This window comes from Vigna angularis, chromosome 7, assembly GCF_016808095.1.
Source record: "Vigna angularis cultivar LongXiaoDou No.4 chromosome 7, ASM1680809v1, whole genome shotgun sequence".
Classification (NCBI taxonomy): domain Eukaryota; kingdom Viridiplantae; phylum Streptophyta; class Magnoliopsida; order Fabales; family Fabaceae; genus Vigna; species Vigna angularis.
This window is the reverse complement of record NC_068976.1, coordinates 16240269-16384447: the sequence shown is the minus strand read 5'-3', so window position 1 is coordinate 16384447 and position 144179 is coordinate 16240269. Positions and strand designations below refer to the sequence as shown.

Here is a 144179-nt window from a genome sequence, read left to right as displayed (position 1 = left end):
TTTAATATATTAAATATTTTATTTAATATAATTTTATTTTTCTTGTTATTATTTTTATTTTAATTATTTTATTTTTGTATTTTTTAATATAATTATTATTATAACATAAATTATATTTTTATAATTATTAAAATATAAAATTATATTAAATAATAGTTAAATTTTAAATTTAGTTATTATTAAGGTGGTGTAGAGTTCTTTTAATAAGAAAAAGAAAAAAATAAAAATAAAATTTTTTATAAAGTTAGAGGGGTAGGATAATGATGAGATTTATTAAAAGTGGAATTTTTGGAGGTGCAAGATGAAACACTCAATCTGAGGCTCACAAAGTCCAACAATGGGCCTGTACAGGCCCAACGAGGTTCAACCACACCCACCCAAGGCCCACTTCCATCCACTTTGATAAAGTTTGCTGCCATTAACAATGGTATGAGTGTTCGTGTGATCGTTCGCATCCTCCTAGTGCTTAATACCGTTATTTCTCTTTTAAAAATAACTAAAAATATTTAAACGTCTTTCTAAAGGTACAAGTACTCGTGTGACCGTCCATGTCGGCCTAATACTCATTACCTTCTTTTTCTCAAAAATACCAAAAAATATAAAGTCTTCAAAAACTAAAAACATATACATTTACAAACAAACAATCTCTTAGCCAGAACTACGTGATTCTTGATTCTCCATCAAGAGTGGAGATACGTAGGAGCAAGGCTGGTCCTTGTTAGGTTCACTTCCCAAAAATCCAAATTTATCCATAATCATTTTCCAAACAAATTTTCAAACAATTTTCTAAACAAACTTTCCAAAATATTTCTCAAATGAAATTTTCAAACAGTTTCAAAATAACTACGTAACCCTGATTTTTCATTTTTAATGACAATACGTAGGAGCAAGGTCAATCCTTGTCGGACCCAAAAAACTAAAAAAATATATTTTGTTTATTCATAGTGTCTTTTTTGGGCATATTTAAACATTTTGAAAACCACATCACATTGCGTATTTAATTAAAGGTACTGCCTTCGGGCAGGTGATGTAGGATGTTAATACCTTCCCTACTCGTAATTAACTCCCGAACCCGGGAATCTGGTTTCCATAGACCATGTCTTTCTTTATAGTTTTTCTATAGTTTTCCAGAATAAACTATAGTGGCGACTTCAGTCTCTTTTTCAAACCCGTCTTTTTTGGATCGTCGTCCCGTCGTGATTCTGGTTGCGACATAATGTAAATGAAGAAAACTGTGATTTAGAAACATGTGGTAGTGCACATAGCCACAAAAACCCAAACGACAGTGGGTTGTCTGATGATGAGTGGCACTCAAAATTTTTGGCAACTCCAAAAGAAGGGTTTCATCACTTGTGAAGATTCAGAGGAGGTGGTCATCCCTTGTGGGTCACAGCGGAAGTGAGTTTGATCTATTGGGATAAGAAGAGAGGTGTTCTCACCTTAAACTGTTTTATTTTCTATGTGATTGTAACACTTTGTTGGTTTGTGCTAGTGAAGCGTTAATTCTCAATTGAGATTAACAATTGGACGTAGGATCTGTTTGATCCGAACCAGGATAAAAATTACCTATGCAATTTTTTTTCTTCCTTACTCTTTAGTTTCTTTAAATTGTTTCAAGGAATTTTATATTTACATGAGAAAATTATTAAAAGAGTGATTTGAGATAAGAAACCAATTCAACCCCCTCTTGGTTTGTTGAATGCGTTAACCATTTCGCTATGCTGCTTTGACAAACCATAACAGAAAATCAAATTCTCTCGAAACTTCAATATACAAACTAAAAAAAATCAAGGTTACCTCGCGTAGTATTTGAAGTAAAAGGATACAAGTTTTGATCCTTGGAAAGTCACATATGTACCCTTACATCCTGGAAGTTCACGTTAGACTCATGTACCCGTGAAGTTTTTGATTTCTTTCGGCAATAAGGTGAATGTCTCTATGGGTTGTGAATTCAGGCAAAGCCTAGAGATTTATCCCATCCCGAATGGCCACGAGTTGGGCTAGGACTCCTAGAGTGACATCTTGATGGTTGATTTACTGTTGTCCCACGATGGATTCCAAATGTTTTTATCAGTTTTAAACTTTGGGTTTATAAAAAAAATCCAATTACAAAAAACTTTATGATGCTTAAGTAAGTTGAAACTTAAGGGTTTATTTACCGTATAAGTGAAAGTATGAAAAAATGTTTTTGTGTGTTATATGAAATAATAGTAGATTACCATCTAAGAAATGAGGCACAAGGAATATATGCATCTATATGCATTGAATATTTACCATTAATAAAGATTGTGAAACTTCAATGAGCATTAAGAAACATTTTACTTTCACTTTTCTTTTTTATATCTCTTTTTAGGAATTAGTGAGAATATCATGCTTTACAAAACAATTTTAAATACTAGCTAAAACAAATTCATGTTTTTATTTTCGATTATTCCATATTGAATTTCTAGTCTCACTCAAGTTAGGTAACTCCATGGGATTCCATATTCTTCCCAATTTTCTCTGGTTTTGTTCCTTTTTCTTTGGTATAATATCGTTTTTTCATTTAATACCTTTTAATAAGTCCACTACCATTTAAATATTGTTTTAAAAAAGATACAAAGTCAAAACGTTACATTAATTATATATATTAATTATAACAGAAAATAATAAGTAAATTATTAATATTTTTTATTACTAAATATTTTCAAGGGTAAAAATGTATCAATTATTTTTCTATAAATTGATGTTTAGCCTTCATGAAACACCACAAGTGAGATTCACCTTTTGTACAATTTCGTAATCTTAAAGATAACAGAAAATAATTATGGGAAAAATTGAGATGAAATCTATTGGAGTCATGATTACGATTATGATTTTGTTAAATTTTGCAGAACCTGTATTAAGTCATGGAGGTCTTTTATGCGATATCAAGTGTAGAATTCGATGTTTTTTTGCAGGAGTTTCTCAAGTCTTGTTTTCCAGATGTATGGGTCATTGTAAGGCGTCACATTGTAGCCAATTATCCAATGATCCTTTTTATAATTGTATAAGTGATTGTCACTTAATAAAGTCTAACGCCATCAACAATGGTAAGTATTATTAAATATTTTCTTCTTTCATGTTTTTATATTGTTTTTCGATGTTTTATTTCACTATATTTTTCTCTTGATTTTTATAATTTATTTTCTCTTTAATACCATTAATTTTAAATGCTTTTCAGTTGGGGCTGATAACGTGAACAATGAGATGAATACTTGCATACAAAAGTGTAAGTAAATATTATAATTTATAACAAGAAAAATTATTAAAAATATAATATTTATACTCGATAATAAGGAAAAAATCTTGATGAATAAAAAGTATTAGTTATGTACTTTCATGTTTTTTCTTTATATTAATTTGCATAATTTTTTTATACTTGCATCTCAGGTATATTGATAAAACAATTAATATAATTAAATAAATTAAACCTTAAGCATATATTAATTTTACTCAGTTTTATTAATGTATGTAATTCATCTAGATCATCACTTACAACTCAATCTTTTCAACAATATTGAGACTCTCTAATGGAGAAAAAAAAAAACACAATACAGACCATGAGAATCAGAATTATAAATTAAATTAAAATTGAAGTTTCAATTCATTATCATTGTTCGTACAACATCAATATTAATTTATCATTTAATGAAAAGTAACGAAGCAAAGATAAAATATAAAATATTGTTTTTTGAAAAGACGTTTTCAACAAAATATTAAATTTTTTCACTTGAGGGTCATGATTGAAGGGAGAACAATTGAATGGATTTGAAAATAAATTTAAAGGTGATTAAGAGTGAATTTAGAAATAAAACTTGTGACAATTTGTGTAGGATTTGACCAATGTAATAGATAAAAAATGTATTAATTGATAAAAATTAAATATTACTAAAATGTCCTTAATAGTAAAAGTAATATAAAATTATATTTATTAATAATATATTTATTAATAAAATAAATTTTGAGTATTAAAAAAATAAAAAATAAAAAAATTAAGTAAAGTAAAATTATTTTCTTTTTAAACTTCACCACACAAAAAATGATTTTATATATATATATATATATATATATATATATATATATATATATATATATATATATATATATATATATATATATATATATATAAAAACCAATAAAAAAACAATTTTCTCATAGGGGATATACTTATGTATACATTAATGGAATTTATTCCATGTAGTAGAACCGATTCTCAAATGTATTGTTTTCCACTTAAAGAGCAAATTTCAGCATCCCAAAAACCAATTCCAACATCCCCAAATCATTTCATTTGCCATTGAAGTTTCAAATAGCACACTTTCTTTTCCACTACAAGTGATGAAAAATTAAGGACAGTATTGTAAAATACCATTTCTCACCTACAAATTTCCTCATCCCAAGGAAGATAGCAAGAGAAGCTAATCTTGCAATTCCATTCCTTCATTACCTTTATGAACACCAGAATTACCAGCAAATCCATCTCTGCAAATCCCTTCCAATAGTAAATCACTAGAAATGAACACAACCTTATTCCTTTAATTATGATACTACAAATATTAAATATTGAACATTGATTAAGAAATATTATTTTGTAAGAACCTAGAAAATAAAGTATTAGAGTCGATAGGTGTTTTAAAATAATGAGACCAAGTGTTTTAAAGTTAAAATAATTCAATAATATAAATACAAATTCTTAAACTCCACTTATTACTTAAAACACAAATCATCTCTCTAAAACTCTTCCTCTTAGTTTCCTCTCACTTCTCTCTAAGATATATGACTCCTTAATCATCTGTTTAATGATAAGGAAGTTTCCATGAGATCACGACTGAGTAATCTCCATTTCCACCTGATCAATTTATGGCATATAGCAAGTAAGTTTCGACTCTTTTTTCCCTTACGTTCTTAGTTTGAGATCATGCATAGTGATCCTTCCTTGCATGTGTTTTATGACTTCTTTTCCAAGTTCTTCATTAATTTGTGGTCCTAAGGAATATTTCATATCACAATTTGGTGATTCCTAGATGTTTCTAGAGTTCCTTGTGTGGAAACAAAGGGTATGCATTCTTAGAGCTCTGTAGCTTTGGTGTAAGTTAAGGGAAGCTGATGTTTATCTTTAAATTACATTATAATGTATGAAATTGTAATTGCTAGAATGTATGATTGTATACGACTGAATATGCCTAAAATGTGTGTTTTGATGTTAAATTTGTTGATTAAGGATAATGAATAATATGATGATTGATTCTATGTGTAAATTTTGTGTGAACTTGAATTAACATTATGAATATGATTGGCTTGATGGTGTTGGTGTTATTTTTGGTGGAAATGTTAAGAGTAAAGGTGTGAGTAGAGTTATAGGTCAAGTTTAGTCTAAAATAAAGCTTTGAAAGTGATTTTTGAAATACTCATCTATGGCGAGGATTTGTGGTTTAGCATAGTTAGTTTGGTCTTTTGGTAGATGGGGTAGTAGTACTTTAAAGGTGTTTTGGATGGTTTGTAAGGACATTTTTGGGGTTTGGGGTGGTGAGATTTTGGATTATAGGTTTTTGGTCAAATTGGTCTGTTTAGAGGGTATTGGTAAGTCATTTCTGACTTGTTAGAGTCCTTAAGCTACTTAGAAATGAGCTAAAATGGGTAGAATTTGATTTTGGTCTCTAAGTTGAGAATTTAGTGGTTTTTGAGTTGATACCTTCTTGTAAATAGTTTATTATTAGTTTAAGATAGGTTATACACTTTTGTTTAGGTCTAAAATAGTTTATAATCCAATCTAGAAGTGTTAAAAGTTGGTAAATTTGATTAGAATAGGTAATAAGTGGGTTAGGAGTGCAAATTTTGAAGTTTTAGTGCTGTAGAGTTATGCAGTCTGGTTGGGCAAGCAAAATATGCTAGTTGGGCGAGTTTAGAAAAATTCTGGTAGTGAGTTTCAGAGGCTAGCAAGCCAACTCGCTTAGCTTGAGGAGTTTTGTAACATCCCGATTTTTGGGATGTCCCTATTACGAGTGAAATTTATAACATTTAAAATCATAATACCATTACGGAAATCCACTTATATAATATTGGAATTAATAAAATAAAAACGAAATAAAGTAAACTCAATTACATTGTTTCTAACCTTTATAGTACAAAAATTTTAAATAACACAAGTCTTTTCCCCCACCCTCGCATCTCTATTATGCATTTGGAACTAGTGTTGTCAAAATGGGTTGTAACCCGTGAGCCAACCCAGTTCACCATGGGTTTGAGTCGGGTTAGGTTTGAAAAAAAATGTAATTTTCTTATGCGAGTTAGTTTTCAACCCAGCTCACTTAGAACACGGCTCATCGGGTTGAGTCGGGTTGGCTCACCAATCCACCTAATTTAATTTAATTATTTATTATTTTGTGTTTCAATATTATTAGTTACCATTTTTTTTATTATATTGTACATAGTGATAAACAAGAAGATATTTCAAGAGAGAAAAATATTATAAATTTATCTATTTAAGATTCTAATATTATAAATGGACAAGTGAAACAAAAATTTACAATATTAAAAACTTATTTGTTCGCCTTTTGTACATGTTTTTGGATTACGCTTGGATTGTATGATACTTTTTTATTTTATTTTAAATTGTCTTGGAGTTTAACACGGTTTTAGAGTGATATTTATTTAGATTTGAATTAAAAATAATAATTGTTTTTATTTAAAAAAAACTTATAAGAAGGGGTACATGGACGAATCGAACATACACCGGAATGAGAGGGATCTGGAGACTGTATAGGTATGGGACTATACAGTTGAAGGATAGCTTAAAGGGATTGATTTGGCTACTCATATCACCAAAATGCATTTGCTTTTCGGTAGCCTAACTCATAAGAATTCCATAGTTAAGCGTGCTTAGCTTGGAGTAATTCTGGGATGGGTGACCTTCTACAGCTCGATCATACCATCAACGTCATCCTTATCAACCTCATCTCCAAACACATCATCACTACAAATCATCATCACATGTACCTCCATCAGAATTAACCTCATCATGAATAACACCATCAGCCCTCATAATACCATGAATTCCACATGAAAGGAATCAGTCACACTCTTATACCCTACCATACAAACCTATAGCCTCTCCTGTCGATCTGCTCGAGTAGTCCTCTCATCCTGACTAAGGAACATGTTTTCTACCACACAAGGACAAAGCAAACACTATCGCCCCAAACAAAGAAGGTTCAATACTTGAGCACCCCTTTTCGCACATAAAGCCAAAAGAAGTCGCTATCCCGTATCAGACGATCGATAGTCTCAAGTTTTACTAGGAACAACAAGTAGACTTATCTTCCACTCTTATCTCATCAACCACACAATCAAGTACAACTCCAACATTTACTCATTCCAATCATTAGTCAAAATTCATCATATACTTAAAGAAAACAATTATTCTCATCCACTATTTAACATTATTCATTCATAATTATCTAAAGTCTCGTTTAAAATCCAATGTATTCAACGTAAACCCTTCATGAATTCCATTCCAATAATAATGGATTTCATTCCAATAAACAGATTACAAAATAAATAATTAAATATCAATTAATAACAAACCAAAATTAATAAATCATTTATTAATCTAATTAATAATTTTAACCTTATTTTCCTCTTTCACAAAACCAAAATTAGTAAATCATTTAATATTCTAATTAATCATTATAATTTCATTATTTTCTTCTTTAAATCCAATTAATTCTTATTTCTAAATTCGTTATTTTCCTCTTTAAACCCAATTAATTCTTAATTCAAATTTTGTTATTTTCCTCTTTAAACCCAATTAATTCTTAATTCGAATTTTGTCCGTTGTTAATTAATTGATTTTATTTCTTCTTATTTTAATTTTAGAGAAATAGTCTTTGTCTTATTATTATTATTATTATTATTATTATTATTATTATTATTATTTTATTTCGATTTTCAATTAATTTAAAATTTCATTACTTTTCTTTTTTTTAAAAAAAAAAAAACGTTCTATCTAAGTGATTGCAAAATCTGAGGCTCACAAAATCCAACAATGGGCCTGTACAGGCCCAACCAGGTTCAACCACACCCACCCAAGGCCCACTGCCATCCAGTTTGAACCTGTGCCCGTCGTCACTGGCCACCACCTCGAAGGTGGAAACCATCATACCCAAAAGCCGAACGAAACCAATTTTAAAGGTAAACCAATCTCTTAAAGGTAAACCAATCTACGAGCTCAAGAAACCCAATTCAAATCAACACGAAGAGCTGAAACCCCATATCCAAATTCAAAAACGAAAACTTCGCCTTCTCAAATAACAAAACAGAAAAAAAGGATCAGCTCCAATTCACGCCTTGAATCAACGTAGACGAAATAGAATTCCCAGCCCAAAAGAGAAATCAGGAAAAAAATCCAAAATTTTGAAAGCCCTAACCTCCAAATTCCTAATTTCAGAAATTCTAAATTCAATTTCAATTCGAAATCTCCATTTGAAACCCTAGCTCAAAAAGACGAGACCAAAACCTACAAGGGAAAAACAACAACCCAAATTCCCAAATCAGAAACCAGATTAGGAACCCTAAATTGCAAGAGTGGGATCGCGATTCACTACGTTGTTATCGCCGGTAACCCTCGCAACGGGTCGCTGCTGCTTTCGCCAGCCATCGTCAAACAGAGACCTTGGGAGAAAAATAAAAAAATAAAAAAAACTTAGGAAAGTTTTCTCATTAGGGTATTTGGGAGAAGAAAAGGAAATATCTTTATGTTTAGAATTATTGGTTCAGATTTCAGAAGCTAATTATGGCTTACACCAAATTAAAATTTTGGGCAATTAAAATTTCTTAACTACAACACTTAAATCAAACTGTTTAAAAATATGTTTTTTTCGTTCTTTAAAACCATTTATTCAAGACTTTATCCTTTTTAAAAGAATTCTATGGCATTCCAAGAAATGCTAAACCATTAATTATTGTCGCATGATGATTATAAAACCTAACAAAATTCAATAAATTACCCAAACAGCAAAAGTATTAGGCATTACTCAAAGTTTTCACTTATTTTAACAATTACATATATAAGCACTTTCTATACACTCAAAAGAAAATCAAGCAAATATCCTTATTTATCATTAAATAAAACAAGATAAACTTCCCACTCTCTTTTTCTTTGTCTTCATTCTTTACGTGTCTCTAATCTTACTCTCCTTCCTTTTCATTTTTAATTTAATAAACCATTTTCGTTTAATTTTAGACACACATCTCTACCAATAAGCCAATACATCATATTAAAAATATAAGATAATACAAATTTAAAACTATACAATAACGTATTGTAATTATATCAACAAAATAAATAAGTGACATAAAACTTTGGATAGAATAACAACTAATGTTTAGTCTTATCTAGACTATATGTACATAATTTTGTTCTAATTGACTTGTATATAGAATTAAATTTATAGTTATGTATTGTATATAATTATATTAAAAAAATTTATTCTCATTCATGTTATCGTTATATTTTATTAAATATTTGATAAATCTAATACTATATAATTAAGATGTTACATATCCATTTTGAAATTAGATTGTAAATATTTTTTTTTATTAAATAACCTAAAAATTTAACATCATGGAAATACTAAATATTTACTATCATTTTTTTTCTTCGAGAAGAAAATATAAATATTAGATTATTAGAAAGATTTCTGAAATACGTATACATATATACAGAGAGAAAACAAATGTGTAATTGCTTTCTAATATAAGTTTTATCGAATAAATATTGATGTTTGCATGTCATTGCCTTATTACAACAATTCTTCAAAGTAGTTAACAAAAACTTTTATATACGCAGTATTAATTTGATTGATAAAAGAAAATTTACATGAATTTCATTATCTATACTATTGATTAATAAGAGGATTCACTTCGTTCACCTTATTTTTTAAATTTAATAAAACATTTTCTCTTTCGGTATCTATGTATTTTTTTATTTCTATTTTTTAAAATTTAAATAAATTACTTATAATAAAATACTACTTTCCAGTTTTATTTTCTTTTATAATTATTTTTTTAATTCAAATAATTACTCGTGATAAATAAATCATCTACACAAATTATCTATAATAAAATTATATAAAATATTTATTTAATAATTATCATTTTATAAAAATATTTTATAATTTAGTAAAACTTTTACTAAAAAAAAAAGGCCCACACAAATGTTTTCACTAGTTAATACTATTAATAAAAATATCACAGTAATTTTTTATGACAATATAACTATCACTATAATTCTTAAAATAAATATAATTGTTTTATAATTTATTATAAATATGTAACATCGCTTAAACGGATAAAATTAGATCTTAATAAACAAAATAAATATATTCTAAACTTATAGATATAACATAATAAAATCATCTAAATGAAAATAACTAAAATGATATATATTTTTTAAGAATCTCAACCTGTATACATGTATGCCTAAATTATTAATTAATATTTCTAACCTTTTCACATGCAAAAGTATCAAGATATCACATAAATAAGTTACTCACTTATAACTTAACTTTTAAATTAAAATTAGTTTTTCTTTTCCAAAGTTCCTTATACATTAAAGTAAAAAGTAAGAAGTAATTAAGTCATTATTTTCATAGTGTGAAATCTTAACCATAACACAATCAAATTTTCTCAAAACTCCAATATACAAACTACAAAAAATAATAATAAAATAAAAATCAAGGTTAGCTCGCACAGAATTTAAAACAAAAGGATGGAAGTTCTGATTAGAAAGTCACAAGTTTACCCTTATGTTCTCAAACTTCACGTTGGACTTATGTATTCCTGAAGTTTTTAGCTTTTTTCGGTGATAAGATAAATGTCTCTACGATTTGTGAATTCGGACAAAGCCTAGAGATTTGTTTTGTCTCGAATAGCCACGAGTTTGACTAGAGTTCCTAGAGTGGTATTTTTAACCCATGACTGGTTCCAAATGTTTTTATTAATTCTAAATTTTGGGTTTGTAAGACGAGTGTTTCATCCTACACCTCCAAGATATCATCATGCACCTTCTAAAATTACATTTTTAACTTTCTAACATTTCATCCTAACTTTAATAAATATTTTTTCATTTTCTTTTCTTTCTTATTCACCACCTTAATAATAATTTACTTTAATTTAAAATTTAAATATTATTTAATATAATTTTATATTTTAATAATTATTAAAATATGATTTATATTATAATAATAATTGTATTAAAAACTTATAAATAAAATAATAAAAAAATAATAACTATTATTATAATATAAATTATATTTTAATAATTATTAAAATATAAAATTATATTAAATAATATTAGAATTTTAAATTTAATTATTATTAAGGTGGTGTAGAGTTTTTTTAACAAGAAAAAGAAAAAAAATAAAAATATATTTATTAAAATTAAAAATAAATTTTTTATAAAATTAAAGGTGTAGGATAATAACGAAATGTCAGAAGGTTAAAAGTGGAATTTTTGGAAGTGCAGGATGAGATCTTGGAGGTGTAGGATGAAACACTCTTTTAAGATACCTTTGCAAGGTAGGTAGGTCCAGTCAGAAAAAAAAAATCCAATTGCACAAAATTTTATGATGCTTAAGTAAGTAAAAACTTAATGATTTATTTAAAGTATAAGTGAAAGTATGAAAAAAAAAAATTGTGTGTTATATTTTTTAATGGAACTCTTTACATGAAACTATGATATATGTTGATCATGTTTGAATATCTTAAAAATAATAGTATATAACCATATAAGAAATGAGGCACAACAAATATACGCATTTATAAGTATTGAATATCTATCTAAATTCTCTATACTAACATGTACAAAAACATTTTACTTTCATTTTTCCTTTTTTTTATCTTTTTTTTTCAATCATGCTTTACAAAACATTTTTAAACATTGGTTAACACAAAATCATGTTTTTATTTTCAAATGTTTCATATTGAATCTCTAGTCTCAACTAAAGTGAGACAAGTCCATCTAGTTTGTGGGATTATATGTTCTTCTCAATTTTCTATCATTTTGGTCCTTTGGTATAATCTATGTTTTTTATTTAAAACCTTTTATTCAATCAATTATCATTTAAATATTGTTTTAAATAAAATACAAAGTTAAAATGTTACATTAATTATATATTAATTATAAGGGAAAACAATAAGTAAATTATTAATATTTTTTTATTTCTATTTTCAAGGGTATATCAATTATTTTTCTATAAATGTATATCAATTATTTTTCTATAAATTCATGTTTAGCTTTCATGAAACTACAAGTGACATTTAACTTTTGTACAATTTCATGATCTTAAAGAGCATTTTGAAAAGATTTATTGGAAAATTTGAGATAAAATCTATTGGAATTATGATTAGGATTATGATTTTATTAAATTTTGCACAACCCGTATTAAGTCATGGTTTTTTTTGCCAATTGAAGTATAAAGTTCAATGTGCAACATTAAAAATTACTTCTAAAGGATTGTTTAACATATGTGTCAATTATTGTAAGTCACATTGTAGCCAACTATCCAATCATCCTTTTCATAATTGTATAAGTGATAAGTTAACGCCATAACGTATTCTTAAATATGTTCTTCTATCATGATTTTATATTGTTTTTTTATATTTTATTTCACTTTTTTTTCATTATTTTTATAATTTATTTGCTTGTTTATGATTTTGACTATTAAATATTAATTGTTCCTGATAATGTGAACAAGATCAATACTTCTATACAAAAGTGTAAAAAAATATTATAATTTATAGCAAGAAAAAATTATTAGAAAAAATAATATTTCTACTCGACAATAAAAAATACAGCGTGCGTGATCAATAAAAAAAGTATTTGTTATTTATTGTCTCATTTTTTCTTTCAATTACTTCCCATAATCTTTTTTATTCTTGCAACTAATTAATATAATTAAACAAATTAAAACTTAAGCATATATTAATTTTACTCATTTTTCTAAACGAATATAATTCATTTAGAAAATCGCCTACAACACTATCATTTCAACAATATTAAGATCGAGAAAAAAACACAAACTATAAATTAAATTAAATTTGAAGCTTTGTACTGTTATCATTCTTCATGCAACTGTATTAATTTTAATAATTCTAAGTATAAAGTATTTAAACAAAATTAACTTAGGAAAAGAAGTTAAGGTTTTTTTGGCTAAGGAATATTCTCGATGAATTTTCCATTTACTTTTGACAATAACGTAGTTTAGATGACAAGTGATCCATTGAAAAAAATATTTATTTGATCGACAAGTTTTAAAAACATTGTTCTCCAATTTTATTATCACTTCATTCACATAACACAAATCAAAATCAATTCTTAAAAAAAATCTCTATATACCATATATTTTACCTAGAACATTTACAAACTCTTAAAATTTATACATTCATCCTTACATATTAAAAATTTCCAAAATTTACAATTCATAAATATTAGTAAAGATAATATTTTTATTTTAAAATTTCCCCTTAACTTTTGTTTAGGAGTGACAAAGTGGGTTGTGGCCTACTAGCCCAACAACCCGTCAAAACACGACAGACTAAGTTGAAATTTTCAATTCATTAGATTGTTTCGACTCACCCTACCTAACTTGCAAAATTGGCAAGTCAAAAATCAACATGTTCTTAGCTAACCCGTTTTTTTTTTCATTTTTATTAATTTAAAAATTATAATTAAAATAATTTAAAAGTTTAAACTTTCTATATTATATTTTTGTAAAAATATAAATATACAATACTATTATAATTTAAATCATTAACACTTGAAAAATATTTATTTGATTACAAATGTTTTATATATTTATTTATAAGTATATATGTAAACAAATTTTAAATTTTAAATTTAAAAAAAAATAATAATAAATTTAATAAAAGTAGTAGGCTAATCTACTGGACCAAGTTGACATTTTTGCCACTCTTACTTTAATTTTTTTCAATCTCAATATGTAAACCTGTATGCCTAAGTTTTTAATTAATTTTTTTAGCCTTTTCACTTGCAAAAATATCAAGACAAAACACAAAATAGATTACTTACTTATAATTTAACTTTTAGATTAAAATTAATTTTCCTACTCTAAAGTTCCGTATACTTTGAAGTAAAAAGTAACAAATAAATAAGTTATTAATCTCTTCATTATGTCAAATGCTAACCATAACCATTACACAATAAATCTAAAACAAAAAAAAAAATCAAATTCTCTTGAAACTCCAACATACAAACTACAACAACAAAAATCAAAATTTATTTACCAATTATTACATACGGATACAAATTTGTAAGTAAATTAAACATTACTTATAGATATTATTTACCAATCCTAATCGGTAGGTAAATTGAACATTAAATACGCATATTACCTATTTATAAGTAAATTGAACAATACGTATTATTTACATACGAAATTTACTCATAGATTTCGTAAAACAATAATTTTTAACTATTAATAAAATAATTTATAAGTATGAATCCGTACATAAGTTATAAGGGTGTGTTACCTATAAATTTCACATACATATCTAATATAAAATTGTTCTTATCGATTTTGGATTTAGGTTTTTTAAAACACGTGGCGAAATCTTGATGATATCTTTGCAAGATAGGTTGGTCCAAACTTATGCTTAAGTAAGTAAGAGCTTAGAGAATTGTTTCAAGTATAAGTAAGCGTATGAAGAATGATTTTGTGTATTGTACTCCCTGATCAAGTTCATGCTAGGACGAGAAGGTCGCTATGCTTGAACATGTTAGACACAATAGTGAATAAATATCTCAAAAATTATGTCACAATGATTATATGCATTGCATGTTTATTATTAGTGAAAAATGTCAAGTTTTAATGAGAATTAAGTCTTTTTAATTCTTTTTCCAATTTGAACTATCACTCTTTTTGTTGTTTTTCTGCTTTTTATATTATATTATATATATATATATATATATATATATATATATATATATATATATATATATATATATATATATATATATATATATATATATATATACTCTTTAATAATTCAGAGCACTTTAATCTTAAAATTCTGATAAGAAAACAACTCCTTTCTTTTTTTTCTTGAAAAAAAAAGAAAGGAATAAAAAATAAATAATAAAAATAAAAGAATATATATTTTTCTTCAAAATAATAAGTATATGTTCTTTACACCATTATTTTATGTTTCTTTTATTTTTTATTTTTTTCATTAATTTTAATCTTCATTTTCTTGTTTAATTATCCTGACGAAATTGGGTGTTGACAACTAATATTAAGCGGAGTGTGCTACTTATATTGGGTTGTTGTCTTTTCGATAATTCTACATTTATTATTGTTGTTAAGGCCTATTGGATGACCCGCTCTTTGAGTGCGTCCATGTTCTTAGACCACTTCTTGAAGATTGAGTCCGATAATGGTTCGGGTTAAAGATCACATATCGAAGAATGCATAATCACTAAGGGGGTCAAATTAAGTATGTTGGTTGTTGCAATGGTGAACCTTTCCATGAAGTGTCGGAGAGTCTCATTCTCTTCTTGTTTTGTGCACTTCAAAGAGGCCAATGTGATTAGAACTATTTTGTAATCAATAAGTTGAGCTTTAAAGATCGTGCTCAACGTATTGAGGGAATCTACCGAATTATGAGGTAATGTATAATACCAGTCTAGGGCATGAACATTCAGACTGGTAGGGAACAACCAACAACACACTATCTTTTCTCGAGTATGAATGTGTACCTAGGTCAAATAAGCTTTCAAATGAGTGGTTGGATCGATGGTACTGTCGGAGGTGTACCCTTACGTCCTGGAAGTTCACGTTGAACTCTTGTACTCATAAATAATTTGGCTTATTTCGGCAATGAGGTGAATGTCTCCACGGGTTGTGAATTCACGGATAGCCTTGAGATTTGTCCCATCTCCATTAGTCACGAGTTGGGCCAGGACTTCTAGAGTGGTGTCTTGATGACTCCTTTACTATTGTTGCATGATTGGTTGTTCTCCATTTAATTTGTGGTATTTTATGCTCTTCTCGATTTTCTCTCCTTTCGTTCTCTTTCTTTAGTATAATCTATCTTTTTCATTTAATACCTTTTAGTAAGTCAATTATTATTTAAATATTGTTTTAAATAAGTTATGGGGAAAATTTAATAATCTTAGAGAGAATTTAGAAAAGAGTTATGGGGAAAATTGAAATAAAATGTATTGGGGTTATGATTACGATTATGATTTTATTAAACTTTGCACAACCCGTATTAAGTCATGGTATTTTCTGCATTGTGAAGTGTAGAGCCCAATGTGTGTTTCAAGGATTTACTCAATAAATGTTTCATAATTGTGTCACTCATTGTGAGTCAGGGTGTAGCAAATTATACAATCATCCTTTTTATAATTGTATCAATAATTGTCACTTAATAAAGTTTGCCGCCATTAACAATGACATATATTTTTAAATATTTTCTTCTTTCATGGTTTTTATTATTTTTCCCTATTTTATTTCACTGTTTTTTTTTTCTCGTGATTTTAATAATTGATTTCAAGATTTAAAGATCTTCAAAGATTTTTAAAAAATTTTAAAATCCAATTCACCCCCTCTTGGCTTGAGATATAAGGGCTACTTTTCTAACAACCATAACTCAAAATCAAATTCTCTTGAAACTTCAATATACAAACTAAAAAAAATGAAAATCAAGGTTAGCTTGCCCAGTTTTTGAAATAAAAGGGTAGAAGTTCTGATCACATATGTACCCTTACGTCTTAGAAGTTCAAGTTGGACTCATGTACCTGTGAATTTTTGGCTTCTTTCAGCAATAAGGTGAATGTCTCTATCGATTTTGAATTCGGGCAAAGCCTAGAGATTTATCCAGTCTCAAATGGCCACGAGTTGGGCTAAGGCTCCTCAGTGGCATCTTGATGGCTACTTTACTGTTGTCCCACGATGGATTACAAATGTTTTTATCAATTCTAAATTTTGGGTTTATAAGACATGTGATGGAATCTTGAGATACCTTTGCAAGGTAGGTCGGTCCATACAAAAAAAAAATCAAATTACAAAAAGCTTTATGATGCTTAAGCAAGTAAAAACTTACGGGTTTATATACAGTATAAGTGAAAGTATGAAAAAATGATTTTGTGTGTTATACTTTCTAATGGAACTCTTTATATGAAACTATGAGATATGGTAATCATGTTTGAATATCTTAAAAATAATGGTAGATAACCATCTAAGAAATGAGGCACAACAAATATATGCATCTATATGCATTGAATATCTACCATTAATAAAGATTGTGAAACTTCCATTAGCATTAAGAAACATTTTACTTTCACTTTTTCTTTTTATATCTCTTTTTAGGAATTAGTGACAATATCATGTTTTACAAAACATTTTTAAATATTGGCTAACACAAAATCATGCTTTTATTTTCGATTATTCCATGTTGAATTTCTAGTCTCATTCAAGTTAGGTAAATCTATTTAGTTTGTGGGATTCTACATTCTTCCCAATTTTCTCTCCTTTCGTTCCTTTTTTGTTGGTATAATCTATTTTTTCATTTAATACCTTTTAATAAGTCATTTATCATTTAAATATTGTTTTAAATAAGATACAAAGCCAAAACATTACATTAATTATATATATTAATTATAATAGAAAATAATAAATAAATTATTAATACTTTTTTATTACTAAATATTTTCAAGCGTAAAAATGTATATCAATCATTTTTCTATAAATTGATGTCTAGCCTTCATGAAACATCACAAGTGAGATTTACCTTTTGCACAATTTCATAATCTTAAAGATAACTTAGAAAAGAATTATGGGGAAAATTGAGATAAAATCTAAAGCCAAAACATTACATTAATTATATATATTAATTATAATAGAAAATAATAAATAAATTATTAATAATTTTTTATTACTAGATATTTTCAAGCGTAAAAATGTATATCAATCATTTTTCTATAAATTGATGTCTAGCCTTCATGAAACATGTGAGATTTACCTTTTCCACAATTTCATAATCTTAAAGATAACTTAGAAAAGAATTACGGGGAAAATTGAGATAAAATCTATTGGGGTTATGTTTACAATTATGATTTTGTTAAATTTTGCACAACCCGTATTAAGTCATGGTTTTTTATGCGATCTCAAGTGTAGAATTCGATGTTATTTCGCAGCAATTTCTACAGAATTGTTTGAGAGATGTATGGGTCATTGTAAGTCGCACTGTAGCCAATTTTCCAATGATCATGTTTATAATTGTATAAGTGATTGTCACTCAATGAAGTCTAACGCCATCAACGACGGTAGGTATTATTAAATATGTTCTTCTATCATGGTTTTATATTGTTTTTTTGATGTTTTATTTCACTATTTTTTTCTCATTATTTTTATAATTTATTTGCTTGTTTATGATTTTGACCATTAATTTTACATGTTTTCCAGGTGCTCCTGATGCGGTGAACAATGAGATGAATACTTGCATACAAAAGTGTAAAAAAATATTATAATTTATAGCAAGAAAAAATTGTTAGAAAATATAATATTCCTACTTGATAATAAGAAATACATCTTGATCAATAAAAAGTATTTGTTATTTATTTTCATGTTTTTTCTTTCAATTACTTCCCCTAATCTTTTTTATTCTTGCAACTAATTAATATAATTAAATAAATTAAAACTTAAGCATATATTAAATTTACTTAATTTTTTAAATGAATATAATTCATTTAGAAAATCGCCTATCCCACCAGTCATTTCAATAATATTCAGACCCACTCTTGGAGAAAAAAAACACAATACAAAAAATGAGACCCTAATTATAAATTAAATTAACTTTGAAGCTTTGATTCATTATCATTTTTCATAATGTAAAAGTAATGAATCAATGATAAAAACATAAAACATTGTTTCAACGTTTTCAACAAATATTAAATCTTAGGGTTCATTTGAGGGTGATTATTTGAAAGAGAGTGATTGAATGAATTTGAGTGAATTTGAGATAAATTATGCAATTTGAAGTGTAAAGTAAAGTGTAAAATACTAAGAATTTTTCAAGAATTGTTTGACAAATGTGTCAATGATTATAAGTCACTCAGTAGCCAATTATCCAATCATCATTTTTTTAATTGTATAAGTGATTCTCACTTAATGAAGTCTAACGCCATCAACGACAGTATGTATTCTTAAATATTTTCTTCTTTCATGGTTTTATATTGTTTTTCAATGTTTTATTTCACTATTTTTTTCTCTTGATTTTGATAATTTATTTGTTCTTTTATACCATTAATTTTACATTTTTTCTCTTGATTTTGATAATTTATTTGTTCTTTTATAGCTTTAATTTTACATGCTTTCCAGGTGCTGCTGATATTATGAACAATGAGATTAATACTTGCATACAAAAGTGTAAACAAATATTATAATTTATAACAAGAAAAATTATTAGAAAAAATAATATTTCTACTCAATAATAAAAAATACATCTTGATGAATAAAAAGTATTTATTATTTATTTTCATGTTTTTTCTTTGTATTACTTCTCATAGTTTTTTTATTCTTACAACTCAGATGTTAATAAAACAATTAATATAATTAAATAAATTAAAACTTAAGCAGATATTAATTTTACTCATTTTTGTAAATGAATGTAATTCATTTAGAAAATCACCTACAACAACTTCAGTCCTTTCAATAATATTGAGACTCATCGAGAAAAAAAAAACACTATGGACTATGAGAATCCTAACTATAAATTAAATTAAATTTGAAGGTTCGATTCGTGATCATTATTCATGCAACATTAGTATTTTTATCGTTTAATGTAAAAGTAATGAAGCAATGATAAAATGTAAAACATGGTTTTGTGAAAAGACGTTTTCAATAAATATTATATATGTGTTCACTTGAGGGTGATGATTTAAGATTAATGTAAAAGTAATGAAGCAATGATAAAATGTAAAACATGGTTTTGTGAAAAGACATTTTCAATAAATATTATATATGTGTTCACTTGAGGGTGATGATTTAAGAGAGAATGATTGAATGGAATTGAAAGTAAATCGTATGTTGTTTTTTATAATGAATTTGGAGGTGATTAAGAGTTAATTTGGAATAAAATTTGTGAAAGTATGTGTAGGATTTGAGTGATGTGATAGATAAAAAAATGTATTAATTGATAGAAATTAAAAATTACTAAAATGTCCTTAATAGTAAAAGTAATATAAAATTATATTTATTAATAATATATTTATTGATAAAATAAATTTTAAGTATTAAAAAACATAAAAATTAAAAAAAATTAAAAAAAATTAAATAAAGTAAAATTATTCTTTTAAGTATGTCATAAATTGTTTTCTATCACTAGCTTATCATTTTCTTTGTGTTTTGTTAGTATTCTCTTGTGCTTTGATGTCTTATGTATTATCATTCGGTGATATGAGTAAAGGGTGATGAGGTATCAGTGGAGCAGGCTTTGGATGGAAGAACAACTTATGTTTAGTCTTATCTAAGTTAGTTAGATGTAGATAGTTTTATTCTAGTTGAATTATATATAAAATTAAATTTGTAGTTATGTTTTGTATATAATTATATTAAAATCTTTTTATTCTCAGTAATGTTAACTGTTGTATTTTATTAAATACATGAAGTTTTTTCGTAGTTTAATATTATATAGTTAGGATGTTATAATATTCATTTTTAAAATTACATTGTAAATATTTTTTTTATTAAATAACCTAAAAATTTAAGATCCTAGGAATACTAAATAATTACTATCACTATTTTTTCTTCGAGAAAAAGTTATAAATATTATATTATTAGAAAGATTTCTGAAATACGTATACATATAGAGAGAGAAAAAAAATGTATTAATTTGATTGATAAAAGAAAATTTACATAAATTTCATTATCTATACTATTGATACTTATGATTAATAAGGGGATTCACCTTGTTCACCTTATTTTTTAAATTTAATAAAAGATTTTCTCTTTCGGTATCTATGTATTTTTTAATTTTATTTTTTATAACTATTTTTTAAAATTTAAATAAATTACTTATAATAAAATAATACTTTCCAGTTTTATTTTTTTATAATTATTTTTTTAATTCAAATAATTACTCGTTATAAAATAAATCATCAACACAAATTATCTATAATAAAATTATAAAAAAATATTTATTTAATAATTTTCATTTTATAAAAAATATTTTATAATTTAGTAAAACTTTTACCAAAATAAAAAAGAAAGCCCGACCCACATGTTTTCACTAGTTAATATTAATAAAAAAACATTTAAAAATATTACAATGGTAATTTTTTATGACAATATAACTATCAGTATAATTCTTAAAATAAATATAATTGTTTTACTAATTTATTATAAATATGTAACATCACTTAAACGGATAAAATAAGATCTTAATAAACAAAATAAATACGTTCTAAAGTTATAGAGGTAACATAATAAAATTATTTAAATGAAAATAACTAAAATGATATATGTTTTTGACAATCTCAATCTGTATGTCTATGCCTAAATTATTAATTAATATTTCTAAACTTTTCAGTATCAAGACATCACAAAATAGCTACTTACTTATAACTTTACTTTTAAATTAAAATTAGTTTTTCTTTTCAAAGTCCCTTACACGTAACAAATAAATAAGTCATTAATCTCTTCATTATATTAAATTCAACCATAACCATAACACAAAATCATTTTCTTTTAAAACTCCAATATACAAACTACAGAAAAAAACAAGGTTAGCTTGCGCAGTATTTAAAGTAAAAGAATGGAAGTCCTTATTCTTGGAAAGTCACGAGTGTACCTTATGTTCTTGAAGTTCACGTTGGACTCATATACCTATGAAGTTTTTGGATTTTTTTGATGATAAGATGAATGTCTCTGCGGGTTGTGAATTCGGGCAAAGCCTAGACATTTGTTCCGTCTCGAATGGTCAGTGTTGGACTAAAGTTCCTAGAGATGATTACTTTACCCACCATTGATTCCAAATGTTTTTATTAGTTCTAAATTTTGGATTTGTAAGACATGTGATGAAATTTTAAGATTTTGCAAGATAGGTCGGTCCAAACAGAAAAAAAAATCCAATTGCAAAAAACTTTATGATACTTAAGTAAGTAAAAACTTAAGGATTTATTTAAAGTATAAGTGAAAGTATGAAAAAAAAATGTTTTTGTGTGTTATATTTTCTAATGGAACTCTTTGTATAAAACTATGAGATATGGTAATCATGTTTGAATATCTTGAAAATAATAGTATATAACCATTTAAGAAATGAGGCACAACAAATATATACATTTATATTCATTGAATAATATTTGTCTAAGTTCTCTAGACTAACTTGTACAGAAACATTTTATTTTCATTTTTTCTTTTTTTTATCTCTTTTTTCATTAGGTACTGGTATCATGCTTTACAAAACATTTTTAAATATTGGCTAACACAAAACCATGCTTTTATTTTCGAATGTTTCATATTGAATCTCTAGTCTCAACTCAGATGAGAGAAGTCCATTTAGTTTGTGGGATTTTCAATTTTCTCTCCTTTGGTTCCTTTGGTATAATCTATGCTTTCATTTAATACTTTTTATTCAATCAATTATCATTTAAATATTGTTTTAAATAAGATACAAAGTCAAAATGTTACATTAATTATATATTAATTATAAGAGAAAACAATAAGTAAATTATTAATATATTTTTTTATTGCTAAATATTTTCAAGGGTAAGAATGTATATCAATTATTTTTCTATAAATTCTTGTTTAGCTTTCATGAAACACCACCACAAGTGAGATTTAGTTTTTGTACAATTTCATAATCTTAAAGAGTATTTTGAAAAGACTTATGGGGAAATTTGAGATAAAGTCTATTGGGATTATGATTACAATTATGATTTTATTAAATTTTGCACAACCCATATTAAGTACTAGTTATCTTTGCCGAGTGAAGTGTACACTTAAATGTGTACCACTAAGATTTTCTTCTAAAAAATATTTTGACATATGTGTCAATGATTGTAAGTCACATTGTAGCCAATTATCCAACCATCTTTTTTATAATTGTATAAGTGATTGTCACTTAATGAAGTTTAACACCATCAACAACGGTACGTATTCTTAATTATGTTTTTCTATCATGGTTTTATATTGTTTTTCCATGTTTTATTTCACTATTTTTTTTCCTCATATTTTCTATAATTTATTTACTTGTTTATGATTTTGACCATTAATTTTACATGCTTTCAGGTGCTCCTAATGTGTACAATGAGATGAATACTTGCGTACAAAAATGTAAAAAACTATTATAATTTATAGCAAAAAAAAATTATTAGAAAAAATAATATTCCTAATAAGAAATACATCTTGATCAATAAAAAAATATTTGTTATTTATTGTCTTGTTGTTTTCTTTCAATTACTTCCCATAATCTTCTTTATTCTTGCAACTTATTAATATAATTAAATAAATTAAAACTTAAGCATTAGAAAATTGCTTACAACACTAGTCATTTCAACCATATTAAGACTCACTACTGGGAAAAAAAACACAATATAGATAACGGGAACCTAACTATAAATTAAATAAAATTTGAAGCTTCGAATCGTTATCATTCTTCATACAACAGTATTAATTTTAGTAATTATAAGTATAAAACATTTAAAGTATTTAAACAAAATTAACTTAGGAAAACATGTTGAGGTTTTCTTGAGTAAGAAATATTCTGCACGAATTTTTCATTTACTCTTCATAATAACGTAGTGAGAGTTCCTCCCTGCACCTCACCCATCTCAGCCTGCACCTCTCAAAAGACGTTTTTATCCTTTATTTATTAAATTCTGAAAAAGTTTAATGATGATTCAACCCATCTTCTCTGTTATTTACTACTGGACCTTTTTTGGCGTTTTCCAAAACCATACCCACAATACATTGGTGGCTCACAACAACCAAATTGAACAAACAAAATGAGGAAGTCATTCTTGCGGCCACCGGTGAGGCCCACGATGAACGCGTGATGAAGAGGTAAGCCTAGAGCACCTGTTGACGCGGTACAACGACCCCAAGGCGGAGACCAGCGCCACGAAGATGCCGTCAACTAGAAGCGGCACCTACAAGACCTTTTGGCAGTCGGAGTCGTCGCGAATGTGGATCTAAGCGGAGTAGGCCACAGCGGCCATGCCCAGAGAAAGAAAAAAAACTCTAAAGTACAATTCCAACTGCGATGAACGTCAACGCAGTTCCATGTGCGACGAGCATCAACCGCAGTTCCATGTGCGGCGAGCGTCAACCGCACTTCCAAGTGCGGCTACCATGAACCGCATCTCCAATTCCGGCCGCCTCTCAAACCGCAGATCGAAATGCGGTTTCTCTCCACCGCACTTCCAACTGCGGAAGTCTGTGACGAAACACGAACTGAATACCCCAACCAAGCACATGCATGTATGACAGGAAACAAAGCAGATGCACAAAGGGTACTAACCTGGACGGACGAACGTTGGCACAAGAGGGAGGGCGGGGGTAGAGGATACGGGGGAGAGAAGAATGACAGAGGAGGAGGGAGACAAAAAGAGGGAGGAGTGATTTTGAAAGGGGGTGTAGAGTTTGAGATGCGGCAGAGCTTCAGTCAACTTTTTAAAAATCCAAAATATTCTCGTTGACTGTGACAAGGGTATACTTGGAATTAAAATGTATTTTGGAGGTGCAGGACGAAGGCTGTGAGGTGTAGGGAGAATCACTCTAACAAAGTTTATATAACAGGGATCAATTGAGGGAAATATTTATTTGACGGACAAGTTTTAAAAGCATTGCTCTCCAATTTTATTATCACTTCACATCACACAAATCAAAATCATCGAGACTTATCAAGATAAATTCTTCAAAAAAAAGAATCTCTATATACCATATATTTTAGCTAGAACATTTACAAACTCTTAAAATTTATACATTCATTTGATTTACATATTAAAAATTTCTAAAATTTACAATTCTTAAACATTAGTAAAGATAATATTTTTATTCCAAAATTTTCCCTCAACTTTTATTTAGGGATGACAAAGTGGGTTGTGACATGCGAGCCAGCCCACCAACCCACCAAAAGAGGACAGGCTAGATTGAAAATTTCAATCTCTTAGTTTGTTTGGACTCATCCCACCTAGCCTGCAAAATTGGCGAGTCAAAGATCAACCTGTTCCTAGTAGACCCGTTTTTTTTTTATTTTTTAAATTTAAAAATTAGTATTAAAATAATTAAAAAGTTTAAATTTTCTATATTATATTTTTGTAAAAATATAAATATCCAGTACTATTATGTTTAAATCATTAATACTTACGAATTAAGTTATAAATATTAGTATAATAGAGTAATTTTAATTTATCTAATTAAAAATAATAATTTATCAATTAAAGGCTTGGAAAATATTTATATGACAAAATATATGCTTTAAATATTTATTTATAAGTATATGTGCAAACAAATTTTAAAATTAAAATTAAAAATAAAATCAAAAATTTAATAAAAGTGGTAGGCTAATCTATTGGGCCGACAGACATTTTTGCCACCCTTACTTTAATTTTTTCAACTCAAAATAAATTTTGGCAATCTCAACATGTAAACTTGTATGCCTAAGTTATTAATTATTTTTTTAGCCTTTTCAAATGCGAAGTGTGCTACTTATATCAGGTTGTTGTCTTTTCGGTAATTCTACATTTATTGTTGTTGTTAAGGGCTACTGGATGACCCGCTCTTTGAGTGCATCCATGTTCTTGGAGCTTCTTGAAGATTGAGTCCGATAATGGTTCGGGTTGGAGGTTACATTCGAATAATGCATAATCACTAAGGGAGTCAAATTAGGTATGTTGGTTGTTGTAATGGTGAACCTTTCCATGAAGTGTCGTAGAGTCTCATTCTCTTCTTGTTTTTTGTACTTCAAATAGGCCAATGTGATTGGAACTATTTTGCAATCAATAAATTGAGCTTTAAATATCGTGCTCAACATGTTGAAGGAATCTCTCGAATTAGGAGGTAATATGTAATACCAGTCTAGGGCCTGAACATCTAAAGTGGTAGGGAACAACCAACAACACACTATCTTTTCTCGAATATGAATGTTTACCTAGGTCAAATAAGCTTTCAAATGAGTGGTTGGGTCGGTGGTACCATCATACTTTCAAATATTGATGTTGATTCCTCTTGGTAGGTTAGCTTAAGAATATTCAAAGTAAAAGGATGGAAGTCCTAATCCTTAGAAAGTCGCAAGTGTACCCTTGCGTCCTGGAAGTTCATGTTGGACTCATGTACTCATAAATTTTTTGGCTTGTTTCGACGATGAGGTGAATGTCTCCACAAGTTGTGAATTCAGGCATAGCCTTGAGATTTGTCTCATCTCCATTAGCCACGAGTTGGGCCAGGACTTCTAAAGTGGTGTCTTGATGACGGTTTGGGTGTTGTTCCCTCTACCACAACCTCTTGCTCCCTCCACCTCCCCATTCCTGTTTTATCCCTCCCTCCATCTTCGTATTCCTGTTTTACCCTTCAGTACAATTTTATTTTAAGATTAATATTTTTAATGTTTTACCCACTCTAATCCCCTACATGAATGTGATGGTCTGGTTTATGTTTAACCAACAAGCATTTGTTATTGACAGTTATGTTGTTTCTTTCTCTCTTCGATCTCATCACCCAAACAACACAATCATTTCAATGGTGGACCCATGTTTCTATGTTTCATTTTCTTCCGTCTCTCTCTGCTTTTTATGCTTCTTTCCATTGTTGTATCTTTTGAACTTTCTGATTGTTTATCTTACCCACACCAACGTACGAAGAGTTAAACAATCTCACATAAAAAAATGTTGATACATGAGGAAGAAATATATGTCGCAATTTGTCAGAAAAAATATTGTGGAAGATAATTAATTTTATAAAAAGGTTGAAACATTTTATATAATCATTTAAATAAAAAATTAAAATATTGAGATTTTAAAACTTTAAGAGAAGAATTTGATCATTTAAATTTAGAAAAATTTAAATTATAATTAAATAGTAAGAATTTTGAACTTTTGAAATTTTTTTAAATAATTCATGAATACATTTTCCATTTTTTTTATTCTGTTATCGTTTTGAAATTGAGATACAGATATTTTAACATATTTTACTAATAATAATGAATATTTCACTCATGTTAACAATCGATTATGGTTAATTTCCATATTTATTCTGCAATCATTTTCTTTACCAACATTAATGATATTTGTTTCCATTGATGTCACTTAGAATTTTTTATCAATGTCAATAAAATTATTCTTTTATGATGTTAGTCATAAAATATTCATTATCATTTGGAACCGTTGCACCGTTGAATGACCACTGCAAACATCCCGCATTGCCGCACCACGAAAAGTCACACCACCGCACCACGAAACCAAACGGATATGGAGACAGGAATATAAAGAAGAACCAAACAGATATGGAGAAGAGAAGTAAGAGTTGGGAGATGAGAAGAAACGGATCCAGTGAGAGTTTGAGGGAGTGAGAATCTGGAAAGAGAGAAAGTGAGACTTGGGAGAGTGGGGGGTGAGGTTGCGCGAGTGAAAATGGGTGAGTAAAAATAGTTAGGAATTTAGGGTTTCAGAATAAAATAAATAAATAGGGTTAAAAGTAAAAAAAGCTACTTTTGTAATTAAATTTTTTTTTATAGAGAAAGAGTTGGGGAGGTGGAGGGAGCAAGGGGTGGTGGTGGAGAGAGCAACACCCTGACTATTTTACCATTTTTCCACCATTTAATTTGTAGTGTTTTATGCTCTTTCTGGATTTCTCATCTTTCGATCTTTTTCTTTGGTATAATCTATCTTTTTCATTTAATACCTTTTAGTAACTCAATTATTATTTAAATACTGTTTTAAATAAGATACAAAGTCAAAACGTTACATTAATATATATTAATTATAAGAGAAAACAATTAATATTTTTTTATTGCTAAATATTTTCAAGGGTAAAATGTACATAAATTGTTTTTCTATAAATTAATGTTTAGTTTTGATGAAACACCACAAGTGAGATTCAACTTTTGTGCAATTTCATTCTTAGAGAGAATTTAGAAAAGAGTTATGGGGAAAATTGAGATAAAATATATTGGTGTTATGATTACGATTATGATTTTATTAAACTTTGCACAACCTGTATTAAGTCATGGTATTTTCTGCATTGTGAAGTGTAGAGCCCAATGTGTGTTTCATGGATTTACTCAAGAAATGTTTGAGAATTGTGTCAGTCATTGTGAGTCACGTTGTAGCAAATTATCCGATCATACTTTTCATAATTGTATCAGTAATTGTCACTTAATAAAGTCTGCCGCCATTAACAAAGGTATGTATTTTGAAATATTTTCTTCTTTCATGGTTTTTATTTATTTTTTCCATGTTTTATTTTACTATTTTTTCTCTCATGATTTTATCATTTATTTATTTGTTTATGATTTTGACCATTAATTTTACATGCTTACCAGGTGCTCTTGATCTTGTGAACAATGAGATGGATACTTGCATACAAAAGTGTAAATAAATATTACAATTTATAGCAACAATAATTGATAAAAAATTATTACAAAAAATAAATATTCTTACTCTTTTGTATTTTCATGTTTTATTAGTGAAAATAAATTTATTTTCATTTTTTTTCAACTGTTATCATTTTTTTGTCATTCATATATATATGTATATATATATATATATATAAATTATTAAATATGTTAGGACTATTGTATTTTATTAACCAATTTTAAATGATGTAATCAAATACATGAGTTTAACCATATATATGTTAAGAAAGATTTATAGAAAGTAATAATAATTTTAATTTGTTCAGGGACAAAATTAAAATGATTGAAACTTAGAAAAAGTAATTGTCAAATGTTACATAAAGGGATAGTGGTCTCTGTCTGAGTATGTGCATTATTCTTATTTCTTTCTTTTTATCTCAAAGGACAAACTAAGAAAATCTAACATACTCTACAAATGAAAAACCAGAGACCAATATATTGTTCATTAATTGTTCCAATTTATTAATTGTTCTCAATTACCAATCCTTTCAATTTTTTATTTTGAAGAAAATTAGAATTGTCCTAATTATAAAATTTAATGCTTACTAATAATGTGTATGTATATCATAATCTAAAATCAATTACTTTCCATTTTTTATTCTTGTAAATCGTGTATTAGTAAAATAATTAACATAATTAAAAAAATCAAAACTTAAATATATATTAATTTTACACATTTTTCTAAATGAATTACATTCGTTTATATTATCGCCTACAGCACCAGTCATTTCAACAATGTTCAAACCTCGCTATTGGAGAAAAATAAAACATAATAAAACCCAAACTATAAATTAAATTAAATTTGAAACTTTGATTCGATACTATTCTTCAAACAACATCAGTATTAATTTATCATTTAATATAAAAGTAATGAATCTATAATAAAATGTAAAACATTGTTTAGTGAAAAGACGTTTTCAATAAATATTAAATCTCATTTAATGTTTTTAATTATGATAGTACTTCAAATATTAAATATTGAATATTGATTAGGAAATACTATATTCATCTTGAAATTACATTGTAAATATTTCTTTTATTAAATAACCTCCAAATTTAACATCCTAGAAATACTAAATATTTACTAAATAAATACTTTTCAGTTTTACTTTTTTTGGTAATTAATTTTTTAATTCAAATAATTAATCATGATAAATAAATCATCTACACAAATTTTCAATAATAAAATTATAAAAATATTTATTTTGTAATTATCATTTTATAAAAAATATTTTATAATTTAATAAAAAATTTACAAAAATAAAAAAAAGTCAACGCACATGTTTTCACTAGTTGGTATTAATAAAAAAATTATAATAGTAAAATATTTGGAATAAAATACAATATAATTATCATTACAATTATAAAAATAAATATCATTTTGTTATTAAATTATTATAAATATGTAACATTGCTTAAACGTTATAAAATTGATAAACAAAACAAACGTGTTCTAAACTTATAGATATAACAATAATATAGTTATCTAAACAAAAAATAATTATAATAATATATATTTGAAAGTACTAAAAAAGTCACTAACACAATGCAAAATAAAACAATGCCATATCACTATCTCTTATCAAAGATGCATCCATACTTATTTTTTTTCTGCTAAAATGATTATCATAAAAAAAAATCAAACAAACAGCAAAAGAAAACAAGAGGTAATTAAAAAAAACTATAAAATGCAATTAAATCATATCATATGTGTAAATTAAATATTTATGGCATACAATAACTCATATCAACACACATCAAGAGTTGACACTAAACTTAATTATCCAAATACATGCTTTTGATATTGATTTTACTCTGTTTGCTTTTGATATTGATTTTACTGTGTAGTAACAGGAGAATCATAAATAAAAAGGTTATCATCCTACTACTCATAAAGTTAGTCCTATTCGCAGACAACAACGATAACTTCAACTTATCACATATGTAAAAATAAAGAATGATAAAATGTAAAACATTGTTTATATTAAATCTTATTTATTGTTTTAATTATGATCTACTATAAATATTAAATATTGAATATTGATTAGAAAATACTATATTCATTTTGAAATTACATTGTAAATATTTCTTTAATTAAATAACCTCAAAATTTAATATTCTAGAAATATTAAATATTTACTACCATTCTTTTTCTTCGAGAAAAAAATATAAATATTATAATATTAGAAAGATTTCTGAATTACGTATATATAGAGAGAGAGAAAATGTGTAATTGATTCCTAATATAAGTTTCATCTAATAAATATTGATTTCAAATTAGTTAACAGAAACTTTTATATACGCAGTATTAATTTGATTGATAAAAGAAAATGTACATGAATTTCATTATCTATACTATAGATACTTGTGATTAATAAGGGGATTCACCTTGTTCACCTTATTTTTTACATTTAATTAAAGATTTTTTCCTTCGGTATTTATATATCTTTAATTTTACCTTTTTATAACTATTTTTTAAATTTAAATAAATTACTTATAATAAAATGCTACTTTCCAGTTTTATTTTTTGGTAATTAATTTTTTAAGGTTTAATAATTTTGATAGTCTCGTGTTGCGGTTTCTCAAATAAGATTATTTCTTATTTTCTTTTTCAAATATGTTTGTAAAAGTGAAATATTAAAGTAATTGGGTGTTTGCCGTTAAAATGTGTTAACGAGTTAAAATTAAATTGAGTTGTCACTCTGAAATGGAATCATTAATTGACATGACAGATGCAGAGCATGTTATGTGAAATATGTATAATTAAAAAAAAGGTTTGTGAAAATTGAAATTAGAAATCAAAAAATTAGGGTTCATGAAAACAAAATTATGATTCATCATCATCTTCAACATTTCCCCAAATTAGAAACTTTAGCGATTCTAGTAATTATGTTTCGATTTCTTGGTTTCTTTTTGCAGACTTGATGCTTAGGGAAGGAGATGAAGCTCGTGATGAAGGTGATTGATTTCGCAAGTTTGTGATTGGGTTTGGAAGCGCGATTCGAATGGATTTTGGTTGGTTATGTGTTTAGCTTTCCTTGTAGGTTTTGGTTCAAGATGAAGGCGTGACAGTGACCTCGTGGTGGTTGACGAAGGAGCAACTCACGATGCACGTTTGAAGAAGATGAAAGATTGAGGCTTTTGTGCAAAGAAGATTGCGCAATCTGTGTGATAAATACGAAGGAGTTATGTGATTTCGGTGCTTTTGCGATTATTCTGTTAATTCACCACTCAAATAAGTTTCAAATGACCATACCACAAAGCCTAAAACATTATTTTCCCACTTAGACCAATTTGTCTAAGACTTACCCATTATAACCTTCATTTTAGACCAAAAATGACCAAGACTAACCATTCTTTCCTAGTAATTCCAATTCAAGTAACATAACTAACTTCACAAACACAAAATTCAAAATCAAAAACTTATCCAAACAGATTCATCACATTCTAAAACATTCATCATTACACCAAACATCAATTAACCATTTTAAAGCATTAAAATCCCAATTCATACAAAGGTAGATAAACTTCTATTTTTAACAACATTCAACACACCCTGATTAAAATCATCAATTACAATAACATCAAGAAATGTCACTAACTTCCCTTACCTCTCAAAGAAACTGCCAAACTCTAAGAACACTCCACCGAATACTTGAACTGCAAGGAATATCTAGACAAACCTATGAAACACCAAATTGAAAACGAACAGAGTCCTTAAAACTATAGATGGACCAAGAACGAGTAGGAGAGACATGATTACACATGCAAAAGTACTAGTTTCTTCTAAAACAAATTTGGGAATGGAAGGGAAAAAAATAATCGAAATTTACTTGCTCTATTGAAGAAACTGATCAGATAAAAACATAGACCTCGTTGTTGTGATCGATTAGGTACATCCTAACCGTAAAAGAGATGACTCAGGAGTTAGAACTCTTAAGAGAAGGTAGAGAACTCTATAAAAATGGTTTATAGACATATGATACGTTTTAAAATAATGAAACTCGTTTATAACAATAAAATAATTTAACATTAAAATAATCGAGTATCGACAGTTTTAGACTACCATAACTTCTAAAATACAATTTTTTGGAATTTCTCACACACACACACACACACACATATATATATATATATATATATATATATATATATATATATATATTATGTATTATGTATTATGTATTATGTATTATGTATTATGTATTATGTATTATGTATTATGTATTATGTATTATGTATTATGTATTATGTATTATGTATTATGTATATATATACATAATACATAATACATAATTCATAATATATATATATATATATGTGTGTGTGTGTGTGTTTTAAACTCAGATTTCAACTATAAACTCATAAATATAACTCGAATTCTTCTAATTTATTCTTCTATCTCTTTCTTCATTGGCACTGAATCAGACGACATTCCTCCATCTGCTCCCGTATAACGAATTATACGATAATCGCACATACACAAACACAAATAAGTAGGATGAGCTAACATGCAACCAATCATTTATAAAAATGCATAATTACTTTGATACACTCAACAAACCTCATATAATAATTATGTCAGACACCCTCATACCATTATACAACAATCACATCATAGATACTCATTCATTACTTTGATACACTCAACAAACCTCATATAATAATTATGTCAGTCACCCTTATACCATCATACAACAATTGCATCCTAGATACTCATACCATCATACAACAATCACATCATAGATACTCATCCCACAATACCACAATTACTAATAGACACTCATCCCACAATACCTAATAGACACTCGTTCCACAATACTCAATAGACATTCATTCCATAATACCCAATAGACACTCATTCCACAATACCCAATAGACACTCATTATGATGATATGTTGATGAGCGATCACAGGAGGTTATGCACTTGTGATGACTTCTACTTCCTCTTACAAATACACTTCCAAAATACTCCATACGATCCACAAGGTTAGTCCTCAACACTATGTCCAAAACCGGCACATAGACCAGGACCTCCTGCCCCTCTCACCACATAATTCATCATTCTCTACTTGAGACTTGAGACTGAATGATTATTAGAGTATCAGGATAACCTCCAACTACAGGACCCTCAACATCAACATATACACAAATACCATATCATTACTGAATCTCTCCACGAGACTCATACCATGCTCATATTCCTCAACTCACATTATACCCTTACAAAATCTTCCCATAATACTCATATCATGTTCAGATGCATAAATTCAAATCCAATAAAATCCAATCATCGCAGAAATCATACAAAATGAATATATCACAAAATAAATTAACAATACTAAAATATCACCATAAATGGTCACCGGAGAAGAATCAAATGTTTGACGAATCAAACTCACCATAAACGCCAGTACATATGACTAGTCACAACTTACTGGATTTGACCAGGGTGCTCTATGATCAGGGATGTATCAACTCCGGTTTTTAAGATTCCTCTATCCTACCATCACAATTATAATTCATAATTCCATATCTACCACAATAACATAAATTCATCAGAAATTTTCATTCCAACAAGATATATTGCACGATAATTTAACAATACATAATCTGTTCAACAAGATTTAAGTTAAAAACTTGTCAATAAGATTTAACAATACATAATCTGTTCCAGGAAAGAGAGGTGCGTCATAATGGATAACTTAAGTACCAAGTCTTTCCTTAGCCAAAGTGTTCCTCAACTAGTTTTAACAAATTTCTTATTTACAGATTCAAAACAACAACATATAATATTAGCACATAAATTCACTATAGATAGATATACAGTAAGCACCTATGTTTTTCATTAATAGTATTCACACAGAATTTCAAGACATGAATAGTAATAAAACAATACTAAATCATAATATAAAAGCTTAGAAAGGTTAGCTCCCGTACCTCTATTCCAGACTTAATCTCTTGCTCAGAATTTGTTTCCCCGAAAACCCTCCAAAACCTCTACTCTTCTTGCAACTAAAAATTTCTTCCTAACTCTTTCTTCTCTATTTCTCAAACTTTCTCACTTGATTCTTCCTCTCTTCTGGAGTGCTTTAACCATTATCAATATTTTATTTTATTTTTAATTTTTTTATAGAAAAAGGTATAAAAGAGTTTGAACCCATGTTCTTGAAATCCCCACAATTTTCTACCATTTAAGCTACCAAAATTTCTTATTTACTTCTCTGCTTTGAGCTAGGAGTGCTTCCTAGTGAACGGGCTTTACCGTTCGGCTTTGAGAGGATTTTACCTCTCTGCTTTGAGCTAGGAGTGCTTCCTAGTAAACAGGCTTTACCGTTCGGTTTTGTGAGGGCTTTACCTCTTTGCTTTTAGCTAGGAGTGCTTCCCAGTGAACGGGCTTTACCGTTCGGCGTTGAGAGGGCTTTACCTCTCTACTTTGAGCTAGGAGTGCTTCCTAGTGAACGGACTTTATCGTTCGGTTTTGAGAGGGCTTTACCTCTCTGCTTTGAGCTAGGAGTGCTTCATAGTGAACGGGGTTTACCGTTCGACTTTGAGAGGGCTTTACCCTTCTGCCAAGCGAGATTTACTGCTCGGTCTTGGACTTGATCGTTAACTATGAACTTTGCTGACGAAATTGGCAATCAGTGTTTGCAATAGGAGACTTTCCCTTTGTTAATTGAATTCCATGATGCTTTAAGCATGAAGTCCGTTTATGACAAGATCTTAGTCTGCACTTGCATAATTAATGGCGTGGATTTTGATATATATTTCTTCAAGATGTTGTCTTGCTGAAATTCTCATGATGATATATATTATGGTATATAACCGTATAATAAATGATTCAGTTACCATATATTATGAATTGCATCGAATAAATAACATATATAATAAACAAAGTATCAAAACTGTCTTGATATTTTATAATATTGCTATTGATAGTTATCTCTAACACAACAATTTCTTTTGACTATTTTAATCATGCCAAAAAATGTTTCGGTTACAATAATTAGATAACTATATTTATAGTTATATACTATATTATATATAATATATCATATATCATATAATATATTATGGATTATATTATATATATATATATATATATATATATATATATTTAAAATATCTATATAAAATAGTTGTTATAATATCTATTATCAATTAGATATTTTATGAAATATTCATATTTCAAAAAATACTTATCTTGTTGATGACGTTTCACGTATAAATGATGATTCATGTAGTGTAGTTTTCACTTTGTCGAAAGTTTCTGGTGTTGATCCGAAATAGTGATGTCGAGACCGAACGCTCGTCTTGGTTTCTTGTGGTTTCTAATCATCTTTCTGGTGCTTTGTTGTTCCTCCATCGGTCTCCTTCTTGACGAGGGGATGTACCTGCAAAATACTCCGACGCTCAAGTTAGGCGTGTGATTTCAAAAACCTCAGCTCTTGGTTGAGTATTTAGTGAATGATTATCACTATTGAATGTTTAGTGGAACGTACCTGACTTGTGGCCCTGACTTTGTATTTATAATTCACCTCATGGATTATGAACTGATAAAAGCCCAATAAAATATAAACAAAATAAAATATAAACAAATTACCTGAAAATCCTAACCGTTCGGTCAATATTTTATACGATACATTATTACACCCTAAAGGAAGTTCGTGTGAAGGAGCAACACAAAAATTTGAAAAATCAAAATTTGAAAAAATAATTTCGTGTGATTTTACCCTACACTGCATGTGCCATGCTAGACCCTCTTTGCAAAAATATCTATATGCCTGAATTATCCCTAAAAATAAATTAAAATTTTAGAAAAACAAAAGTCCTTTTCACTCCTTATATTTTTCAGTCAAACACTATTAAGATATTCCACTCAAACTTAAATATAAATAAAAGTAATTAATTTTATATTAATTACAGCTTTATTTAACAATGAAAAATAAATAAAAATGAAATTTCAGAACAGAGTGTATCTATATTTATGAGTACGTGTATCTAATCTTTCATGATGATAGAAAATAAAAAAAAATTATTGTCATTATGTGATAGTTATACAATAGAAACATTTATAAAGTTCTATTAAATAGGATAATATGTAAAGAATAAAAATATTAATCGAAAAGAAAAAATAATATAATTTTTGAATTTTATTTGATAATTATCTACCATGCACAACGAAACGAAAGTCGTTTCGTAAAAATCGGGTCATGGGAGAAATGCGCACCAATGGTGCTAATGAAAAAAAAATACGAGGGAAGTTTCATTTTAACATTAAGAAAATCTTCATAAATCAAGAGGCGCGTGAGATACACGTCCTTGAAAACCCGCGGCGGGTCGGACACGGATGGGTCCAAGGCGCGTGGCTATTTCTTCCGAGAATCACAGGGGTTAGCACTAATGTGCGCGCGTGGGTCGCAGGGTCTTATCGTGCACCCTAGCACACATTATGAAGTGTGTTGAAAGGGTTAACCTATATTCCCCTTGGCCTCCCAGTTTGGTTTTTCTCGCAAAGAAGGGTTTTCGTTCGCACAGTGCTCACTCGCTCGTTTCATTCGTTCCTTCCAACTCTCGTTGATCATCCATGGCTGAACAACGCGCCACCTCCGACAATCGCCACCAGCTCTCCGTCGCACCGCCATTGCAGATCTCCAAAGGTTTCATTTCTCTCCATCTCTCTCTTCCTTTCATTTGTAATTTCGTTTTTGCTTTGGATTGGAATCCAGCGATTTATGTGTCTTAGCTTCCATTGTTTTCTCTCTTCTCCTTCGTCGCTTGCGTTCTCTTTTTCTTTTATTTTATTCAGTTGTGGTTTATCACTTGCTTCTCTAAACCCTAGTTTCCCCAAACCTTTATTTTTTTTCTTCCTTTCATTTTTGTGAACAACCAAAATGCACTTCGTTTACGGGTTAGAGTTTAGGGTTTTTATTTTTTGTTCGTGTAGGATGACAGAACGGCTTCAATGCTTCCGAAACGGAAACGACATTCAATAATCTTTTGTTTTTACTACCGATGGTTTTTCATTTTTGCTATTTTCTGAACTACATTGGAATTTTTTTTGGATTTTGATTTTCTTCAATATTATCTTGTGTGTGCCCTTTTTCTTCTAAACTGTGGTTTAGAAGTTTGGAGCTTTACACTGCAGCAAAGGTAGCCGGTTTTTGAAGTTTGAGTTCGTCGTTGTGAATGCTGGAATTGGCTATTGGGGTTTACAGCGAGGGATATTATGTTAGTTTCGTTACGGTTGAAGCGGAATTTTTTTTTTCCTTCACTATTTCCACTTCCTGTCCACAGTTTTTTTACCAGAATAGGTAAAGAAACATAGTTTCAGATTTATGTTGCTGCCATGTTATTCTGTTTCCTTTTACTTGATACACTTTCCTCCTATTTAGCCCTTTGATCGCGATTATATATTTCTTTTATTTATTTTTAAACTTCTTATTTGGTTGAGGACTGCATACGTGCTTGTTATATATTTTTAATCAGTTTTCTCTACAACATGCTTTATATTTTTTGAACTTAATGGTTAGAATCTTCATTTTCTTTTCATTGACTGATGCTTTTACCGTTTTGTACAGATGCCCAAGGATCTGACAATTCCATTCCACTCTCACCACAGTGGCTTCTGCCAAAGCCAGGGGAGAATAAACTTGGAACAGGATCTGTGGTGTGTGCTTAACTAGTTCTGCATATTTTTGTATCGTTGTCTGTGGATAATTTCTGGATGTTGTCTCTAAATCAGACATAAGGGCAGCCTTAACCTTCCAGGAATAATTTTCAATTGCTAATGTTTTTTTTTTTGCATTTTCCTTTTCTAACTATTCAGGAGAACCACGTGGTCTCAAACCCACCTTATGGCCATCGCTCAGAGACTGTCAAGACATCTGGAAACGGAGAGGATGTGCATGATGACCATAAGAAAAAGGATGTCTTTAGGCCATCCATGTTTGACTCAGAAAGTGGACGTCGCGATCGCTGGCGTGATGAGGAGAGAGACACCAAGTCCTCCATTCGGAAGGATCGTTGGAGAGATGGGGACAAAGACCTAGGTGATTCTCGCAGAGTGGATCGATGGACAGATAATATGTCTGCAAGGAACTTTGCAGAAGCACGGCGTGGTGCATCTGATAATCACAGATGGAATGATTCAGGAAACAGAGAAACTAACTTTGACCAGCGGCGTGAAAGTAAGTGGAACACCCGCTGGGGTCCTGATGACAAGGAGCCAGAAGGCATCCGTGAAAAATGGAGCGACTCTGGAAAGGATGGTGATATACATTTGGAAAAAGGTAACATTTCCAGTCAGGGAAAGGATGAGAAGGAGGGAGAACACTATCGGCCATGGAGACCTAACTACTCACAAGGCCGTGCAAGGGTAGATCCTTCCCATACAACCCCAAACAAACCAGTCTCTACATTTTCCTATGGGCGTGGTCGTGGGGAGAATACACCCCCAGTTTCTAGTATTGGACATGGACGTACTGGTTCTCTTGCTAGCTCTTTGAGTAGCACATACTCTGGAACTGCATTGGAAAAGGTTCAAAGTGGACTTGAAGAATTGAACCCCTTTAGATATAACAGGACAAAATTGCTTGATGTGTACAGAGTGACTGGTATGGGTACAAATAGAAAACTAGTTGATGATTTTGTGCAGGTACCTAATCTTACTCAGGATGAACCCTTGGAGCCTCTAGCTATTCTGGCACCAAATCCTGAGGAAGTGGTAATCGGCTTCTTTGGTTTGTTTTTTAGTTACTGAATGCAATTGTCTTTTCTAGTGGTTTGGTGTGAGCTTTTTTTTCTTGAACAGGTTGTCTTGAATGGAATTGACAAAGGGGAGATAATTAGCAGCACTGCTCCTCAGGTTCCAAAAGATGGAAGGTCAACAGATTTTACTCACACAAGAAGAATGAAGCCTGGAAGTGCACCTTTCCAAGGTAAACTCTGCAGATATCTTTATGTACTTCTAGATAGGTTTGGATGCTGGTAACTTTGGCACTAGGTTTTTTCTTACCCTTGTAGAGGGAATTGTAGAATGAGGATTTGACCCTTAAACAGAGTAAGGTTTTGACCCATATTTCCATGAAGCAACTTGTTTATAAACCCTCAATTCTGAAGATTCACTGGTCTAATAAGTGGGTTTGCATGGCCTCAAACAAATTTGACTACTAATTCCCCCTCCCATTTATGTATTCAATTTCAACTATGTGAACAATGTCAAATTTCACATTTTATGGATTCCTCTTTCTACTTAAATGGTGTTCTACTTACTTATATATGTCACCCTATGGTGTCTGGCTTTTCATGAGTATAATTTTCTGTCTCTACTTTCCACTAAGATTGTCATAATATATTTAATGAACAGATAGAGGTGAAGATGGAGGTTCTTACAAAGTGCCTGAAGAGGTTTCCAGTAATAAAGATTCATCATTTGAAGGAAATACTTCTGTTCATCCTGGTGCTTCATGGCGAACAATGCCACTTGGTGATCATGCTGCCCAGTTTCACGATGGTAGAGATGTAACTAATGATGTTAGATTGAGAAAAACAGATCTGAACTCACTCCAGCCAAAAGATCCTCATAATCAGTGGGAAAATAATTTGGGTTATTTATCTGACTCCAAAGAAGTAGGTAAGTGGCAAGCTAGTGAAGATCCTGTTATTAAGAGGCAGTTGTCTGGCATTTTGGATAGTGAACTTGAAATCAGAAGAGTTCAACAGACTGCTCCAGAGGAGTTATCCCTTTTGTATAAAGATCCTAAGGGTCTAATCCAAGGTCCATTTAAAGGAATTGATATTATTGGATGGTTTGAGGCTGGGTATTTTGGTATCGATTTACCTGTTCGTCTGGAAAATTCAGCAGCTGACTCACCGTGGTTGTCTCTTGGTGATGCCATGCCCCATTTACGAGCTAAAGCTAGACCTCCACCTGGGTTTTCTACACCAAAGCCAAATGACTTCACAGATATTCCTGGCAGACAAATTTCCAGTACATTTGGGAATACTCTTACTGGTTTGAATGAGCTTGACATTTTGCGAAGTGATTCTAGGCATCGTCCAAGTCCTGATACCGAAGCTGAAAATAGGTTTCTGGAGTCACTCATGTCTGGTAGCAAGAATAGTCCTCCCCTTGATGGCCTGGCATTGTCAGAAGGTTCTTACCTGTTAATACTTGGTTATTTTGGTATTCATTTTTGGATAATTAAGCTATAATAATTTTCCCTGCATTGATATTTTTCTCTTCAAATCTTTTTCATTTTTGTACCCTACCATGTTTTGAGATGTTTAGGCTTGACATTGATGTTGATATATTCAATTCAGGTTTACAAGGGTTTGTTGGAAATAATCCTGGTAATATGGGTCCATCAGCAGTTGATAATGGAAATCTTTACTTGCTTGCTAAGAGGATGGCACTGGAACGACAACGGTCCTTGCCTAGTCCCTACCCTTACTGGCCAGGGCGTGATGCAGCTTCGTTTGCTCCAAAGCCGGAGGTTGTCCCAGATGCCTCCTTGCATTCTAAACTATTGTCTTCAGTGAGTGATAACTCTCGGCAACCTCAATCCCAAAATTCCGAGTTAATGTCAATCATCCAAGGTTTATCTGATAGGACATCTGCAGGCCTAAATAATGGTGGTGCTGGCTGGCCTAATTATCCTTTACAAGGTGCATTGGATCCCTTACAGAATAAAATTGACATGCTTCATGATCCAAATTTTCCTCAAATGCCATTTGGAATTCAGCAGCAAAGGCTGCCGGCACAAAACCACTTGTCTTTAAGCAATTTACTGTCTCAGGCTGCTGCTGATAACCCAAATAACCCTTTGACAGCGGAGAAGCTACTTTCTTCAGGTTTATCACAAGATCCTCAGATATTAAATATGTTGCAACAGCAGTACTTGTTGCAACTGCATTCTCAAGCGGCTGCTCAATCCCAGCAGATCCCCTTGATTGATAAACTCCTATTGCTGAAGCAACAACAGAAGCAGGAGGAGCAGCAGCAGCTGCTACGACAACAACAACAACTGCTTTCTCAAGTGTTGCAAGACCAACCGTCTAGCCAGCTCTTCAGCAATTTATCTTATGGACAGTTGCAAGGTGTATTACCAATAGGTAATTTGCGTGTGGATCCTTCTCTAGTTCAACCACAACAAGAGGTTTTTCCCATGAGCTCTCAGACACCAATCCCCAATGTGCATAATGAGCATAATTCTAATTCTTTGAATCTACCACCTAAAGTTAGTCAAGATACAAGTAGTAATGTAAGCAGCCAAGCTTCTGTACGTCTTCCACACCAATTATTTGGCGATGGTCATCCAGAAAATTGGGGCCCTAATTTTACTGAACAAATTGTCGATCAGCATCAGAAGGAATCATTTCCAGTATCATCAACTCAGGCTGATGGTTCTGCATTGCTTGAACAGAACAGATTCAAAGAGGAACCCCTCATTGCATCTCTTTCTCCTTCTGATTACGCCACCAAGTCAGTGGAACAGGTGCCACCCAGCAATTTTAGGCCTGATGGTGTGGTTGTGACCTCAACTTCTAAGCCTGGGGAAAGTTCTGGAAATGTGGAGTCTTTTGCATCCAGCATTGCCTTATCTACAACTGTATCTAATGTGTCACCACCAGTGAGTGGTACTGGTACGGAGGTGAAGACCAAATTGGATATTGTGCATCAAGAGCAACATGCTGGGAAGGACAGCACTGTATCCGAGCCATCTCTGGGAGACATAAGAAAGATTGAAGCTCAAGAACCTAAAAAGGCTAGTGAGAAGAAATCTAAGAAGCAAAAATCAACCAAATCTCAGTCTTTTGATCAAACAAAGGGAGTGGTAAAAAATTTGACTTTGCAGCCATCAAAGCAGTCAGAAACTGAAATGGCAAAGTTAAGTGATTTTAGGGAAGCTAAGATTGACGAATCGTTAAATGATACAAATATGCAACAAACAAGAGTTAAGGGAACTCGGACTGGAAGTGCTGTCTCTGAGACTGGTGATCACCAACATGCTGGTGGCTGGTCTGGTATTATTACTGGAAAGATAACTGAAACAGTTGGTGTAGGTGAGACCAATTCGACTACTTTTTTGACACAGAAAACTGAGGTACCTGCCGGACGAGCTTGGAAACCTGCTCCAGGTGTCAAACCGAAATCTTTCTTAGAAATTCAACAGGAAGAAAAAAGGAAGGCAGAGACTGAAACACTTGTATCTGATGTTGCTGTTTCTGTCAATTCAATGAGCCTAGCAACTCCTTGGGCTGGGATTGTGGTCAATCCTGACTCCTTGAAGTTATCTAGTGACAGTGTCAAAGAAGGAGGCAATACTGAGAATCATGTTAAATCTGAAACTTCTCAAAATGTCAAGAGCAAGAAAAGCCCTCTACACGATCTATTAGCCGAAGAAGTTCTAAAGAAATCTAATGAAATAGATGCTGAGGTTCCTGATAGTATATTGCCCTCACATAATATAGTTGTACAATCAGAATCATTGGATGACGGCCATTTTATTGAGGCGAAAGATACTAAAAGAAGCCGAAAAAAGTCCACAAAATCGAAGGGTTCAGGAACTAAAGCTTCATTGCCCATTGCATCATCTGATATACCTATAGCTTCAAGCCCCAATGAAAAGGGAAAAAACTCTCGCTTGGCACAGCAGGAAAAGGAACAGTTGCCTGTCATCCCTGCAGGACCCTCTTTCAGTGATTATGTTCTTTGGAAAGGAGAGCGAGAACCACCAAGCTCGTCTCCTTCTCCAGCATGGTCTACTGATTCCGGTAGGGTTCCAAAACCAACTTCATTGAGGGACATTCTAAAGGAACAGGAGAAAAAGTCCTCTTCTGCAATTCCTGTTAGCCCAGTGCCTCCGCCTCCAAAATCTCAGCCTACCCAGTCTACACGGAATAGTGCTTCTTCATGGTCAGTTTCAGCATCCTCTCCATCTAAAACTGCTTCTCCAATTCAGATAAATACCCAAGCTTCTCAATCAAAATACAAAGGAGAAGATGATTTGTTCTGGGGTCCAATGGAGCAATCTAAGCAAGATGCTAAGCAGTATGATCTCTATCTCTTTGTATTTGCGTTTGAAAAATTTACTCAAACTTTTTATCTAGAACTTTCATTCATATTTTTTATTATAAGCTTTTTTTGCCTTGTAACACATTTTTGTTTAAGAAATGTTTGCAGTAGCATTGCAACTAATTAACACATCTATACGTCTTAAATATTACACACGACGGAAGAATGTGATAAACATCCATTTTTTGTTTCTCTTGTTAGATGATTTGCTAATTTAGTCCCTCTATATTATTTATGGTGTTGAAAATTGAAAGTGTTCTTGTTCTTGTTATGAAACTTCTGGTTTGGCATCTGTAAAAAAATTTCCGTCTGTACTAAACATGAAATTTGACTGCTGGTAAAATGTGAAGAAATTAATTACTCATCTTTAACTTTTATACTGTAGTAAATCTGTTACCGTTCCTTTTGTCATTTCACCTTGTGGGATTGGAAAATGGTGTGTTGCCCCCGTTCCCACTTGGACTACTTTGATCATTGCGCCTAAACTAGTGTAGAGTTCGATTTAAAACTTTAGTAGTCTGAAGTGATAGTAGATGAATATGTATTGGGTCTTGAAACATCTAGTTTTGGGAACATAGTTGGTGAGCTGTGGCTGATTTACTTGTCCCTTTGAGCAGGTCTGATTTCCCTCAGCTTGCTAGCCAAGGGAGTTGGGGTTCAAAAAACGTAAGCTCGAAAGGTAATTCCCCCGGACTATTGACAAGACAGAAATCAGTGAGTGGTAAACAAGCTGAACGGTCTCTAGCATCATCACCGGCTTCTTCTCAATCAATGCTGAAATTGAAAAAAGATGCCATGACAAAGCATTCTGGTAAAACAAAGATACTTTATTATTTGTTTATTGTACTTGCTAATTGCATAATATCCTGCCTGGGTCTTTTGACAATCTTCTAAATGATCAAATTATTTGTCACATTTTCAGAGGCCACGGATTTCAGAGATTGGTGTGAGAATGAGTGTGTTAGGCTTATAGGGTCAAAAGGTATGTCAATCGTTAAGGCTTGTAGGTTTTGAATTGAACATTTTAAATGACACCATGGATTGGACTCTGCTAATGTAACCATTTTGCTTGAATCTTGCGTTTCTGATTGAAAGTATTTGATTTTTTAAACACCATAAATTCTTTTTTTTAACTAAATATTTTTGGTGGGGGTGATGGTGATTATTGCAGATACAAGTTTCCTTGAATTTTGCTTGAAGCAATCCAGATCGGAAGCTGAACTGCTCCTCATAGAAAACCTTGGATCATATGATCCTGACCATGAATTCATTGATAAGTTCCTGAATTACAAGGAGTTGTTACCATCGGATGTTTTGGACATAGCTTTTCAGAGTAGGAGTGACAAGAAAGTTGGTGGACAAGGTGCGGTATGGACAGCTTCAGCTAATGCAGATATGCAGGATGTTGACTTCACTGAAGGATCCTCTAAAGGTGGTGGAAAGAAGAAAGGTAAGAAGGGGAAAAAGGTGAGCCCTTCAGTTTTGGGATTTAACGTTGTGAGTAACCGTATCATGATGGGTGAGATCCAGACTGTAGAAGATTAATTGGAGAGAGGTTGTGTCGGTAGATGTAAATACATTTTGGTCGTACTTTGTAAATGGTTTTTCCCGTTTTAGGTGTTTTATGTTTTTTTCTTTTTTATACAGAACAGTAGCAGCATTTATTGGATCTGCTTAACCAATTTTGTTATCTAATCTTAGGAGTTGTTTTGACACTTCGCGGTGACCATCATTTTATCTTAATATTACCGTCTTTCAAATCCATTTCCTAATGATTTCAACTTCAATCCTCTTTTCATTTATTTCAGAATTCCCTGCTCTACTTTCTACTTATACTTTTGATTTCTCATTCCCTGGAAAAAGGTGCAGAATTATTTTTCAAATTATTATATATGTATGACCATTATTATAAAATTCAATAATTATCATCTTTATGATATTTGTGATATGATTACAATACAATGAGTTTGGTTTTATTGCTATTCCAGAAATACATTTAAATCCAAAAACAGTATCTAACAATAAGAAAGAGTTTGATTTGTGAAAGAATACGGAAACGCAAGAATATAGGGCGATTTGTATTTTATCGTATATATTGCAATTGGTTTATCATATTCATTCAAATGTGACGAACCTCCGTTATTCTTATAAAGGATTTAGGGAAATTAAAAAAAAATATTTGCATTCTTATGTTTTTCATGAAGCAACTGAATTTTAATTATGATTGAATCAAATGGCATTTTTAAGTAATACTTCGAGTCTACATTGTGATGTTGAAGTCGTATATGTTTGAAATTAATAAGAATATTTATTTAATTTTTTAATTTTTGAAAAAAAAAACTGAAGAAAAATGTCATCTAAGAAAAAAAGTTTAAATTCATAAGTTAAATTTAAACAATTATAATTGCAAAATTAGATTTTTTACAAAATGTGAAAATCAAAATTAGCCCATCATATGAAAATTAAACAAGTTTTAAAGTTTCTAATTTCTTTTTGAAAAAAAAGGCTTTCATATTCAATAAATTAAAATTGAAACTAACGATTTATCGTCAATGATAACCCGAATTGAAGAAACCCGGTTTTCTATATTCAATCTATTGTAAAATTTGAAAATAAACTAGCTTTAAAATTCTAGCGTTAATTTATATTAATTTAAGTGATTTTGATTAAGTATTCTGCAACAAACAGTCACAGACCTGTATTTCTCCATCCCCACTTCTTTTTTCATCTTTTTCGACTCTAAAACCCTTTTTATGCTTCTCTCTAACCTTCTTTCTCTATATTTTATGTCTTTTTTACATCTCACAATAGCTAAGAAGCAAGAGAACTTTTTTACTGATCAAATTTTTAGATAGAATAATTTTTATTTATTTTATACATTTTTTTTCTTTTATTTTCTTATAATTTTATAATCAATTTTTGTATGATCGGTTAAGAAAAATAATTTTCAATTTGCTTGATAATATATTAAAATTTTGTTATGTTTAAATTATTTATGTTTTTTTAATGTAAAATCTTATGATAGGTGATTTGAATATTGAATGTGTCATAATCATAATATATTGATTTTATAAAGGGATTGTCTTTGGTTGAATATTTGTTTGACTATTTAAACTTGAGAGTTATTGGATTTGATTTCAGGTAATGTTTTCAATTGGATAGATCATTTGAATTGCTTAGAAAATATGTATTATTAAAGTGTTTTTGAAAATATATTTGAAAACCAATTGATTTTTGTGTTGATAATGAATTTTATTATATTTTTGCTTAAGTGAAAATAAAAGAGGGATCTAAAATGAAAGAATTTTTTCACTTAAACAAAAATAGAATCCAAAATAACTTTACTCTTAACCATATTTTCATTCAAATAAAGGATTTGTTGCTTAAGCAAAATTAATAGTGAACATATTTTTACTCAAGCTAAAATATTTTCACACAAGTTAAAAGAATTATAATTTTTAATTGTATTTTAATGCTTGTTATAAATGTAAAATGAATAATAATTTATGTTTAATTGATTTGATGAATTGTATTGAATCTAAATTATTATTGAGAATGATAAGATTTGTAGGTAATCACATGTTAGGATGATTGGTGAATTATGTCTTCATGTATTAAGTATTTACATTTGTATTGTAATAAATATTTTCTTAAATGGTGATTTAAGATATTAGATGGTGAAAAGTTGAGACCAAAGTTTTCTCACACTATGACAAGTGTAAATGTACAACTTTGATGTAATAAACTTGTCTTGATCTTTTATCTTAGTTTCACTTGCAAATCTATATCTTGCATGTAATATTATGTTAGTCATTAGTACATATTTTCTTTTAAGTTAAAAATTTATTACAGTAACTTAATTTTGGATGTGTTATATGTTTTGTGAACTGTAATAATTATATTATGTATACAAGTAAATATAGTTTTATGTGTAAAGAAGAACATTTTGAAAAATAAATAAATAAATAAATATATATATATATATATATATATATATATATATATATATATAATATTGACTTTTATAAATATGTATGTTTTATGTTTTTTAAGTTGATTATTTATTATTATAAGCTTTGAAGCCTTTTGACGAATTTATAGTATAGTAAATGATTTAAAAAGAATGTGTAATGCATTTTTAGAATTTTTATTTGATAAGTTCGTGTTAGATAAATGATGAAATATGTAACCTTTAACATTTTATAGTACCTTTTTTCATTATGTTCTTATTCATTATTGTAAAATATTTCACACATAATTGTAGTCTTTTTATTATTATTTAACATTTTTTAGACCACGATTAACTAGACTACACCAACCTTGCATTTCAGTTAATTTAAAAAATAACATTATAGTTTTGAGCAACATATCAAAATTAAGATATTTATATAAAGAATAAAATTTATTAGATGTATGTATGTTTTACATTCTATTTGAAAAATGAGAACAAAAATAAAGAAAAATAATGTAATGGGTAAGAAATAGAAAATAAATATATGTTTTTGGTAAAAAGCAAATAAAATAAAAGTGAGAATCGAAATTTAAAAAAGAATAAAAAATAAACATTTTATAAATAATCATTAAATAATTAATTACATATAATGAACTATTATAGACTTTTTTTCTGAAAAAAGAAAACATAATCAATCATATTGTTTTATATAATTGATGTTTGAGAGTGTAATTCTAGACAGTTTTTAAATTTCTTTTCATAGTTTCTTTACTTCCAAAAGATGGAATTTGCAATTTGATATTTTTTTTCTTTGCCTGATTATTTTTCCACACCCAATAGACTGGAAATATTCATTATAAAATAACTAACAAGACTTCATGACAATACCTTTACCAATATTTTTGTTCAAAAATAAAAATATATTGTAATATAGTTTTTTAAAATTTATTATCATTTACTTCATTTAATGTAGAAGTACAAAATATTTAATTGACAACTTAAACCACATAAGTTCTTCTTCAACCATTAAATATAGTTTTTGAATTTTGTTCAGCCAAAGTATGGCAGATTTCAAGACCAGCCAAAGTGTGTACTAAAATCAGTTCATGAACTAAAATCAGTTTCAACAGAGAAATTCATAACCTAAAACTAATTCAGCTTACAAAAACTATGGATTAATAACTCCGCTCAGAAGAAGCAATTATCATATCACAGAATTTTCATATGTCCAGACATATTTATGCAACCTCATCATAGCAGAAAGATTACTCTTTAACAAAAAGAAGCCATACTTCCCAGAAAGAAAATAACAAAAACAATCAGACAAAACAACCAATTGCACAATCCATTTAAAAAAAACATACGACAATTAATCTCAGAGAAATTCCAAGTGTGGAAGTGGCAGACAATCAACACGGCATCAGTTCAGTCCGCCCGTCTGCATTTCTTCATCATTGATGATTTAAATAATACTTTAAACCAAATCAAACAGTTTTTCATACAATAAAACACACAGACAATCAAAGTTAGCAATAAACTCTACACTACAAAGTTATGACAAGGAAGGCATCAGATAATAAGCGGAGTTTTTGATCTTCACAGAGTAATTCAGTGTGTAGGATAAGAAATTTTAGCATCACTTGCCAACCCTATGTCACAATATTAGATTCACTGAAAAAACAGGGAATAAGAAGCAAGAAAAACAAAACAAAAATCTAAAATACAAGTTTAATGGCATCAGATAAATTATTGTGGTCATCAAAACTTATCAGTATATCAATAAGCGGTTTAAGATTTGAATCATCACTGCCAAATCTCTCTTTACAAATGCAAAGAAAACATAAATGCATAAAAGAATCGTTTTTTTTTTCTGCTAGGGCATTTCGGTAGATCCATTTGACCCATGGCATTTTCAAAATCTATGCAATGGGCTGGTAAGCCAACCATTAAAATATGCGCATCAGTTATATCTCCATCGCCATTGAAATTGGATACAAAAAAGAGAGGGTAAAACAGATGCAGTCGATCAACAACGGAGAAAACAAATTTAAAAAAAATGCACAAAACCAATTGAATTCCTTTGGAATCAAACAATGCAATGCAGAGATTCAACAAAATAAATAATTCGAAATCGAAGAGAAAGAAAAAATGTGTACAGATTCGAAATCAGAGAATTACAACGCTGTTGTGAGAGACGGCAAAGAGAGGCTGAACTCAAAGACTTTAAATAAGGGTTGCGTGAAGATTAGGGTTTGCACTCATACATGCCGTTCAGCGATACGGTGTCGTATTGTTCACCTTTGTTTTAGCACCAATATTTTCATTAAATTAACAAAATGAAAATCAATCTTTTTCTTTTTTTTATATAATTAAACAAAGGCTAATAATGAAAAGTTTTTAAATATGTATTCAGAACATTTTTTTTCTATCTCCATCATCCATTTACATTCTTTTGCCTTTTCTTTAATTTCATCTTCAATAATTTTAAATAAAGATTGTATTTCAATTTTGATCTACATCTTTTGAAAAACTTGTAAGGGAAATTGAACAATTTTTTTATAAATAATTATTTTAGTCTAAATTTGAAATTGTTTTAGAAATATAGAGGCTCACTAGAAGTTCAAAAGTGACTTCACCCTAATCTGAAAAGTCGTAGTTATTTTTTTTTTATATTATGCATTCTAGAGAAAAAGTTTTATTTTATGACAATTCAAAACAGAAATATGCAAAAAACTAGAAGAAGTTATAATCACTTTAAATAAAACAACTAATTAAAGAGTTTGAGAAAAAACATTATAACCTAAAGTCTTAATCTATATTTTTGTGGATAAAAATACAAAGGTTAAATAAGTTTAAGTTGTACATAAATTTGAATGTTTTCAAATGAATTTCTATTAAATTTATATAGCGTAATAAATACTCAAATTTTTCATATTTATAATTAAGTTTTCTATTTAATTTTTTAGTTGATTAAATTGTTATTTTATCATGTTATTTTAATTACTTGTTTTACAAATTATAATTAATATAAAATAATATTATGATTAATGTAAATGAAGGAGTAATTTTTATTAAAAATGTGCTAACAACGAGAATATTATGTTCCCAATATTTTCAACATTACCATTTTTTTCTTTGACTAAGGACTATCCCTTATCATAATTGATGAGATTATCCGATCAAACGAATAAAAGTTATTAACTATTTTAAATAAATTACAATATCATTTTATGTAATAATAATTTTTTTTTTATAAGAAATACTAAAAAAATAAAAAAAATATTTAATTAACACAAAATTTAATTAAAAATATAAATTTTAAATAAAAATTTAATTAAAAATATTTAAATTTATAAAAAAAATTGTGACATAATTAAGTGAAATATATAATTTAAAGAAATAGGAGTTTAAGAGAAATGAAAAGTAGAAAACCCAGATTGACTTTGAACGGGCCAATTGTTCACAGCAGAAAACCCAGTAGTGAGGCCCACGAAAACGAAGTAAAAGAATGTGGGCGCTAAAAAGCGTGAGGATTTTAACGATTTATTATTCCGCGTTTGGAGACATCAGGCTGTGTTTGGCGCAACCATTTTTCTCTTGTCTCTTCGCACTTCCCTTCCGTTGTTTACGATGAAGGCCACGCTCAAAGGCAAGTACGACGTCGACAAAAACGGCGCCGCTTTCGCCACCGTCGCCGTCAACGCCGCCGACGTCAGGTTCCGTGCCTCCGTAACAGAAGCCACTTTCATCAACGGCCCCAGCCTCACCGGCTTGGCTCTCGCCGTCGAGAAACCCGGCTCCTTCATCGTCGACTACAACGTTCCCAAAAAGGTTTCATTGCATGCTCTAGCCACTTCCACTACTTCAATAATAGCTGTTTCTGAAACTGTTTCTTGCAGGACTTTCGGTTCCAGTTCATGAACACGGTTAGGGTTGGAGACAGGGCGTTGAATTTGACCTACGTGCACAGCAGGGGGGATAACCGGACTGTACTGGACGGCACCTTTGTGGTGGATCCCGCGAACAAGGTTTCGGCGAATTACGCGCTGGACTCGGGGAACTGCAAGTTGAAGTATAGTTATGTTCACAAGGGGTTGACCACTATTGAACCCACCTATGATGTGGCGAAGAACACATGGGATTTCGCCGTTTCGAGGAAGGTTTACGGTGATGACTCGTTGAGGGCTTCATACCAGACATCCAGCAAGGTTTTGGGAGTTGAGTGGGCGCGGAATCCTAAACACAATGCTGGATTCAAGGTGAGGCGATTCGCAAATGAATATCAATATTTGGATGGTAGTTGTGGTTTTGTTTTTTTGTGATAATTTTTGTTTGTTTGAGTTTTAATGTTTCTGGTAGAGTTTATAGATATGTGGAGTGGATCTCATATTTGACTGGGGATTTACTAACAAATTCAAACTAGTCACGCCATGTGTTAGCTTTTGAGGTTTAAAGGAAAACCCAAATTCTAATATGGTTTTAGAATCTTGTTGTTCGGTCAATGAGGCTACTCCGTTTGGACCGTTTGGAGAGGGTTAGTTATGATAATGCCACGTTTGATATGTTCTGTCGTTGGGATGAGGTATTAGTGATCTTAGATTGAGTAATGATAGGACTAAAATTAGTGAATGAATATATGTGAAAGATAACTTAATTGTAATGTTTAGTCTTCAGCGCGTGGGAAGTGTAACGGTCATCCCAAATTTGACATTGAGTTAGATGTAATCCAAAATCTAAGATTTTCTTTTTCTTGTGTTTGTGTTTTGCTTGAGTCGATTTTGGATGAAATTTGCATGTTAGTGTGTTGTGTAAATTTAATTTCTTTCTGCAAATTATTACAAATTTTGGTCATTGGTTGAACGAGTCTTGTTATATGCTTTTATATTGAATATTGCGAGAGCATTCACTCATGGTTGATTTTTAGTAGTAGAAACCTCAAGGGTTAATTTACCAAGGGAAGGTTTATTAGTTGACTGATGATTAAGCTTATGAATGAAGACTGTTAGGCTGAGGATGCAGTCGTTCATCTTGTGATGTTTTGAATATAATGAAGCCAGTACTTATCGTGAAATTGGTTATGTGTGAGGAGGCACAATTTTGCTGCGGGGAAATGGGATAAGGGAGACTGGAAATTTCACCTTTCTTGGGTGCTAACAATCAGTGTAAAGGCTGTATCGAATTATATATACATCGTGAGCTATAAATATTGTGAGCCGTAAATAATCCGATACAGCCGCCTCAATGGACAGTAATTGGTCAAAGAAGGGATGCAATATGTACTGATTGATTATCTATCTTCATTCTCATTTGATTTTGTTGCCAATGCTTCACTGTAGTCTTGATTTTTTCCTTAAATTTGTTAGCCTTAATTAGATACTTAAATATGTGGCGGCATACATACAACAAGATACCGGTCAGGGTTGTGATCTTTCTTGCTTTCCGTTTCTTTAAAATATATTTTAGTCTTGGAAATGTTAGAAGTTAGAACCGTTCGTACATGACTTATAGATGCCTTGTGTGTTTTTCTATTAATAAATTAATCAGTGTAGGTTTGACCCTTTTAGGATTCTGCTATAATCTATTTTCTGCATTAAATTTGGTTAAATGGGTTGACTCCCCCTCCCCAATATAATTAAGTAGTTCCTGAGTATCATCTTGTTGTTTCTCAGACATATTTTCTAACTTTAAGCTTTGTCTTACAGATTATAGCATCTGTTAACTTGGCTGAGGAGTTGAAAGCGCCCAAACTTATTGCTGAGACCACATGGAATTTTGAGATGTAGCTTGATTCCAATATATTGTTTCAATTGCTTGATAGGTTTACTGTCAAGTTTTGAAGGCTTTTTCGATCACACCATTGGGCATATTTTGCCTCTGAATATTATATTACATGCTTGATAGTATTTTGATCATGTTATGAGCAATCTGGCATTAATTGTCCACCTTCAACTTCGCATTTGATTTTTAAACTATTCCTGAATTTTCCCCACATTACAACATCCTATAATTGCTTGCCAATAAAATATGGGCACTTTTATTTTCATAGAAGTTATTTTATGTAGCTTTTCTGTTTGATCTATCCTTTTTCCGTTCTTACTTTAATGTTTGAAGGATATCTTGTTCTATCAGGACTTGTGGAGCTGGTATTTTTCAATGTAAGTTCGAAGTTTACAACATATTTGAAACACTTTATTTTGCATATCAAAACATCTAAACCATCTTGGCGTTTGAAAAAAGCTTTTGTGGGACAATATAAATATATTTTATAGCTAGTTGAATTATAGTTTGTGTACAGCAAGCAAACTGCAGAGTGGTTTGTATCAGTCACTGATGCAGAACATGATTGACAGTTTTATTGCTGATAAAATGTTGGGAAAAATCATAATTGGGAGTGGTTGAACATGATTCTGGAACTCAAACTGTAGTTATAGCTTTATGAGACATTGTTCATGGATGCAATGAAACATTATTGTGGCAACGCCTTTTTTCACTTAGTTAAGGATTAGAAGGAATGATAATAAATGTAAATAACTTTTCTTGAATAGATCAGAGTGCAAAATTATGAAAATATTTTCAAATATGACCATTTATACAACAGCTTGGATTGCATATTATTTATTTTATTGAAGAGAATATTTCCTAATCATATACACCCTAAGCAACATGTAATATTTTATTATATTTTTGTTGCTCATAAAATCATGTTTGCTATACAATAAATACATTTAGATAAACTTGTTTTGTTCATAAACCTTTTGTATTATTGGAAATCGAATTAAGAACTTTTTTTTCTTCTCCTTTAAATTGTGGAGTGTAACATCCCAAAAATATACGTGCAAACAATATTTAAGAGTTCCTACATTTACAATAAAATAGAACAGTTATCCTAAAATAAGGGTAAGCTAGTGTAATTTAATTAACTATGTTAACATGCAATTTAGACAAACATATAATACAATCATACATATACAAAAGTCATACACGCATGTTATAACCGACCACTTTTACTCTGACTGTCCGGACTGTATGAATTATGTAGCTACGACGTTTGTGCACCCGGATGGTGTAGTAGCTGGGATGCCCTCAACAGCCGCCACTGGGGTTAGTCCGTTATATATCACCCAAGTTGTCCTTATGGATTAGGACTTCCTGCCATTCTCACACACGAGTTACTCCTCTCTGTGAGAATGAGTAATCACAGAGTATCAGGATAAACAACAGCTAAGCAATAATCACATTCATACTTTACAATTCCATAACCATGAGATAATTCTTATTTTATAAATACATTTAAATAAACTTGTTTTGTTCATAATCCTTTTGTATTGTTGGAAATCGAATTAAGAGCTTTTTTTTTCTTCTCCTTTAAATTGTGGAGCGAGTAAAGTTTTATCTTCTAATTAATGCCTGTATGAAAACAATAGCATAAACTTCACATCTCATATCATTACAAAATGTCTATTTATTTTATAAATATTTTTATTATATAAATGTCTAAGAGATAATCCGATAAATAATAATTAAGTCTTTGTCTATATTTAATTATTATTTATTTGTGACATTAAAATTAGCACGTGAAGAGGAGATGAAATTATGTATTGTCAATATTGATTTGATTTCATTGAATTAGAAATTTATTATTCATAGTTAATAAATTAAATGATGCAAGTAACTTTTATATACTAATGAGTTGGTGGTCTGATTTAACAGATGCCAGAATAATGCCGAATTTGTTTCTAACGATTGAAACATGGTAAGAGATTGACTGTGATGAAACTAATAAAAACACCACATCAGGAAAAACAAGAAATTGTTTTTCCCCTATCACATGCCATGAGTTGCAGGGAAAGTATATTTTATTAACATATATTGAATTTTTTTTCAGAATTATTAAAAATAAATTTAATTGATTAAAATCAAATAAAATATAATAAATCAAATAATAATAATAATATTAAAATAAATAATAAAAAATACATTAATAATATAAAATAATTATAAATAACAGTAATATAAATATAAACAATAACAAATATTTCATTTTTATCAATTAAAATATTTTTTAATCTATTAAATTTATCACATTACTCATTAATTTCTATAAATTTTTATTTCAAATTCTTTCATTTTTTATAATCTTTTTCTTAATCCTAACAATCTATTTTTTCCTTTTAAATATATTCACTTTTGCGGTCTCAAATTTACTTTTCAATCCAAACACATCTTAATATATGCTTAAAATGAAACTAGGTAACCTTTAAAAGTTTCTCTATCATTTTAGGCATACCAACATAAGTAGAGTATCCACAAATATTTTTTCTCATAACTATATCTTAGTATTTAAATTTATTTTACTCGTTTTAATTTATCCACTTTTATATGAAACTATGCATGAACGATTTAGGAAGATGTAATCAAGTTCGCACTTGTTGCTCATCCTTAGTCTATGGGTCTTTATTCTTATATGATTATCATCTTTCTCATTTTTCACTTAACATGGATTTAAACTCCACACTCGAATTTTCTAACAATTTTTCATTAAAGTGTGAGTTCCTCCTTCGTATTGACACTTTCTCTCAAGCTTTTCCTTACTTGTACTGTAATTTACATAAAGAGACACGCTTGTCTGACTCTTTGCTATGAAGACTTTTGATATAAAGACTCGTTCGAACCAGTTATCAAAACAAACATTTGGTTCTGATACCACAAAAATGTATTTTAAAAAAGAATCACCCAAGAAATATAATACTAATAAGATAAATTAATCTATATATAAGAGATTGACATCATCTCAACCTAAAACCTTAATATCACGAGTTTACGAATGATTCATCTTCGTATAACAACATTTTTATTTTTATTTTTTACTCAATATAAACTCACTTAAATCTCTCAATAAACTACTTTCTTAATCCATTTTCCCACTTTTCTATCATCGCAAATGGTTGCAAATAAACAAAATCAAACAATAAAAATTCACGTCTTTATTTGTCGTTGAGTTGTATTTTAAGTAGAAAGAAAGGCTAAGTGACATGACATTTCTATGTGTATAGCAAAACTTTCAAATATAAATTTTGAATCTGATTGTTATAATTGTACCTTCACCAACAGTCAATCTTGAATTATGTACCAAACTTGGTGACATGATTATTTATTATATAATTTACCTTTTAATCCGACAATAAACAAGATGTTATAACAAATATAATTTTTAATTAGTTTCTATAAAAATTGTTAAATTTATTATATATAATTTCCAAAATAGAACGTTATATCCTCATCATTTATATATATATATATATATATATATATATATATATATATATATATATATATATATATATATATATATATATATATATATATATATATATATATATATATATATATATATATATATATATATATATATATATATATATATATATATATATATATATATATATATATATATGCATGAAATGGTATAGGTATTCACCACTTATTATGAGTTTAGAAAAACATCCACGTAGAAGAGTAGGGCATATTTATAATATTTATTTTAAAATGTACAAAACATGAAGATACTTCTATAATAAAAAAATAATTTTTTACCTTAAAAAAATGTGGGATTATAAATTTTTGTAAGAGAATTAATGTAGAGCTTTAATTAGTCAATATCTAAGGATTATCTGATGTAGATATAGTCCAAACAAAGCTATCTGACCAGATCACATATCCTCAGTTACAGAACAATTGAACTCATCTCAATTTAGTTTTTTGTCTTGTTTTCTGTTACTTCATTCACATGTTAGCCCTAATTCAACCCCAGTCAATACACTGTCCTGTATCTTACATGGATATTTGCTAAATTTCCTATTACCAGATCCATCAACTTCCGACACACCCTTCAATTTTCTTCCTCAAAATCAATGGCGTCCTTGGAAAAAGGCAAGTTTTTTATCTTCCTTTTGCTCTTATTTTCCTCTTCTCTTCATGTTTCCAGCACCCCTTCAGACCACGAATCATGTTCAGTAGAATCGAAGCTGGACCCCGATTCATGTCAGGAACCTGTTCCTGAACCGCCCCAAACAACCAATTATTTGAATCAGCAAGTTTTTTTGGATAAACTTGAGGAATTAGTGAGAAATCTCAGTGATTTAGTTGCAAGATTAGAATCAAAGCTACCTGACCCGGCTCAAGAAAAGGGCAGGTCAGCTCAAGGAAAGGGTGGTGATGACGGTGACGGTGGTACAATATCAAGCAGTAAGCGAGTTGAAGATGGGGAATTTGAGGGAAAAATCCGTGATGGGGAGAGAGCAAAGGGAATGTCTGTAACAAAGTACACACCCTTTTGGTCTGAGAGGTTCCAGTTTGCATCTGCTGTGAAGTTGGATTCTGAGGTCACTTGTATAAATGTTTTGCCTTTTAGGGATCACGAGGGGCTGAGTAAGTATGTGGCAGTTAGTGATGAGAGGGGTAGAGTGTATGTATTCTTGAGGAATGGAGATGTGTTGGTTGAGTTTGATACCTCGGTGGAGTCCTCTGTTACTGCAATGGTTTCGTATACTTCGGTTTATAAGAATGAGAGTTTTGTAGTAACTGGTCATGAAAACGGGGAAATTTTGTTGCACAGAGTTTGGGAGGGAGGGTCTGGTGGAGAGGATTATAGTTCTCTTTTCATGGAGAATGTTGGTAAGTTTGTGTCACCTGAAAACCGTGAAGAAGGTAGGCGTGTGACTCTCTTGGAAGTTCATTATGTGGGAAGAATGAAGTACATTCTGTCTGCTGATACAAGTGGGAAGATCAAGGTTTTTAAGGAAAACGGTTCCTTGTATGGTTCAGTCATGGCTTCTAGTAGGCCACTGGCTTTCTTAAAGCAAAGGCTTATGTTCTTGACAGAAACTGGGGCAGGTTCATTGGATCTAAGAGGTATGAAAATCAGGGAATCTGAGTGTGAAGGGTTGAACCATTCTGTTGCTAGAACATACGTTTTTGATGCCATGGAGCGTTCCAAAGCTTATGGCTTTACCTCAGATGGGGAAATGATTTATGTGTTGTTGCTTGGAGATGTGATGAACTTCAAATGCAGGGTCAGATACAAGAAAAAGTTTGACATGGATGAGCCTCTTGCTCTGCAGGCAATCAAAGGGTATCTGCTGATTGTTAACCCGGAGAAGGTTTATGTGTACAATGTTTCATCTCCACACTATGTGAGAGTTGGTGTGCCTAGGCTTGTTTTTTCTCCAAGTCTTGATGAGCTCAGATCATCATTCTTGAATAGTCCAATCCCGGGTTTGGATGCTGAAACAAAAGTGATACCTTTGATAGGCACTGACCGGGAAAAACTTGTTATTGTTGGACTTGGAGGAGGCTATGTTGGAATGTATCATTCTAATCTACCTATCTTCAAAGGGGAATTCAACACCATGCTATGGACTAGTCCTGTGTTGTTCTTTGTACTTTTCTTGTTTGGTGCTTGGCACTTTTTCGCCAAGAAGAAGGAAGCACTTACATCATGGGGACCAGATGACCCTTTCACTTCCACTTCAGCCACCACCAATGCACCTTTGGCATCTTCATCTGCAGACAGATCTTTTGGAGATTCTAGCTCAAGAACCACTGAAGTCATGGATCTTAGAGGTGGAGCTCTCAGAGCTCCTCCAAGAAGGTATGGCTCTCCTTCAAGGTATCCTGGTGCTGCTTCTGCTGCTGCTGCTGCAAGTTCCTATAGACTTGGTGCTTCCACAGATCACAATGCTAGACCAGCCTCGGTTGATCCAGATTTTCGTGGAGCCTCTGAGCTGAAATATAGGGCCACCACCATGGATCCTCCGGGTTTTCCCAAGAGAAGAGATGGCATGTTTGTATCAAACCAAGTTGTAAATGAGCGCAGTTGAGTGGCAGAGTTAATTGCATGAGCTTTTTTCTAACCAGTTTCAACTTTCCTTACCTTAGTTTTTACATCTTATCATATCCTTCAGCATCACTTTGCTATTTGGTTTTCTGCCTTTTTAACTTTCAAGTTGTTGCACAAAAGAGGGAAATAAATTATATTGAGAAACTTGCTCGTCTTTTTTACTTCAACATGTTCGAATTTGGATTCTCTGTGTTTGGTTTTTCTGTGTTGTTTCTCTGTTATGTCTGATTTTAATGTTTTCAAATATGTTAAAAAGATATTTTAACATATAAATATCAACGTATTTTTAATGTTTAACTGAGGACACAAAAAATCTACCAGAAAATCTGGACTCCACGAATTCTGAGTTCTACATTTCTTGAGAAGTCCATGAACAGAAATGTAAAGTCCCAAGACTATTTTAAGATACAGAAGTTGGTTTGACCAAATTTGTTTCTTATTATTTTGATTTTGATCAAAAGAAAATTTATTATATTTTTGAAATTAAAGAAAAAAAAGTTGTAATGAAGTAAATTAGTCAACTCATGGGTAGAATCTAGTTTAAATTTCTTGAACTCGTTAAGAAGGGAATCAAGTTGTATTACTGCACTAAGTAATTAATTCATGATAGATCAAACTGTAGGAAAGTGTGTTAGCAGAATGAATTAAGGTGTATCAATTGATCAAATAAACATTATAGATTTCCTTTTTTCATGTTAGAGATGAAGTAGAAAACATGACTGCAAAAGAAATCTGCAGAAGTTTGTGACCAATTGAAAAGAAGAGATCAGAAACCATAACAATTGTTACCTACTATATCTGAAGTTGTAGATTAGCTTTTAACCATATGTGATATCATAAACCGAAGAATGTAAATTATATGTCATATGAAGATTAACTAAAATCAAACTATTTTGAATTATGTAATAATTTCTACTTACTGTATGAACTTTTGTTCTATCATTTGGTTTAGGGATTAATTCTGACACCAAATGGCCAAAATGATGCAGAAGCGACCATTCATCAGTACAAAACCAATCACATTTGCTTAGTTTTGTGCCATATTATTATAAAATCAAATATGTTGAGTTATATCTATCTACTTAGAACAAGTTTATTATTAGTTTGAATTTTGTATTATCGAAAAAGTGTTGTATGATAATAAAAAATTAATTAATTATTATTATTATTATTATAAATTAAATATAAATATTTTTATAAGTTTTTTGTAAATAATTTTTATTTATTTTATAAATATTTTTATAATTAAAAAAATGATTAAGTTTAAAAAATCGGTTAAACTGAAAAAAAAAAACAGTTAAATTTAAAGAAACCGTAAAATTAGTAAAATAATTATTTAAAAAGTAAATTTAAAAAATTAATAAATATAGACTATGAAAATGGAAATCTCTTCGCATAGGTATAGATAATTTATTGAATTATTGTAATTCAAAATAATGTTGAGTGATATGTAATTTCCCATATGCACACATATATAAAACGTGTAAATTTTCTCAAGTTTTTTACTCAAATTCTCTCTCTTTATTTTTTTTTAACATAAAACATTGTTTTATTCCTTACAATTTTTCTCTTAAAATTTTATTTTTGTTGACATGTTGATATCATTCAAATGGAAACAAACTAGAATTTATCTACTATACAAATTTATTAGTATTATACAAATTGAAGGAACATTTTGAACACATTGAAAGATCATTTAGACTCCTGGCAATTTTTTTTATCAAAATTAGAAAAGAAAAACAAATCTATTATTTGATAACATTTTTATGCTCCACTATAAAATTTTAAAAAATATTAATATTTTTTTAACATAAATCTATAAAGTTTAGATATCTTTTAACATTGAAAAGTTTGCTTCAATTTATAAATAATAAATTATAAACTACTTTATAGATTAAGCCGTTCAGTATAATAAAATATACTAAAGTATTATATACAAATACATATCAAACATCCAAATTAAAGTATCCGCAGCTATTTCTCTTTCTTTTTCTTATCAACATATATATTCTTACTTTTAAAATATTTAAAATGAATTAATCTTGATATATAGTAAAAAAGCTAATTTAATACAATAATATCAAAGTGACATGTACGTCACTGGTTACATCATCATCATCCCTTATCTTTTACTACTTTCCATTAATCTACGTCGTATTTCATGTGACATGTACCTTAACTCTTATTTTTGTTATTAAATTATCGAAAGCAAACCAATAATTACTTGGTTTCACCAGAGTTCAACATTTCATATATGGGGCTAATCATACCAATGCAAGATGCAACCATAATAAAAAAATATAGACACAAACATGCTTCTCCTCATGTCTTGTTTTGTATATAAACAACCTTAAAAAACCTTATATCAATCCTCATTAATCTAGCTTGCAACCCTAATCATGCATCATCTTCTACTTGTTTTCGTTCTTCTTCTTCTTACAGTGTTTATAGTAAGAGTTGCATATTCTATCATTTGGGTTCCATGGATCATTGCACGTCACTTTCGTCTGCAAGGCATCACGGGACCTCCCTACCGTCTGATCAAAGGGAACACAGATGAGATCCACCGCATGTACAGGGAGGTTCAATCCAAGCCGATGGCTTTGTGCCACGACATCTTGGAGCGCGTGTGTCCATTCTATCACAGGTGGTCACGCATGTATGGGAAAACTGTTTTGTACTGGCACGGGTCGAAGCCCAGACTGGTACTATCCGACCCGGATATGCTCAAAGAGATTCTTTTGAAAACGGGTGAATGGTTTGAGAGGATAGATCCGAACCCGTCCGTGAAACAGTTCTTTGGAGAAGGGATTTTGGTGTTGAAAGGAGAGAAATGGGCTGTGCATAGAGCAATCGCTAACCAGGCTTTTAAAATAGAACGTGTTAAGGTAATCATTTCAATTATTGCATCATTAGTTTAGCTTAATCACATTTTTATTATCATAATATAATTTTGTATAATGATATTTTTTTTTATCTAAAATTTAAATATGAGTCTAAATTCAAAAATTTATCTATTTCAAAGGAAAAAAAATATAAATATAAAGAAAAAAATTATAAATTTATCATCTTTTAAGATTTTGATTGACGATTGTTACATATTCTACATTAACTAGAGATAAGGTTAATTTAGTCTATATGAATTTCACTTTATAAATTAAATTTGTAGAGTTGAATTAGATTTAAAATTCAATTCTTAATATAGTATCAGAGATAGGTTAAAATTTATTGTAATTATATTTATTATTTGTTCAACATATTATTTTACCTAAACTATTATCAAATTATTTATTATTGTCTAGTTTCATACTCGATATGTATACACACGAGAAAGTGTTAGAAGTCCAAAATTCTTTAACTAAGTTAGATTTGTGTATATATTTATGCAGCTATGGGTTCCTGAAATCACTTATTGCACAAAAACAATGTTTTACAAGTGGGAAGATAAGAACAGAGGCAGTGATGAATTTGAGATTGAAGTGTGTAAAGATCTGCATGATCTTACATCTGATATTATATCCAAAGTTGCTTTTGGAAGTAACTATGAAGAAGGGAAGGGGATTTTTGAGTTACTAGAAGAACATTATCATTTGATCTCTTTAGCCATCAGAAGTGTTTATATTCATGGATTCAGGTACATATATATGAAAAACACAACCTTGTGTGATTGTGTTCCTTAATAGCAACAATACTAATTTATGCATGCAGATTTCTACCAACCAAGAAGAACAGAGAAAGAAAGAGGTTAGAGAAGAAAACATATGAAGCAATTAAGGTACTGATTGAGGAGAATCAAAAAGCAGAACATGATTCAGAAAACTTGCTTTCTCTGTTGATGTCTTCTCACAAATTCATCAACAATGAGACACATAAGTTAAGGTTGGATGAAATAGTGGATGATTGCAAGAATTTTTACATGGCTGGAAAGGAAACAAGTGCCACTTCATTAAGTTGGGCACTCTTCCTTTTAGGGTTAAATCAAGAATGGCAAAGCAAGGCACGTGAAGAGGTGTTGAATGTTCTTGGACCCAATTATCTCCCAACTTCAGAAACATTAAGTGAACTCAAACTTGTAAGTGTATACCTAATTCATTTTTATTGTCGATTAAAATTATTGAAAAAAATAAGGTAATTATGAATGAGATTATGTAATTAAATAAGCAAGGATTAAGTATGATTTTGTTTTCTAAATTCCGACGTAAAATTGAAATTCATCTCTATTTTAAATTGTGATAAAGTTTGATTCTAAACCATTAAATTTATTTGATATGTTAAATGATATTTTAGACATTTACACAGTTTATATTATTTAACATGTTTCAACTCAAATTTCCTTTTTTAACATATAAAAAGAATTTTAAAATAAAATAACTAATCACATTTATTTATTTTTAAAATTTGAATACAAAAATATATCAAAAGTTTAGGATAACTACATGTTTCATTTTGATATTGAAATTTAAAGACTATAAACATGTTTAATTCAAAAACTAATCTTAAATTTTTTTAATTTTGAACAATAAATATGTTTAATTTTGAACAATAAATATTGTATCTCTGAAAATAGTGATATTGGTTGAGTTTTTGGCTGAATAGGTTAACTTGATACTTCAAGAAACACTAAGACTGTACCCTAATCCAGGGGCATTGGTGAGGGAAGCAAGCAGAAGAGTTAAGTTGGGGAAGATTGATATTCCAGCTGGTACACAACTCTATTTGTCTATCACTTCAGCTCATCATGATACTGAGTTTTGGGGAGAAGATGCTCTTGAATTCAATCCTATGAGATTTGCAGAGCCTAGGAAGCATTTAGCTCCATATCTTCCCTTTGGATTAGGTCCTAACTATTGTGTGGGACAAAATTTAGCTGTGTTTGAAATGAAAATTGTACTTGCCATGCTGTTGCAGAGGTATTCTTTTGTTGTATCCCCTTCGTATGCTCATGCTCCCATGTTGTTGATGACTATGGCACCTCAATATGGCATGCAAATTATCTTTAAGAAACTATGAAAATGCTTATTCATGTTAAATGCCATGTCACAAATTATTTACAAATTTCTAATTTCATTATTATACAAGTCCAATTATATTAAAAATTAACATTATTTTTTATCCAAAATTTTAAGACAATTAATTAATGAGTGTTTCATGTTTATATAATGTTCTATTTATCATATCAATTTTACTCTACATTTTCTTTTCAATCATATCTATATAACTTTTAAATCTAAAATGTTATTACAAGAATTCCATCACATGCTTACTTGAAAATTATAGCTGAGAAAAATATGTTTACATTACATTTTTTAATTAAAATAAAAAGTGAAATAATAATAATGTACATTGAGATACATGTTTTTTTTTACACATTTTTCACAATTTTGTTCTTTTTTCTACTATATTTTAATAACTGTTTTTTTTTCATATGAAAACGGTTATTTTTATTGTAGTAGTTTTAAAAACTGTTATTTGATATTAATATTATTTATTTAAATTATTGGCTCACAATTGTCTTCCATTCTTCTTTTCGTTTTCGAACAATAAAGAGAAAAAAGAAAAACTTATTTCTTTTCTTCTTGAAGCCTTCATCTTCTCCGGTTTCTGCAGAAGAAGAAAACGATTTCCATTTCCTTTCTCCCAAAAAATCCAAAAATCAGATGGAAAACCGTTCACATGATTAACGTTCCAACTCTCATCAATGGAGTCCGAACTCCAAGACCTCAATCCGAAACCGCCAAAACAACCCGACCCGAACAATGACGGGCGTCCTCTCCTCAAGCCTTCCGCCGCCGACTCCTCCGGCGAGCTCGAGAAGAAATTCGCTGCGTTCGTGCGGCACGATGTTTACGGTTCCATGGGACGCGGTGAGTTACCGACGCGGGAGAAGGTGCTGCTTGGTGTGGCGTTTGTGACGCTGGTTCCGGTGAGGGTGGTGGCGATAACCACCATCCTGTTGCTCTATTACTTTATTTGTAGGGTTTGCACGATGTGCTCTGTCCCGAATCGCGTGGAGGAGCATCAGGAGGATTACGCGCACATTGTAGGGTGGAGGAGGATCGTCATTGTGCAGAGTGGAAGAGCCCTCTCCAGGCTCATGCTCTTCGTGTTCGGGTTTTATTGGATAACACACACGTATCGGATTCCACCGGCTCACGTTGAAGATTCTACCACCACCAACGAGCAGGTGCTTGCTAAATCGCAGCAAAACTGTTCTGCTTTGATAATCTCTTTCCAGATATAGATTGATGATAACTGCATCCGTGATGTTACTCGTTTTCTTGTATCTCGTTACTATCAATTAAAAAGGTGGAAATACTTTATCAATAGCCCGTTTGGATGCACATCTATATCCCCGCATGATGCACGTCTAGAGAAGTGTTTGGATTGCAGTTTGAAACTTGTCGATCGGAGAAACAAATTTTCCAATTCACAATACTGAGAAACAAGTCTTTTGTCTGGTTGAAATAAACGTCAGTTATGTCGAACTTTGTTCAGATTGAAGAAAAAAAGCGTAACTTCCACGTTTTTTTTTAACATTTTGATGTGGTTTCTTGTTTCAGTGCACACACTCATAATTGTTTCAAACAGGAACGAAGTGCATGTTGGATTCATGTTAATTTTCTAAGATCATTTTCAGCGTAATTTTAGATAACAATGTTCACATGTTTGGTTTCAGATTGTGAAATTGATTCAAGATCCAGTTGAAACAAACTTGGATAGTTTTTTGTATTGAATAGAAAGCTTTATACTGAAATTTACTAGTAACTTTCTTTTAAAATAAAAACATCCAGAACACTAATTTAATTTCTTCACTTCAAAACCAATTTTAATCAAAATCAATGAGTACTAATTTTGCAAGCGCTCATTCGAACACACACATACCTGGATTGGAAGTTGTTCATTATCTGATTTTCTATACCTTTTTGTTTCCAATGTAACTAACGAGAAGCTGTTTCTCCGTTTGGGAATTCTTTCTACTTACTTTGTTTCTTCTGTCTTTTTTAATGTACGAAGGAAAACAATGCTCAGTCCGAAGACACAAGACCCGGTGTTATAATATCTAATCATGTGTCATATTTGGATATTTTGTATCACATGTATGCCTCGTTCCCGAGTTTTGTTGCTAAGGTTTGTGATGTGGCATGTCCTTCTTCCCTTCCCGTTATCTTAAGCGCATGTTTCATTGTTGGCATATAGTTTTGTAACTGACGTTTCTTTTCTAAATTTCAAATCATTTATTTCAATCTTGGATCTCATCGATGAAGAGATCAGTGGCTAAACTTCCTCTTCTTGGTCTCATCAGGTCCGTGTCATGTATCAATTTCTTCATCTTTAGATCCTTGGGTGCTTCCCTCTTTATTTTTCTCAGTGACATATAATGTTACATTTTATCTGCTTAAATATTCAGTATCCCTTTTTCATAGACTTTTCAGAATCCTGTGCTTACATATGATTGTATGTTGTGCGAGTTGTAACAGTAAGTGCCTTGGTTGCGTCCTGGTTCAACGGGAATCAAAGTCATCGGACTTTAAGGGTGTTTCAGGTGTGTATGTACTTTGTTATAATTATTAAAATGTGCGCAATTTCAATGAAGTAAATCCTATCCTTGTCCTTCTTTCCCTTTTGTATGATTCTTCACTTGATACTTTGACATGAAAATTGCGTTGAATCATTTGATTTTGAATTTTTAAATTATTGAAGAAAAAATATTTCTTCCACTATTTTGTTTCTTTCGTATTTTTTGAGGTATTTGATCTTGAATTTTGTACTTTGGCCTATACTTGCTCAGAGATTGATGAATTTTGATTCAAGAACCTCCAACTGGATTATCTTGAATATATCATGTGTTAGAACTCTATTTTAGCCAAAAGGATGAACCTGTTAACAGATGGTTTTGAAAATGTATGATGACTGGAAGTAATTTGGGTAGATAAACTGATATTCGTATGGGAAGATAGCAAGTTCCTGAAATTGGTGAGATGAAAAATGGAAACTGTTTAAATTCGTATGAACATCCCTGCCGTAGAAAACCGGCGACGCTTGAAGTTTGTTACCTAACTTTTCTGTTTGTCTCAATCCTTCATTAAATTATTTTTAAAGTAAAACATGTGAAGACAAATAGTTATTTTTTAAATGTTGAAATTAAATTATTTAACTATTTGGTGTTCCAGGAATGTGAAAGAATAATCATTGTGCTATTTAAAAATTCAGATGTTGTAAAGGTGTTCCTTTTCTGCTGTAGAACACTTATGACTTGATTTGATCAAGTAAAGCACTTCATACTGATTATACACGATAAAGTTCTAAATCGTATTAATGTGTAAGGTTTCATTTATATATAAAAAAGTTTCTTCATTCTTTTTTAGGTGGCGTCATATGTGGTTTACTGACATCATAATTCTTGTATACTAACAGTATATCAAAATTAAGTAATTTTTTATTATACTTAATTTTAATTGGTTGCTTGGTGTAGATTTTGAATTTCTCTCTAGGCTTCTGGATATATTGTGGCTGTTTGGCTTGTGTAGGGGTGTCCCAATTGTCTTCCGATTCTGCGTATTCATGTGATTAACAAGTCAAACGGGAATCTTAGTTCTTAATGCTTTGTTTAAATATAAATTCTAGTGTTGCAACTATGACATATTTAGGTCTGTTAAATGTCTGGTAAAATTGAACTTTGACCTTTCTTGCTGTAGCTGTTGTCACTGAGAGAATTCGGGAAGCTCACCAAAATCCATCTGCTCCAACAATGATGTTATTCCCAGGTTATCATCTTAATTTTATGTTTTCTTTTTTTGGGCAGGAGGGTGGAGGGTTAAAAATGATCCTCTGTTGATTTTGTTAGTTATAAATTTCATTTTTGCTTGAAACTTATTTTCATTATGGGTCTTGTATATTGTTTTTATTGAAAATAATTTCTCCGGTCACACACATACGTAATCAATTGAATGTGGCATCCATGCTCTAACCCTGTTAATATAGGTGGAAGTTTATGTTAATTTATTGTTCAAAAGTGTTTTGGCCATGTTTTCAACATTTAACTTCTTTCTTTGTTGAACCCAAAGACCATTTATCTCTCATTTTTTGTATTAAAATATAGCTCTTTATATCTATACCTTACATATTTCTTTAGTGGTATACTTTTATTAATTTTAATATTTTGTCAGTTTCATATGTTATAGTGTAGCCAATATTAAACTTTCCACTCAATGTATAATTCCTGGTATATAATAAGTTTGCGTTTATCAGTAACTATTACAATTGACCAGGACAATCTTAATTGTTCATACATGTCTTTGTGTGTACTTATAATCATTTAATTAATTGTATTGTATATTCTGCAGAAGGTACAACCACAAATGGGGAATTTCTCCTTCCGTTCAAGACTGGCGGTTTTTTAGCAAAAGCACCAGTACTTCCTGTAATTTTAACTTATCGTTACCAGAGATTTAGCCCTGCCTGGGAATCCATATCTGGCGTAAGCATTTGAATATTATTAGACTTTCCTGTTTTCACTAAATTATTTGTTTAAACTGTTTTCTACTTATGTAATATAATTAGTTCATTCAGGTCCAATAGAGACCAGCTCTTGTGCTTTAAATTAAACTTCAAGATGTTGTGCTAACCGACTAGGAGAAACAAAACGTTCTTGTCTGCAATCATTTTTTCTTTTAAAATTAATGTTTTCTTCACATTGCTAATACTGAGCTAATAATGTCTTTCATTGAATCTAGCCGGTTATTTATTTTTGAATGATTCCCCTATCTCTATCTTGCATTCTTAAAAGTTTGATATACATATGTTCTTGGCAGGTACGTCATGTGATTTTTATTCTCTGTCAGTTTGTAAATTATATGGAGGTGATTCAGTTACCTACTTACTATCCCTCGCAGCAGGAGCAGGATGATCCCAAACTATATGCTAATAATGTTAGAAGGTTGATGGCAAGCGAGGTATCTAACTCCCTTAAAATAATTTAAATGCATAATATGAAAAATTACATCCTAACAGGATTTTATTCTATTCTATAGATGGAATCGATGTTTATGTAACTGAGAATCCAAATTCGTTTGAGAGATATAATTTGAATTTCTTTGAGATTAGCTCCTTACAACAGAGGAAGACCTTTGTCATTCACGGAAACAGAAACATGATAACATAAATGAAAAGAAAAGATGGATATGGTAGACACTGCATGGTCTTGGACGGGTCTTATATCCTTCATGCCCAAATGACCCAATTCCTTTCTCATTGACTGCCCGATTTCCCATAGCCTTCTCTGCTCATAATCATTTTCCCTAACAAAATACACACCTTCCTCACTCCTCTTTCCCCTCCTGCCGTGAATAATCTATGAGTGAGTCGTGACGGTTGAAAGAAAACCTACCAACTATATTGCCTTATACCTCATTTCTCTGGCTCATACGACTCTTTCAATCACCACCCTTCACATACACTGTTGAGTCTATTTGTGTGTGCATATGTAAACTATTAAACTGACACCAATGGAGTATTTCAGGCTAATGCCGCTCAATCATTCTTTAGAAAATGATTTTGGTTACTTCATCAAAATTGAAAGTTTTTATCATGTTGATCTTGCGTTCCAATTCTTAGAAACTATATTTGTACATGATGATTGAGTGATCCGTATATTTTTTGTTTGACATTTGTCTGTGTGACCTCTTTATACATTGTTGGGGTGAGTTCATTATTGAAAATGAGTGAATAAAGCAGTGCTTGTAAACAGGGCTTGGAACACAGCGAATGAAATGTTATTATCAATTGTATTACCTGATATTTTGAGTAATTGTAGTGTAATAATGTTGTAAAGTAGGAATACTTTCGTACATCTTGTTTTGAAAAATGTATACAAGATTGAATGATAGTAGTTATTTTGGTAGGGGCACCAACTTTTTGGTACAGATTAAATTATAACAGTTAGGTATAATATCTATTTATGTTCCTTTTAATTTTCACTTCACCAGTTGATTAAAATAAAAATCTCCATTCCTCTTTGCATTCTTTATTTTCAAATCCATTCCTGCAAATTTACTTCATCCAATGTTATGCATTCACTATGCAGTGGTTACTTATAGATAGAAGGGGAGTAAAATGGACTTTGTATTGTTTAATCGGAAGCTGGTAGTGGATACGAGATTCATATTGTTTATATGTTTTTGCTTGCAGGGAAATTTGATACTTTCAGATATTGGTTTAGCTGAAAAACGAATGTATCATGCAGCCCTCAACGGTAAATAGTGTTTTGCATCAACAATTGATAATTTCATGGCCGCAATCTCAAATGTTATTTATTTCCACTAGGTCAGTAGTCTCATTGACACTTGCCCTATGTTTGCTAGAGTGGAGAAAAATAAGGGGAAAGGAAAAAGGAAAACTCTTAAATTTTAATCCATGAAAAATAGAAGGAAAGAAAAGTTTGATTTTTTGTTTCTATAAATGATTATTTTGTTTTCATAATTTTTAGCCAGACTGAAGAAAATTAATATTATTCGTGTTTTCTTTCTTCATCCAAACAAAAACATATTTTGAGTATCTGCAAATGAATTTGAGGGGTATTTATATTTATATTATCAATGCTAATATGTTCTTTTGTAACTTGATTGTAAATAATGAAAGGTCAGCAGCGATTTTAAATTAATTGCTTGTAAGTGAACTGCTTCTGAAGCGTCAACGCAAGAGTTAATGTTTTTATAGTGCAGTCAAGCTATGATTGTGAATATAGCGTTTGCTTTGGTAGTGGGGGTACTACTACTTTTACGAGTCTATAGTTTTTAATTATTTTATGACTTCTCTTTCAAACATTAACTCTTAAGAAAATTAACATAAATGTAGAATTGCAAAATGGATATCAGAAAGAGTAAAGAGCAGAAAAGTATTAGCGTGAATCAGACAATCAATTTCCTATTCCTGTGAAATACAGTGGGGTGTATATAAAGGGTATAGATCAGATTGCAAAAAAAGGAAAATTTACACCCTAGTGCATAGAATCAGAACAATGTCCAAGTTATTTTTCTTGAGAATCATCTTGTTAGATCACTTAATTGTATTAAAATTTAGTAACACGTGAGGGATACTCTTTTAGAAAGGCCATGCAACTTGGATCTTAATTATTTGTTTTATGTTCCTACAGGTTTGTTTTCCCAATGCTAACATGGCTTCATGGTCAGTGTATTAGCTGTTATGGTTGTATTGTGTTAAGGAAGGAAAAACTAGTTTAGGAAATCCAGTACTGGGCTATAGTGCTTGAGCTCGGTACAGGAATTAGGGGTGCAGAGAAGATCGTAAATATGTAAAAATATTTACATTGATTTTTTCATACGTTTAAATTTCATTGTAAATATGTAAAATGTTGCACTACGTTGTTCAAATGTTCCCTTTTTATATATAGGTGGTATATCGTTTGGAAAAAGTGCATGGCGCATTGCGTATACTAAAATTTGTAAAATCATGACAAAGCAGTCTGTAAAAAAAATAACCACAAACACCTTATCTTAGTTAATTCGTTCACTTACAGTGGTTATATTAAAACTAACGATAATTTATTGTTTATTGAGGATTTATGTTAAACTATTGAACTCAAATTATGCACACGTGTTTTTCAAATGATCATGAACTTGTGGTGCACATTATTACATGATAATGTATAAATAAATTAAAAAAGAAAAAAGAGTACAAGTTTCGGGGGCATCTTGGAAAGGATCGTTCTTAGTTTCAAATTGAGAAAATGAACATATGAATGGCAGATGTAGCACCACCATTAATAAAAAAGTAGGAGAGGTTTATGGGAAAAGACAGGAAAAGAAAATGAAGTTACAAGTGGCGAAACAGAAATACTACTTACAGAAGACTAACATAACCAAGATTGATAGAATTCTCAAAGTTTGAGTTATCGTTCCTTCAAGGAACGGTTAATGGATTTTCTCAATTCCCAGGAGGGCCATGACGATGACAAGCAGCCTCTTAATGGTGACTGTAGAAACAGTGAAGAAGTGGAGAGGTGCTTCTGACGCATGGAGATTGAGGACAAGCAGTTCAAGCCACTTCGAAGCCTTCTCTTTTCATTGTCTTCAGCCTCATAATTAGGATCATGCCCCACACCAGAAATCCTCAGTGCTTCAGGGAGTATGCAATTGCAAATTGAACCTGTCACAACCAATCAACAACAACACACAATCACATACTACACTTTGGCTTTACCAAAACAAAAGTGAAGCAGCATCTGAATGAAAATACCTAGCCTGGCCAATCGATTTACCCATGTTGGAATGGATTTCCCCGTCAGCTTGTAACAGATGTCTTTGCAGAAGTGGTTGCAATTCTTAACAATCAAGTGATATGTGTCACCATTGTAGTTTGCTGACTGGCGTTCCATGAACTCCCTGACCCGAGTAGAATCCAAAGTTGTGGTTCCTATGAGTATTGACTTCCTGAATTTGAAGCCAGGGCATTGTCGAGGCTCAACCTCAAAAACACCACTTGTTGGGTAGTCATGAGCTCCAAATGCATATTCTACACCATGAACTGTAAAGTGCAGGTAAGTCAAATTTATCAGATAATGTAAGTGTTCTCACCTACATTTAGAGACAAACCAAGAGGGACGAAATCTAGAAATAATACATTTCAGAATCAAAATTCAACATCAACGCTTTAAACTGCACCTTCTACACCAGAGTGATATATACCAAGACCAGCCCAGTACACATAACCATTCACGGGTGTCAAGTCATAAACATTCAGATAAACTGGTGTTTTCCCCGGTCCATGGCCACCTGAATTCACTTTGCGAAATAAAGAAAAACGGGTTGATGATTTTCCTTTCAAATGAACAGCCACAACGGACTTCCATCCTTTCTTAGACTTCAATTTCATCTTTCCCTATTGGGAACAACAGCATGGTACCTGAATCCACCAAACATTTACAGTCTTTGGGGATACATTGCATTATGAAGGAAACAAATAACGTCAAACACATAAAAAGATGCTAAGGTTTCAACTACTAGCTTCCATCTGAACATGAAAATTCACACTAAATCCCCTGTTAATAAGGTCTAACCATTCCTTCTCCCTTTCCTCATAATTTAACTTCACCTATCAGTCTTACAAGTCAACCAAGCTAACCCCTCTCTCTTGTTAGTAAACTAAAATTCAAACCATGTCGTCAAATTATAGCAAAAGGAAAAATCCAACAAACTTATCCAAGACATGATAACTTGAAACGACAATGGCACTTTCAGTTTTGCCCCTTCAATGGTTTAGAAGATCTTGCATAGACTTCCCAGATTGAAAAGGCCAAAAAAAAATTCTTAATTTTCAGTGCAAATATCCTCTTGGGCACGAACATACGATGAAGAAGAATTAGAAATTAGGAACTTAGCAGAATGAGCACCAAATCACAACAACAAATACAGATTGAAAACTGGAAAGAAAAAAAAAATAAAGCTTGCAAGTGTTTCAATTCCTGAAAACTGTCGAAAGCAACCAAATCGAGCAGAGCATAAACTATTCCAGACTTGCAATTTAAGCACAAGAAGGAAATGAAAGAACAGAGTTTGGCCTCACAGCTTCAGATCTACCACAAGCAAGACTATAAAACAACAATGGCTTCCTTAAAAAAAAAAAGGTTTTTGAACTTTGGTTGGAGAGGGTACTGAAAAAAAAACGGTCCCAGATTGCTAATGCAGCAGAAGCAAGAACAGTGGCCTCAAAAACAAGAGCCCAATAGTATCATTACAAATTCTTCAGTGTTTACAGAGAGAGAGAATAAAAAAAAAAAAAAAAAAACTTACAGCCGCAGATTGAAAGCGTGCCGCCATTACAGAGAGAGAGAGAATCACAAAACGATGAAGTGAAAACTGAGATTGAGAGTTGCAAAGGAGTGAGTGAGGTCTGAACAAAAATTGTTTATAACGTTAGTAACTCCAAATCATTGTGAAAAACGAATTTAAAGCTTTATACATTCATTCTCCTTCAGACATTTTCTTATTACTTAAAATTAATGTAATTTCACTAATTAATTACTTTCATCAAATCAACTCTTTCAATTTAATCAATCACCAGGCTCAGTATATAATTCTGTTAATTATTCAAATAAATAACTTTATTCTATCTAATATTTGTCATTTAAAGAAATTTTATCCATACCAAAGTTTAAATAACATTTTGTAAAAATAATACCCTTTTGTGTCTGTCTTTCTCTTACTTAATATTTATTATATGCCATAGTAATAAAAAATATATATGCACAAAAAAAAGTGTTGTAAATTTTTTTTATAGAATTTAAGTGGCTATCACTTTTTTTCTTCATTTAAGTTAAACAGGAAAAAAAATGCAAATTTTAGTGTGTTGTTCTTACTCCGATGCGAAAACGCAAGCATTTTATTTTTATGGTAAATTAAAAATAACTCTTTTCCTCTTAGGTGTACGAAAACAAAAAATAATAATTATTTTATGAAATGTTCGTGCGAACGCCACAAACTACGCATGCCAATAGTGCCACATAGGATTTGCCAATCAGTGTCTAATTATTATATATATATATATTATATAATAATTGTTTACACTAATAAAATATATATCTTATATTTTACTTATCCATCATAATATTACATGTATAAAATAATTAAATATTATTGGAGGATAAAATATAAAGAATAAAATAGTAATTAATAATTCTTTGAATTTTTCAAAAAAGTAGTTAAATAAAAATGTAAATATTTTAAAATATGACGCTTTGGAAGAAATAAAGAAAATGTTCAGTCAATATAACTTGTATGAATGGAAATTTTATTTATATTCTTACATATATAAACACGGTAAAGATTATGTCTTTTTGTTAAGTTTTTTGAAATTATTTTATTATTAAGTTATAATATTTAAAGATCAACTAGATAAAAGTTATATAATTTCGAAACCAAATAATTACTAATTTATATCACGGAAAATTGATTATTTACTCAATAACATTATCACAAATAATTACAAATTGTGTTTTTATTACAATATATTTACCATTTTTTATATATTCTTAACTATATTAATTCTTTTTTTTTGTTTTTAATATTAAACTAACTCTATAACTAGTATCAAGGGATGAAAGGAATGATTATGAAATGTTAAGTATTTAGAATTACCAATATCTGTTACAAGTACTAAAAAATAGTTAAATTTATAAAAATAAAAAATATTTAAACCTTTAAGTGAATCAGAATGAGTAAAATTATATTTAATTATCGGATTAATTAAATTTAAAATCATTCATAAATTTATGTACTTTTAATTGAGTTTTTTATTAAAAAATTTCTGTTTATTAATTACTCAAGTTTTTAATTAAATTTATACTGTTTTAAATTTTGTTATATTTAAAATTAATATAAAAAAATTCTGTTTATTTTTTCTCGATATTTTTCTTTTTTTGTCTCTAAAAATATAAAATTTTGTGACCAAAACAATTAATTAAATCTCACATTTTTTTCAATAAATAAAAACATGAAAGTAAGATAACAAAACAAAATAAAAGTTATATCATCAAAATAACGAAAAACTTAAACAAGAGAAACTCAATTAAATTTTTTTACTATCCACTAAATAGAAAAGTTAATAAAATTTTATTAAAAAATACATAGGTTTAGAAAAAGATTAAAACTTAATTATGACTCTTTCTTTTATCTGTTTTTTTTTTCTCTCTTCATTTTCCTGATAAAGCAGTTTTGTATGTAATTACTCCATACCTTAGATTCCACGGGCATCATCACTCTAACTTTCTTTTTCTCTTAATTATTTTTCTTTTGAGTATTTGAGTCTGATTCTCGTGTTGGCAGCTGTTGAAAAACCCTAAAAAAATGAAGATTACTAAAAGGTCCAATGAATGCAAGTGTGGTTCTAATTAAAGTTCATAATTCCACAAAACGTATTCATAACATTAATATTGCTTTATGTGTATATATGTATCAACACCTCATCACTACCAAAATATTCGTCGGTTGCATTAATGATAGCCAACTAAAATTATGCCTAAATATTCAACTAAAAACTTTATCATATAACCATAATCTTCTCTTCATTAAGTATTGCATTATAATCATAATGCAAATGGACCACTTCTCTTCCCTTCATCACACTATCACATTTATTGGTAGCAATGCCAACATTACAATCTTAACAATGCATCTCATTGGTCCAAAAACGTTTTCAAAATCACTTAATATGTTTTTGGTGAAAAATTAAGTCTTTCAAAATGTAATAATATTTTTGAAAGTTTTTTACAGGTTTTAGTTTTTTAAATAATTAAGGCATATCCATGTCTTAAAATTAAAATTATATTTTCATCAAAGTTTTTTCATTTGCATAACTTTTCTATTGCAAGAGTTATTATATTTCTTTTTTTGTCGTCTAATACGAACGACGCTGTAACTTTTCTACATTTTTTTCTTTCCTTCCTTGGAGCTAACTTGAAGTGTGTTGTCATATTATCATTATGAGTCTTTATTTTCTTCCCATTTCAAAAGCAGTTAGAAGTTTGTTTTTTTTTTCTATTTTATAATTATTTCTTCTTAATATAAGTGTTTTTTAATGTCTTTTATTTAGTGTGGGAGTGAGAAATGTGATGGTGACTGTGTTTATTGGTGGGGAACATGATAGTGGTTTAAGGATGTGAAATATGTGAAGATGAAAAAAAAATTAAAACAATAGTTTTTTCTTAAAAGAATAATATAATAATAGATTTTGGTTCAAAAAGAAACCAAAACATAAAAAAGAAAATAAATTTCAGGTATGAACCAAAATCTAAAATCTTACATTTTTTTTTACTTCGTTGAATATACTTTATTTAAAGAACAAAATTAAAGAATAGAAGTATAATTTTTAAAATAATCATGCAAAAACCCTTGGTATTTCAATATAGTGATTTTTTTATTACTTATAATTAATATTCACTTATTACTTGTAATCGATATTTACTTTTGATAATTAAAGTTACTGATAAAAGAAATTCATATTCTTTTATTTCAATTTAAATATGTTTTTGTCTTCAAATTATTTATTAAAATTTTATTTTCTTCATGTTTAAAATAAGTACTAATTTCATTCCTACATTTTATAAAGTAATACAAAATATTCTTGTAAGCAAATGAATTCTAACGATCATAAAGTCTACTCTCCTGTTTGCATCTCTCTTTTGTATTTCAAAAGTATAGTTTTCAATTTAGGTTGATGTGAGTGATAAGAAGTCACAAATATAATTAAGTGGTTATAATTTCAATGTCTTAAAGAGAGAAAAGATGTTAACATATTCAATATCTTTCAATAAAAATTATTCGGAAGATACTCTGTAATAATAAAATAAATACAGTAATAAACACTTCTTTCTTGTGAAATGCTCATAGTTTTTTTATTAAAAAAATGTTTGAGTGTGTCAAACATAAATAATGTTTATAAATCGTATTTAAAAAGTTTTCCTTATTTTTTTTAAATATAAAAAGATATAATTTTAAATTCATTAATAAAGTTAAAATCATTGTGTGTAATTCGATTTGTTTTAATAAAAAATAATTGTTCACAAAACAAGGTTATGTAAATTTATGGTACACAAAAATATCTAAAAATGATATTATTATTGATGAGAAGAAGAAAAATGTGTTAAGATTGACTTGTGAAGAGACTTGGCTAGGAGCATGGAAAAGTAAGATTATATATAACTTTATAAGTAAAATAAATAAAAAATATTCTCAAATCCAAAATAGGTTTTCAAAAACCCTTTATTTTCAAAAACTTCAACAATACCTTCACTCAAAGTGGTTATTTAGTTGATTGATAAAAAAAATAGGCTTAAATGGTTACTTCGTCTTCATGTTAAGAGCTAAGTGAATTTTTGTTTAGTATCCGATTTTAAAAATGAAGATATTGGGTCCCTATGTGATGAAAAATGTATGAACAAGGTCATGTCCGTTAAGTTGACAACAACGTCGTTAAGTTTATGCTGATGTGGCCGTACTTTTTCTCTTCTCTATTCTGCTGTTCAGCTTTTTCTCTCTATTGTTCAGCTTTTTTTTTATGATTTGTTGAATTTATTCTTTTTTTTTGGACTTTATTCATATATTTTTTATAACATAAAAATTTAATATCTTTATTTTTAAAATCAGATACTTAAAAAAAAAATCATCTTTTTAACACGAGGAGGAAGCAAGAGGAGGAAGTAAGCCTTTAAGAAAAAATAATAATAATGTTCCGAGAAGAATGAAGATTGAGGAGAAGTGAAAGAAGAATGGGTTTGGGGTGACAGAAATGGCAGGACTGAGAGAGAGCACGTGGGGTGATTGCAGACATGACATTAGTCAGAACCAAAACCTAAACATCAACAGTTGTAGGACCTCTTCCTCTTTCGACCCTTCCATTTCTTACTACTATTTTCCTTCTAAATAATTATGTGCTTAAGGAAAACAAAAAAGACACTTTAAATAAATGAAATGAAGAACAAAAACTGTGAATAATTCATGACTTTCCATTATAGACAGTTAATTTGCTATTTAGATTTCAAAGATAAGATTTCATTCATTCAAAAGACACTTGCCACCATATTCTTCACCTAAATTCTTTCAGTCATTCAAACAAAGTCAAAAGACAAAAACTGAACATCGCCATTAAAACCGAATTACAAGACAATCAAATTAAATGCAAACTCAAGACTCTAACGTCTCTTTCTTCACAAAGAAAAGACAAATAACCATGACTAATTATTTTCAAAATTAATTTTAATTTGTTTTCTTCTTTATAATATTTTTTACCAATAAATATATTATTAATAAATATAATTTATATTATTTTTATCATTAAGATATTTTGGTAATATTTATTTTCTATCAATTAAAATATTTTTTTATCTAATAGATTGGTTAAATCTTTCCTAAACTTTACTTCCAAATTTATTTTCACTTATTTCCAGATTTCCTTAAATAAACAATAATTAATTAACCTCAAATCTCTTCAAATTTATCCACTCACTCTTCTTCAAATTATTCCTCCAAAGCAAACATACCCTAGAAATCAAAAGTACTACAAAAATATAGAACATCAATTTCTTAGTATAATATAGCTAACAACTCATCAAACTTTCACTTGTGATAAAAACATTTAAAAATAAGTTCTTATACCAATATCATCATCGCGGTCAATATATAAGTAATTATGAAAGGACAAGCTAATATAAATAAAATATTATACCATCATTTATCATTACACATATGTGATATATTTTAGATGATTCAATTTAATATTGAGTTTTTTTATAATTTTTATTATGCTTTTAATTAAAAGAATAAAAGAGTGTACTTGACAAATACGAGAGGGTTAAATATGTTTTTAGTCCCTAAACTATTGGCCGTTTCTGGTTTTCGTCCCTCTTTCAAAGTAAGGTACGATTTGGTCCTCAATCTTTAAAAAACGTTCGTTTTAGTCGAAAAAACGAACGTTTTGAGGACTAAAAACAAAATTTTGAGGACTAAAACGAACGTTTTTTAAAGATTGAGGACCAAATCGTACCTTACTTTGAAAGAGGGACGAAAACCAGAAACGACCAATAGTTTAGGGACTAAAAACATATTTAACCCATACGAGGAAAGAAAGTCTGTATTGATTTGCATAATAAATACATGAAAATATATTATCTAATATTATTTTGGGTTAAATATAACTGTAATATTTAAACTTTTATGTAAAGTTGTATATTTTTTATATCTCAAACTTTTGAATCAATTTTTTCCTTAAACTTTTATTAATGAATTTGATATAGTCATCCTACCTAGACATAAAAAAATATTAATGATATAACAAACGGTTTTCAAGAATAGTTATACCACATGAATATATGTATGATGTGTGTCTTTCCTTCTTTGTTCTCTTCATTCCAAATGACATTGTTTCCCTTCTTACTACCAACTCCTCCCTCCTCCATCACACTCATTCTTGTCTCGACCATCCCCAAACTCACTTCCCCATCCTTTTTTGTCTTCGTTCTTGCATTCTCTTGACTCCATCTTTTACTCTCGTGCAGTCTTACACAAGATAAGATGTACATGATCCATCAAAATCAAGTCTATTTTCTTTTCACGACCATCATTGGCCTTGCTATTGAAAATCTCTACATTCTCGATGTTTATGGCTTGGCCTACTTTAGATATGCTCTTTCATTAAAAGTTTAGAAAATAAAAAAAAAATTAAATGTTCCAATGGGGCATTTGAATTTTCAAAGAATAAAAGATGTCAGCTTTTGCCTCAACATAGTGATTGCATGGGGTTGGAAGGGTCAACACTAAAACCAAAATACATGAATTTTTGTCTACTTGACTAAATCAGTAGTAAAACCATAATACTTTTCTTAATATAAGTGTCATGTTTATCACCATTATCCAAAGTGTTGGAAGTCCCACATCGACTAGAGATAAAACCAATTTATAATATATAAGTGAGTATAAATCTCATCTTATAAGTTGATTTTATGAAGCTAAGTTAGGCTTAAAATTCATTTCTTAACATGGAATCAGAGCTATGGTTAGAATCTATCCTAGCGATATTTATTTTTTGTTAAGCATATTGTTCGAACCGTTATCGAATCACTTGTCTATATCAAACCATATAAACATATATGTTGATATATATACATGTACATTAAACTATTCAACTACGATTCACCACCCACAAAACATGTGTATATCATGCATACACCATTTCATGCATCTTAACTCTATGCTTTCTAATATCATCAAAACCAATATTCTTATGCATTTAAACCATTGTAATCCAATAATCTCAATATATGATTTATTTATTTTAAAGTTCCATGTAAGTTATACATCGAAACAACTATCTCATCAGACTTAGTTTTTTCTACTATATTAAAGAGTGTTTTACATAAAAACTATTACATAATCCCTTCTAACAACTTAATAGAATAAAACAAACTTTTAAAGAGTTAAATGCACTTGCAGTATCAAAAATTTGAATATAAAATTAAAATTTGGCTTAAATACCTACTTAGTCCCCGTGTTAATAGCTGAATTTCCGTTTAATACCCGGTTTTAAAAATGAAGACATTAGGTCCCTATATTATGAAAAGTGTATGACTTTAGTCCTGTCCGTTAAGTTGGTAGTAACGGTGTTAACTCCGCGCTGACGTGGCTACGCTTCTTTTCTCTCTCCTCTGCTCTTCCTGACACCTTCTGATTTGCTCCTAAATTCCTTCCAGCTTTTATATTTGTTTTGTCTGTAATTGGCAACCCCGTTTTTAGGCAACTTCTTCCACAATTTGCTGAGTCTTGGACGTGAGAAAATAAGGTGAGGGCCCCTCCATTTTGCAAACTCTCTTGTCATGTTCTGCACCTTGCAACCGTGGACGACCTTCCATACTCTTCTTCCTTCACACGTTGCACACCATTCCAGCCGTGGGTTCCCTTCTCCATTCCAAGAATCTACTCTTCTCCTTCTCTTTGTTGTGCATACCATTCCAGCCCCTTGCTCACGTGAATTTCCTTCCAGTCGTGGCTCCTTTCTCCATTTCAATCAGCCGTAGCCTTCTCATGCTCCCAAGCTGCTGGACATGGAGATAGCTGGACTACTCTTCTTTGCATAGACCAAGACCGTGGAGCACCTTGGTGCTGGACTCTGCTGCTATGTACTGCTGTAGCTGTCCGAGAGCTTCTCTTCTTCTAAGAAAAATCAATGGACAATGTGCTCTCTTCCGTGTGCTGCTCTTGATAGCTGGCTGCTCCAAAGCTTTTCTTCTCATGGACCCTTTTAGATGAAGATTTGAAGGAGTGCAGATCTTGTGTTGATGTCCGCATGCAGCCCTCCATTGTGTTTCTCTTCAAAATGAAGATCACTTACAGCCATGGGCCGTGGCATGCTTCTCTGCTGCTGGACCTTCTTTCACCGTGTGCAAGCTGCTGTCTTTAGCTTCCAGCTAACGTGGGCTGCCTTTGACGTGATGTACCTTCTTTGTTTCCACATTTCAGCTCACTCGTGAGCACCTCTTGGAGGTGAGAAAAGAAATAAGGTTGGGGCCCTCCAAGCTACTCTTCCGTGACCACATATGTTTTGAAGCCAAAAACAACAAATCTAGTGTGACCGTGAATGCATAAGAATTGTGGCAGCAACTTTCTTTAAAAACCGTGAGCTTCTTTTTTCCATTGAATGTCCAAAACCAAAAGCTTCGTGGAAGAGCATGGAGAGTGAAAAATCTGCACTACAAGCCAAAGTGAATATACATCTTTTCCATGTGGGCCGTGTGGTTGTATTCATTAATTAAAAATCAAAAGCATAGAATGTTGGAGCTCCTTCATTTGCACGTAGGCTTTCAAAGTGGTGGCCCCCTCCTCCATGTGCTTCATGGCCGTTTGCTTATATAGAAAAGGAATGACAATTTGCTCCTTCCTTAATGACAATTTGCATAGACCAAGACTGTGGAGCACCTTGCTGCTGGACTCTGCTGCCATGTACTGCTGTAGCTGTCCGAAGGCTTCTCTTCTTCTAAGAAAAATCAACGGACAATGTGCAAAAAGCATGAAGTGTAGAGAAAGGTTTGGTGAGAGAGAAATCATGAAAATCATTAATATACAAAAAGCAGAAGGTGTCAGGAAGAGCAGAGGAGAGAGAAAAGAAGCGTAGCCACGTCAGCACGGAGTTAACACCGTTACTACCAACTTAACGGACAGGACTAAAGTCATACACTTTTCATAATATAGGGACCTAATGTCTTCATTTTTAAAACCGGGTATTAAATGAAAATTCAGCTATTAACACGGGAACTAAGTAGGTATTTAAGCCTTAAAATTTATGTGTCTAAACTAATACATTTTGATCCTAAACTTTAAAAATAAATAAATATGATCATCTTAATTTGTTATTCATTTTATTAAATAATATTCTATATTAACATTTGAGTTGAAACGTATCGAACAGTGAAAACAATTTAAATATTAGTCTAAAATGTTAGTTGACACATAAAAAAATATAATACAACTAAGTTACAAGAACTATATCTATTCATTTTTAAAATTTTAGGATTAAATTATATTGCGACAACATGACGAATTCTAATTTTTGAGTCATCGTTAAAAGATTAAAAATATATATATCCAACTTTTAAAAAATCAAAAGTGATTGTATCTATCAAAATCAAGTTTAAAATAAGACATATACTCCTTCATCTCATAAAAAACTTTAATATCATAAAAGAATTATGTCAAATATTTGGTTATCTTATTGTTCAGAGTATACCAAATAAGAAAAGTTTTTTTAAAACTATAAATTGTAAAATAAATTAAAATGATTATCCAACTCCTATTGATAGATTCAATTTCCCGTTCACTTAAACTTTATTATTAAAATAATATTGGGTCTTATGGAAAAAAAATTCTTTATAATTTTAGAGTTTTTAATTTAACTCAATTTTAATGTTGACCTCAATATCTTATAAGTTTGAGTTTTACACCTCCCAAAACAGCTCTTTCTCATGCAGAGGAAAGAGATCTTAGACACGAAGGGACAAGGGCATTTCTTTTACAGGCAATAATCATAGATGGCGAAGTCACAAAAGCATATGAACGAATGTGCCAAAAGAAGAAGAAAATTCTAAAGGGTAAATGAAGGAAAGTGACACTGATGACCCCATACTCTACCTAATCACGTGCAGAATAATTTTTTGTTTTTTCATTCTCTCTATTTCTCATCATAAATTATAAGTAGTTTTTCTAACACTTTTTTTTTCAAATATTCTTTAATATGTATTAGTAGTTGTTGATATATGAATATTAGAGAAGAGAAATTGGTATGGTGATGTGTGGAGTAACTAAACATGATGGATAAAAGAAGACTAATGCTTAGTTATTTTGTACAGTGACTTCATACAAAAAAGAAAAAAAGAAAAGGTAAAATTGCTAAAACGTAAAAGTGAAGGAAATACTAAAGAAATACCTCTCTGTTCTCCCTCAAATATTTTATTGGTTGTGGAATGGCTCATCGCAGCATTTCCAATCCCAGATAAGACAGTAACCCAAAGAAGAAACAAAAAGCTTTGGCGTAGGTGACAGGTTGTATTATTCTCACACAAAAATGTTTTCAGCCTACCCAAAACTCATTTCTTCTGCATGGCTGTCATGTGATCTACCAAATAAACAAATAACCTGCCATGTGAAGTCAGGAAAATATTGACTGGAAGCAACAGAGATACATTGAAAATGACAAATTTCCGAGAGACATGAAACTGTGGAAAAAGAAAAGACCAATTCATAATACTGTTAAACATAAAATAACTATAATAAAAATGTGATATCCATAAAAAAAGGTCAAATTAAGAAGACTTAACCATTGTATGACGACAAAAACTGAAATATTAACTTTATAATATATAAAGGTTTATTTAATATCCTTAACGTTAAGAAAACAGATCAAACTCACAGACAGTAAACCCTAAATTATATGTTTAATCTTGAAAAAAATTCAAGAATTGCCAAAACACACTAAAAAATTACACAAGATCAAGCATATTATTTCCCCTTCCAACTGGTTGCAAGTTTTCCAGGTTAATTCAGAAATCAATATGGAGGTACTCGGAGTTTAAAGATCCCGACAACAATCACTAGCAGCCATCTCATGCAATTTCATATCCATAACACTGTAATACAAAAAGTTAATTTTTTGCATTAAACAACAAGAACGAAACGGCCATGTTCATAGTAGACAAGTTGAATTTTAACGCATTAGAGATAAGAAATATATACAAAGAGAAGAGCGTAAGGTACACAAAAAACCTGTTTAATTATCAAAGGCAACAAATTGTAAAACTTAACAGAAAGTAAATTGAGATAGAACTGATCCTGGGAGGTGAATTGCAATGGTTGCCTCTGTATCACATCAATTCGAGCATACAAATCCTTCTCCGTATTATAAATATGTTCATTCTGATGTTCCTATCAATCGGAACCATCTGGGAAATGGTCCAGCGCATCCTGCTTCCCATTGGCATAGAATTCAACTATTGCCTTCATCCTCTCAAACTTGTTAGGATGGTAATTAACATGTATAATCACAGGCTTCAGCTTCTTGAGTTTAGCATCTTTTCTGACAGTCTTAAAGAGAACTTTACTGTTCATAAAAAGGTACATATCCATCGTCCTTTTAGCAGCATGAAGTCCTTCGTAACCAGGATGAGAAGGGAAAAAGAGCTCCTCGTTGAAAACTGCCTGATCCCACGCTTTTGGGTCATTGGAGAGTCGGTTTGCAACACGATCCAAGAGCTCAATTGAAGGAATAGTTGGCCTTATGTAAAAGAAACCAGAGTTATAAACCCATATTCTCATGGTATGAGCGTACCGAGCCCAACCCATTGAGGGTTCATCAAAGACATCATTATACCCGTAAGCTGTCATGTTATTGTGACCATCAGACATAGACTCCACATCTGAATCCCTATAGAGATAATCGAACGGGTTCTGCAAGTACACAATGTCTACATCCGAGAGGAGAACACTGTAACCCAGTTGCAGAAATTCTCTCAAAACACGAAATTTCAATCCCGAAACAGCATGGTTACCACCAATCTTACCGACTGCATCAACACCTTGATCAGGATCTCTTCTATACACAGGAACATCATTGGATTTGCAGAACTCTTCAATGTTATCATCTAAGGCAACAACCAAATAATTAGGAATGCCAGCCTTCTTGATGTTGGTGAACCATAGCTGCAACATCTCCTTCACATTAGAGTTAGCAAGGCCAACGATTATCTCTTTATAAATAGCAACTTCCCCCAAGATTTTGGCTAATCTGGGGTTCACAGATTCATCAGGAATGACGGGTGGATTGGTTCTGAGAGCCTTGACGGTTCCAAAGGGCCCAGCCTTGTGTCTTTCACCAAGAACAAGAAACTGTTCCTGTGCATGGCCCTTTCCTTGCTCAGCCAAACGCAGCTTCTCCATAAGATCCTTCACCTGCTTCTTCAGCTCGGAATTTTTCTCTTTTGCTGATAGAATATCAACTTTAAGCGCATTAACTTGTTCTGGAGATTCGCACGCAGATGAAACCGTCTAAAATCAACAGTAACAATCAATATTCTTCATACACATCCTTCTACATAGTAAGCGTTCTACTTGATATATTCTAAAGACATTAATTGCATATAGTTTGTTATTAATGTTTCCTTTACTTAGTAGTATTACGAGAATAAATGAGTAATACACCAAAATGACAAGGACAGGTTAACTTAATTCCAGATATTAAAAATAAGGAAATTTAATCAGACTTTTGAAATTATTGTTCAATCTAGTCTCTAAAATTAATACAACCAGTGAATTTGGTGGCCAACTATACAAAATCAATCAATTTAGTTCTTCTTGAGTTTGATAACCGCACATCCATTTGGCCCCTTGTGTTAGAGACACCAAAACTGAAGCACAACAAAATCAAGTACTGGGAATCAAATTGGTTGATGTAGCATAAAGAAGGGACTAAATTGATTGATGCACAACGAAAGTGAAGAGCCAACATAACACAGTTACCAAAGTTAAGAATTAAATTGAGAGATCATTGATACTAATAACTAAGACGACTAATTATCAAAATGGTGTATACACTAATTAATCAATTATAAATTGTCATGCATGATAAGATTGTTAACTATTACAGTAAAATACCATTTTTTAGTCCTTGGAAAATTGTAAGTATTCTCATATTAGTGTCTCTTGAAAGTTCCAAATTAAATAGAAATAAGATCGATTTATTATATATAAACTGATATAAGTTTATTCTTTCAAACTGCTTATGTAAGGTTGAGTTAAACCTAAAAGTTCACATTGTATCAGAATTATTGGTTATAACCTATCATAACAATGTAATAAGCCCCAAACATTTTTAACACTTTCTCACTTAAAAATATGTTTGATAAATTACAATTTTTGGAACCTTGTTAGAATTTTCTTATTTTAGAGACCAATATCATAACACTTAGTTTTCAGGAACTCAAAAGATGTTTCATCCCAGTAATTACTTTAAAAGTCCAAGAGTGATTAGTTCACAGTGTAAGAGCACAGAATCTAAACTTTAAAAAAAAAATTGTAAATTGAGAGCTGAGTGGGGTAATTTAATAAAAAATAAATTTGAACCATATAACATCAGTCCTAATCCTGCAAAGAGTAAAGAATCACTTTAGTCACTGGAACTGGTAGGTCATGTCATGTGATATTAACTTCCGAAATTCAAAATATGTTAAACAAGTCCCAGAAATGTCTAGCAAATTTCGAAATTTCATTACGTACTGTGATTTTAATCCTAAATATATGTTAATACTATAAATTTAGTGACACTAGATCATTTGAATTTTGAACTAATTTGATCATCATTGCTAATTTCCTTCAGTTCAAGGACTAATATAATAGCATGTGCGAATTCCGGTAACAAAATAGCCATTGACTCGTAAAAGAAATGAAGGGATAAAAAAGAGAAAGAGGAAGATGAATGAAAACCTTGGGATGGCGAATGAGAGTTGTGGGAGCGGCGGTGAAGAGGCCATTGGGAGACAAGAAGGCGAAGATGCAGCCGATGAGAACACCGACGACGACGGCGGCGACGATTCGAGATCCGACGGATGATTGGGCTTTATCTCTGGTGAGCAATGCGTCTCTCCGACCCACCATGCTGCGTCTCTCTATCAGATCCAATTCGAAACCCTAAACGGAACGAAAACAAATTCAGATGTCAACTCACAAGGTTGAAGGAGCTGTGGCAGCTGGCAGAGAGTGGAAAAGAAGTTTAAGTATTTCTTTCTCTGACTTTGACACTTTCAATTGTTATTAATGTAATCCATGACACTTTCAATTCTTATTGATGTCATCATCCATGTTACTATTAGTCTCTCATTATTATAACCAACCATATTCTCCCATTATTATACATATAAAAAAAAATATGTGTAAAAAATTAACTTCTTACTTTTATATATATATATATATATTGTGTGCTAGCGCTTTTTGAGACTAGAAATCAGGAATTCAACAGATCCTTCACTGAATACTTCTATTGTTTAGACTTACAGGGATGATTGGAACTTCACATGCACGATATTTTGGCCAATTTGCAATTTTGCCTTCTGTAGTGTTGAGCCACCAGTGCACCAGGAACCATGTGGTCAAACCAACAACTTTTAGTTGATCACTTCATTTTACTCTGGTGAAAATCTCCTGGCTTGAAATGTTCTTTATATATATAATTAGCAGAATAATATAATGTAGCTTGACCATAAAAACCTTTGGGGGTGGTTGTGGTTTGTTAAAGGATTTGAAGAAATGTTTCAGATAAGTCTAGGTTGAGATGGTGTGATGTACAAGTTGATTCATGGAACGTGTATATATAAGATTATGATCAGAAGCAACAAGTAACACTACTCAACCCCATGTTTCTGAAAAGAAATGAATTGAAACATACATATCACTGAAAACTTGAAGAAATGCTTATCGAATATGCATTTTTCTGCTTGCACATTCTTTTCTTTAGTACAAATAAGATAGCAGAAATAGTAAATGACAAGACCATCAAAATCAACAAAAATGTAACCCTAATTCGTGATAGGGAACTATGAGATAACACTCCATTATTTGCTATGTTCACAACATTGACAGCAAGAATTAACCTCATAGAAGTCAATAGACTCGGTACTTAACTCCTCCACCTCGAACAAATATATTTCTGCCCTAACTGGACTAACAAACCAAGCATAATAAGGACGCCTGTGACCTAAAAATGTTAACTTAAAAACATGTCACAACCGTTACAAAAGTAATTATATACAGAGGGCACAACAAAACGGGATTATGCATCTGCTGAGCCAGTAACGTATGAAACTACAACTGTGGTATCATCAAGCTTGCCACCGTAGTAACGGAAACCAGCATCTTGAGCAGCGGTTGAGAAAGGAGTCTGTCTGTCTTTATCAAGTGCTCGTTGACGTGCCAATGCAGCTATCTTCTGGGCTGTAACTTGAGGACCTAATCCCGCTCTCATGGCGTGAACCACCACTGCCGTAATCTCATTATTGTACAAGTTATCAAACAGCCCATCTGTACCAGCAACTATGACATCCCCAGGTGCAACAGGAATGGTAAAAACCTAACATAAATAAAGTAAACCATCTAAGCATCCTACTAGTAGAAAAAACTTAGATGCAGAAAATCAACCCTCACAAAAAACTGAATGAGTTTATTCTCCAATCATCATCAAGAATAATCTAAAATCAAGTTTGACTACAAGTTCACAGTTGAATTCTTAATGTAGAGACAGGTATATCGGCAGGAAAAAGAATACCATAGTGCATAAACGAGACAAAATAGGGCAGAAAATCATGTAGTAAAGTTCTATAGAAGAAACAAGCAGTCTCTCCCAGAAACAAAGAAGAACTGAGACTTCAAATACAAGCCAGCAACTAACAATTATATCAGCAGCCGAATATTGATTCATGAAAAATAAAATGCGAATATTGGTGCAACCAGTTGGGGATTGCAAAATATGGCAGAAAGCCAATAATTAGATATGCCATATAGCTGACAGCATCATGGGCATATAATGGAAGACAATAGTTGAAACCGCAGGAGGAGGATCCAGGACGCATGCTGCAACTATAGTGGATGCAATAGTGCACCGAGTCACATTTGCTTGTCTGGGAAATTCTACTACGAAATGGAGTCATAAAACCCCCTATAATGGCTATTAAACAAAATTGGCATACATAATAAGCTTGACTCCACAACAATAAATTGAATGGAACTGTTAGAATCTAGACTCTTTCTTTTTTGCATGCATGCTTATTTATTATCCAGACATGTGAGTTTTGTCCCTCTAATAACCACCATCGGATCTAGATGAATTCTGATTAAATTTTTCTTCCTTTGCAGTACAAATCATGAGTAATGCCTTGATCGACTATGTTTGATGTTTTTAGACAATGTTCTCTCTTTTTTTTCATCTAAGTCCCAATATTTAAGATATGTATTAATGCAGTCACCGAAGTTCACTGTTGCCTAAATCCACTGTTGCATAAATCGGATTACTACTAACATTAGATTATTGGTTCAGCCTGACTTGGTGATTACAAATTCAGTTGTAGATCAAATGTAAAGTAATGAACAGTCTCTAGTCTGTAACAATTAATTGAATACAAATGTAACATTAAAAGACTAAATTGAAAAAATTTAAAAACACTGGACTAAATTGAATAGTCGTAAAAAACAGTGTTTATAAACTTCATTAACATAAATAATATATATTTTTATATATATAAAAGAACTATTCTGAGACAAGGTTTAAATCTTACAGTAGATATACAGAAGGGAATGTTAGATTTTTACGAATTAGAAATTAAATATAGAGAAAAAATACCATAAACCTATGTATACATTTGTTATATTAATTATATATACAATGACCATATTAGAAGATATAAACGAGTAGCAGATGCAGTAGCAAACATTTTTTCATAAATCAGATAAGCGCACTACTATTCAGTGTGTGTGCAGAAAATATACTCTTCATTGACCAATTTAATCTGATTCTCCCAAAGATAAAGTCCAAAAATAGGAAAATACCTGACCAGAACTAGGTAAATCACCATTCCTACCACATTCCAGCTGATAGGTGAAATTGAAATCATGTTGCTGCACTGGGGACCGGAATACGGTGCACCCATCCCGGACTACCATAAATCCACTGTCTCCTAAATTGATAGCATTAAGGCCCTGAGCAAGAAACACACAATAATGAATATATGTTAAGAATGAAACAAAAACAACTCTTTCATAATTGCATAATAACATAGCAAAATTATTTACTTACAAATTTAGAATAGAATATTTGTAAACAAGAAAAATCACAAGCCCTCAAGTAAAATATAAAATGAAGAAAAGCAGGAAAAAAAGAGTCAAGGTTCAGGAAGGAACATCGTTTGGAAATTACTAGGCAATGTTTTATATGCAAATAGAATGGAGTGGAGTGTGTGCTGCTTTATTCTTTCTTGTTCCACCCTTTAACCAAAATGCACCATTTTTATGTCCAGTTCTATTTTCTTTCCAAAATGTAACAACTCATAATATTTGACCCTATTTGAAGTAGTCTACCCCTGATGCTAGTATGCTACCGTAGTAAATTACTCAACAATCACGACCATGGAGCTTCATATTAGGTAATCTTATGCTTAGATGTATCCAATGCTAATGCTAACAAAATTATATTTCAGAAAATTAACTGTCACAACTTACAAGCACATAAAAAGCCTTTTAAAAGTGATTTTTAACTATTACAAGCACACTGAGGACTACTTTTACCATAAATTATTTAAGACAGCATTTGGCTATGTAAACTGGAACTTTTGCATCATAATTCACTAACGTATGTTAAAATGCACTAGGTCACAAGATCTATAAAGATCTAAGATTATTGCTTTGAAAATTCTCCACATAATTAAGTTACCAGAAGAAAATAAGCTGAAAGGCTTTTACCATAAAGATCTAAGACTATATATGGGTTTTCCACAAATGAATGCTGTGGAATGAAGAAAATAAGCTGAAAGGGTTAAATTAATCACCGGAAGAACATTGGACAGTAGAAAAAAGATACCCAAAATATCAATGAAAAAGGAAGCAAAAACTAAGGAAGTTAAATTCAGTACTACAGTAATATATGTCAAAGTTATGGCGCATAAGCTGCTGTAATATTCCAAACAGAAGAGCATAAAGGAGAAGTTAACCTGATCAGTAAGTGCAATGATGCATGCGGTAGAGGAACCCTTGGCTTTTGTACTTGAGTGTGCTTTTTCCAGCACCCTAGCTGGATCAATTGAACCTTTGGGCTCCTCCTGAATAGCATCCACTGATTTGGACATGAGCTCACGAGAGTAATATCCAGCATTAACACCAAGATCTGCCCATCCACCAACACCATCTGCCACCCCTATTGCTTGTTCCTCAGAACATATAAAGTGAGCATCTTCTCCACCAGTTTCTTCTTTATCAGGATGAGGCAAGTAGCATGATCCTGATACTAACTTAAGGGTCTTCCCTGAAGGAGTTTTCCTGCAGTCAACATCTCGAATCATGTAATATAAGCCATGAGATTGCACGTTAAAAATATACTTTTAACCACCATATATAGCTTCCAAATTTTTTATTATATAGCTTATACATGTCAGTTGATCCAAAAGGCAAACACAAATCAAATTTACGAGTTTTTTCCTGTACAGTGATATCACCATGGTGTCAAAATCACTGGACCAAAATATCATATGGAGTAAAATAAATAAGAGAGAATAACATACTGTTCAGATGAATCTGCAGAACTGCTTGACTGTTCCTCACGGACAGAAGTGTCAAAAGGTACGTCATGAGCAGGCCCAACTGAGTAACACGAGTTTGACAAGCTATGGAAAGCTCCAGATCCTGACTGCATGTAAGGGTGAGAATTATACAAGGTCTTGGCAGCATTATAAATAAAATATCCATAAATCGCACTGTTATCTGGCTGCTGATGCTTTTTCAAACTCATGCTCACTTTTCCACCATTCCTCAAACTCGTGTTTAAACATATACTACCGATCCTCTTGGTTGACACTGATCGGCGAACACCCTTCAAACTCGGGTTGTCTACATAAGATTCACCAACCACTACCCCGGGCAAGTGAGCAGCCATTGCCCTAATACGAAATCCAGTTCCACCACTACAAAACTGATCAGGGCCGGCAAGGGCTGAACCAATGTGGTATCCACAGACCTGAAACGACGGCCCCGACACAGACGGAACCGAAAATGTCCGAGACAGTGTGTCAACCACAGACAAAGTTCTTCTTTTTCCAACCAATTCAGAGCTGGAAGCTAAGGCAACGCCAGGGCGCACGAGCAGGCTAAGTTCCACACAATATGAACTATGCACAGAATGAAAAAACTTGGAACTACCAAACCACAATTTTCCTTGCCCAATCAGAATTTCAGCGGAGTCCAGTATTCCCCTTTCTTTCCCCAAAACCGATCTCTGAATTGAAGCTCCAAGCCTCGATAAGTAATTAGATGGCATTTTATTCTTCACCAACCCAATGATCAAGGTTCACCAAACACAACAAGAGGGTTACCACCACCACAACAAGCTAAACAATACAATCTCATAGCTCCAAAAACATTAACCCCTAATCCACTTTCAACAAAGCACACAAACAAACACCTTCAGCGAACCTTCAAAAATTCAGACACCTGGGTTACATTATTCCACAATTAAACTCAAAACCCAACAAATCATTCATTGAAGAAATCAATCACGGTAGTAATTAAAACTAAAAAAAAATCGAAAAGAAAAAGAGAACTGAAGAAATTCAAAATTGGAGGGAAGAAAAACCCTAACCGTAAAAGGTTGAAACGTAACCAAAAGGGTTACTGGGTGGTTAAATATTGAAGGGAAAAGGAATTTCTGTAAAGTGAATGAATTTAGACACGTGCCACGAGGGAGCCTTAGGGTTTTTCTCCGTAACCTTTGAAGCTTGGGAGAAGAAGAACCTGCAATAGCCGCAACAAGATGAAGACCTTCGAGAGCAAGAAGAAGAAGAAGAATATCGAAATTTGTTACAATTTCAGGAATCTCGAATTTTCTACGGCTTCTAAATATATTATTAATTTATCATGTTATCTCATCAAACAGAGATAAGGGCAGAAACAGAAAATACTTTATTAAAAATATTGTTAAAAATGTTTACATAAATTTGATAAATATATATAAAAAGGTATTTTTTATCAAAATTTTCATTTTACTGTCATAATAAATATTTAGTTGGAACAATAAATTTTATAATTTGGGAGAGCTAATTCTCACTTTCGAAAATGTTTTTACAGGAAATTTGGTTAAAAACTATTTTTACGAAATACTTATTTTAAAAGGTAAGCTAAATATAAGAAATATAATTCCAGAAAAGATATTTCGTACCCAATAATTACTAAATCTTCTTTGGTGGGTGAAAATATTTATTCTAGTTCTTTAAAAGTAAAGTTTTATTTTATCAACATAATATATTTTTACTATAAATAATATAAGTAAAATTTCCCTTTTTAGTAAAATGTCTTTTGTGGAGAAGTTAGTTGAAAATCAATATTAGAAAACCTTACCTTTTTTAAAAACCTTGTCCGCTGATAAACTTAGTTTTTTAGAAAGTAAATCAAATATAGAAAACATATTTTTCTAATTTCATATTCATGAAAAGGAAAAACAATCTTCTTTATCTCCTCAGTATAATATCTCGTTTTAATTTTTTAGAAAGTAAACCAAATATAGAAAACAAAGTATTATACAATGAATATATTGTCTAACCGTTCCAAATAATATTTTGGTTATCATATTACTAATTACTAATTATACTATAATAAATTCGTATTTTAAATATGTTGAATAAATTTTATTTGTATTTTCCTCTAAATTAGTCTTTATAAAGACCTAAAAAATTACATTTTAAAAGAAGTATTGGTTTAAAATAATGAGACTTAATTATTTAATTATTAAAAGATTTTAATATAAATAGTTTTCTAAGGAACGAGTCTTATAATTTTAAAATATATCATTTCTATAAACTTTTTTTTAGAGTTTTTTTATTTCTTTTCATCTAATTGAATAACCAAAATCGTAAGATTGATTATTACGGTGAGCTCTTCAATTTGGACTAATTAGTTTTTTAGATAAAGAGCCGACATAGATTATTTGCTTTTGATACTGTTTTAAGTTTTTTAGAGTAGTCTGATAATCAAACAAGTAAGGAAAGTTAGTTAGTCTAATTTTAATTGATGAATAAATTTTAATTTAAGTTTATATGCTTGTATGGTGATTAAATTTTATGCTGCAATCGTCAGATGATTTTTGACCTGTTCAGTTGGATTGTAAATGTTGGAATTGATCTTTGGATTATATGTCTTTTGAATCTTTGTAAAAGATTGAATTTTATAATTTGATTGTATATAAGTTGAGAATTTTGATTGATTGTGCCTTTAGAATGAGTATTAGACTGTGTTGCAAAGACTGGCAAGTCATAATTTTGCATAATTGTTGTCATGCATAATTATGCAGATCCGCTCGGTGAGCATAATCTTGCTTGACGAGCTTAAAGTAACACAATTTAATACAACTTTTCATATGTGTTTTTTCTTATAAGTTATGTTGTGATAAGTTAGTTTATGAATGATATTATAATGGGTAATGTGTGATATGAAATTGATAATGTTGGAACCAATCTAAGGAGAATTGGTGATAATGTGTTGTTATGTGTGCTTTGACATATGAAATTATGAAAGTAAGATATTCTGATGTATTACCAACCATTAAACTCAAAGATAAAAGGATAGGGAAAGAATAACATAAGGTTTTGTCCTAGAATTTTGTTTTAGGTATAAAAGATTAACCTGTAAGTAGTAGGATGATAACCCTTTCATTTATAATTTTACAGAGTATAAATACTATAACGGATGCATGTTTATATTAAATACATATATCAAAGCATGTATTCCAATAATTAAGTCTAGAGTCAACTGATTTTCTGTTTTATATGATTGTTATAATATTATAGTTGGTGAGTTATATGATATGATTCCTTATATATATGGAAGTCCTTTTTAAAATACTAGCTTATCCTATTTTATTGTTATTTTTGTTTTTTGTTTTATCTTTTGCAATGATCACCTATGGATATGAGCAAAAGATGAGTTATGATAGGCGTGAGTAGAAGATGAATTAGGTGTTGATATATTGTTATTATAGACTATGGATGCTGCTAATTAGTCTATTAGGTTTAATTAAAGTTTGTTTCTACATAAATATTACTTTTTTTAGTGTAATAATATTCTTATAAGTATAGAATCTATGTAAGAATATCTTTAATTACTACTATAATTATGTAAGAGATAACTTTAATAAGCTTTTGTATATATTCTTTTTGAAAAATTTATAACTCATTCATTTGTAGACAATGTCTCTTTTAGTAATTGTAATGTTAATATAGGTTTGTAAGAGAAAATGAGTCGTCATCATTTTTGTGAGTTCTTTATCTCTTAAAATTTCAAATATATCTTAATTTAAATTTAATATTGTTAAAATAATATCATTACATCTTTAATTTATAATGTATCATAAATATTAATAGATAAATATATAAATTGGTTTTAAGATAATTTTTTAATATGGCTAGCTTTTTGACATGTTAGTTTAGAAATTATGAAAAAGAATATTTGTTAATTCTTTAGGCAAGATAAATAAAGTTTCAACACAATGTAAAGATTGATTGGCGTACATAATCCCTAAACCTATGTAATAATACACATTAGGGAGTTGCTCCCTCCACCCCCACACATCTCTTCCTCCACCTCCCCTTTACTTTTTTGCCCCTTCCTCCACCTTTCCTTTACTATTTTGCCCCTCAATAAAATTTTATTTTTAAAATTATTGTTTTTTAATTTTATTCATTTATAACATATTTCACTGATAACCTACGTAGTTCCTTGTATGAGTAAAATATTTTTCTGCAAAGCTTGGTGATCGTGAAAAGAATTATCAAGCAATCTTCCTCTTGTTCTCGGTGCAATACGTGGTGCAGTGCGTTTATGGTGTAGTGTCCTTGTCGTGGTTCCTCTCCAGGTACGTAGTCATAATCCTTCCTATAATTCTAAACCCTAAACCCTTCCCATACTTCCAATAATCCTTTGAATATCCAAGCCTATAATCCTTGCATGAGCCGCAAAACGTAGTAAAATAAAAACGAAACGTAAAAGGAACACGACCTCTGGACGGATGACATCCTTCAACGGATGTCAAAATCCGTTTAAGGCGAAACAGATGTCGACATCCGTTTTGCCTTAAACGGATGTTGACATCCGTTGAAGGATGTCATCCGTCCAGAGGCAGTGTTCCTTTTACGTTTCGTTTTTATTTTATTTGTTTATTTTATTTACAGTAATTTATATTTAAATTTATAATTTTAAATGTTATATATGGTAAGAAGAAAGAAATGGAGAAATAGAAGTGAAAGGTTGATGAGGCTTGAAGAGAAAATGATAAACAGAAATGGAGAAATGGAGAAGAAGCTTGACGGAAGAGAGAAAGATAAACGGAAATGGAAGAGAGGAAGAGGTGCAGAGGGAAGTAAATCAGAAGTTTTAAATAAATTAAAATATTAAAATAATAAAACTAAAAAATTTTAACTTTTAAGGATATAATTGTCATTTTAGAAGGATATAATTGGCATTTTAGAAAATTGGGGAGGTGGAGGAAGAGACGTGTGGGGGTGGAGGGAGCACCTCCCTACACATTAACTGTTGCTATTAAATTATACTTTTAAGGTTTGAGAAAATTAGCACATAAATAGTTCGTGTTAAAGCTCCTGTAATTATAAAAAAAAAAATCATAAAACACTTTTTTCATAATTTCAAACCATGTTAAAAATATATTGAATATTTTTGTAATTTCTAAACTTAAGAAAAAATTAAAATTAACATTATTACTTTTTTAATTGGAATGTATGTAATAATTGAATTGGAATGTATGTAAATAATTCGTGCTACACTTAAAAAAAATTATAATCATTGGACTAAAATGATCTATCGATTATTTTTCAAAATTGAAAAATAAAAATGTATTAATTTAAAAAAAATTATGTCAAAATTTAAGAATTATAATCATATTTAACCCTTAAAAAATTATATAAAAATCAATTTTGGTATTTTCATTTACGGTTTTAAGAAAAGTTAATTAGATAATTTATGATTAAATTATAAATTAAAGTAATGATATTCTTATTTTTTATTTACATTTAAATTTATTAAATGATATATATATATATATATATATATATATATATATATATATATATTATGTATGTGTGTGTATATATTATGTATGTGTGTGTATATACGTATGTGTGTGAATTTTTCAATGTTTGACACAGGCTATAAGTAATGTCTTCGTCATCCTCAAAACCTATACCCTCGTGCAAACCTGTCTCGCCCATTTCATCATCTTCCATATTTGTTTCATTATGCTCCTTATTTCATAACTGAAAAACAGATAAAAAAATATTATAATGATAATGAGCACAGACTCATTGTCCAGTCGAAAGTAACAATTTTTCCTTTCTTTGTTATAACTGGATTTGCATTTACATCTGATCTTTCAGTCCTTAGATACATTTTTATCATGGAGAGATAATTACTATGAGGATCTCATAAAAGTATTATGTAGAAATCTTAAAACTTCTTGACACAGATGGTCAGTGACAAAAATGTTGAAGAAAAAAAAATCAATATCAAACTTATAATTGGATCAATGTGGCCAACATGGAACAGGAGGAACAAAAGTTTGATCTTATATATATTCCTCAAAACCTTAACGATGACAGAGATACCATATCACTTTGGCTAAAATGGTCAAATTGGGGCTTCATGGACATCCTTCTTGTAAGAATGTAAATGATTTAACTATTTGAGGACAAATTATTATATTATGTTCATGTTCATGCTATACACAAGTATTGCAAGATGATATCTTCATGTGAGTCATGAAACAGAATATTCCATTAATTGATCACTTCATATCATTGCACATATGCAAAAATGCCAAAAGCAATGACATACTCCGTTATAGTCTTGAAAGAACTCGTATTCTTTTGGTATACCGAATACGGTGTGTTTAGAAATAAGACAATTGTATGATAATCAAATTTCGTAAATGAGAGATCTTTCAACAAATTAAATGTGATCAATATAAATAATGCATGACAACATGGCAAATGTAACCATGACAAATAACGAAGAAAACCCAAGAAGTAGAGAAGATGTGGGAGTTCAATGACAACAATCCCATCTTTCCGAGGATGGTAATATAGTAAATGAAATATAAGATGAAATTGAGGGACTGCAATAAGGTATGCACTTACTCCAATTAAGTTTGAATACTTTATACTTGAATCTTCGCCATGGTCTAAAATATGTCCATCAAAAGAGTGATGAAGTTGAAGACAATATTTATGAACTTAAAGTCAGTATTGAATAGTTTTGTACTTTATTTCACTCTATTATTGTTTTTTATTCTGATGTATTTTTTTATTTCGATAACAGAATTAATTTTCAAGTCTTATTACATTATATTAAACATATGGACATATTATTGTTTTAAATTTATTCCGCAAATCTCATTTTTTGGTTACACACATAAATTTTTTAATTAATCAAATTTTCCTCCTATTTGCAGTATAAGGAAGAATGAAGGAGAAATACCCTTCCAAATTCTGAAGCATTTTCAAAAAATTTGTGAAAAGGGACAACTATTGCAATTTCATCTAGTTTTGTGTGTGTATACAATGGTGGCAATGATGCATATACCAGAGATTTCCTGCAAACTGTCTAAATTCATCAGCACTAGACCGATCCTAGAGTGCTATATAGCCAATGCCTCTCAACAGGGATAAAGTGACCATGAAAATGCATTCCTAAAACAAATCATGCATCACATACGCGTAATCCATTTATTTTTTTCCTTTTATATGCCACACTTGTTATGTAAAAAAGTGCTAGCAAGAAACTGTCCAACACACTCTTCCCAACCAACAGGACAGAACATTCTATCGAGTAAAATTGATTGAAAGCTACAAAATTATGAATGAACTTCATTAAACAACAAGGAGTCATTCAATTTTGCTGTATAGATAAGTTGAATCAATTACAAAACCAGTCAAGTGATTAGTTGTCATACAAGCCTCCTAATCCTATGTGAACACTCACAATACTCATTCTAATGCAATTTTCTTTTTCCAGTTGATAACATTTTCTCCATTTCTCTCTTCTGGTTCAACCATGGATTCTAACACACAATTCTACGTAACACAGTTTCTTCTATCAAAAACATTACTCTCTTTTCTTCTATCAAAACCTCACCAAACGAAACAAATTCAGTCAGCAAGCAGCAGAACTGCCACAACCACAAGAAGACAAAGAAGTAGAACAAACAAATAGAATCATGGCCATTTTAATTCAATTAATTGATATTAATTGGCAAATCCAAAACTATAAGCATGAGAAATTAACAAAGAACAAAGCACCAATTTTTCTATCTACACAGTATACGTACCTACATGACTTTTTATGAATGAAAAGAAGTTGTGAGAAATTCAGCAAGAGACCCAATTCTTGTGAGTGCTAATGAGCGCAGACAAAAGCCCAGCGGAAGCCATGAAAACCGGTTTCGAAAACGGTCCATTCCCATCCAAAATATCGTCCAAAGCCATAACCGCATCGGCCAAATCCTGAACAACCGAAAGCCTCTTCATCGTTTTCTTCTCTCTCAACTTCCGCAACCTAGATTCTTCTTCCACGCACCCAATCCCTCTCAAGTGCGAGATTTCCACGCTCGACGCCAAACACGACTCCTCCTCAGCAATAATGTTTAAATCGGTGAGTTTGAGCGCCACGCTCCCGAAGTACCCGACTAGCTCCGCCCACGCGCTCACTTTCTGGAACGCGCGCGCGTGTTTGGGATCGATGAGGCCAGATTTCGCCAGCCAGACGAACTGCTCGACAAAGTAGTAGAAGCCTTCGCCGCCGTAGGCGAGGAGGGTGAAGAGGAGGTGACGGTTGGAGTGGTGGTGGGAGGCTCGGAGAGCGTTTAGGTCTTGGACGAATTTGCCGAGTCGGAAGGCCTTGCGGCTGACGCCGACGCTAGATTCGAAGGATTTGAGACGGTGGTAGAGGGCGGGGTTATTGGAGGATTGAAGGAGCGAAGAGGCGAGGATGAGCTTGGTGGCGTAACGGGAAATCTTGAGGAGCTTGTCGACACCGTCGCGCTTCGCGAGGTAGGCTTCGACGTGGTTCAATAGGTCTCGGTGGTGTTGTTCCTTCGAGGGTGGTGCCTTGCTAAGGTTAGGGTTTGGCGCTGGTGATGTGGAAGATTTGGGATCGGAATCCATGACAATCGATTCGGGGGCTGTGGAAGGTGTTGCCGCCGATTCGGAAGAAATAGGTGGTGGCGGTGGTGGTGGCAGTGGCGGTGGCGGTGGCGGTGGCAGTGGCGGTGGCGGTGGCGGTGGCGGTGGCGGTGCTGCAACTTCAAGTGCCTCCGTTGTGATCAGAACAAGTAACAAAAAGTAACGTTAAATTGAACCAATAAAAGAAAAAAGAATCGATTTTTCTTTTAAGAGAATCTATTTTGGTAAAATCGTATAATTGAAATGAAATGAAAATCATCATTTAAATCGATTTGAATTTAGGTATATTTTGTTTGACTTGGATTTGGACTGATTTACCTTAAAATAGAATTTGATTTAACTTAGATTCATACTAATTTGATTTAATCTCAATTAGATTAACTTGACTTTACTTTGATTTAGTTCAATTCGGTCCAAATTTTGCATGAATTTTATCTAATTCTACTTTAAGTTCAATTCAATATAGTATTTCATAATTTTAAATGAAGTAGAAGCATTTTGACTTTAGATTTTTAAATAAAAATATCTCTATTTAAATAATATGAATTTGATTTGAAAATTTGAATTTTTCATTCACCTTTAAGTATATTTAAATAATTTATGTAATTAAGAAAAAAATATTTATTTTTATTTTAATAGTATTATATTTATTATTTATTTTTAAGCTGTGCTGGAATTAAGTAGAAATCTATAGGTGAGGAGAACCTCATAATTCCACACATTTTAACAAAAAACTGTTTAATAACTTTTAGTTATACTATTTCTAATTTCGTTTGTTTAATCTTGATTTTAAAAGTACTACTTCTTCTATCTAATCAGTGATAAAAAAAATTTAATAAATGAATGTTATACATAATGAAATTTATAATTAATATTGAATTTCATATAAATTAAATAATATTTTTTGGATTCGGGAAGTATAACTCATCTTCCACCCATGTTCTATTTTGTAAGGTAGTATTCACTTTATTATGAAAGTCAAATATCAAGTCATTTCTATAAACAATTTTGAAAATATAGTGAGAAATTTGATAAAAAAAAATATCAATAAAGATATTAAACTAAAAAAAATAAATTATAATATAAATATAATTAAACCTAAGAATATATGATAAAATGGTTCTGATTAATTACAGAAAGCGGGTTAAATTTTGTAATTTGTTTGCTACATACATGTTGTTAGGCTGATAGGCGGGTTCACTACTATTTTTAATTCTTTCAATTTTTAATAGTTTTTCAATTTTATTTTAATTATATATATATATATATTAAAATCGTATTTAATTATATAAATATTTTCAATATTTTAATTGATTAATTAATACTTTTAATTAAATAAATTAAAATAATTATTATATTCACACGTTAAATTATTTTATTTTAGTTAATAATTAAAATTTAATTTATAATATAAAAAATATTTATATTTTTAAAAAATATAATATAAAAAAGATATTTTAAATTACTTTTAATTAAAAAAATGGAGTAGTAGATTACTCGTCTCGTCATATTTTTAGTATGTCAATGGTTAAATATGTGTTAGTCTCTGAATTATCATGCCATGTGTAAGATCAATTTTAATTTTATTACTGATTGTAATTAGAATTAAAAGAAAAAAAAATAAAGTATAGGGTCAAAATTGGAAACAATTTCTTCTTCTTTCGTGGGTTCATCCTTGTGAGGACACTCTTTCCTTCTCCATCTTCAACGCAGTCATTGCCAACACCAGGTTCAACCGCGGTGCCACCTTTACCCAAAGCCTCCATCAGCAAAGCTAGCACTGCCTTTACCCTACTTCACGCGACATCTTCATTTCTTCTAGATCCACAACAGCATCAACCAACGAGCCCCCATCGACGAACCACACGACTCCGAGCAACCGTCGCGTCGAGACTGTAGTACTAATGAATCTCTACAAAGGAGTATGTCTATGCTTGCAATAAATTTGTGAAAAAAAAATTGAGAAGAAACAGGAAAAATAAGTAAGATGGATATAGAAGCTAAAGAGTTCTTATTGAACAATATCACAAAATTGAAAGTGAATGAACTCTCAAATAGTTTCAGCTACCAAACTCGATTCTATGTGATATTGTTGGAATTGGAAAAAACTTATAGCTATTTTGATATAATGCTTTTTCTTACATCTCAATAGTATATAGAAGTTAGATTTTAATAAAATTTTGGAAAATTTGAAGTCATATCCAATGTCAACTAAATGCAAACAAGTCAAACAAATTCAATACAAAGTAATACAGAAGAAGTGTAACATGAATTTACACTATTATCACATCCCTCAGTTAACAGGCTCTCTGCTTTATGTATCTGGTGATCTAGAACTTTTAATAGTCTAACAAATACTTCTATGGGAACCAAATGCAGAAGTTTTTTTTCACGAATAGATGTTATTTCATTGACAAGTAATCTAAGATCAGAAAGAGGTTGTGACAACCATTATGCTTCATCTCTGTCATCACTATTTAGTTCAGATTTGCTGCATAAATCCTCCAAAAGCTCACAAAACCTTTAAATGTGGGCACCTAGAAAAAAATTACAAATACCAGTTCATTATGCATGTAACAACAACACGTTTATCTTCATAAATGTGATGACAAACATAGAGATAGCAAACATACAATAATAAAAAGTAAGATTTCTACGAAACAAGCATGCACCAACACTGAAGCTCAGCAGAATCAGGTGTTATAGATATTCCATCCCACCTTTCTTTTTTAATTTCGACTTTTTAGAAGAAACCATGGAAATATCTTGACATGTAATTTTGAAAAATTAAAAAATGAAAATCAAATATCAACTAACACTATAATATATAATATATAATATAGGGTTAAATATGTTTTTAGTCCCTTATCATGTGATTTTGGTTTTCGTTCCTATGGCACCTCAATTATTAATTTAATTAACATTATGATCAAGTATCTAACTATCAACTTACTAGCTATATCTCATGTCAAAATCCACTCACATCAACCACCACATACAATTTACTCTACTTCCAGAAGACTCATGAGTTGAATTAGACTTAAATATTTGCATCAATCATACTATCTTCACTAAGTTGTTACTACAACAATATTAGATAATAGAAACTCAAATCACTTATATGGTTGGGTAAATCCCTATGACCTACCATAGTTTTATTTGATATTGTTGACTAGGTTATAGGAATCTCTTTTGACTTTTACTACCTAATACTTTCAATATGTACCTACATCTCAACATAGTATTCATTCCCTAAAAATAACTTTGTTTCCAAACATCATATGTTATATGAAAATCGTAACATCATACATTTTCATTCATATATGTTTTATCTCAATTCAATTACTAATGTTATCATCCATTCATTATTTATCATATTTAATAATATTTAACTCAATATATTGATCAACAATATAAAAATTGACGAAAGATAAACAAATTTTAGCATTTAGAAACATTTTAAAAAATATTTTTCAAAGTTTAAAAAATGATCTCCCTCACCTAGTGAATTAAACATATGTTGCAATTCTCCCAACCACCATTATAGTTGTTCAGCCAATGGCATAAGGATGACTATTAAATTTTAGTTATTCTGCATAAAATTCGCTCACCTAATGACTAAAGTATTCACCCAACAATTGACTGATTGAGAACTTATTGACCTAGTAGCCAAAACTCCCAATTTTTTAATTAAATGAATTTTTTTCAATGAAAGTTATAGTTTGTCCAACCGCCAAATCACTAGGAGTTTTATTTAAATAACTCATCCAACACCTTTACGTAATTATGAAATTCTACAAAATATAACAAAGGTTTAGGAGATTTTATAAAAACAACTCACTGATTGAGAACTTATTGACCTAGTAGCCAAAACTCCCAATTTTTTAATTAAATAATTTTTTCTCAATTAGTTTGTCGAACCACCAAATCACTAGGAGTTTTATTTAAATAACTCATCCAACACCTTTACGTAATTATGAAATTCTACAAAATATAACAAAAGGTCTAGTTAGTTTAAATTGATAATTTTCTTCCTTTCTAATGTCTAACATATCATATTTTGTTCCAAAATAAAAGAATTTAAACCAATTAAACTCAATTGAAAAAACTATACAACATATCACCAAACATTCAAGATCCAAACAATGCACAAATCCTAAATAAAATAAAATATTATGATTATGTCATTTTCATGTTCAAATCTTCAAACCTAAGTTACTATAAAAAATTAACTAATTTTCTTTACTTGTTATTGTACTCCCAATTTCACTACTTTCACAAGTTAAACATGAATAAAAGAAATTTTGATAAATGATTTAAACATACCCTTATAATTTGGATTTTGTGTTAAAAGGACATGTAAAACCCTTAATTCTCATGTGTGAAAAATAAAATAAAAAGAAATATATTTTAAAACATTCAAATAAAATAAGATTACTTTATTCTTCACGAATCCCACCAAAATAGTATTTTAGCAAGATGATAATTTTTCTAAAATAAAATTTATAATTTGAATAGTTAATTTTTTCTATCTATAAGTTTAATAATTAATATATTTATATTTATATTTTTCTACTATTAAATGATTTGCTATGTTCTATTTAAAAATATCTATTATCACTTTTTATGAGATTTCATTTTAGTGGAATGATATTAATCATTTTCTATTTAAAATATTTTAAATTAGTGGACATGTTTTTATTAGAAAAAATTAACAAATATTTAAATAATGTACATAAAGTTTCTCTTTCCAGGTTCAAAAGTACGAGTAACAATAAAGATAACATTTCCAGAAATGAGGAACCATTCCCTGCCAATGCAGTCACTCATTAAAAATAAGGTATTGGCAGCAGAAAGAAATTAACATCACTCATGCAAAGATAAAATACTAGGTAAGACTAAACATAGACGCTGAAAAATCAGACATGACCACAGATCATTACCAAACAAAGAAGTGATTTTTTTTCAAAGGATCGCTTATAACTTTTATTTTGATGGAAGTAACAATTCTAAAGGGTTTATTCCCCTAAACAAGAAATTAGGCCCCTTAATGAGAATAGTATACTCTCTCAAAAATTCATTTCATCATGAAACAGGTAGTAAAAAGAAGAGTCAAGAAGTGAAAGTTTTTTTCTTTCTTAGGAAAAAAAATGCCGCTCCAAAGAAGTTTCACAATGAAAAAGAAAATACGTGCAGTGTTCATAATTTTAAGATGCTACTTCAAGTTTTCTATTTAATGTAATTTGGACTACCATTCTAATTTCGAGAATATCCCAAGGTCGATCCACAATTATGAAATTGAAACCAGAACCAGAAAGAGAGGCATAGATTTATCAAACAAACGCAAAATATGAAAGACAAAACCCAGGTTACTTGCCTAACTAAGCACAAGGAGTACTCTTAAGAAATACCACAGAATTTCAGCAATAGGTTTGCCACTGATAAAAGGAACTGGCATACCTTATAACTAACATAATTTGATGGAAGTAAAGATAACTTCCTTAAAATGTGGCTCAACTTTAGAGAATAATTGTTCATAATTACGAGAAAGGAGGAGAATGAAACACAGTTAGAAATGTCAAGTGAAAAGGATTCCTAATCATAAGGTGATAGTATACAAATAAACGTCTGCCAAGATATTTGAGAAGAAGTATCAAGACATGTAGACATATAACAATAAATAAAATTTTCATATGCAATTAGATTGCCAATCTGTCGAAGATCACACTTCCACATATATAAATAAATAAATATCATAACACGTACAATTCATCGTTGTATTAGAAGTAAAAGTTTAAACTAATGCACCTTGGTGCCAGAAGCTCCTCACCATATGAAGGTACGGAGGAGAGTCATTTGTACGGGGCATTATCCTTGCAATCAGGAGCAGAAGTTCAATCAACTAAAAACATAGGAAACAACTTCTCCCCCAAAAATATGAACCAAAGAAGACAATCTACATTAACAAACTCCGGAAAGTAAACACGTACCAATTGCTATCAGGCCAGATTTAACCATAGACAATCAACGAACTGGCACGAGCCCTGTATCACCTGTAAATATTTTCAGTTTTGTCATGACCTATTCCACAGAAGTAGTAGTTAAGTATCTGATTTAAGTTGTTATGCCTTCCTATATTTAGGAGTTGGTTCTGTTTTCTGTGCAGTCTATTTAAAAGGCTTTTACTCGTTTAATAAAAGTGGAGTATTCCTTCCAAACAGTTTCTCTATCATTTTTCATTTCGGCTGTTCATGTAACATCACCAATGACTATTTAAAGACATTCCCACAAGTTGCCTTAGTTCTGTAGGTACCGCGAGTATCTACATCTTCTGTTCTTCATTACAGATATCCCATAACCTGTGTTCTCGAAATGATACTAGCCAAAGAGGATTCATCAGAATTTCCAATTCACGATCAATGATCTCAACAGATATCACTTGAACATTTTCTGGTGACCCTCGTCAAATGTTCTTAGTTGAAGGAGATTGTGGCCATGCAAATATTCGGCAAGTAAATATATGGAATAACCTCAAGGTTCTGTAATGAATTATCGCAGGGAAGCAACGGAACAAAAATGAGACCCAAACCATCCTCACCCAACCATGAATTATGCCGAAAATAAATCACAATTTAAAAACAAGCCATTACTGAAGCTGTTAGAAACAGATAAATTACACATAAAAAAATATACCAAATTGTCAAACCAGAAGGGAAATACAACATCAAATCTTATACTTCTTTCCAAAGAAACCCCATCTCCTGCACAACACATCACATGTTATACACAGCACCAACTAGGAAACAACAGGCGACAGTGCCAGATGGCTTCATGACCAGACACTAGTAACATAATTCCATATTATAGTTCACGCCGCTTTGGGCTCATTAAGTTATCAATGGGTTCAGTTGGTAGAAAGACAATAGAGACTACTATTTCACTTTGAGCTCACTACAAACCTGTTGGTAAAAATAAAAATCACATACAAACTATTTGATACAAAGAACAAGAACAATATAATTTAAATGTACGACATTAACAAATAATCTGGTCTTGTGAGCTTTTTGACAGACAAGAAACTTGACAAAACTTGAAACTTCAATTTCAAATCACCAAGAGGAAGCAATTCTGTCAGCAGCCTAACTCCGCACCTTCCCGCTTCCAAGCGTTAGTTCCAAATCATCCAATGCCACTTCATGAATTTTCTCCCCAACCCAAGGCTTTACCTGTACCCCAAACTCTTCTGAACTCGTCCTCATCTCTTGGATTGAGTTATCAGGCACACGGTGTGGAACCAAAGGTTTAACAAGATTGAAAGTTGGAGAAGCTGGTAACGTAGATGCAGAAGGACCAAATGCTTGGAATTTCATCCACTGGTTAGACTCACAGGTGGAAGTATCAGACTCATCACATTCTGGAATAGTGGCCGGGGTGTAAAGATGACGGTGAGTGGGGCTGGCAGGAGCAGAAGCTGCAAAGAGAGGGTAATTAAAGGAAGCCATGGATTCTTTGGCAATAGACTCCCATGTAGGAATTGGTTTTGGATTTCTTGATGTAGGTGATGAAAGAGGCGGCGTCACAGGGGCACTGTTTGATATCCTCAGAGGAGGAAGAGACAGGGACGCATTGCGAATGTATGGAATGAGGTTTGATACATTATCCTTATCCACATCTAACCGAAACGGGCTTGGGAAAGAGGAGGAAGAAGGACTCACTTGGTATGAAGGAATTGGACTGGGGTACGACGAAGAAAAAGGACTTGGGCTTTGAGAAGAGCAAAAGGGAACGTTTCTCATTGAGTTCCCTGCACCATTGGCCAGAGGTGGCTTGCAACCCTATTCACCCAAAACACACAAAACTACGTTACCATTTCAAATCAATCACCTTAACACAATCAATTTAGAGTCCAGTGAGTGACGAAAAAATTTAATCACATTAACACAAACAATTTAGAGTCTAAAGTAAGCAACTACAATAATCTCAGTAGTTTATGAGAGAACCATCAATTCATATTATATATATCACAGATAATCGCGTTAACAATTTAGACTCTAAAGTGAGTGATACGCTTAAATCTCAGTAATTGACAAGAAATCGTCCATTAATATTCTCCGTAGTTACACAATGTACATTTTTCCATTTACAATTTGGATTATTTACTCCACCTACGAGATAAATCAATCAAGTTAACCCACACCTCGAATATCAAAGTTCACTTCCGTTTTCGGTACATCAACGGGCTGAGATTAATTGCTACTTATCACAACCTATTATTTACGTATCTAATTACGCATTAGAAACAAGGATCAGAAAAAAAAATCCGATAATTAAGTTATCTTCGTTTAACGTTAACTAGACAATGCCTACACTGTCTCGCTTCTGGTTCCTGAGCGCAATGCACAGCATAAACGGAAAGCTAATGCACGGTTTGATCGAAATGCAAAATCAAAAATAAGATCCAGTGACGCTGTAACGGTTCGAAAGTGTGATTTGACTTAATTTATTACCTTACGATAGGTAGTGCCGTCTTCTTCGACGCACCAACCAGCTTCGGCACAAAGCGCTTTGAGAACTTCGTTGTTGTCGCAGTGCTTCGGCAAGTTATAGTTCCCCATAGCTCGAAGTCCAGAGTATATTTTCGCCGCGATCGCTCTTCTCCTCCGTTCTCTCCTTCGGTTATTCTCTCTCTCCCTCCACGACGGCTTTCTCCTACTCGCCGCCGCCGCCGCCGAAGTAGCTCCGTCGGAGGCCATTTTCCGGCGACGGAGACTAGGGTGTGCGCGCTGCAGGCGATTTAAACCCGAGGATAGTGCAACGAAACGGATTCACGAGGATCGCGCTTTTCTCCAATTGTCTTCACTGGATGAGTGGAAGAATTGAAGAATCTGAAAAAGGTAGCAGTAATAATACATATATACGGATACTATTAATTATATTTTATGAGTATTATTATATATTAAAAATTTATTATTTTCATATATTGAAAAAAAAAAATTGATATGATAGGAGACGAGTACCTTTTGTGCTGCAGATGTGTAACATATAATAATTGTGCTGAAGAACAAATGTCTAAAACTAACTTAGTCCAATTCTTAAAAAGAAAAGAAAAAGATATTGAATTAAATTTATTTTAATTTGAGAACAAAATTTGAAACTAATTCAACTGAATATGACTGAAAATAATTAAACTCACTCCATCCCATAAAGAATGAACTTCATTATTTTATTTTAAAAATATGTTAGGGTTACCAATTAGTTTATCTATCCTATTACATAAAAAAATTCTCTTTTGTGTAAATTTTTTTTTTCAATTTTACTTTTTAAGTATTTTTAAATAAAAAATATTATTTTATCAATTTTATGTTAAATTATATATATATATATATATATATATATATATATATATATATATATAAACAGAAAAATAATTAATGAACAATAAATCTTTTAATAAATAGAGTAATTTCTCATATCCTTTATAATTAAAAAGAGAAATGTATCTAAATTGTTCAATGATAACAATCAATAAACAATAGATTGATACACAGAGTTTAGTCTAAAACACTCTTTTTACGAAGATGAACAGAAAGAACAAAAAATAATGAGCATACTCACATATGGATCATCACTTTTTTTAATGTAACTTATGTTAGTTATTTTTTAAGTTTTAATATTTTAATTTGATCCTTTAACAAATTAAAATATTGTTTATGGTGTCTACACAATAATTAATTAAATCAATTTATGAAATTGGCTAATAAAATATAATGACCCTAACATAGATATATATATATATATATTATATACCTAAAGCATATGCATAAGATCTCGTCCATTGATTATATTCGCAGGTAGAACCAAAACAATTTTTATTACAACAATCATAACTGTACTGTAGGATACCTGAAATTACCAACGGTCGACAAGTAACCCGGGCAACCGTTTGTCGAGCCTTCTTACGGTCGTAATGTCACGACCGTAGGTATGTCGAACACATCTTAACGCCAATCGTTAAGACGATCGCATCATAACATTTATATGATGATGTCGACACATTGATGATCGACAAGCAAACAGCAATGCCGCCGCATCATAACATTTGTATGTTGATGTCGACACATTGATGATCGACAAGCAAACAACGATGTCGCGACGTATAACGCTCGCAAGTTTATGTCGATGCACCAGACGATCGACATCTCGCATATTTGTGTCAATACACAAGATGATCGACAAGTAACAAATTAGCGGTTAAGCGTAAACGGTTAGAAATATCAGTCAATGCCACGAATCACGGGAATAACTGATACAATATCAAGCACGATCTAACAGTTACAACTTCCAAGTGGTCAACTTCGATAAACTGACCGGATTTTCAGGTAAACGGTTAACTTTACTGTTTTAAATATGAAAAAGAGGGAGGAAAAAAGCTACGTTTTTCCTTAAGAAAAATTAAGAGAAAATAATATTTCTGCTAGGTCATTTTTGAACTGAAAGGGTTGAAAACATCATTTTCTGCCTTGAGCGTCGGAGTGCATTTGCAGGTACCCAGCCCATTTTCCCCTCAAAGAGCTTGACACAGGAGGAGAGAGATCACAGTAGCTACGTCACAGGAAGAAGCGGTCATCATTCGTTAGGTTCGTATCTCGGTCTCGACATCCGTACTGAAACAATAACCAAACCTGACAGTGATCACTAATGTTGACATAATCAAATGGCATAGATTCATCATGAAACTTGTAGCATGAAAATTACATAAAAGTGACATGTACACATTTATTTATAACTGGTTCTTACTTTATCTCAATGAAATCAATATAATAACCTTAATATACAGAGTATAATGACGGAATAATAAACCATATATTTATTAAACCAAATATGTTTGAAAGACAATGTATACATACATTAAAACAAACATTGAACAAACACACACAAAAGCGACCAACTTCTACTAAACCAAATATTTCTTAAAAATTAAAACACCTATATGAGCAACATGCTTATGAAAGACCTTGGGTGTAAGTCCCTTAGTAAGAGGATCTGTCATCATGGAGTTTGTCTCTAAGTGTTCTATGAAAATTTATCCACTTTGGACCCTTTCTTTAACAACTAGGAACTTTATGGCAATGTGTTTTGACTTGTACGAACTCCTATTGTTGTTAGAATACAATACAATTGATTTGTTGTCATAGCATAACTTGAGTGGTCTTTTGATTCCTTCCATAATACACAACCTTGTGACAAAGTTCTTCAACCATATTTATTGATTTAATGTCTCATAGCATGCTACAAATTTTGCAACCATAGTGGATGAAGTCGTAAGGGTTTGTTTAATGTTAAGAGGTGGACTTTATACCTAACTCAACCTCATACAATCAGTTAGTAGGGTGAGGTTTGCACCCACATATATACTATAAATTGGTCGTATCTCTAGTCGATGTAAGACTTTCAACAACAATCCCCTCCTCACGTCGAGGTATATACATATTGAGAGTGAGACTAGACATTAATGGTTGGTTTTATAGTGACACGATAGCGGATGGAATGATATGCCCAACAAACACAAATCTCACTAGGATAGGCTTTTAACTCATGACTCCTATACCATGTTAAAAAGTATACTTTAAGTCTAACTTAACCCCACAAAACCGACTTGCAAGTGAGGTTTGCACCCACTTATATACTTTAGATTGGCTTTATCTCTAGTCGATGTGAGACTTATAACACACTACCCTCACATCGAGATATATAGATCTTGAACGTGGGACTAAACACTAATGGGTGGTCTAATAGCGGTCCGATAGCAGGTGAAATGATATGTCTAACAAACAACAAATCTCCCTAGGGTAGACTTTAACAATGCCTTTGATACCATGTTAAGATGTGGACTTTAAGCCTAACTCAAACTCACAAAATCGACTTGTAAAGTGAGGTTTGCATCCACATATATACAATAAAATGATTTTATCTTTAGTCGATATGAGACTTCCAACACACACCCCTCATGCCGAGGTATATATGTCTCGAGCGTGGGACTAGACATTGATGGATGGTCCGATCGCAACTCGATAGTGTGTGAAATGATATGCCCAACAAACATGAAATCTTGTTAGGATAGGCTCTAACCCATGACTTTGATACCATGTTATAAAGTAGACTTTAAGTCTAACTCAACCTTACAAAACCGACTTGTAAGGTGATGTTTTCACCCACTTATATACTATAAATTGGTTTTATCTCTAGTTAATGTGTGACTTCCAACATTTATCTCTACGCTAAGAAATCGCGCCACCAACCTGCATGAAAATGTAACCAAAGTGGATCTCAAACTATCTTGGCATCCTGTAAATCTTGAGTTAGGATATATAGTGATTTCTAACTAGTTTGGTCTCTTGTACATAAGCATATAATCCTTTGTTCTCTATAAATAAATTTTTTTGCTACTTTCCAATAATCCATTCTTGGATTGCTTAAATATCACTTAAAACCCCAACTATGTATGTTATACCCGGATACGTGCATACTTGGACATACATCAAACTCTACTATTGAAGCATTGGAAATATTCTACATTTCCTTTTGGGCATTGATTAAGACTGAACTTCTCTCCCTTAACAACTGAAGTATCTCCTACTTTACAATCCTGCATACTAAACCTTTTAAGCACCTTATCGATATGATTTCTTTGTGATAATCCTAGAATACCTCGAGATTAATCTCGGCGAATCTAAATTCCTAATACAAAAGAGGCGACACCAAGATCTTTCATTTCAAAATTTCTAGATAGAAATCTTTTGGTTTTGTACAACATGTCTATATTGTTGGTAGCAAGCAGTATGTCATCAACATACAAGACCAAGAAGATATAGTCGCTCCCATTGAATTTGTGATATAGACAATCATCAACAACATTCATCTTGAAACCAAATGAGACAATCACTTGGTGAAATTTGTGGTACCTTTGACAATGCCTGTTTTAGTCCATAAATGGCTTTTGTCAATTTGCAAACCATATTCTTTAGGTCGTTTGACACAAAGTTTTCTGGTTGTACCATATAAATTGTCTTGTCAATTTGCCACTGAGAAATGTCGTCTTAACATCCATTTATTTAAGCTTTAAATCATAATATGCAACAAGAGTCGTGATTTTTCTAAAAGAGTCTTTTGATGAAACTAGAGAGATATTCTCTTTAAAATCAATCCATTCATTTTGAGTACAACCTTTTGCTACAAGACGAGCTATATACCTCTCCACATTACCTTTAAAATCCCTCTTGATATTAACTATCCACTTACAACGAATGGATTTCACACCTTCTGGTAATGGGACAAGTTCCCAAACCTTATTATCCAGCATGGACTTATACTCGTCATTCATTATTTCAATCCATTTTTCTGAATTAGGATCTTGCATAGCTTGACGGACGAAGACATGATCATCTTTCATCATAATTTTCCTCATTTTTTTGGAGAAATGCCACATAATCATTTGAAATGACACTTCTCCTTTCTCTCGTGGATTTCCACAACCATATTGACTCATGAAGCACATGATTTTGAGGATCTTGAATTTGTTCTTGTAGAGATTCAGAACATAAAGATGTTGAATTTGCTACCTTAAAAACAACTATATGAATCAGGTCTGGAATTGTTACCGATTCTTTCTTAAAGATAAAGTTTCTTACCTTATTTTTCCTTTCAAACTCAATATCCTCGAAGAACGTGGTAGTTCTTGTCTCAAAAATATTCTTTGTTTTGAGATAATAAAACTTAGTCTCTAAATATCACAGAATAACCAACAAAAAAAGTTACTCAATGTTTGAAAGTCCAATTTCTTTTTATAGGCTTGTAAAACCTTGCTTCAGTTGGATATCTCCACACACACAAGTTTTTAGACTCTGATTTCGCCCAATCCAAAATAGCTCAATCCAAAACAACATTAATTTTATTCTTTTTTATCATGTGTTTTCGGTACTAGGTATATTTATAATTCAGAGTTACTACATAAGATTCTCTGTTTTATAACATTGAATTTTATGAATTGAGATTTTAAAATTAATCTCATCCGATGTATATTGTAAATTTATAATTTAAGTTGCTTGCTTTTTTAGTAAATTGACTTCTAAATCCTTCTCCAATAACTAATATTTAATCTTTCAAAGGACTGATACATATTTTTTCTTGTTTATTCTACAAATAAAATACATTGTCTTCTCTTATTCAGAAAATTTGAAAAAAAAAAACATGAAAACAATTTGTTTTTGCATGTTTAATCACGTCATGTTTATTTATTCAAATTAAAAATGTATGTTTTAGTCATTATCAATTTTATTTATAATTTACACATTTACATATGAAACTAACTCTTGAGTTAGGAGATTCATTTCAATTAAAAAGTTTTGAATTTTATGTTGAAAGAAAATGTAATTTAATTAGTTGTTTGTTATTAATTCTTTTAAATTCTGACTTTTCTTGTTTTCGTTGTATAATTGTTGAGAAAAGTGTATTTCAATATATTAGATATCCTTAACACAACTTTTTAACATGAAAACAAAATTTAATGTACACTATTTTATAATATATTCTTAATATATTTGTATGTAATAATTTCTGCCTTTTATACCAGTTTCAAAGAGAGAACACATTTTTCAACCGTGAGATGTATCCAAGGGTCAGAAATGCTGCCGGAGAGAGACTGGGAGGAATATTCTTGTGGTAAGAGTCGCATCTGTGACTGTGAGGTCGACGTCTGTGCGTTGCAGGATTTAGGGTGAGATAAGAAATTGACGTTTGAGATCTTTCGGAGAGTGAGCGATGCGACGCGTGGGCGCGTCGCGTTCCATGTGGACTGCTTTCTCTGATAAGCTAATTATTAATGGGAGTGGGACCCATAGCTGAAGATCATCAATGATTCAAAACGCAATGATTCAGAACGCAATGATTCATCTGTGTGAGAAAAATGAACAATCACATTTCAATCCCAAAGGTATTGTAGAATTATTTATTCTTTCAACTTGAAAAAAAAAACAAATGAAACTGCTTTTTTTTTCTTTACATTTAAGAATATTATAAAATTAAATCAATAATTTATATTATAAGGATGAGTTATAACAAATTCGTGTTTAGAAAATAAACATTAGAGTCATTCCTTTTACAATTAATAAAATAATAATAATTAAAATATTAAATTTCAATTAATCGAACTATTATACGTAATATATTTTTTTTAAGACGTGAATGTTGTAAGTATCTATTTTTTAAAAAATCCATCAATAAATATATTCTCTAAGAAGAAAATTCTTCATTTATTGTATATTTTTATTTTTTCTATATATTTCATTTTTTTCCATATTTTTCAAAATTGGTATTGTCATTCATCTCATTAGTATTGAACTACACAATTAAAAAGACATTAAAGACTATACGAAGAAGTTTCTATATAAGTAAGTTTTTTTTGTTTTGTTTTAAATTAATTTTATATTTCTTTTCTTCTTTTTTTAGTACATTCTTTCTGCGTTTTTCTTTTCTATTTTCTTCAGTTTTTCTCTCTCAGACCTTTATTTCTTTCTCACTCCTACTATTATTGTCATTTAGACAATCTACTAAAATTCTTCTAAAATATGTTAGTTTGCAGAGGTTTTTATAACTAGAAAATAACCTCCACTATAAGAAAGTTGTTTTGTAGTGGTCAGTATTTGTTAAATCATCTTATTAGATAACATATTAATTATATTCTTGATTTTGAGAAATTTCATCTAAATGTCTTTTGAATTAGGATAATAATTTTCGATAGAGATAGAATTTTTATGTAAATTTTGTTGTTTAAAAAAAAGACAAATTTAATATATATTACTAGAATAGATAATATTATAAGTTAGGATAGTAATGCTCGATAAAAGTAGAAGTTTTATGTTATTTTTATTGTTTAAAAGACATATTTCGTTACACTTTATAACCCAATATCATTTACTTATTAAATATTTACAATTCTTAATTTATTTTAAAATATTACTAGCATTTTTTAAGAGCCAACGAACACCTTACATATCTTGCTTAAAAAATAATTTGTAACGCTCCGACAACTTCCAGGAAATATTGAGTGTCTCCACACATTAACACAAGACTTTCCAATGTTTTGTCCTTACTCGCACACTTTCTGAAAAAACTTTCCAGAAAGTCACTCATCCCTAAATTACTCAGCTATCCTTCAACTGTATAGTCTCATACCTATACAGTTTCTAGATACCTCTCATTCTGGTATATGTTCGATTCATCCATGTGTCCCTTTCACTAGAAACCTACTAGAAGTCGCTCATTGTTTTTGCCCCTTATACTTCGTGTCTCTTGCATCGACAATCACTTCCTACCCTTGTCAGTGACCGAGTGTCACAAGTATATTGTTATTTGATTGAAAATAGATATTATGTTGTAAAATTTTGATGACCCTTCAAAGTGTGGTCATCGTTTTGGACTAAAAACGGCGAAAAGGTTTTCTTTTATCTTCTTTCTTTTTGGAAGTGTTTGGAACTTTTTCTTTTTCCATATTCTCTTTAGTGGGTCAAAGATTGAACCTAAAAAAGATATGTTATGTTGACGTGTGGGGGATAGGATAAATATAATGTCATTTTTGTAAGTTGATTATATATTTGAATTGATATTTTTGACAAAGTTTATAAAACTTTGACTAGCTTTTTGAGTAATTAAAATATAAATCAATACAATACTTAAGCTTGATGATACATTTAGTGTGATATTAATTTTGAGATGATTGATATTAAACTCTTTTATTCGAACTCGTGCAATAATGATTTACTGTATAATCATGATAATACTGTCATTTATGAGCGATATGTGAGTCTATATCATTAACTCCATATCACCCATACAAATAATAAATTATGTATTTTTACCAATTGAAACATGATATTAAGAACAAATGAATTTCTCTTAATAGTACTATATTCGGGGTATTTTCTCAATTTATACCATTGCTTTCAAGAGTTTAAAAAATAGATAAGTCAAATTTCAAGTGTCATAAAATAAACGTATTGTTTTGCTACTCAAATAGTACTTCTCAACTTTCTTCTTACTAGCGAAAAAAATCTTGAGAAATTCAAATCTTAAACTAATTACTTGGTGATAATAGAGGATAAAATAAATATAAAAATATTAAAAACACTTCATTGTCCTCTAATTTATAGAGATCATATTGTTTCTTACGTTGAAGATTAAGCTTGTGTTTGAATTGGAGGATGAAACTCAAAAAATGAAAATGGATCTAAAGAGAAATGAAGGTAAAAATAAAATTGTTTGGATTAAGAAATTTTAAGTATTGAAACTTCCACCTTTATTTGAGGGTAATAAATTGTAAATGAAGTTTTGGAACAATATTTAAGCATGTGTACTGGTCTTATTTTCCTACATTTTTTAACAAATCATGGATCATAACTTAAACAACAAGAGGTTGATAGTTGAACCATTTAAGAAGAACAAACCCTATAAGAGAAGGAATAAACAAAAAGTAATTATTACTCAAAAGGGTTATAAAAAAAATCCATTATAAGTAAGTGAAGAATTTTGTCATTCTTATCACTATACCACTTACAAGAATTCTGACAATTCCTAAAAGAATTTAATTCTCAGGAAAACTTGATTATATTCATCAACGACAAAAATGACACTTTATATTCTTATATTAGACTATTAGTGATAGATTTAAGTTTATTTCTATATTTATATCTACAGATCTTTAAGCCGATTTAATAATGGACACTGATGAAATCAACACCAATAATATATATATATATATATATATATATATATATATATATATATATATATATATATATATATATATATATATATATATATATATATATATTTGTTAGTCTTACTTTTTACTTAATGATCATATTAAACATTATAACATTGTTATAAACGAACAATATATTAAATACATGATAAAAGAAAACTAAGCTATTATGCTTTATTTTTAATTAATTATTAACTATTTTATTGTAATAAGTAATTTATGTAATATTTAAATTATGTTATGAATGTATCGAACTGAGTAAGTTTAAGAACCAAACTATTTTTACAAAATTTGTCTGAAAGATGATACAGTACGGAAATCGCTTTCGGTGGATTTTCCTTTTGCATTATTAAAAATTTAAATCAATACGGGAATACAAAATTATTTTTAAGTTAAGCTGGAACCAACAACAGACACACAAATGGGTAAAGAACCTCCAACACATGATAATTCCTCAGACCATTCAATCATAAAAGATTTGGACAAAAAAGAAATCTAATCATAAAAGATTTCAGCAACAAAAAAAAAATCAAATCGTAAAATATCAGTTAAAGTAATACACACAAAAGATGTAAGAAGTTTGCCACAAGATACAATAATTTAATGCATTGTTAGAAATTCCTTCTTCTATATAATTTGTTTCCTACAACAAAACTCTGGTTTAATTCTTGCAAACAGATATTTGACAAAAAAAACAACAAAAACAACAACAATAATAATAATAATATTAATAATAATAATAATTACCTATCCAAGAAATTAGAAGTCACTGCCAATGTTTAAAGGCACCATCTGACAGTCGAAGCAAAGCTTCAGTATATTTTGGTTTCTTCCCTTGCTAAGAAACCAAAGTTACTCATGCACAGAGAAGAAAATGAATAAAGTAGGGCAGAGAAATGGACACTGGAAAATTCATAAATGACAAGAGATCACCAAGCACGGAATCTCTTTTCTGAAGAATCATTGATGCACCTTTCTGACAAAGGATTTATTTCGAAGAAATTTCTTAAAAAAACTTTTAAAAAGTAAAATGAAAAAAAAAAAAAAATTTCTCTTCGAAGTTAAAATTAGCATATATTTTAATTAAAAATCCAATTTGATTAAAGTTAATGAAAAATCATTCAAATGAAGTAAGCAAAAAAATAATTTAATTTATAAAATAAGTTTTTTTTCTCTCTTGAGTCTCACCTAACAAACCCAGAATCTTGAAAGCTAATTGGTTCATTTGCGCAGGCAATCCATCCAGCCACAATTTCTCTAGCAAATTATACATGAGAAGGTTCGCACATGGAATGAGATTGAGTATTAAGTGAATGAGATTGCCTATCAAGACATAAAAATAATTGAAATTGAGTATTAAGTTTTATATGTAACCATTTCCTGGAATGAGATTGCCAATCTGTACGAGATCAGTCTTCCATAAATGACAACAAAAAAATATTATATCAAGTAAGATGCACACCTTTGGATTAGGAGTTAATAGTTTAAACCAATGCATCTCGGAGCCAAAGGATCTTCATTATTAAAAAATATAAGGGAGAGTCGTTGCACACTACCGTTGCAATCAATATTATAAGTTTAAATCACTGATAAACAAAGAAAAACAATTCCTTGCGGGAAAAGATGAGTCAATGCAAACACAGGAAAGGAAACACATACCAATTATCATCACGGTAAATTTAACAAGACAGTCGATGAACTGGCACAGGCTGCGTCATCACCCATGAGTGTTTAAAGAGATTCCGACAGTTGCCATAGTTTATAGGTACCATGAGGATCTACATCTTCTGTTCTTCGTTGCAGACATCCAATAGGTTCTGCTCTGCATATGATACTAGCCAAAAAGGATTCGCAGGTTCCAATTCAAGATCAATGATCTCAACATATATAACTTGAACAACATTTTCCGGTGTATCCTCCTCATCAAATGTGCTTTGTTGCAGGAAAGTAAGGCCAATCGAAATATTTGGCTATTATACACCCTCAAGGGCTAGGAACTAGGCTGCAAAGGAAGAAAGACCCAACCAAAAAAGATCCAAACTACCAACACATCCCGAATCACCGTAAATTATATGATAATAAAATAAAACTTAAAAGTAACAAATAAATAACCCAAGACTACATTAGGAACATTCTGAATTGAAAAATCAGAAGGAGAATATTACAGCAAACCCAAGGCACATTAATGGAACTTTGCCTTTCTTTCCAAAGACATCTCCTGCACAACTCATCACATATTATACAATCCGCTAACCAGGGAACAACACCCCAAAGTACCACATGACTTCATTAGTATAGACTAGTGTCAATTCCATATTGAATACCATAGTTCATGCCGCTTTGAGCTCATGAACTTATCAAAGGGGTCAATAAGGTAGAAGGACGATAGAGCCAATTGTTGACTTTGCACTAACTACAAAACCTGTCGGCAAAAATAAAAATAACATACAAACTATTTGATACAAAGAACAACAAGAACATAAAGAAGAACAACAAAATTTAAATGTAACATTACAAATAAGCAGGTCTTGTGAGCTTTTGACAGACAATAAACTTGATAAAACCTGAAATTTCAATTTCAAATCACCCACAGCACCTAACACTTAGCACATAGGCTTGATGAGCCTTTTTGAACAATAGCTGATTTAACCACGAAGGGAGGAGGTGAAATTCTCATTTCTACATTTTACCCAAGCCATGGATGGAAGGAGATCATTTTCTCCATAAAATGCCCACAGCATCAGATAAATCCAGTTCCCAATAATAACTCCAGTCTCTTCCCGATAAACTGCTTTCACCAACGACTCTGGATGAGGTAGCTATTAACTCCATCTCTAACACCAGGTTGAGCAATAACCAACCAGCAAAAAACTCCTGTGATCTCATTTTCACTTAACCCATATGAGATAATTCTGCTAGCAGCCTAACTCCGCACCTTCCCGCTTCCAAGAGTGAGTTCCAAATCATCCAATGCCACTTCATGAATTCTTTCACCAACCCAAGGCATTACCTGTACTCCAATCTCTTCTGAACTCGTCCTCATCTCTTGGATTGAGTTATCAGGCACACCGGGAGGAACCACAGGTTTAACAAGATTGAAGGTTGGAGAAGTTGGAAACACAGATGCAGAAGGAGCAAATGCTTGAAATTTCACCCACTGGCTAGATTCACAGGTGGAAGTATCAGACTCGTCACACTCTGGAATAGTGGCAGGGGTGTAAAGGTGACGGTGCGTGGGGCTAGCAGGAGCAGAAGCTGCAAAGAGAGGGTAGTTGAAGGAGGTCATAGATTCTTTGGCAATGGACTCCCATGTAGGAATTGGTTTTGGATTTCTTGACGTAGGTGATGACAGAGGCGGCGTCACAGGGGCACTGTTTGATATCCTCAGAGGAGGAAGAGACAGAGAGGCATTGCGAATGTATGGAATGAGGTTTGATACATTGTCCTTATCCACATCTAACCGAAACGGGCTTGGGAAAGAGGAGGAAGAAGGACTCACTTGGTATGAAGGAATTGGGCTGGGATGCGACGAAGAAAACGGACTTGGATTCTGTGAAGAAGAAAAGAGAATGTTTCTCATGGAGATCCCTGCACCATTGGCCAGAGGTGGTTTGGAACCCTGTTCACCCAAAACACAAACTACGTTATCATTGCAAATCAATCTCATTAACACCAACAATTAAGAGTTTGCAGAGTGAAGAGAAAATCATAAGTTCATATCATTCTGTCACAAATTGTTCAGATTAACACCAACAACTTAGTGTTCAAAGTGAGAAACTCTACAAGTCTAAGCTGTTGATGACAAAATCACATTGACACCGGGTGTGTATGAAATCGAAGCAGAAATAAATTTATTTCAATAATATTTAGAATAAGTTTTTTTAAAATTACCGAAAAATGATTTTAACTTAAAGATAATTAATTTTCTCTGGGAGCTATCACTTGTTACATAAGAGGAAAGCATTTATAGGGGTGAATTACATTTGAAAAAATTATTATAAATAACAAGTTTTCATAATTATAAAAATAAATTATTTTTATCTTAAAATAATAAGTTATTCTTCAGATAAAAAGAAACATTTTACAAGTTTCAACTATTTTTCCAACATCATGACAGAGATTGCAAAGAATATTTTTCATCTGAAATAAATTAAAATAGATATAAATAATAAGAAACTAAAGTGAACAAAACTCCAGTAATCTCAGGAGATGAAAAAAATCATACATTAATATCTGTGCACACACAATTCATTTTTTTTCCATTCACAATTAAGATTATCTACTGCTAATTCCAACATCTTACACACAACTAGAGCATCAAAGTTCGATCAGTTTTAGTACATCAACAAGCAGAGACTTATCACTCCTTATAAAATTTTCCGCATTTACGCAGTAGTATTAAGGATCAGAACATCCGACAGTTAAGTTAGAAATCTCCGTTTAACCAGAACGATAAGTAATTGTACTTCGTCGCTTCCACTTCTTGATTACAAATTCGCAATGCAGCATGGACGGAAATTTAAACGATCGTTTGATTGAGATTCAAAAGTAAGATCCGGTAACGCTGTAACAGGTAAAATGTACGTGATTGGTTTCGATTTGAATTATTACCTTGCGATATGTGGTTCCGTCTTCTTCGACGCACCAACCAGCTTCTGCACAAAGCGCTTTGAGAACTTCGTTGTTGTCACAGTGCTTCGGCAAGTTATAGTTCCCCTGAGCTCGAAGTCCAGAGTATATTTTCGCCGCGATCGCTCGTCGCCTTCGTTCTCTCCTACGGTTATTCTCTCTCTCCCTCCACGACGGCTTTCTCCTACTCGCCGCCGCCGCCGCCGCAGCCGAAGTAGCTCCGTCGGATGTCATTTTCCGGCGATGGTGACTAGCGTTTGCGCGTCGCAGGGTATTTAAACCCGATTGGAGTGTAACGTAACGAGTTCACGAGTCACGAGGATCGCGCTTTTCTCCAATTGTCTTCGCTGGATGCGTGAAAGAACGAAGAATCTGATAAAGATAATTTCAGGCGGGGAAAATGTTCCAGTGCGGAAAAGGCTCAGTGAAGATTGTGGGTTCGATGTGCGAGCTTTGTTAGATTTAATATTTGATGAGAGATTGAACGGTTGGGATTGTTCGGCGCTGCCGATGGTTGTGAAGTGGGCCCGAGCGGAATCAGCGATGTGACGCGTGGACGTATTGCATTCCATGTGGACTGCTTTCTCTGATAAGCTAATTATTAATGGGAGTGGGACCCACAACTGAAGATCATCAATGATTCAAAACACAATGATTCATCTGTGTAAGAAAAATAAGGAATTATATTTAAATCCAAATGTATTATTACAATTCTTTATTTTTTAACTTGAAAAAAAAAGCAAATCAAACTCTTTTTGTTTTGTTTTATTGCATTTAAGAATATTATAAAATTAAATCAATAATTGATATTAAAAGGATAAGTGCATGTACTTACTACTAACACCAACTACTATTATTGTATTACTTTAGCTTTAAAAACTGATAAAACTATGCGTAAATTAATTAAAGATATTGTAAATGTATATCAATAACATTTAATTATATTAATTTCAGACTAAAAATATTTTTCAACTATTCTTTTGTTCAATAATTACCTTGAGGAGTTTTAAAATGGACAGAGTACGAGAAATGATTAAAATTTGAAAAGAAAATTCATAAAAAAATGGATATAGCTTCTGTTTTGTGACTTTTTCAGATAAAGTGGAAGTATTCGGACTCTGCAGAGTGCAGATTACTGTCACTTCTTACTTGCTTGTTACTTCAGCAAAATACAATTAAATAAGTTTGTCTCTATATTATTTATTTCCATTTACTCACTCCTTTCACCCTTCCAAAGAAGAGAAAATTATTTTTCTTTTCTTCTTTGTGAATTTAAGCAACACATTTTTCAGTATATTTCTATTTTTCTCTAGTGTTTTTTTCTATTCAAACAAAACGCAACATAAAGCATTAGGTGTAGAAAACTAACAACAAAATTAATAAAAAAAATAGGTGTAAAATAAGAATTCTCTGAAACTAAAATGCATAATTCTATTTTATTTTATGGAAAAATTCATTCTAATAGAATAATATATAAAATAGTGTTCAAATATATATATATGGTTAAAAAGGAATAAACGAATAGAAAAATCATACTTAATCTCAGGGTTAACCCATTATTTATTTAGCCTTAAAATGAAAAGTAAAATCAAGCCTTTTAAAATTAGTAAAACATATTACTATAATTATTATAATTGAAATATAATGTTTCTTTTCAACATATTAATTTTTTAAAATATGTTTTCAGCTCTAGATAACAAGGTGTAAGTTCTTTTTCCATCAAAGAGAGGGGAAAAAAAGTATAGCTCTAAATAATACAAAAGGAAAAGAAAACAAAAAAGAACAATAGAAAAGATTTCATATGAAAAGAGAGATAGTCATAATAGACATGATGAAAATCTTATTTTTGTGGAAAACAAATTGGTTTACTCTTTAATACCGATTATTCTGTTAAATAATTATAGATATTTTTAAGAGCCTACAGGCACCTTACCTAGGCCAGGCCCTACTTAATAATTCACATCATGGCCATTACTTCACCTTATTTTTGCTAAAATTAGCAAGTTATTTAATTAATACTCTGCACATTGTTAACTACTACATTATTTATTTAAATTTAAATATAGATCGAATCCCAAATCTTACTTGATTTTAGTTAATCAAATTTTGTTTTTTTGCTTTTGTTTTAACTCATTAAATATAAGATGAAAAGAATATTAAATTGTGGTATTCTTTGAATGGAAAGAGAGATATTATGATTAGTCAAATTGATGACCCTTCAAATGTCGTCATCGATTTGGACCAAGAACGGCGAAAAGCTTTTTCTTTACCTTCTTTTTGGGAGTGTTTGAAACCTTTTCTTTTTCCATATTCTCTTTCGTGTGGGTCAAAGATTGAAGCTGCTAAGAAGTCATGGTTCTCAATTAGACAATTATATTTGAAAACATTTTAACACTTGATTTGAAATAATTTTTGGACCAATATGACACGATGTTAAAATTTTGTAAAAAGATCGTTATCAAAGTATTATTATCCTTCTCAATTTAGATGAATCTAACTAAATCATACAGCATATTGCAGGCACGATAATTTCAAACCCTAGCATGATAAGAAAATAATTTGTACATTTTCACAAAATTTGTCACTCTAGTGAATGGACAAAACTACTATAAAAAACTGGCTGCTGCATATGACATAAATACATAAATAAATTGAAATTGCATTGAACTACAACTTATTGATAGTGCAGAAATGTTTAAATTAGGACTCTTTAAACAAAATCCCATCAATAAGCATTACATTATCTTAGAAATTAGAACCCGTTCCCTACCATTGTTTAAGACCAATCTCTCACAGTCGAAGCAGAGCTTCAGTATGTCTTTGTTTCTAACCGTACCCATAGAAAAGAAGGCGAAAAAAAGTGTTAGAGCCAGAAGAGATCAAGTCACACAAATAAATATGGTAAAAATATATGCTGAAGATAAAAAAAATGAATAGATCATCACCACGGATGGAATCTTTTTTCCTTAAGAATCATTGAACCATCTTTTTTACAAAATGTTTAGAATCTTGAAAGTAGAGGGGTTCATTTCCCCAAGCAACCCATCCTGCCAAAATCTCTCTAGCAAATAGCTCTATACATCGAGGAGGTTTGAGTCCAGGAACGTGCTCCAGTAATAAATCTGACCAATATTATGAGGAAGATGAATATGCATTCGAATCATGTCTAACTTTCAGTGCAACTGATTGTTTAGAAATTTAAAACACCACATTAGACAGACAAGGATACCTGCAATTTGGGGTTTCCTTGAGTAATCCCCAGGAATGCTCATAATCACCCGATCATTCTTAACAGGTTTAAACTCTGATAGATTATCAGTATTATTTACCTAGAAAGGTGCAAAAAGAGCACAACTGAGTGCTATGAACTGAAGGGAGTGTCTAATAGTTAGAAGGCTTAATAAATAAACATTGCAAAATCTGACCTTCCCAGGACTATATCCCAAGATCAGGCATTCATACGGCCTATGATGGAAGAGATCTAAATCACAAATCAAGGATCCGTTTTCTTTCACCTGCATTTGACAACAAATAATAACAGACATTTGGAATGACTCCATAAACTTATATGCCAATTACCAAGGAAAGGGACAGTAATTGAGTTGAGAGGTCACCTTTAACCAATAGAAAGTAGCAGCATAGCTGACTCCCCAGGTAGGAAAAAGCTCTGCCTCAATGAAACATCGTAGCTTTTCTCTGTTGGTCACCCATAAGGCTACAAGTGCTCCTCCAGCGTGAGTGAGTTGCTTTATAGGAAGGGATAAAAAATATCTGTTGGGCAAGGTTTGGTACCTACAGTGATGACATTGCGATCAAGTTCGCTTAAATAAGCTGCATTTTATGAAGCAATTTAAAATGAGTAACAGTTATTGAGTTCAACAATGAGTCACAAAGCTATCTCTGTTTATATTATATTATATTATATTATATTATATTATATATATATATATATATATATATATATATATATATATATATATATATATATATATATATATTATTCAATGATGGACCCTCCCCCAAATTCCTAGAAAGAACCCCTCTTCGTTGATTCATTAGAGAGAAATGTATCTGAACAATAAAGATCAAATAGAAGCATGGTATATCCTTAGTCGATGCAGGGATGAGTTACATCAATGAGACATTATATGTAACTCTACTTCAATGAGACATCATATGATAAAGGAAATTCGAAAAGTTTACATCAATGAAACATAGTATGACTTTTAACATACCTTGATTTTTGGTGGGCACTAGCATTTTCCCAAGGTGGATCCACCATTATGAGGTTGAAGCCAGAATCAGCATGAGCTGCACAAATTTAATCAAACAAAAGTGCAATTAAATATTACACCCTCATTACTTGACCACCTTAACACAAAAGATACAAACTGGTTTGTGGCTGTTAAGGTCATGCAATTGCATATTATACCCTCACTACTTGACCACCTTAACACAAAAGGTACCCTTAAAAAGGCCACATAAAGAATTTCAGCAAAAATAATTTTATTTATAAGATCATACAGGAAGACCAGAAATACCTTCCATCCATCTAGCATAATTTGATTAAATTCAAGATAACTCCATTACCATGTCACGGAAGTTTTGAACATTAATTCAAAGACACGAGAAAGAAAGAGAATGACACGTTGTTAGAAAGGGTTCCCTTTTTTCATGAAGGTGATTGTGGCATAAAAGTAAACGCTGACATTGTGGTATCATGAACCAGACAGTTGCTAAGTGATACCAAGGCATGTAACAAGAAATATAAAATTGAGTTTCATATGCAACCATTACCAGGAATTAGATTGCGAATCTGTCCCAGATCAGACTTCCACATATGAAAACAAATAAATATTATAAATGTAAGATACAACAGAATTGGATCAAGATTAAAAAGTTTAATCAACTAAAAAACTAAGAAACCTCAACAAATAAAATGAACCAAAGAAGAAACCCCAGTAGATACAAACTTTGAAAAGTAAACACATTCCAACTACAGCCATGCAGGTTCTAACATACCATGTAAAAGCAACTTTCCCGAGGCATTATATAGGAATTGCTCAAAATTTGAGCCACTGCATCATCCAGGGTGTCATTAGCAACCAAATTATTAAAAGCACGGAGAACCTTCTCTACACAGCATTGCCCACTGGGAAGGTCTGAGAAATCAAAGAATTACATTTACGCAATAAGCTTTTGTTCAACAGCTAACTCCACACAATCCAACTAACAAAGACTCAAACATTATGCCAATGACAGAACTAACTCAATCTAATACTTAGGCATAGCCACCACAGACAAAATTTTCTATGAACGAACACCTAGAACACTCACCATCTAAATCCTTTGGGAGCGGGTGAGGGTCAGCGTCATTGTCACTGACACGTAAACTTAGCGTTACCTCAAGCTGAGGCGCCACGTGTCCCAGGTCAACGAAAGAGCGTTGACCACCGTCACACTCCTTCGTTGAGCAACTCGATTCACTCTTCAGAGTTTTCAAAGCATTCAACACTTCAGTTGATTTCAGCAAACACTTGTGCGCCGCCAACAACAGTGGCCTCGCTTCCTGCACAAAACCCACACGTGCCAACGCAATTAATTAATTAATAAAAGTCACAAATAATAGTTATTCTAATGATAATAACAATATACTCCGTTGCTACCTGGTGACGCTGTAGAGCGATTAGCTCTCTCTCGTTCAACGGTCGAGATTCTCTCCGTTTCCGTTTCCGTTTCCTGAGAGAGGGAGTGACGGTGGAGGAGACGGCGTTGGGGGTTGTTTGGGTTTTGAAGAAACGAGAATAGTAGACTGAAGAAGAAACGCTGAAGCGGTGGTAAAAACGGTTGAGAACGCGGACGGAGTCCACGAAAACAGCGTTTGAATCGTCGAAGGAGTATATACCAGATTCGTAAAACGACGAAAGTTTCTGCAATTTGTGTTCTCCTTCCATGCCCAACTCAGACTCCAGGGACCCTGCGGGTAACTGCGAGCGTGAATAAATGGGTTGGGCTTTCAAAATTGAGCTTGATGTTGGGCTCTTTAAAAATTGGACCAGGTCGACTTAATCTGCATCCTACTTTTACCTATTACTAATGCACCCCACTTTTACTAAATACACCCCATACTAATTAATAAGGCTTAAAATACTCAAACTAATATTAAAAACCTAATTCTATTTCATGTCTAATTTGAAATATCTTTAAAATTCAGTAATGTGAGATACGATTTTAACTTATAACTTGTGACTTGTGAAATGTACAATCTCAAGAGAACTTTATAACTAGAAACCTAGAATAATTTAACCAAAATTAAAAAAAAATATCTAAAACTCTTACCACCTTGAAGCTGCACACTGTCAAAACGTACTCATAATAATATGTATTGGAATTGATATTAAAAAAAACCAATTTGCTGATAATTATATATATAAATAAAATACGAGTTCAATTTTTTCAAGGCAAATTAAACTTGAATTGTACTCTAAAGTGTCACAGTCCTCTTCTGAATTCTAAAACATGAGAGACATCACTAAATACGTTATGGAAAATGAGAAACCCACGAAGAAAAAACAACATCGTGGCCATTACATCCTCGTTCCTAAGTCGTAACCCTTTTGGACTCTACAATTTCGCAACAACCATTTTTCCCACACTTTAATTGCACCGTATGAAAGATGGCACTATCGTGAATCCACTTGTTTTTTGTTTTGCTACCAGGTCAAATTCTTCCATCACTTTTGCATAATCATTCCACAACTTCTTGTTGTTTTTTAGTGAGTCAAGACATTGTCCCATGAATCACGATTTAGATTATGGTTTCAATTAATGTCACAGCTTAAAACGACAAATTCTTTCGTCAAAGATTCATTGTAGATTCCAAAGTGCTGTTTCTTTATGCTCAATCAAGCTTTGTTAATAACACAGCATACAGTTCATTACTACCTACAAACTAGAGTTTTCCTTTTTTTAATAGATTTTAACTTTAAAGGAATGCTTTTTTGTTTTATTTAATAAACTAAAAAATTTGTCTTCTTTTTTTTTCATTATTCTCATATTAATGACAGAAATCTAATTGGGGATAGATCATTGATTTCTTCCAAGTTATATATGTTGTACCTGCTGTGTCATATTCTCCATCTTTTATAAAAAAAATTGATATTTTAAAACACATAATTTTTTTACTTTTTTTAAATATAAAAATTTATCTTTTTATAATCATTTTATTTTTATACTATGTATTAAATGAATATAAAAATGTATCATATTATCGTAATTTTATTTTTTATACCAGTGAGTTAGTCATATATAACTTATGTGTTACTTCTACTATTCCATCTAGGAAAGATAAATTTTCAGTTTTTTTAAAAATTGAAGTTAGAAATGTTGGTTTGTTTAATGTCTAGTTCATGTATTAGTTTTGAGATTATTTTTTTAAGAAAAAAGGGGTTTCTCACAAGTTATTGATGCAGTAAGAAGAACGTAACTTTAATCGATAAAATAAGAATAAGAATATCATGATGAAAAAAAAGTGATTTAATTTTCATTAGAACTACGAAAATGGTAATTATAACATCTTAAATCAAATATAATGTAACATTAGATAATGTCATATTATTCTCGAAAAACAAGTTTACTTGTTTTTCTTTTCCTGTATTGTTTGTATGGATTATTTTTATTTAATTTAAGACTTTTATTTCATCCATACTTTCAACAATATTTATTTTATATGTAAGTTTCTTTCACATTAATATCTTCTTTTACAATCCAAAATATGATTCATTTCATTACTTATATATCAACACTTGAATATAAACAACAACAAAAATATAAAAGAAGAAATATTTAAATTATATATAAGTTCATTTACTAATTAGTACATACTAATATAATGAAGGTCAACTTATATTTTCCATATATACGTGACTCGATCGATCTAATTCAAAAGATCACACATAAAATCAAGCAAATATATCGTCTTAAATCCATATATACATGTTTACATCACTAATCAACATCTTTAAATGTTTTCATTTACTTGTATGCATATATATACATAATTGTTTTAAATTTTATCATATAAATTTGTTGAGCAATGCAAATCTCATTTGGGGAAAATTAAATAACAGAAAAAATATTTGACTTTTATCATAATTTCTCGTATGAGCAAGATTAAACGAAAGAAACAAAAATTAAATCTCTCTATTTTATTTTTCTTTAATGATAATATCTTGCTTTAGCAAAAATTATTAGAGAATGGACAAAGTCACTCTATCTTCTTTTTGTTCGAGTGAAAAAAGTCATTACAAGTTTATTTGATTAGTTTAAATATTCTTAACAAATTCATACACGAATACAATCATGGATTGCACAAGTTTAATGTTCTAAGCATGCCAAGAAACGACCATTAAAAAACAATATCCAATGCAATTATATTCAATTATCAATCAAAATACAACAAAATTTAATTTTCCTACACAATTTCAAGTGTGTAAAAAACAAGTATATTAAAACGCTCGTGTTTCAAAATTAAATTCTATAATATAAGCTATTTTTTCAATCTCAGTATACCTATATATTAAAATACTAAACTCAAATATTCTTATTAAAAAAAAGTAAACTTCAAAATTGTAATATGTATAGATATTCATTTATAAAGTATTATGATGATATGTTGAATCTAAAGTATAACATCAAATCCAAAGATGCCACAATTAGATATGAATAATGTTAATATCTACTTACTCGTAATTATAACTTTATTAAGATAATATACTTATTCTTTGTTTTCATATTCTATTTAATAAATTTTTATATGATAATAAATAATTAATAAATTTTAAGATATCTGCGTAACTGAGATCTCAAATCAAAACTTATAAATAATACTTAATAGAATTTTATAGAGAATATATATATATATATATATATATATATATATATATATATATATATATATATATATATATTATAGATTGAATTCTTTAAATGAAGTAAATGCTAATATTATTGATATCTAATTGTGGCATTTCTGAAAGCAAGTGAATTTGATTTTAATTGTAGATTGAAATAACATTAGATTCAACATAGCATCAGAATCACACTCTTATTATCTCATGTCAATGCTAATGGTTGAGAGAATTAGATGAAAATTCTTTAAACTCTAACAATGACAATGCATTTCAATGTTCTTTAACACTTTATTCTTCAAGCTATTTGAGGGTATCAAGTGCCACATCAAAATTTCACCTAACCTTAATGATTCTTCAACACTTTTGATCTATACATGATATATATATATATATATATATATATATATATATATGGGAACTAATTTGTTTATTTAATTTTTCACTCATTCTTGCAAAACATGTTTATGTAGTTCATGTAACATCCCCATAATTATAGCATCAAACTATAATAGAGTTCTTACATCATTGATACAATAGAACAGTTGATAGAAGGAGGAATAAGAGTTTTCCTCATTATTATACAAACCCTCACTGTTAATTCAAACTAATTACACTCCACACCTTAAAACAGAAATAAAAACATAGGTTTCAATATTAAAACTATTCTTCAGTCGATCCTCCATCTAAGGCTTGCTCCACCGGCATATCACCGACTTCTGCTCCCATCCACCGGATGATCATCGCCAATCAAAATACATAACACAAAATAACAACCAAACAACAGACAAAGCAAGGGTGAGCTAATGCAATACAAAAACATCATGGTAATTAAATTAATAACCAAACTTCCATCTTATAAGTTAAATTACTCAACAATATAATAAACATACCATTATCATTCGTAAACTCCATTCATTCGGACAATCGTATGAATATTGAACTCTTAGCTAGTTCTACACTTGCAGTGGTACTTTTACTCAACTACATCCTATCCTACTCTGTCCCCAAACTGGATCTTCGGACATGGATGTACTTATTCGCTAGCTCAATTATTCTATCCTACTCTGTCCTCCAAACTGGATCTTCGGATATGAATATCACCACTGAAGCTACATCCTTCCTACTCTGTCCACTCACACTGTGGATCTTCGGTAAGGATTTTCCACTCTCCACCACATAGCTTTCTCTCTAAGTGAGATCGAGACTATTGAGAGCATAAGAATGAACCCCTAAGTCGGAGTTCCTATATTCATACGTACAGTACTTGACACAAAATCAATAAGGAGTTCCTCCTTGGAACTCTATTATACAATTTCCATTCATAAATACACATGTCAACATATTATCATCTTTAGCCATATCTCAAGAAAATAATTCTCACATACTCAGACATTTCACAACCTCACAGAAGCATCACTTATTAACACATAACTCTTTATGGTCTATTAATTCGAACCCTTAAGTAGTTCAAACAGCTTAGATACCTTCACTAATAGCTCCAGAAGGGTCAAAAACCCCCATATCGACCTAAAGAACGTCCAAAACGGACATCCAGAACTCCCAAAACGTCAAAAATATCAAAACACTAAATTTGTTACGCATAACTCGCTTCAGCGAGTTAACTCATTCACTCAAGCGAATTTACTATTCCAAAATTACGAAAATTCACTTCCCGGACTATAACGACTATTCCTTCCATCATACAGATTTTCTAGACATCCAAAAACTTATCTCCCATCAACAACCCATATTCATCCAAATCTTATAAACATCTAAACTAAACATATAATTAAAAAGACAGCGGATAATTAGTACAATCCAAAATTTTCGATCAAGACCTAGTCTCCTTTTAAATCCATAAACAGATTCAAAATCTTCGATCTATATGTATACCTAAAAACTTCCACCGATTCAAAATACTTAATACGAACAAGATCTCTTCAAAACCATCAAAACAGAAACATATCCCAATTCCAAACCGTACATCAATTCAAAAGATACAATAGAAGTAGAATTTCATTCTAAAATCATAAAGAGAATCAAAATCCTAAACATATACCAAATTTAAAATCATACGGAAACAAAAAGACTCAAGGTTAGCTCCCCTTACGGTTTTCTCCTAAGCTTGCTTTCAAACGGTTCCCCGACGTTCCTCTGCCTTAGAATTCCTTCTCGTGGCTCCAAACTTAGCTCTAAAACTTCTCTGGTCCAATGCTTTTAGGTAACAGTTCTCAGATTCAACTTAGGAATTCTCTCAGCCCCAAAACCCTCTTAAATAACCAGAAAAACGTGTTTAAATAGTAAAACGCGTTTACTGAGTCAAAACGCGTTCAAAATGCGTCCAAAACGCGTACAGCGAGTGAGTCTGATTTTGACAACTTTGTCAGTCCGGTTGAACCCCTTCCCGATGTCGGAATTACGCGTATAAGTACTCGAATCGAAGCTATTCGAGTCTACTTTCTAATGGAACAAGAATCAACTTAATATCTAATTTATACAATTAATTATAATTAAAATACCAAACCATGTCAAAGTTGACAGCATTGTATTTTGCATATAAACTTTAACTTTTGTTACAACTTGATACATTTTTTGGTTTCTTACTCTACTAATGACCCGAGATTCACATTTTCCTTTAATTTTTCAGGGTCTTACATTCTCCCCACCTTTAAAATTTTTCGTCCTCGAAAAATACACTCTTTAATCAAATAAATGGGGATAGAAGTTCTTCATTTCTTCTTCCAATTCCCAAGTCATTTCTTGGGTCTTCTCGTTCCACAATACTTTGACTGTACGAATATCCTTTCCTCTTAGTTGCTTCGCCTGAACATCAATAATCCGTACTGGTTTTGCGTCTAATGACAAATCTTCTCTGACTTGAACGTCATCCACTTCGAGTACATGATCAGGACTTGACACATATTTCCTCAATTGAGATACGTGAAATACATTGTGCAAGTTTGCCAGTTGAGGAGGTAGTGCAATCTCATATGCTACCGGTCCAATTCTCTTGATAACTTGGAATGGACCAAGAAACTTCGGAGATAACTTCTTGGATCTGATAGCTCTCCCTACTCCAGTCATCTGAGAAACTCGTAGAAACACGTGACTTCCCACTTCAAACTCAAGAGGCCTTCGCCTATGGTCTGCATAAGACTTCTGTCTGCTCTGTGATGCCTTCATCCTTTCCTGTATCAGTTTCACCTTTTCTGTTGTTTGCTGAATCAATTCTGGTCCTAACATCACTGTTTCTCCTTCTTGGTACCAACATAGGGGTGTCTTACATCTCCTACCATACAGTGCTTCATATGGTGCCATGCCAATGCTTGCATGATAGCTGTTGTTGTAAGTGAATTCAATCAATGGTAAGACCTCATCCCAAATACCCAAGTGATCTAAAACACAAGTCCTCAACAGGTCTTCTAAGGATTGAATCGTCCTCTCAGACTGTCCATCAGTTTGTGGATGATACGCAGAGCTCATATGTAATTTGCTACCCAACTCACGTTGTAAAGACTGCCAGAATTTCGATGTAAATCGCGGATCCCTGTCTGACACTATGCTTGATGGTATTCCATGTAGTCTCACTACTTCTTTTATATACAGTTGGGCAAGCTTCACCATAGACATCCTCAGATTCATCGCCAAGAAGTGAGCGCTCTTTGTCAACCTATCTATCACAACCCAGATAGCATCATGCCCCTTTCCTGTCCGTGGTAAATGTGTTACAAAATCCATGGCAATACTGTCCCATTTCCACTCAGGTACCTCAAGCGGTTGCAACATACCCCCAGGTCTTTGATGTTCCACTTTAGCCTTTTGACATGTCAAACATGTTGATACAAATTGTGCCACATCTCTCTTCATTCCAGACCACCAGAAAGACTCCTTGAGATCTTGATACATCTTGGTCATACCAGGATGCATGCTAAGACGACTTTTATGTCCTTCTTCGAGAATCAACTTTTTTAGCTCAATATCATCTGGAATACAGACTCTGCCTCTAAATCTCAAAATACCATCAGCTCCTAACATAAATTCTCTGGCTTGATCTGTACCCAATAAACCCACCGTCTTTTGTAGCTCGGCATCTAATAATTGTTTATCTCTGACCAAACTCAACAAATCACTTGATATCACTAATTTATTACAACTGATGAAATCGGACTTCAACTCAACATACAACTTCATATCCCTGAATTTCTCGATCAATTCTAACTCCCTTACCATCATAGTGGATACATGCACCGTCTTTCTGCTCAGAGCATCTGCTACTACATTAGCCTTACCGGGATGATATAGAAGTTCAAACTCATAATCCTTCAAAAACTCCATCCATCTTCTCTGTCTCATGTTCAATTCCTTTTGATCAAAAAGATATTTCAAACTTTTATGATCGCTGAACACTTGGAACTGTGCGCCATAAAGGTAATGCCTCCAAATCTTCAAAGCAAAAACGACGGCTGCCAACTCTAAATCATGAGTGGGGTAATTCTTCTCATGATTCTTAAGTTGTCTCGAAGCATAAGCTACCGCTTTCTTTTCCTGCATAAGTACACATCCCAGTCCTTGATATGAAGCATCACAATATACTTCGAAAGGTCTTCTTGGGTCAGGGATCACTAATACAGGAGCACTTGTCAACCTCTGCTTTAGTTCTTGAAAACTAGCTTCACATCGGTCTGTCCAAGCAAAGGGACGATCTTTACGAGTTAATTGCGTCAATGGTGACACAATCTTGGAGAATCCTTCTATGAATCTACGGTAGTACCCTGCTAATCCTACGAAGCTCCTGATCTCCGTTACGGACTTGGGTCTCTCCCATTGAAGCACAGCTTCGACCTTAGACGGATCCATAGATATTCCACCAGCCGATATGACATGTCCCAAAAATTGCACCTCTTTCATCCAAAACTCACATTTGGACAACTTGGCGTATAACTTCTTATTTCTTAACACCTCAAGAACTGATCGAAGATGATCCACGTGTTCTTCCCGAGTCTTGGAGTATATAAGAATGTCGTCTATGAAGACCACGACAAACTTATCTAAGAAAGGTCTGAATATCCTATTCATGTAGTCCATGAATACAGCGGGAGCGTTGGTTACACCAAAAGGCATAACCACGTATTCATAATGTCCATATCTGGACCTGAAAGCAGTCTTTTGTACATCCTCTGCCTTTACTAAAATCTGATGATAACCTGATCGTAGATCAATTTTCGAAAACACTTTTGCTCCATATAATTGATCCATCAAGTCGTCGATTCTTGGCAACGGATATTTGTTCTTGATAGTCAACTTATTCAGCTGCCTGTAATCCACACACAATCTGGAACTCCCATCCTTCTTCTTGACCAACAACACTGGCGCACCCCAAGGCGAAACACTTGGTCTGATAAATTGTTTTTCAAGCAAGTCTTCTATCTGCTTTTTCAATTCTACTAATTCAGCTGGAGCCATCCGATACGGAGCAATTGATACTGGTCCTGTGCCTGGTACGAGATCAATTGAGAACTCGATCTCTCTTTGAGGAGGCAGTCCCGGTACTTCTTCAGGAAACACATCCATGAAATCACTTACCACTGAGTGATCTATGCTCCTTCCACTCTGGTTAATCTTCATGTGTGTCAACACAATGAAGCAACACGACCCTTCCTGTACTTCGCGCAACAGATTCCTCGAAGATAATATCTTCGATTCTTCCTCTTGAGGAAATAACAATTTCTTTGCACCACAGTCTAAGAGAATGTGATTGGAAGTTAGCCAATCCATTCCTAAAATTACCTCTAAACCTTGTAGAGGTAAGCAGATGAGATTAACTTTAAACTGACGTCCTTCTACTACTACAGGACATCTAGTACATGCTAGAGATGTCTTAACTAAACCCGAAGCCGGAGTAGACACTATTAGGTCATACTGTAGCTCACTCACAGGCAATCCCAACTCTCGCACACAAACATCAGACACAAAGGAGTGTGTAGCTCCAGAATCAAACAAAACACAACAAGCTTTCCCAAACAATAAACAATTGCCGATGATAAGATTACCTGGCCCAGTTGCCTCTGCTCCGGTCATTGCATATACTCTGCCCACAGCCTGCGGTTTGACATCTGCCGTCTGTTGAGACTGACTAGTCGGTTGCTGAACCCTTGGTCTTCCAGATGTGGGACAATTCCTGGCAAAGTGTCCCTCCTTCCCGCAGGCATTACACTTCATATGACCAACTAACTGAGGGCAAACGGACCTATAATGTGGTCCTCCACAATTAAAGCACTTCACCATTCCATGTTGTCCTGCTTGGCCAGATTGATGAAATGAAGGTCATTTAAGCCCCTGGAAAGGAGGTTTAGAATAGGGCTTTCTCCTGTCTCCATGCCGGAATTTGGACCCAGATGGTCCACCAATCCTTTGGGGTGGTCTCTGCTGAAATTGCATTTCATTCTTTGTCTTTTCTAACACTTTAGCTCTCTCCACCAATGTAGGAAACTCCTTGATACATAAACCTTTGACCAGCAATTTGATATCTCCTCTCAGTCCATTTTCAAACTTCCTACACTGCCATTCTTCATCCATATCCAGAGTATGGAAGCGACTAAGATGCTTAAATTTATCGGCATATTCTGTCACAGTCATTCCCCTTTGCACTAACTGGAGAAATTCTACTTCCTTGGTATACCTTACACTGTCCGGAAAGTACTCAGCATAGAACTTATTCTGGAATAAGTTCCAAGTGATCGGTTTACCACTCCTTTCCAACAGTGTTCTCGTACTGGTCCACCAATGACTGGCTTCTCCTGACAACAAATATTCAGTATAAGCCAATCTATTATCGTCTGGGCAGTTTTTGGCATTGAAAATTCTCTCCATATCTCTAAACCATTGGTCTGCTTCGTCGGCACTGGTATTGCCACAAAATTTAGCTGGATGATGTTGAAGAAAATTCTCTAGACTCCACTCTTGAATAGGAGTGGGCGGAATATAGAATGGGTCAGCGGGAGCTCTTGCACCACCGTTTATTAGTTCCACAAATTGCCTCTGGTGTGCCTCAGCTGACACCCTAGCAGCCTCCAATTGTTGTAATGCAACTGTGTTTTGTTGTATCAATGATGCATTCTGCTGTTGCATCGCCACCACAAAAGATTCCATTACTCTCACCAAGTTAGAAACATCAGACTGTGCCGGTGAAGGAGAAGGAGGAGGAGGAGGAGGTGATCTGCGTGCCATGGTTCTGGCCCAAAGAGAAGAACCATTAGTCTAAAATTCAATTCCTATAATAGGAATACGCAACTAAGATCACACAACTAAGACATGGTATTTTCATCACCTACAAAATTCCTAGTGAAAGAACTGCTCTGATACCATTAATGTAACATCCCCATAATTATAGCATCAAACTATAATAGAGTTCTTACATCATTGATACAATAGAACAGTTGATAGAAGGAGGAATAAGAGTTTTCCTCATTATTATACAAACCCTCACTGTTAATTCAAACTAATTACACTCCACACCTTAAAACAGAAATAAAAACATAGGTTTCAATATTAAAACTATTCTTCAGTCGATCCTCCATCTAAGGCTTGCTCCACCGGCATATCACCGACTTCTGCTCCCATCCACCGGATGATCATCGCCAATCAAAATACATAACACAAAATAACAACCAAACAACAGACAAAGCAAGGGTGAGCTAATGCAATACAAAAACATCATGGTAATTAAATTAATAACCAAACTTCCATCTTATAAGTTAAATTACTCAACAATATAATAAACATACCATTATCATTCGTAAACTCCATTCATTCGGACAATCGTATGAATATTGAACTCTTAGCTAGTTCTACACTTGCAGTGGTACTTTTACTCAACTACATCCTATCCTACTCTGTCCCCAAACTGGATCTTCGGACATGGATGTACTTATTCGCTAGCTCAATTATTCTATCCTACTCTGTCCTCCAAACTGGATCTTCGGATATGAATATCACCACTGAAGCTACATCCTTCCTACTCTGTCCACTCACACTGTGGATCTTCGGTAAGGATTTTCCACTCTCCACCACATAGCTTTCTCTCTAAGTGAGATCGAGACTATTGAGAGCATAAGAATGAACCCCTAAGTCGGAGTTCCTATATTCATACGTACAGTACTTGACACAAAATCAATAAGGAGTTCCTCCTTGGAACTCTATTATACAATTTCCATTCATAAATACACATGTCAACATATTATCATCTTTAGCCATATCTCAAGAAAATAATTCTCACATACTCAGACATTTCACAACCTCACAGAAGCATCACTTATTAACACATAACTCTTTATGGTCTATTAATTCGAACCCTTAAGTAGTTCAAACAGCTTAGATACCTTCACTAATAGCTCCAGAAGGGTCAAAAACCCCCATATCGACCTAAAGAACGTCCAAAACGGACATCCAGAACTCCCAAAACGTCAAAAATATCAAAACACTAAATTTGTTACGCATAACTCGCTTCAGCGAGTTAACTCATTCACTCAAGCGAATTTACTATTCCAAAATTACGAAAATTCACTTCCCGGACTATAACGACTATTCCTTCCATCATACAGATTTTCTAGACATCCAAAAACTTATCTCCCATCAACAACCCATATTCATCCAAATCTTATAAACATCTAAACTAAACATATAATTAAAAAGACAGCGGATAATTAGTACAATCCAAAATTTTCGATCAAGACCTAGTCTCCTTTTAAATCCATAAACAGATTCAAAATCTTCGATCTATATGTATACCTAAAAACTTCCACCGATTCAAAATACTTAATACGAACAAGATCTCTTCAAAACCATCAAAACAGAAACATATCCCAATTCCAAACCGTACATCAATTCAAAAGATACAATAGAAGTAGAATTTCATTCTAAAATCATAAAGAGAATCAAAATCCTAAACATATACCAAATTTAAAATCATACGGAAACAAAAAGACTCAAGGTTAGCTCCCCTTACGGTTTTCTCCTAAGCTTGCTTTCAAACGGTTCCCCGACGTTCCTCTGCCTTAGAATTCCTTCTCGTGGCTCCAAACTTAGCTCTAAAACTTCTCTGGTCCAATGCTTTTAGGTAACAGTTCTCAGATTCAACTTAGGAATTCTCTCAGCCCCAAAACCCTCTTAAATAACCAGAAAAACGTGTTTAAATAGTAAAACGCGTTTACTGAGTCAAAACGCGTTCAAAATGCGTCCAAAACGCGTACAGCGAGTGAGTCTGATTTTGACAACTTTGTCAGTCCGGTTGAACCCCTTCCCGATGTCGGAATTACGCGTATAAGTACTCGAATCGAAGCTATTCGAGTCTACTTTCTAATGGAACAAGAATCAACTTAATATCTAATTTATACAATTAATTATAATTAAAATACCAAACCATGTCAAAGTTGACAGCATTGTATTTTGCATATAAACTTTAACTTTTGTTACAACTTGATACATTTTTTGGTTTCTTACTCTACTAATGACCCGAGATTCACATTTTCCTTTAATTTTTCAGGGTCTTACAGTTCACATTTTAAACAAATTTTAATTTATGTAAATTATATTTAACCTCAGAAAACTCAATAATTAAACTCATCTCTTACATGAAAAAATACATTAAAAGTTTTTACCATTTTTTTATCTAATTTATTAAATAATGTACAACCAATAAAACTATAAGTAATTTGATTTCGAGTTACATTATACTTTTCAAGAAAATTTCAGATAATCAAAGAAATTTTGAGATGAAACTTGTTTGTTTAAGTGGTGAGTTATGCATACTTGTTTTAAAAGTTGTCATTGTTTTTCTAAGTAAAATAAAGAAAATATTTTTTTTTATTTTATAAAATAGTTTTGAATTTTTTCTTTTCTTTATCTATTTCTTTTTTATCATATTCTATAAAAAATTATATATTAATTATTTTTATTTTTATCAAAATGTGTAAATTAACTAAAAGTTAAGAGGAAAATAAAGGTAAAATTCGAAATAAATATTTAATGTTATAGTGAAAGTGAGAAAAATGGATAAATATGACTCTCTTTTTTAAAATCATATTTCAGAAAAATAAAGATATTGGATAAAAAATATTATTTAAGTTATATATAACAAATGAAGATACACAAATGCACTTCAATTTATCCAGATGAAGAAAAAAAATAAAAGAAAAAACATTTAAGTTGATTTGCATTAAAAAAATATTTATTTATTGTTTTAAAACATTATTTATGTACTTTATAAATTTTTGTGCTGAAATTTATTGCGCTGAATCATAGGACCACTACCTTATAAATAGCCTAGAAATTGAGAAATCTAATAAATACATATTCTATTAAAAACTATCTTATACAATTTCAGCTGCATTCAATATTTAAATGCAAGTTCTACAAAATCAAATTTTGAAAATGGATATACTTTAATTTGGCCATGATTTTATAATTATATTTTTACACGGTTGAATATCACTCAATAAATTGTCTATAATAAACGAAATATTGAAAGTGTTTTTTCTTATATGATTATTATAATTAATAAAAAGGTATATTATTTTTATAATTATATTTATATATTTTACTTTTAATTTTTTTTTTGCCGATCGAGTATTTGGGTGTGACTGGACAGTGTTCAACTGAGGAAGGGAGTACTCTCAGGTTAGAGCCTACGTCTGCCTAGATGATATACAGTTTTTATTATTTATATTTAATTTATTAAAATCAAATAAAATGGTTTTTGTTAGTATATTCAATAAAATTGATTTCATCATTTTATCTTATTATAAACAATATAATATAATGATTAAGTATAAGAAATTATCAATCTTAGACAAAGAAGATAGCTAAAACAAAACTAAAAAATACTATTGAAAAATGTTTCAACCACCAGCTAAATTCTTATAGTGATGGTAAAGATGACAACATAAAATATTTTTTTAAATTAAATGTATTCTTAAAAAAAAAGGTTATATATAATAATTATATAACCAAAAAACACAATGCATATTACACTGTCACCCTGAATCTTTTGAAGAGGTTACATAGTAACGGTAGAATAAGACAATCATGAAAAACGACCAAAAAAAACAGAAAAAAAAAATCAGGAAAACAAAAGTATTTCATACAAGTGTATTATATATATATATATATATATATATATATATA

General features: G+C 31.3%; 13 protein-coding genes and 1 non-coding gene across 23 annotated transcripts; 5 read left to right on the top strand and 9 right to left on the bottom strand.

Moving 5' to 3' along the window:
• The first annotated feature begins 37049 nt into the window (after positions 1–37049).
• Positions 37050–45518, top strand: LOC108318737 (protein ESSENTIAL FOR POTEXVIRUS ACCUMULATION 1). The gene is made up of 9 exons (XM_017556440.2): positions 37050–37335; positions 38257–38345; positions 38505–39401; positions 39489–39615; positions 40044–40832; positions 41000–43730; positions 44372–44565; positions 44677–44736; positions 44926–45518. Exons 1-9 carry the CDS (start codon positions 37263–37265, stop codon positions 45297–45299), a joined length of 5334 nt encoding a protein of 1777 aa, XP_017411929.1. The 5' UTR covers positions 37050–37262; the 3' UTR covers positions 45300–45518.
• A 3750-nt stretch (positions 45519–49268) lies between these two features.
• LOC128193419 (small nucleolar RNA R16) lies at positions 49269–49354 on the bottom strand. Its single transcript, XR_008244640.1, has one exon. It is a non-coding gene; the product is annotated as a small nucleolar RNA R16 (small nucleolar RNA).
• A 1875-nt stretch (positions 49355–51229) lies between these two features.
• LOC108332666 (outer envelope pore protein 24, chloroplastic) lies at positions 51230–53648 on the top strand. Its single transcript, XM_017567984.2, has 3 exons — positions 51230–51537; positions 51606–51965; positions 53409–53648. The coding sequence occupies exons 1-3, from the start codon at positions 51337–51339 to the stop codon at positions 53487–53489; spliced, it is 642 nt and encodes a 213-aa protein (XP_017423473.1). The 5' UTR covers positions 51230–51336; the 3' UTR covers positions 53490–53648.
• A 3749-nt stretch (positions 53649–57397) lies between these two features.
• On the top strand, positions 57398–59791 carry LOC108329536 (uncharacterized membrane protein At1g75140). Its single transcript, XM_017563828.2, has one exon. It carries the CDS (start codon positions 57618–57620, stop codon positions 59583–59585), a length of 1968 nt encoding a protein of 655 aa, XP_017419317.1. The 5' UTR covers positions 57398–57617; the 3' UTR covers positions 59586–59791.
• A 2113-nt stretch (positions 59792–61904) lies between these two features.
• On the top strand, positions 61905–64675 carry LOC108330273 (cytochrome P450 734A1). The gene is made up of 4 exons (XM_017564769.2): positions 61905–62493; positions 62995–63239; positions 63314–63677; positions 64202–64675. The coding sequence occupies exons 1-4, from the start codon at positions 62005–62007 to the stop codon at positions 64613–64615; spliced, it is 1512 nt and encodes a 503-aa protein (XP_017420258.1). The 5' UTR covers positions 61905–62004; the 3' UTR covers positions 64616–64675.
• A 456-nt stretch (positions 64676–65131) lies between these two features.
• Positions 65132–72035, top strand: LOC108323350 (lysophospholipid acyltransferase LPEAT1). 2 transcript variants are annotated; one of them, XR_001831671.2, is made up of 9 exons: positions 65132–65789; positions 66620–66733; positions 66871–66908; positions 67084–67148; positions 68302–68370; positions 68950–69083; positions 69418–69558; positions 70793–70927; positions 71757–72035. XR_001831671.2 is itself a non-coding variant. In XM_017555814.2 (9 exons), exons 1-9 carry the CDS (start codon positions 65304–65306, stop codon positions 71774–71776), a joined length of 1131 nt encoding a protein of 376 aa, XP_017411303.1. In that variant the 5' UTR covers positions 65132–65303; the 3' UTR covers positions 71777–72035. The 2 variants fall into 2 exon arrangements, 1 of the variants encoding a protein (XP_017411303.1); XM_017555814.2 differs by having other exon boundaries at positions 70793–70856.
• Positions 72036–72313: 278 nt separating this feature from the next.
• LOC108331037 (deSI-like protein At4g17486) lies at positions 72314–74559 on the bottom strand. Of its 2 annotated transcripts, none has more exons than XM_017565653.2 (4): positions 74413–74559; positions 73285–73525; positions 72860–73147; positions 72314–72769 (listed from the first exon to the last, which is right to left on the bottom strand). In XM_017565653.2, exons 2-4 carry the CDS (start codon positions 73493–73495, stop codon positions 72513–72515), a joined length of 756 nt encoding a protein of 251 aa, XP_017421142.1. In that variant the 5' UTR covers positions 73496–73525; positions 74413–74559; the 3' UTR covers positions 72314–72512. The 2 variants fall into 2 exon arrangements, with proteins under 2 accessions (XP_017421142.1, XP_017421151.1); XM_017565662.2 differs by having other exon boundaries at positions 73285–73549; positions 74413–74546.
• A 10732-nt stretch (positions 74560–85291) lies between these two features.
• Positions 85292–89068, bottom strand: LOC108343860 (arabinosyltransferase RRA3). The gene is made up of 3 exons (XM_017582277.2): positions 88702–89068; positions 88135–88338; positions 85292–86700 (listed from the first exon to the last, which is right to left on the bottom strand). Exons 2-3 carry the CDS (start codon positions 88303–88305, stop codon positions 85585–85587), a joined length of 1287 nt encoding a protein of 428 aa, XP_017437766.1. The 5' UTR covers positions 88306–88338; positions 88702–89068; the 3' UTR covers positions 85292–85584.
• A 137-nt stretch (positions 89069–89205) lies between these two features.
• On the bottom strand, positions 89206–94283 carry LOC108343851 (probable protein phosphatase 2C 55). Of its 2 annotated transcripts, none has more exons than XM_017582265.2 (5): positions 94043–94283; positions 92970–93894; positions 92403–92727; positions 91246–91395; positions 89206–89773 (listed from the first exon to the last, which is right to left on the bottom strand). In XM_017582265.2, exons 2-5 carry the CDS (start codon positions 93719–93721, stop codon positions 89477–89479), a joined length of 1524 nt encoding a protein of 507 aa, XP_017437754.1. In that variant the 5' UTR covers positions 93722–93894; positions 94043–94283; the 3' UTR covers positions 89206–89476. The 2 variants fall into 2 exon arrangements, with proteins under 2 accessions (XP_017437754.1, XP_052736060.1); XM_052880100.1 differs by having other exon boundaries at positions 92970–93876.
• A 4174-nt stretch (positions 94284–98457) lies between these two features.
• On the bottom strand, positions 98458–101874 carry LOC108334923 (peroxisomal membrane protein 11A). Of its 5 annotated transcripts, none has more exons than XM_017570845.2 (2): positions 100790–101874; positions 98458–98720 (listed from the first exon to the last, which is right to left on the bottom strand). In XM_017570845.2, the coding sequence occupies exon 1, from the start codon at positions 101622–101624 to the stop codon at positions 100830–100832; it is 795 nt and encodes a 264-aa protein (XP_017426334.1). In that variant the 5' UTR covers positions 101625–101874; the 3' UTR covers positions 98458–98720; positions 100790–100829. The 5 variants fall into 5 exon arrangements, with proteins under 5 accessions (XP_017426334.1, XP_052735761.1, XP_052735760.1 ...); XM_052879801.1 differs by having other exon boundaries at positions 100794–101874; XM_052879800.1 differs by lacking the exon at positions 98458–98720 and adding an exon at positions 100345–100630.
• A 6481-nt stretch (positions 101875–108355) lies between these two features.
• Positions 108356–110534, bottom strand: LOC108331452 (protein BRASSINAZOLE-RESISTANT 1). Its single transcript, XM_017566141.2, has 2 exons — positions 110150–110534; positions 108356–109477 (listed from the first exon to the last, which is right to left on the bottom strand). Exons 1-2 carry the CDS (start codon positions 110393–110395, stop codon positions 108782–108784), a joined length of 942 nt encoding a protein of 313 aa, XP_017421630.1. The 5' UTR covers positions 110396–110534; the 3' UTR covers positions 108356–108781.
• An 11309-nt stretch (positions 110535–121843) lies between these two features.
• Positions 121844–124456, bottom strand: LOC108323836 (protein BRASSINAZOLE-RESISTANT 2). Its single transcript, XM_017556611.2, has 2 exons — positions 124069–124456; positions 121844–123076 (listed from the first exon to the last, which is right to left on the bottom strand). The coding sequence occupies exons 1-2, from the start codon at positions 124318–124320 to the stop codon at positions 122381–122383; spliced, it is 948 nt and encodes a 315-aa protein (XP_017412100.1). The 5' UTR covers positions 124321–124456; the 3' UTR covers positions 121844–122380.
• Positions 124457–126716: 2260 nt separating this feature from the next.
• On the bottom strand, positions 126717–130079 carry LOC108334939 (methyltransferase-like protein 2). Of its 2 annotated transcripts, XM_017570861.2 has the most exons (10): positions 129753–130079; positions 129424–129655; positions 129109–129248; positions 128884–128917; positions 128322–128397; positions 127701–127878; positions 127512–127601; positions 127316–127415; positions 127032–127208; positions 126717–126912 (listed from the first exon to the last, which is right to left on the bottom strand). In XM_017570861.2, the coding sequence occupies exons 1-9, from the start codon at positions 130038–130040 to the stop codon at positions 127060–127062; spliced, it is 1287 nt and encodes a 428-aa protein (XP_017426350.1). In that variant the 5' UTR covers positions 130041–130079; the 3' UTR covers positions 126717–126912; positions 127032–127059. The 2 variants fall into 2 exon arrangements, with proteins under 2 accessions (XP_017426350.1, XP_017426364.1); XM_017570875.2 differs by lacking the exons at positions 128884–128917; positions 129109–129248.
• Positions 130080–139307: 9228 nt separating this feature from the next.
• Positions 139308–142426, bottom strand: LOC128197987 (uncharacterized). Of its 2 annotated transcripts, none has more exons than XM_052881081.1 (2): positions 142003–142423; positions 139308–140229 (listed from the first exon to the last, which is right to left on the bottom strand). In XM_052881081.1, exon 2 carries the CDS (start codon positions 140223–140225, stop codon positions 139323–139325), a length of 903 nt encoding a protein of 300 aa, XP_052737041.1. In that variant the 5' UTR covers positions 140226–140229; positions 142003–142423; the 3' UTR covers positions 139308–139322. The 2 variants fall into 2 exon arrangements, 1 of the variants encoding a protein (XP_052737041.1); XR_008250769.1 differs by lacking the exon at positions 139308–140229 and adding an exon at positions 140255–140608 and having other exon boundaries at positions 142003–142426.
• Positions 142427–144179: the final 1753 nt, after the last annotated feature.

Coding starts and splice junctions, on each gene's coding strand:
- LOC108331037 (XM_017565653.2), bottom strand. CDS start 73,495: ATGAAATTGAAGTCTAAGAAAGGATGGAAGTCCGTTGTGGCTGTTCAT. Junction 73,148..73,284: donor ATATCACTCTGGTGTAGAAG/GTGCAGTTTAAA, acceptor TGCACTTTACAG/TTCATGGTGTAGAATATGCA. Junction 72,770..72,859: donor AAATCGATTGGCCAGGCTAG/GTATTTTCATTC, acceptor TGGTTGTGACAG/GTTCAATTTGCAATTGCATA.
- LOC108323836 (XM_017556611.2), bottom strand. CDS start 124,320: ATGACATCCGACGGAGCTACTTCGGCTGCGGCGGCGGCGGCGGCGAGT. Junction 123,077..124,068: donor ACGGAACCACATATCGCAAG/GTAATAATTCAA, acceptor TTGGGTGAACAG/GGTTCCAAACCACCTCTGGC.
- LOC108343851 (XM_017582265.2), bottom strand. CDS start 93,721: ATGCCATCTAATTACTTATCGAGGCTTGGAGCTTCAATTCAGAGATCG. Junction 92,728..92,969: donor TCTGCAGATTCATCTGAACA/GTATGTTATTCT, acceptor TGTTGACTGCAG/GAAAACTCCTTCAGGGAAGA. Junction 89,774..91,245: donor ATTTACCTAGTTCTGGTCAG/GTATTTTCCTAT, acceptor TATTTATGTTAG/GTTTTTACCATTCCTGTTGC.
- LOC108332666 (XM_017567984.2), top strand. CDS start 51,337: ATGAAGGCCACGCTCAAAGGCAAGTACGACGTCGACAAAAACGGCGCC. Junction 51,538..51,605: donor ACTACAACGTTCCCAAAAAG/GTTTCATTGCAT, acceptor TGTTTCTTGCAG/GACTTTCGGTTCCAGTTCAT. Junction 51,966..53,408: donor AACACAATGCTGGATTCAAG/GTGAGGCGATTC, acceptor TTTGTCTTACAG/ATTATAGCATCTGTTAACTT.
- LOC108334939 (XM_017570861.2), bottom strand. CDS start 130,040: ATGGAAGGAGAACACAAATTGCAGAAACTTTCGTCGTTTTACGAATCT. Junction 129,656..129,752: donor TCGCTCTACAGCGTCACCAG/GTAGCAACGGAG, acceptor GGTTTTGTGCAG/GAAGCGAGGCCACTGTTGTT. Junction 129,249..129,423: donor GCTCCCAAAGGATTTAGATG/GTGAGTGTTCTA, acceptor TTGATTTCTCAG/ACCTTCCCAGTGGGCAATGC.
- LOC108329536 (XM_017563828.2), top strand. CDS start 57,618: ATGGCGTCCTTGGAAAAAGGCAAGTTTTTTATCTTCCTTTTGCTCTTA.
- LOC108331452 (XM_017566141.2), bottom strand. CDS start 110,395: ATGGCCTCCGACGGAGCTACTTCGGCGGCGGCGGCGGCGAGTAGGAGA. Junction 109,478..110,149: donor ACGGCACTACCTATCGTAAG/GTAATAAATTAA, acceptor TTGGGTGAATAG/GGTTGCAAGCCACCTCTGGC.
- LOC108323350 (XM_017555814.2), top strand. CDS start 65,304: ATGGAGTCCGAACTCCAAGACCTCAATCCGAAACCGCCAAAACAACCC. Junction 65,790..66,619: donor CTACCACCACCAACGAGCAG/GTGCTTGCTAAA, acceptor TAATGTACGAAG/GAAAACAATGCTCAGTCCGA. Junction 67,149..68,301: donor GGACTTTAAGGGTGTTTCAG/GTGTGTATGTAC, acceptor TTCTTGCTGTAG/CTGTTGTCACTGAGAGAATT.
- LOC108334923 (XM_017570845.2), bottom strand. CDS start 101,624: ATGGATTCCGATCCCAAATCTTCCACATCACCAGCGCCAAACCCTAAC.
- LOC108343860 (XM_017582277.2), bottom strand. CDS start 88,305: ATGGTGGGTCGGAGAGACGCATTGCTCACCAGAGATAAAGCCCAATCA. Junction 86,701..88,134: donor CTCTCATTCGCCATCCCAAG/GTTTTCATTCAT, acceptor TGTTGATTTTAG/ACGGTTTCATCTGCGTGCGA.
- LOC108318737 (XM_017556440.2), top strand. CDS start 37,263: ATGGCTGAACAACGCGCCACCTCCGACAATCGCCACCAGCTCTCCGTC. Junction 37,336..38,256: donor GCCATTGCAGATCTCCAAAG/GTTTCATTTCTC, acceptor CGTTTTGTACAG/ATGCCCAAGGATCTGACAAT. Junction 39,402..39,488: donor CACCAAATCCTGAGGAAGTG/GTAATCGGCTTC, acceptor TTTCTTGAACAG/GTTGTCTTGAATGGAATTGA.
- LOC108330273 (XM_017564769.2), top strand. CDS start 62,005: ATGCATCATCTTCTACTTGTTTTCGTTCTTCTTCTTCTTACAGTGTTT. Junction 62,494..62,994: donor TTAAAATAGAACGTGTTAAG/GTAATCATTTCA, acceptor ATATTTATGCAG/CTATGGGTTCCTGAAATCAC. Junction 63,240..63,313: donor GTTTATATTCATGGATTCAG/GTACATATATAT, acceptor TTATGCATGCAG/ATTTCTACCAACCAAGAAGA.
- LOC128197987 (XM_052881081.1), bottom strand. CDS start 140,225: ATGGCACGCAGATCACCTCCTCCTCCTCCTCCTTCTCCTTCACCGGCA.